General features: G+C 31.9%; 5 protein-coding genes and 4 long non-coding RNA genes across 12 annotated transcripts; 7 read left to right on the forward strand and 2 right to left on the reverse strand.

The window, feature by feature from the left end:
* The first annotated feature begins 5,313 nt into the window (after nucleotides 1-5,313).
* LOC139510874 (uncharacterized) lies at nucleotides 5,314-21,367 on the forward strand. The gene is made up of 16 exons (XM_071297416.1): nucleotides 5,314-5,435; nucleotides 8,501-8,630; nucleotides 9,034-9,105; nucleotides 9,628-9,793; nucleotides 10,035-10,129; nucleotides 10,999-11,073; nucleotides 11,956-12,019; nucleotides 13,098-13,348; nucleotides 14,441-14,524; nucleotides 15,051-15,171; nucleotides 16,000-16,190; nucleotides 16,674-16,747; nucleotides 17,650-17,728; nucleotides 18,210-18,401; nucleotides 19,106-19,305; nucleotides 21,219-21,367. Coding segments are annotated over exons 1-16 (1,917 nt in total). The 5' UTR covers nucleotides 5,314-5,433; the 3' UTR covers nucleotides 21,340-21,367.
* Nucleotides 21,368-33,170: 11,803 nt separating this feature from the next.
* LOC139510875 (uncharacterized) lies at nucleotides 33,171-40,988 on the forward strand. The gene is made up of 7 exons (XM_071297417.1): nucleotides 33,171-34,598; nucleotides 36,156-36,230; nucleotides 36,783-36,846; nucleotides 37,711-37,961; nucleotides 39,235-39,318; nucleotides 39,845-39,965; nucleotides 40,783-40,988. The coding sequence occupies exons 2-7, from the start codon at nucleotides 36,183-36,185 to the stop codon at nucleotides 40,986-40,988; spliced, it is 774 nt and encodes a 257-aa protein (XP_071153518.1). The 5' UTR covers nucleotides 33,171-34,598; nucleotides 36,156-36,182.
* A 472-nt stretch (nucleotides 40,989-41,460) lies between these two features.
* Nucleotides 41,461-44,956, forward strand: LOC139512276 (uncharacterized). The gene is made up of 4 exons (XR_011662236.1): nucleotides 41,461-41,531; nucleotides 42,557-42,623; nucleotides 43,861-44,052; nucleotides 44,757-44,956. It is a non-coding gene; the product is annotated as an uncharacterized lncRNA (long non-coding RNA).
* Nucleotides 44,957-47,621: 2,665 nt separating this feature from the next.
* On the forward strand, nucleotides 47,622-52,472 carry LOC139512278 (uncharacterized). Its single transcript, XR_011662237.1, has 3 exons — nucleotides 47,622-48,565; nucleotides 49,301-49,499; nucleotides 52,416-52,472. It is a non-coding gene; the product is annotated as an uncharacterized lncRNA (long non-coding RNA).
* Nucleotides 52,473-54,781: 2,309 nt separating this feature from the next.
* On the reverse strand, nucleotides 54,782-62,570 carry LOC139512277 (uncharacterized). 4 transcript variants are annotated; one of them, XM_071299778.1, is made up of 7 exons: nucleotides 62,488-62,553; nucleotides 61,457-61,542; nucleotides 60,075-60,348; nucleotides 58,254-58,319; nucleotides 57,305-57,391; nucleotides 56,350-56,484; nucleotides 54,782-55,153 (listed from the first exon to the last, which is right to left on the reverse strand). In XM_071299778.1, exons 3-7 carry the CDS (start codon nucleotides 60,333-60,335, stop codon nucleotides 54,899-54,901), a joined length of 804 nt encoding a protein of 267 aa, XP_071155879.1. In that variant the 5' UTR covers nucleotides 60,336-60,348; nucleotides 61,457-61,542; nucleotides 62,488-62,553; the 3' UTR covers nucleotides 54,782-54,898. The 4 variants fall into 4 exon arrangements, with proteins under 4 accessions (XP_071155879.1, XP_071155876.1, XP_071155877.1 ...); XM_071299775.1 differs by having other exon boundaries at nucleotides 61,204-61,542; nucleotides 62,488-62,552; XM_071299776.1 differs by lacking the exon at nucleotides 61,457-61,542 and having other exon boundaries at nucleotides 62,488-62,570.
* A 10,684-nt stretch (nucleotides 62,571-73,254) lies between these two features.
* On the reverse strand, nucleotides 73,255-79,651 carry LOC139512279 (uncharacterized). The gene is made up of 3 exons (XR_011662238.1): nucleotides 79,560-79,651; nucleotides 75,925-76,017; nucleotides 73,255-73,945 (listed from the first exon to the last, which is right to left on the reverse strand). It is a non-coding gene; the product is annotated as an uncharacterized lncRNA (long non-coding RNA).
* Nucleotides 79,652-87,796: 8,145 nt separating this feature from the next.
* On the forward strand, nucleotides 87,797-94,124 carry LOC139512280 (uncharacterized). Its single transcript, XR_011662239.1, has 3 exons — nucleotides 87,797-88,383; nucleotides 92,610-92,697; nucleotides 93,391-94,124. It is a non-coding gene; the product is annotated as an uncharacterized lncRNA (long non-coding RNA).
* A 4,361-nt stretch (nucleotides 94,125-98,485) lies between these two features.
* Nucleotides 98,486-101,275, forward strand: LOC139512283 (uncharacterized). Its single transcript, XM_071299781.1, has 4 exons — nucleotides 98,486-98,556; nucleotides 99,564-99,791; nucleotides 100,218-100,371; nucleotides 101,049-101,275. The coding sequence occupies exons 1-4, from the start codon at nucleotides 98,554-98,556 to the stop codon at nucleotides 101,111-101,113; spliced, it is 450 nt and encodes a 149-aa protein (XP_071155882.1). The 5' UTR covers nucleotides 98,486-98,553; the 3' UTR covers nucleotides 101,114-101,275.
* Nucleotides 101,276-102,779: 1,504 nt separating this feature from the next.
* LOC139512281 (di-N-acetylchitobiase-like) lies at nucleotides 102,780-110,858 on the forward strand. Its single transcript, XM_071299779.1, has 7 exons — nucleotides 102,780-102,954; nucleotides 104,388-104,532; nucleotides 106,276-106,487; nucleotides 106,880-107,051; nucleotides 109,132-109,229; nucleotides 109,973-110,140; nucleotides 110,580-110,858. Exons 1-7 carry the CDS (start codon nucleotides 102,820-102,822, stop codon nucleotides 110,760-110,762), a joined length of 1,113 nt encoding a protein of 370 aa, XP_071155880.1. The 5' UTR covers nucleotides 102,780-102,819; the 3' UTR covers nucleotides 110,763-110,858.
* The last annotated feature ends 1,662 nt before the right edge of the window (nucleotides 110,859-112,520 follow it).

A 112,520-nucleotide genomic window follows, 5' to 3' on the forward strand; every position in this document is an offset into this window, starting at 1 on the left:
ATTTATGATTTACCTCAGATAAATTTGCTTTACTTACACGGTTGGTAGTAGTCAAGTTTTGAAAAACAGTCTTTTTGATCTGATCACGATTGAGATATTATGATCAACGTTTGCAGATATTTCTCATGTGATGATTTCAGTTCTGTTCAGATTTTTCTCTTTGCAGTCAATTTCGATATTATTTTCCACTGCTACGGACATTAGAATTTTTTGTTTAGGAATTGTTAATTTATTATGCAACTGTAACAATTTGTAAATATGAATTATAATTTAAAATTTGGAAAGGATGTACCATTTAGATTACAAAGAAGAGCTAGAGCAGTAATGACGTTATCACAAATGGAAATATCTGAATATTAAGTGAAATGTGGGGTAATGAGAATTCTTTAATATTCATGGGATAGTAATATTCGTGGATTTCGTGGGTAAAAACGAATCAAGTATTAACATGCTTAATGAAACACAAAATACATGTACGTTTATGTTCCGACTTTGTCTAAACCACAAAATTAAATATCCATGAAAGTACAATACGTGAAAGTTGGTGAAAATAAATGAATTCACAATAGATACTTTTGAGATGGAGGGAAGAAAGAATTACAGTTTTAATTCTTCATTAATTCTTCAATAATGATGGAGGAAAACTTGCAACTATGTCCTGTTCCAGGTTTGAGTTGAGTGTTGTGTCATAGATATTAACAATAGAAATTTAACTTCCAAGCCTGCCTCCAAAAGTTCAGGCTTAAAGAAAGTTCAATGCAAGAATGTATAAAGGCAACAGTAGAATACCGCTGTTCAAACTCATAAATCCATGGACAAAAACAAAATCGGGGTAACAAACTTAACCTGAGGGAAACGCATAAATATAAGAGGAGAACAACGACACAACACTACAATGTAACACACACAGAAACGGACCAAGCATCAGAAAAAATCCCACGAGAATAACAAATATAACATCAAAACCAAATACATGAATTTGGGATAGACAAGTACCGTGACACGTCTTATCGCAATGTCAATTTACACTCAAAAATAAGAGAAAACAAACGACGCAACGTTAAATTGTAACACACATAGAAACGAACTATAATATAACAATGGCCATATTCCTGACTTGGTACAGGACATTTTTATAGGACAAAATGGTGGGTTGAACCTGGTTTTGTGGCATGCCAAACCTCCCACTTTAATGGCAATGTTAAATATAATATTGAAATGACAACATAATATTACAGGACTACAATACAAATAAATAGGAGAACGTATTAGACAAAGAAACACATGATTAATGAATAACAAAAAGCATCAGGTTTAAAATTCAATACGCCAAAAACGCGCCTCGTCCACACAAGACTCACCAGTGACGCCCAGATATAAAAGATCGAAAGCGAGAAAAAGTGCAAAGTTGTACAGCACTGAAGATCAAAAGTTGAAAAAGGTTGTGTCAAATACGGCTATGTTTCTATGCTTGGGATAAGAACATCCTTATTATTAAAAACAATTAATGCTATTGCAAACAGTAAATATTATCAAATGAATATAACATGTATAACAGATATACATAATGAAACTGAAGTATTAACTCGAGCTCATTACATAAAACAAACACGAATACATAATGCAAATACCAACACAGAATAGACACACCCGACTCAGTCCAGGCCTCAACGCAGTAAATTATGAAAATGACGTCACATACGATGGTGAAAAAGGCATTAAAAATTACGTCAATTTGAATATATGAAATTTCTGACACAGCAGAAAAATGACGTCATATATGAAAAACTACTCAAAAGTAAGATAGAATTAGGATTGATTAAAGATTATAATAGAACTAAATACTGATATTGCATTTAAACACAATGCATATTGCAATACTTATTGATAGCAATTAACTATAATATATATATATATGTCCAGTTTGTTATGAATCCAACTTCAAACGTAAATTATCGTACAGATTACGTTGACCAAAATTAAATCTAATAAATGACGGCGGTGATTAATTTTTCTTTCCATAACACATAAATATAATAGAAAAGACGTCAACACATTTGACAAAATCCGATGAGAATTACAAATATAACATTACACATTTAAACTAAATACATGAATTTGGGATAGACAAGTACCGTAACACGTCTTATAGTAATGCGAATTCACACTCGGCAAAACAGTCACAATCGGGAATAAGTCACGTTTGGTAATTAAAAGATTAGACGACATAATGACAAACCACAATTTACCATGTGGTAAAAATGTCCTTAGCTAGTTTGGTTAAAGACACATCGTATGGATCCACCAATTCGTGATGGTGTCCATAAAATTTACGGAGTGTCAATTTTAATCTGTCCTCCTCATAACTTTGTTTAAGAAGTTTCTGCGTAAGAAGCACACTCCTGTATATGAAGTCCGTATAGTGTGAACATACACGTGAATAACGTATCAATTGTGATATGTAAACACCATACGAAGGGGCAGATGGTATGTTACTGCTGAGAAATGGAAAATTGATAATTGGGAAATTGATAACTGTGAAATTGATAACTGTGAAAGGTGAGTTTGAAGTGAATCAAATTAGATAGTTAAATAACGCTTACAAATACAACCGACAAATTGTGCCTGTTCCGATTATCAGGTTGTCTGCGTATTGATATTGTAAAATATCAGCTGCGAGTCACAATATGAACTTTTTGTCGGGTGAGCGCAGCGAACGAGATCTAAAAGCCTTCATATTGTGTCGAGCGGCTGATATTTTACAATATCAATATTCAGATTACCTGATAATCGATTTATCGGGCTGTATTTGTGTCTTTTGGAAGTGTTTTTCTTTGTTTCACCAGCAAACCGGAAGATGACTTGATATGTTGGGGTCAAACTCATCAACGTCAGTCCAAACATTATGACGTCGCTGATATATCCGGGTCAAAGTTATAAAGGCCGGGTCAACGTATTTGACGTCACAAAGCCTTGATGCAATTTTATTAAGAGCTGCGCAGAGTGATATAGACAGTTGGACGACCGATAAAGATCTAGATGGTTATAGTTCTCAAAAGTTTGAGAGTGTTTACAAGATATGTGACAACCGCAATTGTCAAAGTGAAGATAACTTGGGGATGAATGAGACTTCTGTCAAATTACTCTAATGGACTGAATTGTGTTTTTTTTAAGGTATCATGGTAGTATATAAACTCATCATAGATACCAGGACTAAATTTTGTATATACGCCAGACGCGCGTTACGTCTACAAAAGACTCATCAGTATACATGTGTTCTGAAATCTCACAATTCAGGTATAAATAAAGGCGACAACAGCTACCGATAATAAAAAAAAGTCAGGAAATCAGATTGAAACTTAACGAAATATCACAAAGTTCAAACAGAACGACACTTGGTGCGTCGATAGGTTATGTATCTCTTGGACATGCTCTGCATGCATCATACGCCACACGATTCTAATATCACATGAGGTTAATAAATAGATCATATTAAACCCGGGAACATGGCAACGCCGATAATTGTGTGAGTTTACACATAAAACAGTATAAATTATGTCAGCACTAACATAATGTTATATTTGATATTAATATTAAAACTCTGTAAAGATAAACAAAAGTACATAATTGCAATAGAGATTCAAAGATGAGGGTAGATGAGCAGTCAAGAGATAATGACAGCTGAAAAGCAGAATATCACCATCTGTAAGTAATAATCATTTCTTCCGTGAAACCAGTGACTGTCAGAAAAGTCTGAATGGGTAAGAGCAGTCACGCTGAAGAGATAGCTGACAGCTTAGAACAGATTGGTTTGGGCACTCATGGTCAGCTACTCTAAGTGTGGTTTCCGTGAGAGGACACCAGAGACAGCTATAACTCAGAATGAGGAAGTATTCTCACAGTCTCCCGAGTGGGGAGGATAAGAGGCTCAATCAAACAAATCAAACGACAACGGCTTGGTAACAAGAAACGACAAACGACACAGATGGTGCAAACAAAATTGAGTACAGAGAAAGATGAAGCTTAATGTAATTGTGGATAAATCTGCAAGAACAAACTAGCACTTACAGATACACTAGTCAAGGTATGGATGCAGTCTAGGGACAGTTACAGAACAACTCATATATGTATTTCGTTAGGAGCATGAGAATCCTAGCCAAGACACAAACCACAGCTCAAGGAATCTACCAACACCAGTGTCATCACACGACAGCAGCCAAAGCTTGAATTATGAGGAGCTTTTCAATATCCATGAACCGATTTAACTGAAACAAATCTGAGTCACAACCGAGGGAAACACATGAACTTTAAAAAGAAAACAACGGAACAACAGAAACACTTTTACAAAAGAAAAGCTAACATACATACAAACGGACTCTATAACAATGGCCATATTCCTGACTTGTACTGGAGATTGTAGGACAAAGGGTGGGTTGAACCTGGTTTTATGGCTGACCAAACCTCCGTCTATATGGCAATGTTAACAAACAGAGATGGCTCGCCCTCCTGCTATCATCAATAGTATATTTTGAAAGAGTTATTCCTTATGTTGGTTTTACCCGACTTTCTTGTCAAAGGTTAAATATATAACAATTTTCTTAATTCACACTAGTAAACAATAAACATGTGAATGGCTATAAGTTTGTCCATTGCACCATCGGTCTCTGTCTGTGTCTATGGCCTGTACTTTTGTTTTAAATATCTTTAAATTTTGTAAGTCAAATACAAGAAGTTGTTATCGCGTATGCATTGAATATTTGGCCTTTCTCATTAGCAATTATACCACATATTATTTTTCATATAAGCACATTATATTTTGCTCAGACGGGATGTTATGATCCCTTCCCATAGCATAAATACAGAAAAAACAACATAGAAAAGATATTTCCACAATTGTTTTCTATCATGTATTCTTTTTGTCATGACAACCCCTTTACCGAACTGAAATTGCACTTTTCTTCAACCAGAATTACCTCAAAACATGGAGGGGTGACTTTCGGTACAGTCCTCCAAAAGAGTTTCTCATTATTTTGTTTTGTGTAGGCACATAAGCGATAAAGCTTGTTCTATACAATCTCAAAAGAGAAAAAAACAGAATTAAGTCATGTACTTGTGAAACCGTTATCTCTCATATCCCATTAGAATACATCATTTATAATTAATGACTTTGAAATGACAATGGATTCAGCATTTGTATGCACATTTTTATTGTACCTTTTATAATTGATAAATAACGATTTGTGATTGGAATATAAATAATAGGGGTTAACATTATCTTACAAGGTCAATGAAATGGCGAATTTCATCTAAATGAATATAAAATAAAATGTTATTATTTCATAAGGATAAGGTAATAGATAAGACATTCATTCAACACAATTGTAGAATGATCGTGACTTATGAATTAAAGTTGGACGTGGATTATACCCAAACATGTAAGTCATTTACCTTTAGTACTCATTACAATATTGCAAATCTTATAATAAATATCACTATTGCGATCACTTTTGTGATAATGATGGTGATCATTGTATCAGATAATAAATTATTTTTAGCACTACTTTCGTAACTGAGGAGGGACGGTTTGTTGAATTGTTTTTAATTTTAATGATAAATGCAAATATAGCTGCTTCATCTTACAGTAAATTGATGGCAAGATAAATGCTTGAAGGTGACGGTTAATAAGGACATCGATTCGAACGCGCACAATTAATAAAGTATTTTATTTTGTGTAAACACGACCTTTAAATTGCTACTGAGTGGAAACCATTTTATTCAAAATGCTGCATTAGAGATTTGCTTCTACTTCCCTAATAAAGTGTACGAGTGCTTAAAAACTTGAATATTCTTCTTATAAATAACATTGCATAGCTATTTTCAATACGGATGATTGTACAATTTTATAGTGCATTAAAAAAAATGTATTCATGTTCAGCCTTTATGTGACACAACAAAAGTATAATTTAAATGGAACCTAACTATTTTTATGTCTGCAAGGATCATTTTTTTAATCTTTACTTTTGTTTCCTCGAATCGTCAATCCTTTACATGTTTGATACTTTTGATTTTATTTTCTATTAAAAAAAAAAACCCACAACGCCTCGATAGCCCCGTGGTAGTTTGTTTGCTTTATTTGCGATATTCAGTTTTTTTTTCTTTTTCTTTGAGAAGCTAAGGCAAGCATTTAAGGATATTAAAGAGCACGGTTTGCCAGCTAAGATTCACAATATTGCCATTGAATATATAGGAAGAGCGTCATGTAGTTCTATGGCCTGTTATCATGTGATATAAAACGTTGTGAGACGCCTCCGTGTTTCGGTCTACTTAAATAATTGTTTTTATTTATATTTGTATCAAACTAACAGAAGGCTTGCTATATTTGCAACTAGACGTTAAACAGTTATCTATTTGTTCATCTATTTTGAAATATACTCATGATACTGTTACAATTGAAACACATATAACAGAAACAAAAAAGTATTAGCAAACACAACTTAAAATTTTCCTTGATCATAAATCTTCGGGAGAAATGATAACTGTGTCAATACACAATGATAAGGATGCCTAAGTAGGTGCCACAAGTTAGGTTTGGTACAAATGGAATCCAAAACTTTTTTTTTATTTGTGTTTATATGAAACGTTACTTCTTAAATATATTTGGGTATCACTCGGTTCCTCTCGCGCATGTTACACAATTTCTGGAAGTACTTTTAATCGTTTTAGTTAATGTCATTTTTACACCTTGACGCCCTGAAAAATATTTTGTGGACACTGCATGCTGGCAAGTAAACCTTTCGTTGCCTTTGTAAGCTGGTCCCTGTTTTGCTTAAAGAGAGGATAAAAAATAAATATTGTGTTAAGAAATTCACCAACTTATCTTAGGAGCGTTTACCTCGATTACAATGTTTATTGCACGACTAAATGTTTTGTAACTTATTTCTTTTGGTTGTCTCCAGTACAAATCCTTGCTATAATTGCATACCAGTATGATACCCTAAAATTAAGAACAACAATAAAAACGATATTAAGTTTTGCCAATATTTTCCCAAACTCCAATATATATGTGTTCGTACATTTGATGTAGTCCATATGATAAAACTGATTTAAAAACGTCTTCAATTCGCTTAATGAACTTAAAAATGTTTAAAATTGTCAAACTCTGGCTTCGTTTATTTTATCGTAATTCTGCCATCCTTGACTGATATCATACTTTCACCTTGGCACACATAACTTTGAAATAATATGTCAAAACCAGATTTCATTGATACTTATACAAGACTGAAATCTAACAAGGACATTATGTTGTTAAGTCAAGAAGAAATCATCCAACAACATCATTATACAACATTCTTTGTTTACTATCTTTAATGAAAACTCTTTGCTAAAAATTCGACAATAACAGTATTATTACTTTTGACAATTATAAATGACAACGCCGATAATACAAGTGAACTAAATAGGTCGGTACTTGGAAGTTTCTTAGTTGTTATAATTTATTATTTTTTACAGTTTGTCCATGGAAGGGCGTTTGTTTAGGACGCTCACACACTCTAATGTAGCCTTAAGTCCAGTGGTAATTGTTGGTTGTTGTATGCTACAACTGTTTTATGTTAACTTAAACCAGGCCCTTTGTTTTTGTGGGGCCTACAAAGTTGTAGAAAATTAAACAGATTCGCTTTCAACATCAAATTCTTTAAGTATCAAAAAGGAGGAAACTTAAAAAGCCAAACAACATTACAAAAAAAAACATTAAACAGTCAACCACTGACAATTTTACTGATTGCAGACCGGCACACATTTATGTGGTAGGATAAGATTGTTTTAATCTCACACCTCTCGATCAATGTCTAATAGTATGCATATACATGCAACAGTGATATACCGCAGTTCAAAAGTCACGTATCGATTAAGAGAAAACAAATCCGGGTTACAAACAATATCATATTCGTTATTGCATTAAACTATTTCAACTGCTTTGGTTGTGTTGCATGCATATAAATAGTCATACTATAAAATACACAATCGAATTGTCTAGCAGCATTTATTTTAATTTTTAAAACTGAGGAAATAAAAAGTGTATGCATATCAATCTTGGTTTAACTTCACTGATATTATGACAGGATTCTTATTTAATCAGTTCACTACCTTGGGTATTCTATTTTTTCAATATTAATAAGCAGGTTACTGGATGAAATATGTATATATCGCGTTTGTGTATAAAAATTCTGTACCTTTAACTGAAGAAACATTTTTATCTAGTAATGTGCCCAACAGTTTTCATTGGCTGTCTGATTTCTTTTGGTTCTTTCATTATGTGTCATTTTAAACTTATGTAATTGTCATCATTTTTTGTCAGAATTTATTGAATTACAATTATTATTATAATTATAAAAAAAACAGTTATTGTAACGCGCAAACCATAGATAACGTGAACTTTCTTATGTTCATTTAATAAGAATAAAGTATGCCTCTATAATATGCAACTTCTCATTTATTTCAGGATGATTTACCTAGTTCTTATTACTGTAACATTAATTTCGTCAGCTGCATGTGAAAAACTATGTTTATATTGTGACCATGTACCTATTCCTCAGGATTGTTCACGTGTTGTGAGATGTGGAGCCCATGAAGTAAGCACTGATCTAGATTTGTTATTATACATGTCCTTCGATAATATACTTAAATGACGTTAAAACTGCATACCAATCAGATTTTGCAAGATACTAGGAATACAAAAAATAGCAATAACAAAAAATCGTTCTCGAAAATAATTGATTCCTTTTTAGAACTTTTTCGCAATTTACAATGTTTAAGTACTGTCCTTACTGGTTATTAGCCATGTGCATTTCAGACTACTTACTAGTTATTTATGCCATTGCAATCCATGAACTGTCAGTCAAAATACTCATCATAACTACGAACAAATAATTCAGATCTTAGTAAAGACTAAAATAAAACAGCAGATTAATCAAAACTTTACATTTTGATGAATTGAACTGCATTTAAGCTGACATTGTACATAATATTTTACAGGATTGTTATGTAGAAAAATTTGTTACACCTGATGGATATAAATATTATTCTTTGGGATGTCGGGATATCGATGTAAGTTTTCATTCATTTAAATGATTGTATATTACTACCCTTGAATAACATGATCGCTGCCCTGAGGTGTTGATTTTGGTCTGGAGCTATGGTAACTCCTGTGTCAAACTCCTACTGAAGAGGAACGTTTATTGGATGTTTTTATAGATAAGCTGCTAAGTCCATTCGCATTTGGGACGTAAATTTTGTAGCTAATATAACGATAATTTACAGATTGCCAACCACCAAACCAAATAACAACAAAATAAAAGGATCTGATCAACATGGAGTTACAAAAAACATTCGTGAGCAGGAGAGATCTCTTGTGATTCTTCCAATAGAAATTGTATGCAAAGTAAACATAGATACCAGCATGTGATACTTAGTTTTTGATGTCTAATTAATTCATTTGCACACATACATGATGTCCTCAAAGATTAATATAATCTCAATATCAGATCATATCATTTGTTTTATGTGCACGTTTATAAATACTATCAAAGTTAAGTACTATAAATTAACCAAGCTTTATTCTCCACGTAGAAATGTTCTGGGGTATCGGCTATTGGTAAAAGGAGTTCCGGAAGCCTCGTGTTGAGGGACAATTCACCTGTAGAAGAAGCTAACGATAATGGGGACACATCATTTTGCCGTGCATGCTGTAATGGAAAAGCCATCTGTAATGTTGACAATTTGTGTGGTTCACCAGGTGAATAACAACTTATACCAGATGTTAAATGGAAAAAAAACATGATATAGAAAATTTAAGAAAACAAAAACAGTTCCACAAATCGATTAGATTATCTGACCTTCAAATTGATTTAACAGTATATATTACAATACAGTGTAATGGTTGTAATTCTGTAAAGATAAACTGTTTATAAGACAAAATTCGAGGCATTTTCATTCAACACAAAGATACATACTTTAATTTCCTTTTATTCATACAGAACCAAACACATACGGCGGTCATATTTGTTTCCATTGTGAACAAGTGGAACATCCAGGAAAATGTAACAAGATAACTTTATGCGGCCAAGGTCAAGTATGTATTTTTTCTATTTTCTTGTTCTTCCTTTGCCATACTTGTAAAAAGTAAAATCACAAAAGTACTGCACACTGAAGAAAATTCAAAACGGAAAGTCCCTAATCCAATTGAAAAAATCAAAAGCTCAAACACATCAAATGAATAGACAACAACTATCAAATTCCGGACTTGGTACACGCATTTTCTCAAATAAAATTAAGTCTGGTGTTTTTAACATTTTTTTTCCTCTATTAAGAATTTTGAGTCGAAACGAAAGTTTGTCGTATGATATTTTGATCCTGGTCTATGATGAATTTATTTACCTTATAATTCTACCTTTGAATATATGTAAAGCATTTTCTTTTAGAATTTGTTTTTTTCTAACATATCACTATTGACAAATAACATCAACTGTTTAATATTACGGACAGTATGATGTTAGAAATAGTAAATGTTTATTATTAATTTTACACTTGTTATGCCATCATCACTTTGTAACCTCAATCACATGATCAATGGTATGTTCGACTTTGCGTGGCCACCTCATACTTTCAACGTTTTGTTAACAATACGTACTTCTCATTAACTAAGTTGTGTTCGTTATTGACAACACACCTGTTGATACTAGTGGCGCAAGGGTAAATTTTCCTTCATAAAATACGAGTTCCTCATTAATTTACGCTGATATATCAGTAAAAAAGCCGATAAATAATTACACAAACAAAAATGAACTCGACGTAATCAAATAAATATAGTCCTAAATGGTGAGCGCCACTGATGAGTTTACGTCGTATTGTGTTCAAAAATGCAAACTTTGTGTCCCTAGATTTTTTTATACCATTATGACTGTACATTAAAATTTGAATTGTTTTTCAACTCATTTGCAGTCTTGTAAAGTAGTCCAATACATCAACAGGTTTTCCAAGAGGCCGAATTACAGTTCCGGATGTGAAGAACGCGACGTAAGATTATACAGTCACCTATTTGTTTTACTAAAAAGAACTGATTAGAATTCAGAATGAATTAACAAACTGACGATGCTTTATGTGAAATTAATTGTTTAGAAAGAGTTTGCTGATAAGGCGGAATAGTATTATGAAGTCACATTGACTTCGCAATTGTTATTGGGTCCGAATAATGAAGTTTTCTGAATTGGTCCATTTTTATTGAAATAGGAGGCGAGAGATACAAAAGGGACATGTAAACGCACGTATAAATGAAGAATTTAAAGAGAATTTTCTGAACGACTAAGAAAGTATTCAGAAAAGAATGAATTGGACAGGAACTACAATATGAAAAAAGCAAAAGATTCTGATACTTTATAGAAGTAGCATCATATAAGATTAACCATTTTTCGTAAAGCTTATGCTATATTGTACTGCTTTCAAAACAGCCAAACCTTTCAAGGATTGCGTTCAATCCAGCATTAGAATGGGAATACATTAAGAAGATATTTATCTTTCATTTATAGTACAATAAAAACTGATAATGGAAATGGGAAATGTGTCAAAGAGACAACAACCCGACCAAAGAGCAGATAACAGCCGCAAACTATCAAGAAATGCACAACTTTTCCGAATGATTTGAAATACAGACATATTGGTCGGGTTGTTGTCGCTTTGACACATTCCTCATTTCCTTTCTCGATTTTATAATGATATGATGCCCTAATGTTTTGGGTCTATTAAACATAACTAAAAAGACTTTAATACAAAAAACGGGGGAGAAAAACATACTGCGGGTATAAAGGCGATATAGTGTTTTTATCATTAATATATTCACCTGATAATAATAGCTGCTATCACCTGATAATAATAGCTGCTATCTGTATTGTATCTTTTCAGGAGTGTAATTTACTAAATGACAGCACAGAATGTTGCGATTCAAATTTCTGTAATGATAACCTACGTACGTTTTCTTTTCCTTTCTTTATTATATTACAATTAATGTCTATTGACGTTTTATGTTGATTTTTGTACATACGAATCGTTTTTGGTCAATACCGTTTACCATGTACTCAGCGATCAAATTTTATTATAACATTACACGTAAAACGTTAGCTAAAATATCTTTTAAAAAACGACTAAATTCCCTTATTGTGTTGTTTGTCTAACGAAAGGACTAGATTTAACAAATCAAAAGTACACATCATGAACGGCATGCATTGAACCAATTTTCTACATTATCTTTCATAATAGTTATCAAAGGTACCAGGATTATAATTCTTTACGCGTTTCGTCTACATAAGACTCATCAGTGACGCTCATATCAAAATAGTTATAAAGCCAAAAAGTACAACGTTTAAGAGCATTAAATACCCGAAATTTCAAAAAGTTGCGCCAAATACGGCTAAGGTAATCTATTTCTGGAATAAGAAAATCCTTAGTTTTTCGAAAATTCAAAGTTTTGTAACAGTAAATTTATAAAATTGACCATATAATTGATATTCATGTCAACGCCTAAGTGCTGACTACTGGGCTGTTGATACCCTCGGGGACGAAACGTCCACCAGCAGTGGCATCGACCCAGTGGTGTAAATAGTTACATGTATCAAAGGTACCAGGATTATAATTTAATACGCCACACGCGCGTTGCGTCTACATAAGACTCATCAGTGACGCTCAGATTAAAATAGTTATAAAGCCAAACAAGTACAAAGTTGGAGAGCATTAAATACCAAACATTTCAAAAAGTTGTGTCAAATACGGTTAAGGTAATCTATTCCTGGGATAAGAAAATCCTTAGTTTTTCGAAAAATTTAAAGTTTTGTAACAGTTAGAAAAAATCGTTTAAAACCGAATATTTGAAAGCAAAATATGTATAAGAAATAAGACAGTTTAAGCGCTTATAAATCTGTGTAATTCAAATACATAATTTCTTTGGATTTTTTTTAACTAGAGATTCCAGTTTTTAATCTCTATGCCCTCTATGGAAACTGATCTGGTTGAGGTATCTGTAAATGTTAGTATTCTGGTATTCATTTTAGCTTGCAAAGTAAGACTGAACGATAATCCAGTTCTAAGTATACCATACATAAACCAAGATGGAGATGTGAAATTTAACTGTACATTTAGGAGTTCAACATCTAGGATGGACGTTGTGTACAAAGTGTCATGGACTGTAGATGGTCACCCTTTAAAAAACAGAAAAGGAATTGATGAAGTTACTTTATTAAGTTCATACGAACGCGTTGCTATTTTAGATGCATACAATCTTAATGGAAACCTTAATAAAATGGTATATTATCACATTATAAAACCGTATAAGACACTTTTTAAACAAGCATGCATCGTAAAGGTGTAATACCACCAAAATCATAGTATGTAACATCCAGTTGCAAACAACAAAGGGTTGAAAAATATTCTCTTTAACTTGACATTTCGTTGCAATAAAACATTGCTTGGTCATAAACCTATACATGTTTCAAAGCATCATCTAAGTTTTAATTGTTGTTTCTATAGAATAATTTGGAAGCTTGAGCTAACATGGTTCATGAAGCTTCTTCAAAAAGTGCAATTTTACGAAGAATAATAGCGGAAAATAAATGGTGGTATGACACCTAAACGAATTAAACTTTTATAAGCCTGGTACCTTTGATAACTATTAGTATGTCGAAATGACCTTTTGTATTGTTTATAGTGTATTTCTCTATCCTGGATGTTCTTGCATTTACTTTTATTGTAATCCTGTCACGTAATGTTGTCATTTTAGTGTTAATTTAACATTGTTATGAAAGCGCGAGGTTTTCCTAGCCACAAAACCAGATTCAACCCACCATTTTTTTTTTAAATGTCATGTACCAAGTTAGAATATGGTGGTTATTATCTTATAGTTCGTTGCCTTTATTTTTACCGAAAGTATGATATGAACACATCCACGTCAATGAGACAGTCACTAAGCGATAGAAACTACTTTTATTGTCAATAAGAAATTAACACGTTGTCTTTGACAGCGGCTGGTATTTAAATTTTGACTTAAATCGCACAATATGAATATTTAACAAATACTATTAGAGATCTACCATCATCTCCACATCTTGACAAAATTCAGTAAAATATTGTAAAACACTACCACTTACGAGTTTCCTGATTTTGGACAGGTACATTCGAACTATAAGAAAATTGTTGAAATTTCAACCTATTTAAAAATAGATTGGTTGAATTGAAAATTGAACATACCACATACCAGATATACAACAAAATCAAGGTTCTTTGATCAATGTGATTTTACAACAACAAAAAATTAGGATATTATGTAATTTTAAATATTGAAATCTAAAATTTAGCACTTTATCATCAATTCTCTACTACATATTGAATATAATTTAAGCTCCGGTGTAAGGTTGAACCACAGTGTAGTATTGGTGATCCCTTACCTGGATCACACAGTAATGGCTACTGGGTAGGAATAAAGGTAAATATTGACAAACATTTAGTTGATTAATTTATCTTCCTTGCTTAGCTGCATGTAGCAAATATTAGGCGATATTTAGAACGACTGGGCATTACTAGTTTTGATAATAAAAAAATCGACTTTAAAAGAATTGGAAGAAAGCTATACACAATATGACAATATTTGAACAAATAATATTACGTTTCAGCTGTATGAAGTGAAGAGATTATGGGAGAAGAAAAGCAAGGAAATTAACACCAAAACGAAAACAATAATTGTAGACAGTTTCTACTGCTTAATTTATAAAGAACACAAACCTCTTACGTCGAGTACAATTAAGCAATATGAAAATATGTTCAGTTTATTTTCACTATCTTAAATGGGCGTAAGGTAAATTCTGTCCCATTACATTATTAGAACAAATTGATACCTTTCAATAATTTCAAACAATTTTTACTGAACAAATATTAGTTGTACACAAAGGCAATGATATCTTGCCGGGTGTTGTAAATTAAGTACTCATTTCATTCATCATTTGCTTCTACAGGTATCCCCACAAAGAATATCTCATACAGTAGAACAGAATATAACACTGGTATCAACATTGCCAGTAGTCAGTAGTGATGGGTTACATAAACTATATGTTGGTCCACAGATAGAGAGTACAGGTATTAATGATTACTAGTTAAAACGTCGTAAAAATGTCAAATTGATAAGAGATGAAGGGATATAAGCCACTGAAATAGCGACACAACAACACAACAATACCAAAACGACATCAAGAGATGATCAAATGATCAGCAACAACAAACATATGTCTATTTATTATGTTGGTCTCTAAATTACCCGGGTTTAATAATGAGATGCTACTCAACATGCTCAATATATTCCATTCAATGCCCTTTTGACCCTCAATAGAATTATAAAACTATAATAAAAATAACTAATGACTAGGTTCCTGTTTTGGAACCAGCCATTTAAATGATACGGAGTAAAAGATTACTAAATAAGTATACCAAACTTTTGATCTCTTGAACAAGATGTTTTTGTTCCCATCAGACTCATCAGTGGTACTCGATTTAAAAAGTGTTAAAGGCAAGATTTGATAATAATTCGAAGATCATTGCAACTTCAGGTAAAGTGAAGATCGTGTTGTTTTCCCGTTCTCTATGTAGCTTCATCTTGTAAAGCAATGGGTAAATTCATAAATTCACTTTCGATAGAAACAAAAAGAACAGAATTTCCATTTTAACAATTAAACTGATATATGAGGGAAACGATGAAAAATAGCACCTTTAATCACTTTTAAGGCCATAAAATAGTGAATATAAAATTGAGAATAGAGTAGATAACAGCAGAAGGTCACCAATACATACTGTTTGTGTGGCACAAAAATGCTGCCTACAGTAAAATTCAGAAGCTAAATGAATTAGTAAGGAAATTAAAATAGCAAATTTCCGCTGCTGATGATAAACAAGTTATATTATCTATTTCAGGTCAGAATTTAACTGCGTGTAAATACCCTTTTGAATGGGATCCGTTTACTAGAAAGTACATCAGTACGATACCTGTTCATATTCTGCCACACTCATTTTACAAGACTTCCGACAAGTTATTCTTTAGACAACTGAAGGATTTAAATTTTCCAATATTTCGGAACTACAATTTACCAATTGTTCAGATAGGAGTAAGTTTTCATTAACAATAACAATAATACAATTGAGAAAAATAACACTACAAAAAAGACTAAATGCATACATTTGTTCATCTTTATAACAATTAACGTTTTCGTATAACCTAAACAGAAATATTTAGCATAACAGAACAGCATACCACACCTGCAATATAAAAGAACAAACCATACTATGTTTGTTCCCATAGGCGATAATCAAATACGTTTTTTAACATTTAACATAGAACTGACTATTTTTCGTAGTATTCTTGTATGAGATGAAAGTTAAAAATAAACATTTTTTAATTTAAATATACACTCATACATATATTTTAAAAACAAACTAATCGAAAATACCATCATATTAGAAATTGGTACACATTAAGAGCCTAAAATTTCGAAAGATTTGGCCAAATATAACTGACATTTGACAGATACTATAAATAAAATATTTTATATCATCTATGCATATTAATTTGAACTTTGGACTTTTCAAAGAGCTACATGGCCAACCATGATGTATCCCATAGGTGTGAACTTAAGGAAGGACATGTAAACGTGTTTGACAACTTGTAAGCATTTACTTACCATTTTAGGAATATTACAAATAATTTCTTATATGAAGAGGGATATCATAAAGTCTATGCAAATACGCCGTTTTAGATTCAGAAGTGTCGGAAGTGTCATTGTTTGTATATGAAAAAGAAAATTACGTCATGACAGACGTTTAATTTCAAGTATTTAAGACGTTATTAGCTAATCCTAACGTTTTTGCATCATAATCTGAAACGACGATTTCATCTTAACAAATTAATTCAATGAAACGAATTACACCATTAAACTTGAGGGTATGAATAGAATTACATATAAGAGTATAATGAGCGATACAAAATAACAATTAAAAAAGGATTTTTTAAAATGTGAAGAATACAGAAATAAAGAACCCATTATGACTCTCACGCTTAACAAGTGAGTTATTTCAGTAAAAACAAATTGCCGATCTGCCTATCTTTTAAACAGCAAAACTCAATATCTCCCCTTACAAAATTTATTATATGTAGTTAACCTGTGTCATCGCATTGTTAAGAGAAAAAACATGTTTGGTGTATTATGTAGGATGGAGGGTTATTTCGCTGTGTTAAGGACCTATTTGTTAACTTATGTTTTTTTTTTTGGCTCTTTGACATATATCCCATTTCCATTTTCAATTTTATGATGATTCTTCATGTAGTACATTGAATAGCCAGTTGAAGGTTTTACATAGATATCTAAATACATTTGGAATAACCATTTACGCGTAGTTTTACATAAACTCACTTGAGTCTCTCCGACTAAGTTTAAAAAGACTTAAGTAAGGAAATACGAAAGGAACACGATCCTACATGCAGTACTTACAGTCATTTCAAATTGTAATTTAACATCACTGTTTGCTAAATCAATTTTATTTGTGTTTTATTTTTTTTTTAATTTTTAGGAAAATAGATGAGACACTAGATGCCTCAGCATATTCATATTTAGAACTTTACAAAACAACTTCCACACCCACGATTGAGGTAAGTATATTAGAACCTAGCAATAATTTACCATAGTTTTACGGATTTTTCTTTATATCAAGTACCACTGAAGCAAACATTACGTCAAGAACTTCGACTTTATCTGTTCCTAATTATTACTTTGATGTCACGGAATATTTATGTTTCAGTAACAAATAGGAAGAAAACATTTGCCAATTGAATGTAGCTTAACAACTGTTACTCATTACATCCTCCAGGGCATCTGAGAAGTAAAGAAAGTGGTTCCAATTACAAATCGTAAAATTAAGAGAATCTTAGATGGAAATATCAAATGTAGAACATTATAAATAATGGTTAATGCTAACGAATACAATTGTGTTAGTATTTATTATCAGCTGTAACACTAAGCAATTACTTAATACACATGTATCCTTCATTTTAAATAAACGTTAGAACAATTTACTGTGACAATTCATTTATATATCACTTTGTCAGTAAATGTATCTCATAAAATACACAGGTCCAAGTAAAAAGACAACCTTGTGGCAATAAAAACTGCTCTTGTGCAATCATTGTTCGTGAAGGGAACGACGCCGTACAAATAGATACCTGCGGGCAGACAACATCAATTATCCCAGAAGTTACGTATTTATCAAACACTTCGGAAAAACACATGAGCATGCACCAAACAGATGACGGATTATTTTTTCGCGTGAGTAAACTATTAGCATTGTTTTGTCATGTGTATTTACAATTGCGGCAGTTTTACGAACGCTTATGACAATCTGAGTCGGTTCTTTATATAGTACTTTCATTATGTTAAATATGCATTTACGCTGTGAACTAAACTTTCAAAAAAGTAATTAACACATAAGCATTATTCCTGTAAACTACTTGTAAGTACACTTTTTTTCCAACTGCTATGGTAGTTAATCGTATTTAATAAACTCATCATAGATACCAAGATTAAATTTCGTATTTAAGCCAGACGCGTGTTTCGTCTACAAAAGACTCATCAGTGACGCTCGAATTTAAAAAAGTTAAAAAGGCCAAATAAAGTACGAAGTTGAAGAGCATTGAGGACCCTTACAGTCCACTCAAAACCTTTGTTATACGAGACATGCTAATGTTAGTTTACTTTTTCTTTAACATTGTACATGTTATATAAAGGTTATCAAGCAATAGCATGGCAAAACTATTTAATTGCATTATTCTTCATCGAAAATGGCTTGAAATGTTTTTTGTAACATCCAATTACTAGTAGTATAGTACACTTATTTTCTTGTTCATTTAACTAAAATTTACAGAATTTATTAAACGGTTATATATTAAAACTAGTGTATACATATGAGCACATATTTCACTTGAATAATACTCATTTGTTGGTTTTTGAGTTACGTTCGTCATAAATTACAGGTCACAGTATTGTCTGGTTCAAATATAACAGTAAATTTGACCGGGTCGGATCCAGACATGCATGTAGTGTTGTCGATCTTAGACCAAGACAAGAATCCTCCTGGCGGGATTTGTGGGAATGAAACATGGTTATTTATACCTGGTATTGGAAATGTAGCAGCAAATGGTCAAAAGGAACCAGAATTTCTTAAAGCATGGACGTAAGTATCTCATCATTACACCTTTCATTTTTTTCATTAAGTTTATTATGGCACTTGTTTTCTACATTTTTTCTACTCCTTATTTCATATATAAAGTTAAATCTTTGTTGTTGGACTTTACAAACCAGACTATTAAGGAAGTAGATTATTTATATTTTTTTTATATTATTTAATGGTTTTGTACCGACCGAAAGCTCTGGGAAATTGTATTAACTAGGAAAGTCCCTTGTCAAATTGCAAAATCAAAAGCTCAAAAGTCGAAAATGGTGGATTAAAACCTCGTTTTAGAGCTAGCTATACCTTTCACTTATTTGACCATCAGATGAAGTATGCAACTTCTATGGATAGAATTTCATTATCTTGACAACCTTTTGTTAACAAAACAAACAGAGATAACAGGAACAATGTCAAAAAGATGGGTACAGCAGTAAACGTTGTTTATTTTAATCACAATTAAAATAATTTAATATGTCAACAAAGAACAACAAAATGGCATATAGACAAAACACATTAGCAAAAATAAAAAACAGGAATACAAAATATGACTATATTTTATTGGCGGAATATATAAGTACCTAGCCACGACAACAGACTATTGCCAACAATGAACTAAACATTAAAGGTTATACTTTATAAATAAGACAAATAAAAGAACACTTTTACACGTTAGCAAGATAATACACTACGTAAAAAACATATTTACTGAACTTCAATACCATCGAGTGTTATTTGTGAAGTTGATACGGAATATTTAAAAAAAGGTCTTCGTATCTTCCAAATAGTTTTACATAGTTTGATTATTGCGATTCATAACTGCATTTTAACTATATTACGAAATGTTAAACTTGGTATTTCGATATCCATGCCAAAGCTATAGGGTCATGTGGTATTTACAGACATTGTTGATTCGATTTTTTTCAAAAATATTAATCACAAACATTGTCTTCCAATCAGTGGAGCATACACTTCAGTGTTATCCAAAATCTTCTCCCCTAAATGGGCCCTTCATGATGACGTGTTTTTATTTATTAACGAAATGTCCTATAAACGATATGATCAAATCAGTTGAGTTATTGAAGGTAAAATATTCGGATCCTCTAATGAAATTTGAAAAAAAATACCGTCAAGGAATCATTTTTATAAGGTATTTGATAATGTTTCTTACATTTTTGTCACGATTAATACGAAATGAATTTCGGATGGCTCATCTTTGTCCGAAAACTCAACACCGGTTATGCTATTACTGTCGATAGGGTAATAACAAATAATTGACTGTGTGTCCCCGCTGATGATAAAAATAGTAATTTGGTACTGGATTAAATGAAATTTATATCTCGTTATGAAATTTAGAAATTATTTTTATATTCCGCTGATGTTTAGATCTAATTATTAGTTTGGGTATGGTTATATTATTGATCCTTTTTAAAATCGGGTTTGGATTTTAATAAACAAAGTAAAGACATGTTTGTATGTCGACATACGCATGTGGAGCAGTAACATTCATACCACGAAAGGCATAGTTAACTAAAACTTTGAAGTCGTTTGCACCAAACAACTGCACTTCATTATATTCTTCATTTATTTAAAGGTTGTTTGTATTTATATCTTAATTTATTCTAATTTTCCTGGTTGAAAAAGTTTTTTTTATCAAATTTGATCTTGCTAAATTATTAGAATTTTCAAATAAAAATATGACACATTGAAGCTATTTTATATATACCTATTCTCAATATAAATCATTAACAAAACCAAAATGTGAATAAATCGTTTCAATCATTGTGAAATAACAACAGCAAAACGACAAGAAATGAAGTTATTCTACGAATGCAGTTGGGTGAATAAGAAAGATGAAAGGTCATGTTATTTATCTATAGTAACTGAATGTAGTTTTGTTTTAAAATTTCTAATTTCAGTTTACCACAGAATGCAAGCATGTTCAAAACTGGTATTTCTTTTGATCAAAATAACAGCATAACAGATATTGGGTATTGTAAATGTGAAGGACCAAACATAACTTGTGGAACCGTCATATGAAAAATAAAAAATAAATGAACAAAATATAGCCATACTTATTATGGTCAGGTTACAGAAAATGGGTCAAAGATTTTGTTTTTGAATACACATGCCTTATGTTAATCTTGAACAAAGAAAAATAATGCATTTGTCTCTTTTATTTTTTGAAATGTTGTCGTACCCATTCTTTTGAAATAGATTTGTTTTTAAAGCTCATAAAATGGGTGAAACGCGTTATCAAAATACACAAAATATGTATGTCTGCATGTCTGCATGTCTGTATTGCCGTCTTCTTTCATATGACATGATAACATGTAATATCACAACTTGCAATAGATGCTTGTATCATAAAACTTTACATAAGATTGCTTTCGGAATGAATGATTGCAAAAAGGTATAACAAAAATACCAGAAAATTTACATGAATGACAAGGTGACAACTTAAATTGCTAAATAACAAAAAAAACACGCTGCTCAACAATCATTACAACATAGAAAATAAACGAACTAATGCTATGAATTGCCTCTATGATTGTTTTTGATATACTAGCATTCGAAATAGATAGAAACGTTTGCGCGTACAAGTTGTGTCTGTATATTTCATATTTGAAATCTATGTTTAGAAATAAATTTCTAACTGTATTAAAATTCCGCAAATACGTTATAAATGTTTAGAGAATGATTATGATTTCATTATAGATACCAGGATTGAAAATTTTTACAACTAAGGAAGATTCATTAGTTATGCTCGAGTACAAAATGGTATTAACAATATATGTATTCTTTAAAATTCTGCGGAACTTCTGGATAGTTTTTATTTCAGTCTGTTTCTGAAATTAACTCTAACATAACTTTTGATTTTTTAACCTTGCACACCACCATTCCCTGTGAAATTATAATTGTTTTGAATATACATTAAACGACAAAATTTCTTCATATGTAACGTTTACATTTTCTGACGCCAAACACGCGAAACAATGAATGTGTTTTTTTTAATTTGATAGATGCTTTTTTGTAAATGTTTGTTTGTTTTGAGATTGTAACACAGTGATGACTGCTGTAATTATTTTGTGAATATTTGATGATGCGACTGTCATATAAGTGAGAGGCTTAGCGCTATACAACCAGGTTCAATCCACAATTTTCCACATTTGAAAATGCCTGTACCAAATCAGGAATATGACAGTTGTTGTCCATTCGTTTGATGTGTTTTATCATTTGATTTTACCATTTGATTAGGTACTTTCCGTTTTGACTTTTCCTCGGAGTTAAGTGGTTTTGTGATTTCACTTTTTAAAAGGTGTTTTAAATAAACGTTAGCTTTTCAATTGTTTAAATTCATCGTCTAACAAATTGACAAACGAGAAACATAGGTAATAAGGTTATATACGGGGATCAAAAGTCGAGACAAGGTATGCTTTTTCCCACGGTGTCGATGGCATCGGCGGTTTAAGCGTAGTCAACCATGTAGTATGTTGTTTTGAGGTCAGTTAATGGGAACCACTAATTGTAAATCAATGATATTTATCATGCAGTTGTATTAGCATAATCTTGTCTCATTTTCATGGTGATTATTTGGCCCCGCATCTTAGGTTTTCGAAAATACCGCTCTGCTCTTGTCATGTGAAATTTTAGTACAGAAATGTTGTCTTTTCGTGAATATTACAATTACAATTTCGTGACTGAAGGCAATGAGACATTAAGATTTGCCTTGTACTCCGTCTGTTCTTGTATCTGTCTTCATTTCCGTCACTTCTTACGTCCGTTCGTCCAATTTTAGTTTCAGCACTCGAATTCAAGTTTTCCTGGTCTTTATTTTATGAAACTGATACACAATGATTGGAACCATAAGTCCGAATTTGGTCAGTGAGCTATATACCGTTTTATAGTTATCGTCTTTTTTAACTTAGCAAGTTTCGACATTGTAACTTCACATCCATATTTTGTGAAACTCATATTCTATGATTTGAACCACGACAAGCAGACAGAGTTCGAATTTGGGCAGTGAGTCATTTACCGTTCATAGATCGTTCTGGACTTGTGCTTTATTTTGTTTAGAATATTAGGTTTAAATGGTGGTTTTCGTGTACTTAGACACATTATTCTTTTATATATATATACAATTTAAAGAAAGGATTGTCTCAATTTCTGCACATATATTACAATCTTCTTTAAAATCTATTCACATTCAGTGTTAAAATCGGGATAAGTTCCATTGAAATTGCTCACTTCATAATCGTTAATCTTTGCTGCATATCAATCGGTTCCTTTGGGAATTTTTTACATGAACTTTTCTGATGTAGATGCATTTATAAACGGATACGAATTCTAGAGATGTATACAACCAGCATAAACGTAAATTGAAGTAGCTACTATAGGATTTTATTTGAATATCAACGTTTTTACACAAAGGTCATTCAACCATCAGTACTCGACGTTTGGTATTTCTGGAGGTAAATGAAAATATTACATGGAAAATATGTTTTATTTCAATGAAATTTTTACTATGTATTGAAAAGAAAACAGGTTCTTAATAGGTAGAATATAATTTTGTCCGACAGAATTCACCTTACCTTCTACATGTATCAATTTTAAGTACTCTACTGATCTCATAGTCGACACGTTCATTATGGAAGTTGTAAAAAAAATATCTAAAGAAAATTTATTAGCAATTTTAATTTTTTCATTATCAAACATATTTTTTAAATGAATGACCACCTTAAGTAGAAGTTACATCCGTGGTTCAAGTTGTACTGCCAAGAATATTTTGTGCATGTGAGAAGGTTCCGATCGGCTTTTGTGACCGTTTAAAATATCTAATAATGTACTTAAATGTAGTTTTTTTTTCTTTCTCTTTCTTGAAAAAAAAATGAAAAGAAAAAATCGTCTAGGTTCAATACATTCAATAACAAGCAACTTAAAACAACTCCCTCTGTGTTGTTTCGATGCGCGTTCTACAATACTGTTCATTTGAAAACATGTAGAACGAAAAACAAATAAATAAGCGTGCTCCCTGAGATCTGTTTCTGGTTTAAGGCACTTTGTTTGTGTTCGTGTTGTTTAGTTTTTTGTATCCTATGTCCATTATCATCAACATCAAATTATTGACTATCAACAAAGGTAGAATTTTCACTCTTGTCAACTGTCCTTGCAATAATAAGAAGTGTCAAACTCTAAAGAGTAACACCCAACATTTTCAGAGACGCCTTAGCCAAGATTGCCAAGGCTGAACCTAATTTATTGCCTTAAATTTTGTGCTTAACAATTGTATATTATGTGCGTATCTGAAAATTCTTTCTCCTGGTAATAATCGTTTTTAAATTTGTAATTTACCTCTTCGCAACATGTACATCAGGATTTGCTTACCTTTCTGGAGACAAGAGATCACCCCCTTTTAATGGTTCGTGTTGCACAGTCTGTATAATATGTTTTGTGTACAATTGTTTGTTTGGTGGTCTTTTTCTTTTTAAGGCATGGCGTTGTCAGTTGTTTCGACTTATGAGTTTAAATGTCTCCCTGGTATCTTACGTCTTTCATTTCCTCCCATTAAGGATGACTTCACGTTCCATATACATATATATTTTTTAACAAACCAAAGCACGTTATAACCAGTGGAACAAGCTATTTGTTGTTGATACTGTAGAGGTCATGGCGATTCAAATGTACTTATGAAAATATTTTAAGTTGTAGCATAAAAAAACAGTAATAGGCAAAACAAATGGATTACCGCTTTCTTGCTTTCTTTATAACCTTTACACCGAGAATCAAAATTTTGATATAAATAAAAATCTATAAAAAGATTTGTATGATATAATAGTTATGTACCGACCGTGCAAGAACTGTATAGTCAGTCAAGGTCGTTAAAAACTTCCATTTGTTGTTGGTAGTCATGTGGAAATCACGAACCATGCGAAAACGTTATACAAAATGTCTAGTTATATGTTAATAACTATAAGATAATTTACAGTTACAGGAAAGACATTTTCTGTAGAAAAAGTAATCTTGAACACGAATTAGAATCATTGTATTATGTTCGACAACTAAACAATGTAGATGTGAGTCCTGTCAAAGATCTTTTCATTATATGTATTTATACTATTTTAATATTGTTAGATGAGAGGAAACAGCAGTTGACCGATACTCAAATCTCAAAAACCAATTAAGAAGATACATAATATAGATACACCAAATAAAGAGCGAAATAGGTTTCGTCGACCTATTATCACTCAATTTCTTCCCGCGTCAGATTGAAGTTCTTACTTATTTGTATTACGTCAAAACTTGTTCGAAGAAATCAATATAATCCCTCTAACCCACAACCATCTTATGCCACAACTGATTAAGTTATCAAAAACATGGAAAGCTGAACCTATTTACTAAAGAAGCACTAAGTCAGGCCAGGCCATTCATATTTTTAAACAAAACAAAAAACGATTCTACACATGCTTTAACATTGTAAATAACTTATTGACACTTTCTTTAATATAATAAAACAAATATATGAAATTAGAAACAGAGGTAATTGTTGCTCACCTGGCCCATAGGGCCAAGTGACCTTTTCTCATCACTTTTATTTGTTTACAAAAATCTTCTGGTCTGAATCCACTGGGCCAAATTTTACCAAACTGAGCCAAATTTATCATTGTGGTATCTTGTTTTAAAAAATGTGTTCAGTGACCCTGCCAACCAACCAAGATGGCCTCCATGGCTAAAAATAAAACATAGGGGTAAAATGTAGATGTTGGCTTATATCTTTAAAACCAAGAGCAAATCTGACGGGTGAAAATTGTTTATCAGATCAAGATCTATCTACCCTGAAATTTTCAGATGAATCGGACAACCCGTTGTTAGGTTGCTGCCCCTGAATTGGTTATTTTAAGGAAATTCTGCCGTTTTTGGTTATTACCTTGAATATTATTATAGATAGTGATAAACTGTAAACAGTAATAATGTTCAGCAAAGTAAGATCTACAAATAAGTCAACATGACCAAACTTGGCCACAATCATCATTAGGGTATTTAGTTTTAAAATTGTGTCCGATGATCCTGCCCGCAAAGCAAGATGTCCGACATGGCTAAAAATAGTTCCTAGGGTAAAATGCAGTTTTTTACTCATATCTCTGAAACCAAAGCATTTAGAGCAAACATGTCAAGAATAAAATTGTTCAAGATCTATCTGACATGAAATTTTCAGACCATTTAGGCAACCTGCTGTTGGGTTGCTGCCCCTGAATTGGTAATTTTAAGAAAATTTTGCAGCTTTTGGTTATTATCTTGAATATTATTATAGATGGAGATAACCTGTAAACAGCATTACTGTACAGCAAAGTAAGACCTAAAAAAAGGTCAACATGACCAAAATGACCCCTTAAGGAGCTGTTGCACTTTATAGTAATTTTTTAACAATTTTCATAAGTTTTGTAAATTTTTACAAATATTTTCCACTGTAACTACTGGGCAAAGTTCATTATAGATAGAGATACTTGTAATTGTAAGCAGCAAGAATGTTCCGTAAAGTAAGATCTACAAACACATCACCATCACAAAAACACAATTTTGTCATGAACCCATCTGTGTCCTTTGTTTAATATGCACATAGACCAAGGTGAGCAACACAGGCTCTTTAGAGCCTCTAAATCATATGTTTTTCAGATAAGAAGTGTCTTTTTTGTCATTGTTTTCCTGGAACTAGTTTGATTTCAGGCAACAAAAGACAGGATGCAGTATATTTGTAGTATTAAATGTCATCTTGGTATAAAATTGAAATTACATAATTTAACATAGAAAGCAATGAGCTATGCATAAATAGTTAATTCCTTAAGTTTTGGGATCATTTATACGTACTACGATATCATTGAGATATTTGAGTATTTGGTTATTTGTAAAATTTTTGAAATGAACTTTGTTTTCATAGGATAAATGTACACTTACAGAAGAACATAGTTAATGTCTTGATGTATTAAGCGCCATACAAACATCAATGAAGAACAGAAAAATATAATCAACAAGCATCACAAAATATAAGGGTTATAGGGTGTAGTAGCGTGTATGTAATAATCGTGAATAAGATATTGTTTTACGTTGAACGCTTTTATGGCAATATTGAATATACTGCTAAAATGACATAATTACATGACATGACAGGAATACAGTACAAAAAATGCAAGTACATTCAGGACAGAGAAACACATAAATCACCCAATTATTGCATAGCATCAAATATGCATTAATCGGCTCCCATTATTATACATTTTCTTTCTTAAATTGAAATTGAAAGTGCTATCATAAAAAAGTAAGGTTCAGAAAATGAATGAATCTTTCGTATGTTTTATATTGTCGATGAGTTAAAAGTACATATTCGTCGATTTTACCGCTGAATGATTGATCTTTTACTATTTAGAGACAGAAGCTAGTTTACCAGTGTAGCGGTTGAAAACTTTTATGAATAATCTATGGCCCGACTCTGAGGTTCTAAGTAACAAGCAGAATATACCAAAGCCCGTCAGACGTAATAGCAACCTAGGGCACATAGTGATGGACTTTTCCTGCGAACTGTAAAAATAGTAAGGCGTTGTTGTCGACCTATATGATTTGTCTGTGAATCTGTTGATAAAAAATGGTTATTCTGCCTCACATCTTTAAAATGGACGAATGTAGTTGTCTGATAGGTAAATAACGTCATCATGATGAGGACCTCCTGCTAGGCTGATCCGGTCTTTTAACATTGCCGTGAAATTTTCAACTAGATTCACATGAATATAGGTTACTACTGTTTTTTTGTCAGTTATCTAACAAGGTTATTAGGTAATAGATAAAACATTGCACTAATGAAATGATCGTGATTTACGGATCAATGTGAGACGAAGATTATAACCAAGCATGTAAGTCATTCGCTAAAATAAGTACTGTGGATTCATTATTATTCGTTGGGTACCATTTTTTTGTGGGAACAGGTTAACCATGAATTCAAATCTTCAACGAATAACAAATTTCCTATTGGTTTTTATGCAGAGACTGGACAAAGCACAAAACCAAAATATCAGTGCAAATGTAAGTTTTCATCAATCCACGAAATGTGATACCCACGAAAATAAATGAATACACAGTTCTAAACTTTAGTATTTTTGATGAGTTTTATTATTTCTAATTAAGGTAAACATTAAACAAATTGGAATGTATATTACATACGACATTTTAATGCTGAAAGGCAATTTTCAACGCGGCGTTTTCAAGTCTATATAATGTTACATTCCACATCACAGTTTTTTTCCAGTCAGTTTTATTTTTCACTCTATTAAATATATATATATAAAAAGTCCTTTAACAAGACCACGTTACAATTATCATCGAATGCAATTTCCGACTAATAAACAGGTTTTAACTTTTAATGGACAAAACAAGAGGTTCCTAAAATGAAGCATTTCATCCTTCAGAGCTGGTCTTAGTTCATTTTCTGTATTTGTTAGAATCTGCTACTGTACATTTTAGTTGGTGGCTGGGGAAAGCGTTGCGTTTTCTTGTGATAATTTTTATAATTCGGTCTAATCTTCATTAATTAGACAGAAGAAAGATTGTGCTTTTCATATCCGTATATAATGCACATTATCTTAAAAATAGCTTAACCTTATGTTCATACTAATAGAACAAGTAAGTTTTGAAGATAACAAACAGTATCATTCACTTCAGGAAAATATTCCGATTTCTTATTACTGTATCATTGATTTCGTCAGCGGAAGGTGGAAATCTGTGTCTATATTGTGACCATGCACTAATTCCGCAGGATTGTGCACGTGTTGTTAGGTGTAAAGCTGACGAAGTAAGTACTATATACTAGTATACGTCTCAAAGAACCTATTTGATAATTGTCGGTGTTATATTTTGTTGACAGAAGTATTTCAAATCAATATCTCGCAAAATATAGTTGAGGTAATTTGAGTACCTTTTTACATTTGTAACACAAAAATATGAGAGTGTAAGTGGGGTAAATAAATGAGTCAAGAACATTGAAAAGTTTTTTTTACGATTAAAGTTAAAAGGTTTGATAAAACATATTCATATTCAAGATGTTATTATTTTGAAAACTACCATTTATGACGGGCTTTTAAAACTTGTACATGTGATTGAAACACATGACAAGTCAAGATACTCAATGAGGCTAACGTCACTTAGTTCACATTTAAGTAAAGACTAAGATAAAACCAACAGATGATAGAAAACCATGACACTTTCATGAATTCCAACTGACAATAAACAATATATTTTACAGGATTGCTTTGTAGACAAGTTTGTTACACCTGATGGATATAAATACTACTCTTTGGGGTGTCTGCATAAAAATGTAAGTTTTCATTCATTTTCTTGACTATTTATCAACTTCCTTGAAAAAGTATTAAAAATCTTCATGTTTGCTTTGCTAATATGTGGTATGTTATAGAACTAAGGTAACTCCGGAACTTATAGCAGTAAAATTTATACTGAAGAGGAGCGTCTGATTGGCCGTTCGGAATGGGGACGTTAATTGTGTACTCTATGTAACTAAAGCTAACTGATTGTAAGTCACCAGATTGGTAAAAAAGCAAAACGAAAAAGAGTATTCTGTTAACCAGGACCAAATATAAAAAAAAGAAGATGTGGCATGATTGAAAACGAGACAACTCTCCACAAGAGACCAAAATGACACTCAACTTTACAGCTATAGGTCACCGTATGGCCTTCTACAATGAGCAAAGCCCATACCGCATGCATAGTCAGCTATAAAAGGCCCTGAAATGACAACAATTCAAACAAGAAAACTAACGGCCTTATTGGTGTACAAAAAAGAACGGAAGACAAAAAAGATAACTCATAAACAAACAATAATCACTGAATTACAGGCTCCTGACCTGGGACAGGCACAAAGTATGGATTCACAAGCAGGCGACTTCTGATGTTTCTTTTAATGAATATGTCATGTAAAATAACACAGATACCCGCATACGATGGTTAGATTTTATGGCCTGATTCATTTGCACAGTTGCAAGATCCTGTCAGATATTTACATTATCGCGATATCTAATCCTGTTCCTAGTAATCTGTGATCGTTTCTAAATACTGTAAAACAAATATGGTAGTAATATAGCCAAATCTTTATTCTCTGTGTAGCAATGTCCTGGAACTACGGCTATTGGAAAAAGGAGTAACGAAAGCATTGTTTTGAGAGACAACATTCCTGTAAATGCAAACGACACATTATTTTGCCGTGCCTGTTGCCACGAGAAACCCATCTGCAATAGTGACAACTTGTGTGGCTCACCAGGTGACTAACAACTAAAATAGATATAAGTATTAGATAAATGTGCATGAGATGTTGCCTGCTTGTGAATGCATACTTTGTGCCTGTCCCAAGTCAGGAGCCTGTAATTTAGTGGTTGTCATTTGTTTATGTGTTACATATTTGTTTTTCGTTCAGTTTTTGTACACAAATAAGGCCGTTATTCTGTGCTCGTTTATAACTACAGTCAACATTATATTAATAAATTAACCAAGTCGTCATTTATTCTCTACGTAGAAATGTTCTTGAGCTTCGGCTATTAGTAGACGGAGTAACGCAAGCCTTGTGTTGAGAAACAATATCCCCAACGACAATAGCGACTCATCAGTTTGCCATGCCTGCTGCAATGGGAAAGCTATCTGCAATGTTGACAATGTGTGTGTTTCACCGGGTGATTTACACGAATGTAGACGTACTTGATAAAGAACAAAAAATTATAAAAACCTAATTATTCCTCCAACTGTTTAGGGTTTCTCACCTGTATAAAATTCAAATTGTTTAAACTTACTTATAAATTAAGGGACGGTGCATTATTTATCAAGCAGGGGGACCGGTGCAAATGGTAAGGGGACATGTACTTTTTTCAACGTGCAAAGTAGTGGGACCTGATGATTTTTCATTATCTTAATGCATGGGACATACACTTTTTTCAAATGCTTAAGTAGTAAACATTTTATTTTAATTAGCCCAAAAATACACACAAGAAACATTCAAACAGAAACAGAATATGATAAACAATTTTAGTTTTGACTGGTGTAAATCAGCTCATCTAACTAAATTAAATATTGATCTTACAAAATTCAAGCTTATTAGATAGTTTGATTTATTGCTGTGAAATGAAAGAATTTAATTTTACAATAGGTAAAAATAAAAATAATTATATAAATTCAGATAGGCATCTTTAATTTTTTTTTATAACTTTTTCAAATCAACTTGGTTTTTCATCAAACTATACAGCTATCTTAGATATATATTAAGCTTACTGAATCCCAGGTCATTTTGTTTTTTTGTTGTATTGCTGTCAAATTCAAGAATTAAATCAATCTAGGTAAAAAAAAAAGCTAGAATTTGCATTTCGAACAAAATAGAGATAGTACACTTTAATTATTTTAATAACTTTTTCAAATCAACTTGGATTATCACCAAACTAAACAGCTATCTTAGATATATATTAAGCTTACTGAATCCCAGGTCATTTTGTTTTTTGTTGTATTGCTGTCAAATTCAAGAATTAAATTAATCTAGGTAAAAAAGCTAGAATTTGCATTTCGAACAAATAGAGATAGTGCACTTTAATTATTTTAATAACTTTTTCAAATCAACTTGGATTTTCATCAAACTATGCAGCTATCTTTGATATATATTAAGCTTACTGAATCCCAGGTCATTTTGTTTTTTGTTGTATTGCTGTCAAATTCAAGAATTAAATCAATCTAGGTAAAAAAAGCTAGAATTTGCAGTTCGAACAAAATAGAGATAGTACACTTTAATTATTTTAATAACTTTTTCAAATCAACTTGGATTATCACCAAACTAAGTAGTTATCTTAGATATATATTAAGCTTAATGAATCCCAGGTAATTTATTTTTGTTGTATTGCTGTCAAATTCAAGAATTAAATTAATCTAGGTAAAAAAGCTAGAATTTGCATTTCGAACAAAATAGAGATAGTACACTTTAATTATTTTAATAACTTTTTCAAATCAACTTGGATTTTCATCAAACTATGCAGCTATCTTTGATATATATTAAGCTTATTGAATCCCAGGTCATTTTTGTTTTTTGTTGTATTGCTGTCAAATTTAACAATTAAATTGTAAAGTGTACTATCTCTAACTTTTTCGAACTGCAAATTCTAGCTTTTTTTACCTAGATTTATCTAATTCTTAAATTTGACAGCAATTCAACAAAAAAACAAAATGACCTATGATTCAGTAAGCTTAATACATCTCTAAGATAGCTGCATAGTTTGATGCAAATCCAAGTTGATTTGAAAAAGTTATAAAAAAAATTAAAGATGCCTATCTGAATTTATATAATAATTTTTATTTTTACCTATTGTAAAATTAAATTCTTTCATTTCACAGCAATAAATCAAACTACCTAATAAGCTTGAATTTTGTAAGATCAATATTTAATTTAGTTAGATGGGCTTATTTACACCAATCAAAACTAAATTTGAAGGTCAAGACTAGTCGAGAATGTTAAAATGATTGTCAAAAACATTTATATCACAATAAATATTGTTGCTTTACGTTATTTAAGGTACAGATTGTGTTTTTATTCACTCAATATATTCATGATATTCATGGGACACATACTTTTTTTAATGAATAGAGGTCATGGGACATAACTGTTTTTCCTATCACATCAGCATGACACAATACTTTTTTCCAAACAGGTTTTGGGATTTGCACCGGTCCCCCCTGCTTGATAAATATTGCACCGTCCCTAACGAAATCTATTCAGAATATTTCACCGATTTTAAAGTACAAATGTATATTATAAATGCAAACTACCTAATCATATTTAGGAGGCTGTCGTATAATAGTTACAAGTATTCGAGTATTAGCAATAATAGGATTCAAAAATATTACACGACCTTGACATCATTTTTTATGTCATAGCCAAGAGTAAGATTTAAAGAAATCTTTTGCGTTTACAAATCATAATTTATGAATTTTACCAGCAAGTTCTATTGCTAAGGTGTAACAGTCTCTATATGGAGGCATTTCGATAAAGAAAACGAAAAATTCAGAAAAAGGTTTGTCGGTTATATCTTGTACGTAAACCTGTAGGGGGAAGCGTTACACCCCAAACAGGAGTGTATCAGTATTAGTATCGGATGACTTCCACATGTTCCAAGGGATTAAAAGGGGGGAAATATCTGAATAAGAACTATAGATCTACTGGTAAAGAGGAAAGACAAAATAGTAAAAACCATATTACTATTTTAAATAAATGACAGAGAGACTTATATTTTAGCATTTTACAGGGTCAGGCGTTTCTCTAACTTCTTTTGACATCTTAAATCTCGATCCATTTGAGGTGTACTGATTGATAATTTGGTCTGGGAGAACATGATTTATTTGTTTTAGTTAAATTTTGGACATGATTTTAAAAGTTATGAGTACTTATATATCAGTGTTGTATAATTGTTAATATATATGTTAGTTGCTCATCACAAATGCATCATTATACATTTGTCTGATAAAATCATTTATTCATTCATTTATTCATGTATAAATAATAATTCTAAGTCTAAAATATTAACCTAGTGTTTTATCAAAGGACAACGATGATTGTCCTTATCATGCTTACGTACGGTGACCTAAGTTGTTTATTTCTGTGTCATTTGGTCTCTTGCGGAGAGTTGTCTCATTAGTAATTAAACCACATCTTCCTATTTTTATAGTATGTGTACTAATTTTGTAAATATTGTAGTTTAGCTGGTTTGTCTCGAAAAAGAAATATAAAATAAACAGGATTGTTAATCTTTAAATGATTTTATTATCCTTGTTGTTGTTATATCTGTAAAATAAATAAACTCAGTAAGACAGTGTAACCTGTGAATGTTTCTATGGTACTAGAATACTCTTTAAATGCAAATGTCTAGGCATCTTCATTCAACACAAAGAATTTTTTTTTAGTCGCTTGCAATAAAAATAAATCATACATGTCTCTCATGTTTCCTCGTTTATACATACATTAGAAACTGCAATGGTCCGTTTATTTACCTTAGCTTTGGATCATTGATGCTCTTCAACTCGTACTTACAGTGTAAGGATTGTATTTTATGAACTGTTTAAGACAAAACTTTAGACACCATCATTCTACACAAAGGTACATACTTTAATTCCCTTTTGTTTATACAGAATCAAAAACATACGGCGGTCATATTTGTTTCCATTGTGCACAAGTGGAACATCCAGGAAAATGTAACCAAATAACTTTATGCGGTCAAGGTCAAGTATGTAATTATTGGGTCTTTTGTTCTTCCTTTACCATGCTTGTTACTTCCCTCAATACATTTACAATTTAGCCTTTTTTATGTTTTTTATTTGAACATCAGTGATGAAAATTTTTTGGCAGAAATGAAAGTATTTCGCACAATATTATAATCCTGGTATCTATGATAAATTTATTTACCTTATAAGTTCGATCTTTGAATAAGTATTTCTCTTAGAATCGTACTAACGTCAAACCATTTACAATAATATCAACTGTTCATTATTACGATTCATTCAAAGAATATGAAGCCGTCTATCCAATTGAATCTGATACATACACATTGAAAATATTCATATAAAGCTTTTTCTACGTATGACCGATTGGGACATTCTATTGTTCAAATTTCTCATTTCAAACTTGACACTTCTCTTTTCCATATAAAAATAAAGGTCACCGTATGGCCTTCAACAATGAACAAAATCCATATCAAATAGCAAGCAGTAGAGGCTCGAAATGATAAATGTTAAACAAAATCAAATGTGAAAACTAACGGCCTGATTTATGTATACAACAAAAAATGAAAAACAAATATGCTATACAGTAACAGATGACAACCACTGAATTACAGTGTCCGGAATGTGGACATGCACATTAAGAATGTGACGGGGATAAACGTGCTTGTCGTCAGTTAACCCTTCTTCCGACATGGGACTGTGGTGAAATAGCACAACATACGAACAAACTTAATAATTCGTTTGAAAAGGCCGTTACTTATCAGTTCGATACAGATAACTAGACAACTATAAGAAAAACGTAAAACACAAAGTACAGATCTGAGAGTAATGCCATAAAATTATTTTCAAGCTTAAAACAACAAATAAACACGTTCTTACGACTAATATATCATTTAGTTCACATCCAGCATCCAATATATGCTACATGACATCGTCTTATTGTCGCTAGAGCAATCAAACAGCTACCACTAGCTACCACTAGAAGAACGGCATATTTCAAAAGGAGTTTTCGGTAGTAAATATTCATTATTAATTTGACACTTTTTATGCCATCATACCTTTGTTTACCGTTCTGGAAAAGCTGTATCACATGATTAAAGGTATGTTCGATTTTTCGTAGCCACGTCCTACTATTTCTATGGTTTTCCTATCAATACTTACTTCTCATCAACGAAGTTTCACTTGTTATTGACAACACAACAGTTGACACAAGTGGAACAGGCGTAACTTATCATAGTGTTGTCAGTTTATTTTCAATCTTTGAGTTTGACTGTCACTCTGGTATTTTTCGACCCTCTTTTTTATCCTTCCTAAATTAATGAGTTATGAGTGTATTAATTTATATAGATATCTAGGTAAAAAATAACAATGAATAATCATGTAAAAATAATGAAGTTAAAGGAGTAGAATTAATATGGTATATGCGCCACTGATGATTCTTATGAAGATAAAACGAACGACGGCGTCTTGTGTATCGAAATGCAAGCATTGTATCCTTACTGATTTTGTTTACCATTATAACTGTACATTTAAATTAGAATGTTTTTTTAATCATTTTGCAGTCTTGTAAAGTGGTCCAATACATCAACATGTTTTCCAAGAGGCCGAATTACAGTTCCGGATGTGAGGAACGTGACGTAAGATCATACATCTATTTCTTTTTATTAAAAAAATTGATTGTTAGTAAGAACGAATTAAAACAATGATGATCTTTTATGTGAAATTTACTGTTTAGAACGAGTTTTAACTGATAAGTAGGAACAGTATTGCGAAGTCACATTGACTTCGCAATTGTTATTGTCTCCGAATAATGAAGTTTTCTGAATTAGTTCATTTTAAACGTCTAGGAAAGAATTCAGAAATAATAGAATTGGAGAAAGACAAAGATCTGGAACTTCATAAATATTGCATCATATGAGATTAACCGTTTTTTTTGTAAAGCTTATACAATATTGTACTACTTGCAGTAAAAGCTAAACATTTCAAGGATTGTGTTCAATCAAGCTTTGGAAGATGATAATAACTTCAATGTATAGAACATACCCTCAAACTATCAACTTTTTTGAATGATTTAAAATGCAAACATAATAATATGGGAAAAAAACCTACTGATACTGGCTATATAGAGTTTTTATCATTAATACATCCACCTGATGATATTAGCTGCTATCTGTATTGTATCTTTTCAGGAGTGTAATTTACTAAATGACAGCACAGAATGCTGCGATTCAGATTTCTGTAATGATAATCTACGTACGTATTCTTTTCTTTTCTATATTATAAAAAAATAAGTGCTGTGGTATGACTACCACATACATTAATTATCAAACGAATCGTATATTAGTACATATAGGTCACCGTATGGCTTTTCATAATAATAAAAAAAAGTCACCCTGAAGTGAAAAACGAAAAACAAATAAGGCCTGATTTATTAAAAAAAAACATTGGACTAAGCCATTGAATTTTAAGATCCATACTTGAAACAGACATAATTGTGAATGTGCGTGGTTCATCTTTTTGTGAGTGCTCATTCTACCCCTCAATCGTTCTAATATAAATACAAACGACAGAAAGAGCCAATCTGTGAATAATTACTCTTACAATATATTTCCAGTTAAATTAATGTCTATTGACGTTTTATGTTGATGTTTGTACATACGAATCGTTTATGTTCAATACCGTTTACCAATTATTCAGCGATCAAAATTTATTATAACATAACACGTAAAACGTTTATGTGAATCAATAGCTAAAAATATCTTTTAAAAAACGACTAAATTCGCTTAGTGTATTGTTTGTCTTCAGAAAGGACCAGTTTTAATAAATGAAAAGTACACATCATAAATGGCATGCATCGACGATATTTTCTACATTATCTTTCATCAGAATCGTTTAAAACCGAATATTTGAAAGCTAAATATGTATAAGAAACAAGACAGTTTAAGCGCTATCGAAACAACTTAAATCTGTGTTATTCAAATCCAAAACTTGATTACTGTTTTTTTCTTCTTTGGAATTTGTTTAACTAGAGATCCTAGTTTTTAATCTCTATGCCTTCTATTGAAACTGATCTGGTTGAGGTATCTGTAAATATTAGTATTCTGGTATTTATTTTAGCTTGCAAAGTAAGACTGAACGATAATCCAGTTCTAAGTATACCATACATAAACCAAGATGGAAATGTGAAATTTAACTGTACATTTAGGAGTTCAACATCTAGGACGGACGTTGTGTACAAAGTGTCATGGACTGTAGATGGTCACCCTTTGAAGAACAGAAATGGAATTGATGAAGTTACTTTATTAAGTTCATACGAACACGTTGCTATTTTAGATGCATACAATCTTAATGGAAACCTTAATAAAATGGTATATTATCACATTATAATATCTTATAAGACACGTATATGCGTCGTAAAGGTGTAACACCACCAATCATCAAGTATGTCACATCCAGTTAAAAACGACAAAGATTTGAAACATATTCTCTTAAATTTGACAGTTGTAGGCAATTAACTCTACATTTCATTGCAGTAAAACATTGCTGGGTCATAAACCTATACCTTGGGTGTTTCAAAGCATCATTTAAGTTTTACTTGTTGTTTCTATTGAATAATTTGAAGGCTTGAGGTAACATGGTTCCTAAAGCTTCTTCAAAAAGTTCAAATTTTACATTGACCAATAGCGGAAAATAAATGGTGGTATTACACCTAAACGAAGGAAACGTTTATAAGCCTGTTACCTTTGATAACTATTAGTATGTCAAAATGACCTTTTGTATGGTTTATGGTGAATCCTGAATGTTTTTGCTTTTATTTGTACTGTAATCCTGTCACGTAAGGTTGTCATTTTAGTGTTAATTTAACATTGTCATGAAAGCGCGATGTTTTCCTAGCCACAAAACTAGATTCAACCCACCTTTTTTTCTAAAAATGTCATGTCCTAAGATAGAAAATGGCAGTTGTTATCTTATAGTTTGTTTCTGTGTGTGTAAAATTATCGTTTTTTTCATTGGCGCACTTCTATGTTTCTGTTGTTTCGTTCTTTTCCTCTTGTGTCTGATGTGTTTCTCTCGGTTTTGGTTTGTGGCCCGGATTTTTTTTCTCTCAATCGATTTGTGAATTTCGAACAGCAGTATTCTACTGTTGCCTTTATATTTACCAAAAGTATGATATGAACACATCCACGTCAATGAGACAGTCACTTAGCGATAGAAACTGCTTTTACTTTCAATAAGGAATCAACACGTCGTCTTTGACAGTGGCATGTAGTTTAAATTTTTGCCTTAAATCGCACAGTATGAATATTTAACAAATACTATCAGAGATCTACCATCATCTCCACATCTTGATAAAACTCATTAAAATATTGTAAAACACTACCACTTACGAGTTTCCTGATTTTGGACAGGTACATTCGAAGTTTAAGAAGATTGTCGAAATTTCAACTTATTTAAAAATAGATTGGTGGAATTGCAGATTGAACCAACCACATACGAGATATACAAAAAAATAAAGGTTCTTTGATCAATGTGATTTCACAAAAAAATGAAAAATTAGGATATTATATAATTTTAAATATTGAAATCTAAAATTTAGCACTTTATCATCAATTCTCAACTCCATATTGAATATAATTTAAGCTCCGGTGTAAGGTTGAACCACAGTGTAGTATTGGTGATCCCTTACCTGGATCACACAGTAATGGCTACTGGGTAGGAATAAAGGTAAATATTGGCAAACATTCAGTTGATTAATTTATCTTCCTTGCTTAGCTACATGTAGCAAATATTAGGCGATATTTAGAACGACTGGGTATTACTAGTTTTGATAATAAAAAAATCGACTTTAAAAGAATTGGAAGAAAGCTATACACAATATGACAATATTTGAACAAATAATATTACGTTTCAGCTGTATGAAGTGAAGAGATTATGGGAGAAGAAATGCAAGGAAATTAACACCAAAACGAAAAAAATAATTGTAGACAGTTTCTACTGCTTAATTTATAAAGAACACAAACCTCTTACTTCGAGTACAATTAAGCAATATGAAAATATGTTCAGTTTATTTTCACTATCTTAAATGGGCGTAAGGTAAATTCTGTTCCATTACATTAATAAAACAAATTGATACCTTTCAATAATTTCAAACAATTTTTACTTAACAAATATTAGTTGTACACAAAGGCAATGATATCTTGCCGGGTGTTGTAAATTAAGTACTCATTCCAATCATCGTTTGCTTCTGTAGATATCACCACAAAGAATATATCATACAGTAGAACAGAATATAACACTGGTATCTACATTGCCAGTAATCAGTAGTGATGGGTTACATAAACTATATGTTGGTCCACAGATAGAAAGTACAGGTATTTAAAATGATTACAAGTTAAAACGTCGTAAAAATGTCACATTGATAAGAGATGAAGGGATTTAAGCCACTGAAATAGCGACACAACAATACCAAAACGACATCCAAGAGATGAACAAACGCTCACCAACAACAAACATATGCCTATGTATTATGCCGGTCTCTAAATTACCCGGGTTTAATAATGAGATGCTACTCAATATATTCCATTCAATGCCATATTGACCCTCAATAGAATTATAAAACTATAATAAAAACAAGTGATGACCAGGTTCCAGTTTTGGAACCAGCCATTTAAATCATACGGAGTAAAAGATTATTAAATAAGTATACCAGACTTTTGATCTCTTGAACAAGATGTTTTTTGTTCCCATCAGACTCATCAGTGGTACTCGATTTAAAAATATTAAAGGCAAGATTTAATAATAATTCGAAGACCATTGCAACTTCAGGTAAAGTGAAGATCGTGTTGTTTTCCTGATCTCTATGTAGCTTCATCTTGTAAAGCATTTGGGTAAATTCATAAATTCACTTTCGATAGAAACAAAAAGAACAGAATTGCCATTTTAACAATTAAACTGATATGTGAGGGAAACGATGATAAATAGCACCTTTAATCACTTTTAAGGCCTTAAAATAGTGAATATAAAATTGAGAATAGAGTAAATAACAGCAGAAGGTCACCAATACATATCGTTTGTGTGGCACAAAAATGCTGCCTACAGTAAAATTCAGAAGCTAAATGAATTAGTAAGGAAATTAAAATTGCAAATTTTCGCTGCTGATGATAAAACACGTTATATTATCTATTTCAGGTCAGAATTCAACTCCGTGTAAATACCCTTTTGAATGGGATCCGTTTACTAGAAAGTACATCAGTACGATACCTGTTCGTAGTCTGCCACACTCATTTTACAAGACTTCCGACAAGTTATTCTTTAGACAACTGAAGGATTTAAATTTTCCAATATTTCGGAACTACAATTTGCCAATTGTTCAGATAGGAGTAAGTTTTCATTAACAATAACAATAATACAATTGAGAAAAATATCACTTCAAAAAAGACTAAATGCATACATTTGTTCATCTTTATAACAATTAACGTTTTCGTATAACCTGAACAGAAATATTTAGCATAACAAAACAACATACCACACCTGCAATATAAAAGAACAAACCATACTATGTTTGTCCCCATAGGCGATAATCAAATACGTTTTTTAACATTTACCATAGAACTGACTGTTTTTCGTAGTATTCTTGTATGAGATGAAAGTTAAAAAAAAACAATTAAATTTAAATATACACCCATACATATATTTTAAAAACAAACTACTAGTAATCGAAAATACCATCATATTAGAAATTGGTACACATTAAGAGCCTAAAATTTCGAATGGTTTGGCCAAATATAACTGACATTTGACAGATACTATAAATAACATATTTTATATCATCTATGCATATTAATTTGAACTTTGGACTTTTCAAAGAGCTACGCCAGCCATGATGTATTCCATAGGTGTGAACTTAAGGAAGGACATGTAAACGTGTTTGACAACTCGTAAGCATTTACTTACCATTTTAGGAATATTGCAAATAATTTTTTATATGAAGAGGGATATCATAAAGTCTATGTAAATACGCCGTTTTAGATTCCAAAGAAGTGTCGGAAGTGTCATTGTGTGTATATGAAAAAGACAATTACGTCAAGACAGACGTTTAATTTCAAGTATTTAAGACGGTATTAGCTAATCCTAACGTTTTTGCATCATAATCTGAAACGACGATTTCATCGTAACAAATTAATTCATAGATTTTTTTTAAGTAAAAAAAAATGTTTTAAGTAAAAAAAAAATGAAACGAATTACACCATTAAACTTGAGGGTATGAATAGAATTACATATAAGAGTATAATGAGCGATACAAAATAACAATTAAAAAAAGATTTTTTAAAATGTGAAGAATACAGAAATAAAGATCCCATTATGACTCTCACGCTTAACAAGTGAGTTATTTCAGTAAAAACAAATTGCCGATCTGCCTATCTTTCAAACAGCAAAACTCAATATCTCCCCTTACGAAATTTATTATATGTAGTTAACCTGTGTCATCGCATTGTAAAGAGAAAAAACATGTTTGATGTATTATGTAGGATGGAGGGTTATTTCGCTGTGTTAAGGACCTATTTGTTAACTTATGGGTTTTTTTGGCTCTTTGACATACATCCCATTTCCATTCTCAATTTTATGATGATTCTGCATGTAGTACATTGAATAGGCAGTTGAAGGTTTTACATAGGTATCTAAATACATTTGGAATAACCATTTACGCGTTGTTTTACATTAACTCACTTGAGTCTCTCCAACTAAGTTTAAAAAGACTTAAGTAAGGAAATAAGAAAGGAACACGATCCTACATGCAGTACTTACAGTCATTTCAAATTGTAATTTAACATCACTGTTTGCTTAATCAATTTTATTTGTGTTTTATTCTTTTTTAATCTATAGGAAAATAGATTACCTTTCTTTTCACTTTAAAGACAAAGAAAATTTAACTCTATTGCCTCTCTTTTTCTCTTTTTAATAGGACACTAGATGCCTCAGCATATTCATATTTAGAACTTTACAAAACAAATTCCACACCCACGATTGAGGTAAGTGTAATAGAACCTAGCATTAATTTACCATAGTTTTACGGATTTTTTTTTTATATCATGTACCACTGAAGCAAACATTACGTCAAGAACTTCTACTGTATCTGTTACTAATTATTACTTTGATGTCACGGAATATTTATGTTTCAGTAACAAATAGGAAGAACAAATTTACCAATTGAATGTAGCTTAACAAATCTTACTCATTACATCCTCCAAAAGAGGGACGAAAAATACCAGAGGGACAATCAAACTCATAAATCGAAAACAAACTGACGACACCATGGCTAAAAATGAAAAGGACAAACAGACAAACAATAGTACACATGACACAACATAAAAAACTAAAGAATAAACAACACGAACCCCACCAAAAACGAGGGGTAATCTCAGGTGCTCCGGAAGGGTAAGCAGATCCTGCTCCATATGTGCCCCCGTCGTGTTGCTTATGAGATAACAAATCCGGTAAATAGTCCAATTCGGTAGGTCACATTTATGAAAGGGAAGTGGATTGTAGTTACGACGTAAGGAACATATCTAATATCATTTGTGAAACGGTTATTCCATAACGGCCAACCAACTCGTGATGGCGTCCGTAAAATTTACGAAGAGATGATTTCAACTTCACCGTTTGGAACTCTTTATTTAATAGCTTCCTTGTGAGCAACAACCCTCTATCAAGAAAATCATGATAGGAAATGCAAGCACGGGAATATCGTATCAATTGGGAGATATATACACTGTGCAGGTGCTGCTGGAATAATGCTACTTAGAAATGGAAAGTTCACAATTGGAAAGCTGAAATCCTCTCTTTTGTCGTAAAGTTTTGTTTTCAATCGACCATCATTGTAAATTTCTAGATGTAAGTCAAGATATGAGGCCGACTTAGCTGTATCTGTTGTATCCTTTATCTCTAGTTCAATGGGATAGATGCATTCGACGTAGTCACCAAATTTTGAATTATTTAGTGAAAGGCATCTGCGAAGTAAAGAAAGTTGTTCCAATTACCAATCGTAAAATTAAGAGAATCTTAGATGGAAATATCAAATGTAGAACATTATAACTAATGGTTAATGCTAACGAATACAATTGTGTTAGTATTTATTATCAGCTGTAACACTAGGCAATTACTTAATACACATGTATCCTTCATTTTAAATAAAACGTTAGAATAATTTACTTCGACAGTTCATTTATATATCACTTTGTCAGTAAATGTATCTCATAAAATACACAGGTCCAAGTAAAAAGACAACCTTGTGGCAATAAAAACTGCTCTTGTGCGATTATTGTTCGTGAAGGGAACGACGCCGTACAAATAGATACTTGCGGGCAGACAACATCAATTATCCCAGAAGTTACGTATTTATCAAACACTTCGGAAAAACACATGAGCATGCACCAAACAGATGACGGATTATTTTTTCGCGTGAGTAAACTATTAGCATTGTTTTGTCATGTGTATTTACAATTGCGGCAGTTTTACGAACGCTTATGACAATCTGAGTCGGTTCTTTATATAGTACTTTCATTATGTTAAATATGCATTTACGCTGTGAACTAAACTTTCAAAAAAGTAATTAACACATAAGCATTATTCCTGTAAACTACTTGTAAGTACACTTTTTTTTCAAACTGATATGGTAGCTAATCGTATTCAATAAACTCATCATAGATACCAAGATTAAATTTTGTATTTAAGCCAGACGCGTGTTTCGTCTATAAAAGACTCATCAGTGACCCTCGAATTCAAATAAGTTAAAAAGGCCAAATAAAGTACGAAGTTGAAGAGCATTGAGGACCCTTACAGTCCACTCAAAACCTTTGTTATACGAGACATGCTAATGTTAGTTTACTTTTTCTTTATTATTGTACATGTTATAATGGTTATCAAGCCATACCATGGCAAAACTATTTCATTGCATTATTCTGCATCGAAAATGGCTTGAAATGTTTTTTGTAACATCCAATTACTAGTAGTATACACTCATTTTCTTGTTCATTTACGTAACTAAAATTTACAGAATTTATTAACCGGTTATATATTAAAACTAGTGTATACATATGAGCACATATTTCACTTGAATAATACTCATTTGTTGGTTTTTGAGTTACGTTCGTCATAAATTACAGGTCACAGTATTGTCTGGTTCAAATATAACAGTAAATTTGACCGGGTCGGATCCAGACATGCATGTAGTGTTGTCAATCTTAGACCAAGACAAGAATCCTCCTGGCGGGATTTGTGGGAATGAAATATGGTTATTTATACCTGGTATTGGAAATGTAGCAGCAAATGGTCAAAAGGAACAAGAATTTCTTAAAGCATGGACGTAAGTATCTCATCATTACACCTTTCATTTTTTTCATTAAGTTTATTAAGGCACTTGTTTTCTACATTTTTTCTACTCCTTATTTCATATATAAAGTTAAATCTTTGTTGTTGGACTTTACAAACCAGACTATTAAGGAAGTAGATTATTTATATTTGTTTTATATTATTTAATGGTTTTGTACCGACCGAAAGCTCTGGGAAATTGTTTTAACTAGGAAGGTCCCTTGTCAAATTGCAAAATCAAAAGCTCAAAAGTCGAAAATGGTGGATTAAAACCTCGTTTTAGAGCTAGCTATACCTTTCACTTATTTGACCATCAGATGAAGTATCCAACTTCTATGGATAGAATTTCATTATCTTGACAACCTTTTGTTAACAAAACAAACAGTCATAACAGGAACAATGTCAAAAAGATGGGTACAGCAGTAAACGTTGTTTATTTTAATCACTTTTAAAATGATTTAATATGTCAACAAAGAACAACAAAATGGCATATAGACAAAACACATTAGCAAAAATAAAAAACAGGAATACAAAATATGACTATATTTTATTGGTGGAATGTATAAGTACCTAGCCACGACAACAGACTATTGCCAACAATGAACTAAACAGTAAAGGTTATACTTTATAAATAAGACAAATAAAAGAACACTTTAACACGTTAGCAAGATAACACACTACGTAAAAAACATATTTACTGAACTTCAATACCATCGAGTGTTATTTGTGAAGTTGATACGGAATATTTAAAAAAAGGTCTTCGTATCTTCCAAATAGTTTTACATAGTTTGATTATTTCGATTCATAACTGCATTTTAACTATATTACGAAATGTTAAACTTGGTATTTCGATATCCATGCAATAGCTATAGGGTCATGCGGTATTTACAGACATTATTGATTCGATTTTTTTCAAAAATATTAGTCACAAACTTTTTCTACCAATCAGTGGAGCATACACTTCAGTGTTATCCAAAATCTTCTCCCCAAAATGGGCCCTTCATGATGACGTGTTTTTATTTATTAACAAAATTTCCTATAAACGATATGATCAAATCAGTTGAGTTATTGAAGGTAAAATATTCGGATCCTCTATTGTAATTTGAAAAAAAAATACCGTCAAGGAATCATTGGATGTTATTTTTGTTAACTTTTCAACATTTTATAAGGTATTTGATATTCATACATTTTTGTCACGATTATCACGATATCAATTTCGGATGGCTCATCTTTGTCTGCATAAACCAACAAATATGTTCATGCGCCAGGCCAATTCAATGACACACATATACAATTAACGTGTGACGAGAGTTAAAAAATAAATTCATTATCTCTAATTTTAAAGAATCATAAGGATTAAACGCCATTTTAAAGGAATTTATTAGTGTATAAACTCGACCAATTCACTCACAAATAAATAAAAAATCAAAACAGTCATATTTATATAAAACAAAATCAAAGAAATAAGGTGTATAAGAATAACGTGTCAACTGTAAATCTGGCATACTGGCATGATAATGTTCCATTTGAGCCTACAGTTTATTACTTAATGAATTGTGTAACACACATGTATTAATAATTTCATGTTCCTTTTCTAATCATAAGTGTTTAAATTTAAATGAAAATAGTTTCGGTAGGTATACCCAAATGCGACAGACGGTCCATAAGTCGATACAGTTGTTACCCATATGTTTTGCGAGTAACGTTAGCCAAATATTATAAAGAATTGAACTGAAAGTGTTACTTAGTTCTGAACAGTTAAAAAAACTAAACTAATAAAATTCGGTTAATTCAGAGATTTATTTTTAAGTCAGTTAAGATCTCTTCAGTTTTATCTTCAGATTGTTTAGTAGGTTTTTTTACCTTTAAAAAAAATACTGAATGGTGTGAAACTTTTTTTATTAAAAGAACTGGAGTCACTGTAATCAAAACGGTCTGAGCAGAACTGAATTAAAACACAAAAATATTTAAAAAAAAACTTTTATCAAGACTATTGATTTTTAGTTTAAGAAATTTTAGATGATGTTAATATCAAAACGAAGTTTTAGACTAAACTTTATCTTCTTGTAAGAGTGAACGAATAACATTCTTATAAGTATTTATCATCCGTAGCACCAGGCATTTACTTGAAAAAGTTAGAAAATATTTATATATCACTTAAATAAACAGTAAATGTATCTCATAAAATACACAGGTCCAAGTAAAAAGACAACCTTGTGGTTATAAAAACTGTTCTTGTGCGATTATTGTTCGTGAAGGGAACGACGCCGTACAAATAGATACCTGCGGGAAGACAACACCAATTATCCAAGAGGTTACGTATTTATCAAACACTTCGACAAAACACATCAGCATCTACCAATCAGATGACGGATTATTTTTTCACGTGAGTAAACTTTTAGCAGTGTTTTATCATGTTTATAAAAGGTTGAGGTGGATTTATGAACGTTTAGGCCCATCTGTGTCGGTTCTTTATATATATTTTTTTTCATTATGATAAGAATGCATGTACGATATGAACTAAAATTTCAAAAAATTAACTAACAAATAAGTACTATTTTTGTAAACTACCAATAAGTACACTTTTCTTAAAATTTTATTTTAGTTCGTATTTAAAACCTTACAGTTTATATATCTGGTTCACTTTTCACAAGAAAAAAATGAAAAAATAAACAAAAAAACGCTCTTCAGAAATGCGAAAAGAACAAATTTACACATTATTAAAGAACGTTTAATATTTTCTTATTTTAATGTTTATAACACGTTGACCGGGTCGGATCCAGACATGCATGTGGTGTTGCATTCAATTCTTTTCGTATACGAGACATGCTATTGTCAGTTAAATGTATCTTTAAAATTGTAACGGTTATCGATCAATATAATGGCGAAATTACTTCAAAAATTTATTCTGCATTGAAAATGGCTTCAAAATTTTTTTCTGTAACATGAAATGACTTTTTTTTGTAACCAATGTGAACAAGATGGCGGCGATAATGTCAAAATCACTTCGCGTTAATCGTTTTTTTAAGTCAGTTAAGATCTCTTCAGTCTATCTTCAGATTGTTTAGTAGGTTTTTTTACCTTTAAAAAAAATACTGAATGGTGTGAAACTTTTTTTATTAAAAGAACTGGAGTCACTGTAATCAAAACGGTCTGAGCAGAACTGAATTAAAACACAAAAATATTTAAAAAAAAACTTTTATCAAGACTATTGATTTTTAGTTTAAGAAATTTTAGATGATGTTAATATCAAAACGAAGTTTTAGACTAAACTTTATCTTCTTGTAAGGGTGAACGAATAACATTCTTTTAAGTATTTATCATCCGTAGCACCAGGCATTTACTTGAAAAAGTTAGAAAATATTTATATATCACTTAAATAAACAGTAAATGTATCTCATAAAATACACAGGTCCAAGTAAAATGACAACCTTGTGGTTATAAAAACTGTTCTTGTGCGATTATTGTTCGTGAAGGGAACGACGCCGTACAAATAGATACCTGCGGGAAGACAACACCAATTATCCAAGAGGTTACGTATTTATCAAACACTTCGACAAAACACATCAGCATCTACCAATCAGATGACGGATTATTTTTTCACGTGAGTAAACTTTTAGCAGTGTTTTATCATGTTTATAAAAGGTTGAGGGGGATTTATGAACGTTTATGCCCATCTATGTCGGTTCTTTATATATATTTTTTTCATTATGATAAGTATGCATGTACGATATGAACTAAAATTTCAAAAAATTAACTAACAAACAAGTACTATTTTTGTAAACTACCAATAAGTACACTTTTCTTAAAATTTTATTTTAGTTGATCGTATTTAAAACCTTACAGTTTATATATCTGGTTCACTTTTCACAAGAAAAAAATGAAAAAATAAACAAAAAAACGCTCTTCAGAAATGCGAAAAGAACAAATTTACACATTATTAAAGTACGTTTAATATTTACTTATTTTAATGTTTATAACACGTTGACCGGGTCGGATCCATACATGCATGTGGTGTTGCATTCAATTCTTTACGTATACGAGACATGCTATTGTCAGTTCAATGTATCTTTAAAATTGTAACGGTTATCGATCAATATAATGGCGAAATTACTTCAAAAATTTATTCTGCATTGAAAATGGCTTCAAATTTTTTTTCTGTAACATGAAATGACTATATACACACTCATTTCCTGTTAATTTAACGGAAATTGACAGAATGCATTACTCGTTATATATATATAAAAAATAAAAACAAATGCTTCATAAGCAGTATACATCTGAGAACATATTTCACTTGAATAATGCTCTTTTGGATTACTTTCATAATACATTACAGTCACAGTTATGTCTTGTTCCAATATAACAGTAAATTTGACCGGGTCGGATCTAGACATGCATGTGGTATTGTCGATCTTAGACCAAGACAAGAATTCTCCTGGTGGGATTTGTGGGAAGGAAACATGGTTTTATGTACCTGGTATTGGTAATATAGCATCAAATGGTCAAAAGGAGCCAGAGTTCTTTGAAACATGGACGTAAGAATAAATCATTACATCTTGCATTTGTACCATTAAGTTTATTATGCCACTTTTTTATTTTCTCTACATTTTTTATACATTAACCCTATATCTCATACAAAAAGATTTAAAATTGTTGCTGAATATTAAAAAGCAAATAATGATGGACCTAGAATTTCTGGATTTTTTTTATTATTTCCACATGGTTTTATACCAACCGAGCAAGACCTTCGTGTGTAGTCAAGGGTCGTTAATTTTTTTTTTTTGTTAGATGTTAATACACATAATATTTTCATATTATTGTATTTTAGCTGAAAGAGTAGCAAACCCATTCTTCCCCTTAAAATTCTTAAATCACAAATGTTTGAATTGTCCATGTTTTCTACCAAAAACATGTTGTTAGCAATTAAATATGTCAGTCTTGCGCATTTATTTTTTTAATTTCGTCTTAGATTTTAGCATAAGGGCTTCAAACTTTACAAACTTCCGCTAAAAAAAATTCAGACTTTGCATTTATATTCAGATATAAGCCTAAGCTTTACACGGAAAGATATTTACCAAAGACACTATGAATTTGTATAAAAAAATCGTTTATGTTAAGGCCTGCGCTCATTTTAACATTGTCCAAAAACTATGCGTGAAAGGCCCTTCTAGGTTTCGACTCCCGTTTCAATGACATCACATTGACCTGTGACCAATCTAAACAAAAATAACCTTGGTAATCAGTTTGTGTCATCTGGTCCACTTTTCACAAGAAAAAAATGAAAAAATAAACAAAAAAAACGCTCTTAAAGCTCTATCAAACTCCAGCTTAATGTAAGTCAACAATGTTCGTCAAAATATCCCTTTATAATTGAAAACTAGAAACATGTTTAAAATACACATGTTTCTGGAAATCCTTTAACAAAACAAAACGTTAACTTTCAAATTCATTTATCAAATATCTTTCCTCAGAAATGCGAAAAGAACAAATTTACTCATAATTTAAGTACGTTTAATATTTTCTTATTTTAATGGTTATTTGTATACCCTGTCTCAGACATACACGTATCGTTTGTTTGTCCAGTTTTATCCTTATATTACCTACTCCCAATGATGGTGTTTGTCCTTCATAATAATTAAAAGAACTTTCCTTAATTTTTAATTTTCAGTATATTAAAAAAAATCACATCATTCGTTATTTTTTTCTATTAAGTAAGAAGCTACATTGTATTCGTAGTAAGTCGGTTTGAGATAACAAACACTACAGAATAACGACAGTAACTTATGTCTACAAAACACAAAACATCTAAAGCTATAATTTGAGCAAACACAAACCCCTACTAAGAAGAATAAGTGGCATTGCTCATGTCAGCAAAAAAATTCAAAACTCCCAGGAAATTTAAAAACCAAAAGTCCCTTTTCAAATGGCAAAAGCAAAATATCAAACACATAAAACGAATAGATAACGGTCATATTTCTGACCTGGTACAGGTATTTCTTCATTCAGAACATGGTGAACTAAATCAAGTTTTAAAGCAAGCCAAAACTTCCAATTGTAAATGAACTGATAAGATTTTTTTTCGATGATGTCGTATTCGAGAAAAAGAAGATGTGATTGTGGGTAAGACAATTGGAAACAACGGTCAATCAACTCGCAATGGCGTCTGTATATTCTTAAAACGATGGGATCAATTTAACCACTTGAAACTTTTTTAATGGTTGTAAGCCGCCATAAAAAAATCAAAAATCATGATAAGCTCTGGAAAATTGTATTATCTTCAAGTAATGGGAACTCAAATCGAAAAGGTCCTTTCTAAATGGCAAAATGAAATGCTTAACCACATCAAACAAATGGTGACAACCGTCATATTCCTGACTTAGTACAGGCCTTTCCTTATGTCAAAAATGGTGGATTAAAACATCATTTTTAGCTAGCTAACTTGTGTGACAGTCGCATACAATACCATTTTATTGTTAACAAATTGTGAACAAAACAAACAGACATAATAGGTGAAATTGTCAAAAATAGTGGTACAGTAGTCAACGTTGTTTAACTTAATCACAATAAAACAAACAAATATGTCAACAAAGAAAAACAAAATGACATATAGGCAAAGCATATAAGCAAAAAAAAAACACAAAATTTTTGCGGATGCAAATATTATTTAGATTAGTTGTTTTGCAATGCATAGTTGATCTACAACAAAGCATTTGTTCACAATTTACACATTTTCATTTCCCACTTTCTACCAAACTTGATAGAAAAACACTATGACCAGTCTGACAATATTTTATGTTCATAAACGTATGTGTAGGGATTGTGAAATGACAACAGCAACCCAAAATTAATAGGCCTTTCCTTATGTCAAAAATGGTGGATTAAAACATCATTTTTAGCTAGCTAGCTTGTGTGACAGTCGCATACAATACCATTTTATTGTTAACAAATTGTGAACAAAACAAACAGACATAATAGGTGAAATTGTCGAAAATAGTGGTACAGTAGTCAACGTTGTTTAACTTAATCACAATAAAACAAACAAATATGTCAACAAAGAAAAACAAAATGACATATAGGCAAAGCATATAAGCAAAAAAAAAAACACAAAATTTTTGCGGATGCAAATATTATTTAGATTAGTTGTTTTGCAATGCATAGTTGATCTACAACAAAGCATTTGTTCACAATTTACACATTTTCATTTCCCACTTTCTACCAAACTTGATAGAAAAACACTATGACCAGTCTGACAATATTTTATGTTCATAAACGTATGTGTAGGGATTGTGAAATGACAACAGCAACCCAAAATTAATGAAATTATTCTACGAATGCAGTTGGGTATATATTCTATGAATGTAGTTGGGTGAATAAAAATATCTTTTTAAGGTGAAAGGCCATACTATCTATTGTAACCGAATGTAGTTTTCTTTTCAAATTTCTAATTTCAGTCTACCACAGAATGCAAGCATGTTCAAAACTGGTATTTCTTTTGATCATAATAACAGATATCGGATATTGTAAATGTGAAGGATCGAGACTATCTTGTGGAACTATCATATAGCAAATAAAACTGAATGAATAAAATATAGCTACACTTTTTATGGTCAAGTTACAGAAAAATGGCTCACATATTTTGTTTTGCATATAACTGCCTTAAGTTAATTTTGAACAAAGAAATTAAAAAAAGTGAACCTTTGTATGCAAATGGGTGAAAAAGTTTGTCAAAATTCATTGAATATGTATACTGGAATGTCTGCATGTCCGTTTTCTTTCTTTCTACGACATAAAACAAAACATGAAGTGTTTATGTTTTATGCAGATAAATTAACCCGATGATCCAAAACATTTGCTGCTCAACAATCATACCAACAATGAAAGTAAAGAGCTCATGCTATGATTTGCCTGCATGATTATTTTTGATTTACTTGCATTCAAAACAGATAATAAAAAAGGGGGAGAAAGATAACAGAGGGACAGGCAAACTCATAAATTGAAAATAAACTGATAACGCCATAGCTAAAAAAGAAAACGACAAACAGACAAATAATAGAACACAATACACAGCATAAAAAACTAAAGACTAAGCGAAACGAACCCCACCAAAAACTGGGGGTAGGGTTGATCTCATGTGCTAAGGAATGGTAACCAGATCCTGCTCCACATGTTGCACCCATCGTGAATTGTTAGCGCGTAAAAGATGTGTCTGTATATTCATATTTGAAATAAATGTTAAGAAATGAATTTGAAACTGCATCAAAGTTAAGAGAAATTACATAGTTTATGTAAATAAGCGTTTGCTTGTCAATTGTTTTAATTCATGGTCTAACAAATGAACGGACGAGAAACACAGGATAATTAGGTAAATATACGGGAGTCAAAAAGTGAGACATGGGTATTTATATACTTTTAACTTTGTAATTTCGTGTATGTACGAACTTGTGTAGTTTTGTTTTAACATGTAAAGCGCTTAGAGTAATTGTAGTTTTATAGAATGCGCTATAAAAATGCCTTGTAATAATAATAATAATATGTTGTTTCCGATGATGTCGGTGGCGTCGGCGTTTTCAGCACCAACAATGTCTTATGGTGTGGTGAAGTCAGTTTATAAAAACGACAAATGGCAAATCAATGATATTTAGTATGCAGTTGTATTAGCATTTGCATATCTCATTTCCATGGAGATTATTTAGCCTCACATCTTAAGTTTTCGAATATATAGGTCTGTAAAAATAAAAAAATAACTATTTTGATAATGAAATTATCCGTTAAAAGATTTTTACTATGTTTATGACCCAACTGTAGGCGGCAATGTGGCATTAAGTTTTTCCGTTTTTACTGCTGTCCGTCCGTCTTTCTGTCACTCTGTCCATCCATCGATCCGTCACTCCGTACTTCTTATCGTACCATTTTCGTTTCCGCACTCTTACTTAGGTTTTCCTCATCTAAATTTAATGAAACTGATACACAATGCTAGGAACCAAAAGTCGTACACAGAGTCCGAATTTGGTAAGTGAGCTATATACTGTTTTTTTTTTTTTTTAACTAAGAAAATTGCATTTTTTTCCGTTTCCACACACTATATTATAATAAGTTTGTCTCATCCATATTTTATGAAGCTCATACACTATAATAGGAACCACAACAAGCTGGCAGAGTTCGAATGTGGGCAGTGAGTCTTTTTTCTCAATTTTCTTTTTCGATATGCACGTCTAGACACGTTTGAATGGAATTGCATGCATGGCTGTACTTGTGTAGTGAAAAGGTTTACGTTTATTGAAAGCTGCACGAACATGTATATAAACAAGACAAAATCGGGCTACAAAAAATTATACCAGAAACCTTGTAGATACCCTTTAGCATAGCTAGTCTAAGTCAGTGCTTTTTTTAAATAGTAAATTAGCAAAATACCGAACTCCGAGTAAAATTCTAAACGTAAAGTCCCTACTAAGCAAATAGCAAAATCAAAAGCTCAAAAACATCAAACCAATGGATAACAACTGTCATATTCCTGACTTAGTACAGGCACTTGCTTATATAGAAAGTGGTGGATTAAACTTGGTTTATAACTTGCTTAAAACTCTCACTTGTATGAAGGTCGCATAAAATTCCATTATATTAACAATGATGCGTGAACAAAACAAACATGACAGACATAATAGGTAACCATGTCAAAAATAGGGGTATAGAAGTCTAACATTGTTTTAAAATCTTAATCCCTATAAAACGGTGTTCAATCAAAATGGAAGACGATTCCACTTGGGTGCTTGTTGTTGTTGGTTGTGGGTAAACCGAAATGTATTCGACGGGAAAGGAATCAATATTATTTACTTTTTAATGAATAAAAAAAAAATATCATTTTTTTATGAAAAGGACGGTTTCCAAAAATTATTTCGATATAATCTGATGGTAAAATTATATTTGCCACCCGTCACTAATCAGGAGTGTTATTATATCTGATATGGTTTGCTGTAAAATGTGATCTTTGTGTTGTTATATTCTTCGAATGTGTTCTAAACATTGGTTGATCACTAATATTCCGTTGTTGATTTCTGTTGCTGATCCTAAATATATCTCTATTGTCTTGTAAGTAATCTCGCTGTAAATGAGGGTTTTCAGGCCGTGTCTGGAATTCTGAATTTATCAGCTTATGTTGTGTTTGATTATTTGGCGTCAACAGCACTCTTACCTATACAAAAGCATTTAAAAGAAAATTAAATACTAGGTAAATTAATTAATGCATGTTTACTGTATTGTGTTATTATTATATGAAAAGAGTTATACCATTCAACGCATACCATTCAACGCTACATTCGATGATCATATTGTATATATACAAATTAATTGAGATATGGTATGATTGCCAATGAGACAACTCTCCAACAGAACCAAATGACATAGAAGTTTACAACTATATGTCGTCGTACAGCCTATTATACAGGGGAAAAAAGATGTTATGACAATCTGAAAGTAACTAAAAGCTTCAAAAAAATAAATAAACGAAAAACAAAAGATGCTTATTTCATAACACAAATGACACAAATATAATATATAATGTTTAAAAGATATTTCAGCTACTTATATCATTGAAACACAAACTGAATGAGTAAAAAGTAAAATAAAAAAAAATACTGAACTCCGAGTAAAATTCAAAATGGAAAGTCCCAAATCAAATTGCAAAATTAAATAATAAAACACATTAATCGAATGTACAGCAACTGTCATATTTCTAACTTGATACAGGCATTTTCAAATGTAGAAAATGGTGGATTGAACCTGGTCTTATAGCGTTATACCGCTCACTTATATGACAGTAGCATTAAATTCCGTTATTTTAACAACGATGCGTGAACAAAACAGACATAATCGGTAAAATAGTCAAAATATGACTACAGCAGTCATCACTCTGTTACAATCTCAAAACATACAAACATTTACAAAACAACCCAAAGACTTTAAATTCCAAATTATCTAAGTTACTTATTTTTAGATTATGATATAACAGACCCAGACACATTTTTATAGACTTCTACATAAACAGCGATACTATATATCATTACGCTGCAAATGCAAATATGAAAACGTATCTGCTGATCTTTTTTTTCTTCAGAAAAGACAATACTGTGTAGATAGATACATGTATGGTGTTGAAGCCTGAATGCATGTGTCAATGATAAGATGCAACATTTTCTGTAAAAGTCAATTATTTTAAATATGAGGATAGATGTAATCGACTAATGGTTTAACACTAGTCCTTTTAGGGCCCTCTCGTGAGACCTGAACTGTACCTTCACTTTTATATTGAGAATGTATGTTTATTTTGTACTCTACACTGATAACTCACGTTTAACTTGCATACATTTAAAGCCTTTAGTTTTAACTTACTTTTGTTTCTTTTAAAGTTGCACAACAGCAACACGCTATCGCTGATATGATACTGACAATAATTTCATTAAATGCAAAGAACGCTATAAGCAGTGGAACCAACCATTTGTAATCGGAACTGTATAGCCCATGGCGCTACAAATTGAAATTAATTATTATGTAATAATGAAAATAATATCAATTGTAAAATAAAAATTAAAAACAAAAAACTGCTTACTTTTGTTTCCATCTACCCAAATTGCACTTTTTTGTCATTTTTTTTTTTCACCTACGTTTATTTAAGATGCAAGCGAAAGTGTCCATTCTGGGTTTATTTTGTAGTCGAATATTTATTTACATTTAAGTTCCACCAAATTAATTTTGAATCCATATTGAATCCTAGAAAAAAAAACTAGTCTGAACCCACCTCTTAACGATCCATGTACTAAAATTGCATCCATGCGTAAGAATAAATCCATAATAATCGAATAACTGTAACTGATGTTTTGATTTTTTTCTCTCCAAATTTTTAGAACAATTTAACAATGCACGTAGTCCAATCGGCCTTGCTTACTTTTAATTATTATTTTTTTCAGATGTTTATGCCTGTAAAATATTCTAATACCTCATTTCTAAAAAAAAAAATTCGACATCGCATGGCGATATTGATTTTTTATGTCCAAATGAACACATCATCTGTTGGTATATTCTGAGAACGTTTGTGTATATTTGTATTGATTCAGCTAAGTTGAAAAACCTGAATAAAGTCAAATCAGAAAAATACTTGTGTAGTCTATAAGAAAACATGTAAGATTTCCACTGCTATTTTTGTTGAATGAGTGCAATTTGGGAACTGTGAGATTATAGAACGAAGATTTCAATTTGAAATTGAATTTAACGGCAATAACACTTGCGAAAGTGGATAGTTTTACTTTTAAATAACTATCAGATAAAATTACATATAGTCTATACCTACCAATAAAGCTTCATATGCATTTACACATGCACAAGCAGGACCAAACAACGCAGAACATAAAATACTCAATATCAGGAAAGACATTTTCTGTAAAAAAAAAAAATATCCATGAATATTTAAATTATGTAGACCTCATGTCTTGTCGAAGATCTTTTCATTGTGTTCATTATATTTGTATTTAATATTCAAGTTAGGCGAAATATACCAAAGGGACATTATAAGACATTATAAATCTGACAACGCTATGGCAAATACACAAAGTACTCTGCAGTAAGAACCCACGTTAAATTTCCATACATTTCGAGCCCTTAGTTTCAAAAGAGGGATGAAAGATACCTGACGGACATTTAAACTCATAAATCGAAAATTAAACTGACAACGCCATACATAAAAAGGAAAAGACAAACAGACAAACATCAGTATTCAAAACACAGCATAGAACGCTAAGACTGAGATACACAAACCCTTTCAAAAGCCGGTGGTAATCGCGGGTGGTCCGGAAGTGTAGGTAGATCCTGTTTAACAAATATCACCCGTCGTGTTGCTCATGTAAGTGCGAACACGATGATATATCTAGTTCGATAGGTGACTTTCGGGCAAAACAGGACAGTATTGTGGTCTTGACGATTGGACCATATTGTCATCGATTACATAAGTATGAATACGAAAAAGTGGTTTTATTCCTTAAGTTTTGGGGAACATAATATATAGTTTCCACAATTAGGGTGCTATGACGTTACGCACGATATTGCGTCCCAATTAGTAACGTCAAAATTTGACGTTTTACGTCGGTAATCGAGTATACTTTGTTCGTTTTGTTTGTAATCATTTTTGATCGATATGGTTAAGCACGTCATTACGTGTTATCATATATATCTTGAAGTATTTTGTTATTTGCAAAATGTTTGAAATCATTTTTTTTTTCTTCATAAAATACATATTTACTCACAAAGCAGAATATACTGGACTTCTTTTGTCTTGATATATTTAGTGCCATAGTACCACACATACAAAACTGAAAATATGTTTTCATATTTAAAGATTGAAATACTAGTATCTGGTCCATATTATTCTTTAAATGAAATGCAAATACATGTATAATGCGGGGTTCACACATTGCCGATAATTGCTCCCGTTTGAGATCAGACAGCGATATGACACGAAAAGTGAAAAAGTCGGATTAGTGTCCTCAATTATCTGGAATGTCCTATTATTGTCTGAACGCAGTCGTTTTAGTTCGTGACAGATTCCTACTGGTCGGGAAGGGTCCAAATAGTCCGGTGCGTCCCATAACATTCGAGGAAACTCAGCCGATTTTGTCTAGTCGGATTACAATCGTGCCTATGTCGTGACAGATTCTGCTGTATCGGATCGAATTCCTAACAATGTTCTGTGTATTCGGGACGGTGTCCTGTGGAACGGGAATGATCTGGAGAAATTTTTCATTGCTGTTTTTCTGCCGATTGAGTCATGATTGCATCCAGATCTTGTCGATTTCGAACCGTTCCAAAACAGTCCCGTTATTAATTCTAAATTCGTCAATGATACCCACGTCAGAGTCCCGACAATTACAGAATACAATACGACTGAGACCAGACAAAGCCATTTGCAATGCGATAGAGCGGACCGTGATAGAATTATGTTCCGACAGTACCTGATCATCCCGAGTATGCCGACAGTTTTCGAACGGATAACTTCCGTCAGCGTCGGTTCACTGTCTTGTCACTATCTGATCTCTGTCGGATTACATTCAGTAGAATCGGGACGCAGTCGTGACAGACTCGGTCAAATTTGACCTGGCGAAAGATACAAATCGGATAAGAAGCGGATTTAGAACGGAATTATCGGAATAAATTCGCTTGGAAACGGTTGAATATCGACGCTTCCTGAACAATATCTGATTGTTGTCGTGATTAAATTATTTTTTTTACAAATTTTAATAAAGTTTGAATTTCCATCCACGATGCATAGGATCTTGATCAGACTTTTAATAAATTTTAATCGGGAATGGTCCTGTCAAGGACGGCAGTAAAAATCGTGAATGTGTGACCCCAGCTTAACAAATTAGAATAAAAGTATGGAGGTATATTGCTTTGAAGGAAAAAAGTAAAGTATGTTTAAAAAAAAAATTTTTTTAAAAGATAAAAAAAAAACAGTAAGATAAATACAAATAATTATCATTCAAAATAAAAACATAAGAAACAAATAACAGAAAAATTGACTGATGCGTATGCAGAAAATAGTACTGCTGTTTTTCCGAATAGTGAATATTGCGTATCTTTATTGTGAATGTCATGATAGTATAACATAACATATTTACTGTTAAAGGCAAAGAAGTTTGACAAACCAGTACGTGAAAACTAAGCTTTAACTTAGTCAAGAGAGCAAGATTATCTCATATGGTTTGATCACCAGTCCTGTTTAATCAAAGACTTTTTAATTTGTGGTAATATTGCTGTTAATCAACCGGTCACGTGGCTTTTTAGAATATGACCAAACACTATGTTTGGTTAAAGTTAGAATAAAGGTGGCTTGGTAATGTAATGAGTTTTTATTTAGACTGCTATGTTGTGATAGTTGTTTTTGTTACGAATTTGTCGTCCTGCATATGTAATTCTTACCGCTAGAAATTAATCAGTTAATTTAAATCTATAAATCAATCAACCTAATAAACAAGAGCCACGTAAAAGTTTAACACATTTCCCTGTATGTATTTCATTTCAAGACCGTATACTTCAAACATTATCTATGTAAGTTCGTCTTTTCTTACCCATATACCACACCACATTGGAGTAGACGATACGGTGATCTGCATTGCTAGTTCTTGTTTGTCATTTAAGTCTTTGTCAGTATATGTTGGAGATTCATCCATCACTACATAAGTAACTATATTAACCACTCCTAGAATCATGCATGTGACACCTAGTCCAACATGTATTGCTCCAATGACCTTGATGCCAGAAAAGGGGAACTTCTTAAGACTGTCAATGTCAAATCCTTCAAATTGAGTAAATTCTTTCTTTTCCATCATGTGGCTTACTTGACTAAAAAAATGTTTGACATTATATGAAACAGTGACAATCGCTTCAGAGATAATGAAGGAATATTCACGAAGGCATCTGGCCAAAGGTGCCAATGAAGTTCGACAATCGTGTAACTATAAAATTTGTTTATAGAATAGGGTGTTGCAATGTTACATATAATAACATTGTGATTTAGAATAAAGAATTTTGTCTAGCTGGACCAAAAACGGCAATCCATTATATAACAAATTAAAGACGAACAGATATTGCCAAGTTACTTGTCATTTTATAAATAGTATTCTAGGAAAAGTATAGCCATTGCAGTTAGTCCATGTGTACGTAAACATATTTAATGATTGCAGATGTTCTGTACAAATGAGTCAAAACGACTTAAAATGTAAACATCCAAATATTTGCTGAAAGATTTGATAATAGATAAAGATCATTTATTGAATTTTAAATTGTTAAACTCAAATATGATTAATTATATGATTTTTTTTCAGGGTTAGATGATCATGTTATGGCAGCAACTAAAATAAATAGTTCTACAAACCATGGGAAGTAATATATTATTTCCATGTACAAACTAACATCAACAAAAGAGAACATAGAATTAGTAAACGATCGAGATAGAAACCCAACAATTCAAGAGTTCATCATTAAAAATACACAAAAGACACAAGATTTATATATATATATGATAAAAAAAATTAGCATACCTTAGTGCTATAACATTAGAAATGAAGTGAAAAAAAGTAATGAAAATGAAAAGATTAAATATACGTGTATGAAAAAATTAAATGTAAATAAATGGAAAAATGGAAAAAAAAACGTATATTTCTATATGAAAAAATCAAATAATTATACATCAATTACCTTTTTTCTTGTTCATATTAGGAAACTTCTTTTCCGATATCCTGTGTAGGAATTTTAAAATTTCAACTACTATCATTGAATAACCAAATTCTTGTATTTGTAAATGATTTACAGCATTAAATTTAATACTTTGACCGTTGTCAAGTAGTGTTGTGACAGTGTGAGGATCTTATTATTACTTTTAAAAGCAGATATATTTCGTATCTACGATGTCGCTTTAGTCAAATATTTAAAATCTCGCTCAAAATATTACATATGTCATCTCTGGCACTAAAGGGGCTCCATAATATCCTTGTTCGCAATCGGCTTTCTGTTTTCTGTTGAATAAAATGAACCAATCTGGAAATCGAAGTTGTAAATGCATAATATTTCTTTATACAAAAGGTCGTATCTTGAACGGAATAGATTTTTTCTTAAATGTAATATATATTTTAAAGGAATAAGTATAAAATTCACTAGTGCTTCACCATGTTAAAAAATCAAATCCGTTCATTAATCTAAACTGAAAAGCAACGTGTCTATGCAATTTGTGAGTTATTGTAAAATATTAAACAATTATTAAAAAGATACTGTAAAATCCCCAGATGTGACAACTATCCCGGGGACCAAACTTTAAGGATGTGGAACAGGATGAAAGCAATGTGGTGTTGGGTTGGTGTCTCATTGACGTATATAATGTACCCCACATCTATTTGTATTTATATTTATGTCAATGGCAGATTGACGATTAAAACATTATATATATTGAGAAACCTTGATATTACCTTTTATGATTTACTCAATTACCTTAAATGGGACATCAATTGAATACATCTTTACATTTACTTACATTCTAATAGCATTTATTATCTATAACGAATATTTATTGTTTGTTACATAACAGTGTAATGTATGTTCAACGATGATTCAAAGTTACCCTTTATTTGTAAGTCATCGTGGTCAAAACTTTATTTCCTTAATAGATGTTGATACGAAAATAGATATATATATATAACATTATACAGTATACAACATGTACATGTAAAAGTCTTAAATGCATATATAATAGTCTTTTACTTACACCATTGATTCGCATTTGGTCATTATAATTTAATGGTGATTTCGTACCTTGTAATTAATCCCCTTCATTGATGTGGCGATTAATGATAATGGTTGTTTGTTACTTAACGTCCAGTGGCAAATATTTCATGCATCTTCAGGTCGAGCGAATGATGAAAACAATGGTGAAAACGATAACAGCTTTTTTATATAAAAATTAACAATATTTGAAATAAATTTACAAACCTTCTTAAACATGTATTACGACATTGTGATGAATACGTCGGTTTTCAATCCATAAAATTTCTAAATATTCTATTTATGGAAATATGTTTCTTTGTATATAATTATACTTAATGCATTTTAGTTGTTATTAAAACCAACGAAGTGAAATGAAATGTAACATGTCAATTCAATTTTTCTTTTGATTTTAACTTTAAATAAAAACTATAATTATTATTCAAGAAGTTATGTACTTTTATGAGGAAAATAATTATCATTACGTTTTATCTGTACCATTTTGTGACGGTTTAAGTTCTCGTATCGTCTCGTACTTACATATAGTGTAGCGGGGCTATAGTTCGGTAAATGCATTGGACCCAATAAAAAAAAATAGGGGAAAATGTAAATTGTAAATGTCTTCTAGATGTATTTTGGTTTATTTGTCTTTGGGTTGCTGTCTTAATGATTTGTACACATATTTTTTTCTATACAGATGTTGCAAATACTCTACAAAGAGTATTATTTTTGTTTCAATATTGAAAGTCATCATTGAACATATTAGTTTTATTTTATGGTTAATAAGGTGTGAAGTAATATTATGAGGTCTGGACCTACGTCACAATTTAAAGTTATTATTAAAAGGTTTTTGAATAAATAAGGAAGCAATTATAATAAATTACTTTACCATTAACGAAATAAAGTGTAGTGGGGAAAACACAGTGTGATGGGAAATTACTTTTTTTGCTTACAGTTTCCAAGTGACACAAAATGTATTTATTCTCATTACATTAATACTAGCTTTCATGCATTCCCGATAAAGCAGACTCAAAATAAAGGAATAACTTGGTACTGATAAATATATAAAACGAATCAACTGTCTAAATGGTCTAGTGCTTTTACCTACTTACCACGATTCCTCAGATGAAACTTTATGTATACTAAATAACAAAAGTAATGCACCACGTCTATTAATGTCCTTAGGAGCAAAACTTTCTGTTGCATTTAACTTTACCAAAAACGATTGAAATTGGTCAAAATTTTGAATAAACTTTTCTGTAGTCATTAACATCAAATTTTGTAAAAGGGAGAATTTTCATTATTTTAAATTTTAACCTAAGAAAAATATTTTAACAAGAACAAACAAATGTTTCAAATATTTGAAAACTCAAGTCTTGTGTAGATCACATAAAAACGAAAAGGACTTTGGTTTTCAGGATCTCAATCATTTATGGTCATCTGAGCAGTTCGTGTACTTAACATCTCTATTTACATGTCACAAAAGACGGATTTTATTTATAATCACAGAGCGGTCATTTCCTGTCACTGAACATAGGGTCACAAAGTTCATATGTATACATAATATATTATAAACGAGTCTAAATTGAAAACTACGTTCAAACCTATGATTGCGTTGGATAAAAACCGCAATTTTTATACGTGTGCATGTAAAACAAATTTCGTTGTAGAAGGGTCTAAACATAATATATATAATATATATTACAAGTTATTAACAATGGTAATAGTTTATTGGTCTGATCGGAGGTCAAGTATTTTTATCGAAGAATGTTAATGGTGAATAGCTGTACACAACTTTTTTCGAACAAAAACATAAAAGATCGATGTATAACACTATTATTTTGTGTGACCAACAAAATACAGATTTTGTCTAAATTGTCAGGTGACAGGAAAAGATGACCACAAAATTGAATTAAGGAAATGGTAAAACACAATAAAAAACAGCCTTCTTATTTATTTCTTTGAACAAAGTATATTGATAAAAGATATGAATAATATGCTACAGTTACTTTAGCCCAAAACTATAATTTCGAGAACAAACTATTAGGGGAATGTTAATGATGTGTCATGTGTACTATTGTTTGTCTGTTTGTCCTTTTCATTTTTAGCCATGGCGTTGTCAGTTTATTTTCGATTTATTAGTTTGGCTGTCCCTCTGGTATCTTTCGTCCCTTTTTTAAAGACTTGGTTCGTGAAAGAATTCCTAAATATTCCCTCTTAGCATCTCATCCTTGTCCAGTAGCAAAACCTACCAATTTTATCTATGCTTAATAGTTCTTGGCAGTTCTAAATCTTTGCAAAAACTGGAAGGAATCTTCAAATCAGCAAATATAACAACTAAATAAAATAACTTTTAAACAATTACGACTTTGTACGACTCAAAAAAAAGTTTTGGTTTATCCCACGTTTTGCGAAATTATACATTGTATGTTAACTTTTTAAAGCCGTTTCATTTCCGTTGGTTAATATAGTCTAACGTTTGATTTCGTCTCCCTTTTAAAATGTGAATTAAAGTTAAATATTTTTGTAAATACTTTTTTCCTTTTTTAAATATTTTTTTTCAACATTGTCATCGTCATTTCCCGAATTACTAAAAGGTCCTTTCCTTACGTATACCACAACCACTGAAATTACTCAAAAAAATGAATATTCTTTATTTAATTATGAGTGATTGACAAAATGTCAATATTACATAAAACATTATTATACAAATAACCCTTATACGTCAATCGCGGAACGATTTGACATTTTACAATGTTATAAGAAGCGAGAGATCATTAAACTGTGTTGTAAACATATCTATAGGGTGTAGTTGATAGTTATATTGTTTCAGTCTTTCGTGTGTGATTAGCAAGTACAGAACCATCATGTTTCGTTCTCTGATTTTAGTATTGACCATTGTAAGTATTCAATTTATTTCAATTTTCTGTCTTTAAACAAATAAAATACTGTTAATAGTCTACTTCAATAATTAATTTAATATCCTTAAAGCATGATTTTTTTTTTGTGTACAATTTGCGCAAAAATATGAAAAACAAATAACTTGTATTTTAGAACACCAACATATGATGCCAAGCACCATCTTATTTAAGTAAACACCGTGCTCAAGTACGTCCATTATTCATTTTTCATTTGAACGTCGTATGTGATAGTTTTTAAGTCAGATTTGATTTATATGAAAATATATCAAAGTTTACACAAATATTTGGCTCCTTAAAGTACAACGATTTAATCAATATAATCAATATATTTGTTTAACTATACTTTTTTTCCCCTAAATTATATCACAACTACCAATGTTTTTATCTGTTGATAAATCCCTTGCTTTTAAATGAGTAGGATTGCGGGTTCATTATAACTGTAAATCTATAGAAAGCGCATAGGACGTTCGAAATTATTCCAAGTTTTATTTTTATATGCACACCGTGCAAAGTTTGGAAGTAACCTTTTCGTTCATGTGGAATGTTAAAGTCTAACAATTCATTGTACATACCGCCATCCCACTTTTTTTTTAATACAAATTAACTTAAAAATGTCAATGGTATGCAAGATAGCCACCAAAATCAATAACTATGAGCTTTAAGTAGCAAGAGGAGAACAAATTGAAAATTACCAAAACCCTTTTTATAGGCTAGGACAATCATTCACATCATTACAGGAGTTAGTTTTTGTCCCTTTGTTAAAAACCATTGGTCAAATTTCTATAAGCCTACCCCCTAGATAAACTGGATATAAATCCTGTGAAGGGTCCACAAAGCTCTCTGAGCCATTATTATCCCTTGCAAAAACTATATGTGATGGGTTCCTGGGTGCCCGTTTCAATGCTAAATCTATGTTTTTACTCAACATATCTTTGCATTTTGGCAAGTAACAGTTCAAGTTTCCTACAATTCGTCCCGGTCAATTCAGTGCAGAACCTATTTAATGGTATATTGCTAATTTGTTTGCGTACTGGGTGTGCATAAACAATTGCAACTAAACATTAAGCAACAATAAATAAACAATCATCCTTACGTATAAGTGTATGAGCTGGATAATTATAAGTATGTTGCTTGAAATATGTTTCTCGACCCAGTTTAACTATTACGCGTTGCGTTTTTAAAAGATATGAAACGTAAATAAGCAATATAAAACGGTTAATTTATTAGCATAATAAAATAAACATTGTCAATAAATTATATTTTCAATCTGTTTTACTCATGTATGTACTGTAAGGGTGAAAATCATAACAATAACGAGACAATTAAATTTCTTTCATGTTCTATAGATACATATTTATTATCAATCATATTAGAATGCAAGATCATAAAAAATAATGCATAAATTATTCCAAGTAAACAAATATACACTTGGTGTAAGTGATAGATTCATGTATTTATAATAAATTATCGTTGATCATCTCAACGAGATTTATTTTCTCGCTTGAGCCGGTACGGTGAAAGCGAGAAAAGCAATCGAGTTGAGATGACCAATGACAATCTGTTTATCGCTATTTTACCTATGACGACGATGTCAATTTCATGTCAATTTCCTGAGCAACGCCACGTGCCTCCTTAGTTTCTAGCAATAATTTTCCATCTCAAGCGAGTAGCATGATATGAAAAATTATCACAAAAAAAGATCAAAGGAAAATGTACAAAATAGCGATAATAGTACATAATGCTATATGACATAAGTAGGTACCTACAGATAGTTCTCAGCGAGAGCACATAAAATAATTTGTGGGATAGGGTAGTTCTAGATACATCCTTTATTTTCTTCTGTTGCTATGCATGCTTTTTTCCGCGCTAAAATTTATTTTCACTTTTGCACTCATTTGTTTGCTGCATTTTGTGTTTCAGAATATATCCATTTTCATCCTGTCTTGTGCAGAATTATTTATTAGCAATTATTATCAGAGCAAATTATTCAATTAACTCCCAGCTCCCTTCCCCTTTGAAATCAAATGGTCGTTTCCTTAGGAAAGCCATTTTGCATGTTTCGTCTTAAAATTTTTGCATTTGGATAGCATGTTAAATAGTGAACTAATTGCACTGGTGTACATGCACAAGCCATCCTATATATAATGATCTACTTGAAGCATCATATTTTAGCCCAATAAGCAAATAAACTACATCTTTTGACATCAGACTCGGACTTCTCTTAAACTGAATTTTAATGTGCGTATTGTTATGCGTTTACTTTTCTACATTGGCTAGAGGTATAGGGGGAGGGTTGAGATCTCACAAACATGTTTAACCCCGCCGCATTTTTGCGCCTGTCCCAAGTCAGGAGCCTCTGGCCTTTGTTAGTCTTGTATTATTTTAATTTAAGTTTCTTGTGTACAATTTGGAAATTAGTATGCGTTCATTATCACTGAACTAGTATATATTTGTTTAAGGGCCAGTCGAGAGACGCCTCCGGGTGCGGGAGTTTCTCGCTGCATTGGGGACCTGTTGGTGACCTTATGCTGTTGTTTTTTTCTATGGTCGGGTTGTTGTCTCTTTGGCACATTCCCCATTTCCATTCTCAAATTTAAGTATACGAAAATCGAAAACATATAATGTAGATTTGTTATACATATTGTAGTACACGTGTATTTAAAATGGATATTAATACAAATTACGGACATTTAAGTTAAGTCTGGTATATTGTGTTGTCATTTATGCTTCGGTTGTTAATTTAAATGTTGACATTTTTTTATCATGTTAAAAGGCATGTTTCCTTCTTTCATTACAACTAAAATCACATAAAGTTAACATTTAAACAAATTGTTTAAACACAATTTGATGTTTGACCTTTACTTTATAATATGTTTAAAAACTTACAAGACCACATGAAGGAAAATAATGAGAAATTAATGTGAATCATTGTTTCAAAAGTACGTGTAGAATAAGCCGTAACATTAGACAGATACCTAAATAACACGATCTTTATTTTGGTTTTTTTTTTTTTTTTTTTTTATATATATTGTTAGTTTTTGTTTGGGTGGAGGGGACTTAAACCATTCTTATTTCCTCCAAAAAAAGAGAGATATAATTTTAGATTTACAAGAATTGAAGAATAGTAGGTGGAATACTTAATCGTGGTTGATTACAGTTCAGTGGCAAGTATTTCATACAGAAACAAAGTGGGAAAACAATGAAATCAATTCATCGCGAGCTGTCCGGAATGGAGGGCGGTAAATATAGACGTCCAATAAAGACGGAATATCAAATCTAACACCTCTATTCTAAACGAAGGTGCTGCAAATTAAGTACCATTATTGTATGTTCTTCATTCGGGATGTTGATTGAAGGTCTTCAAAAAGAGGGTAAAATGTCTTATAAATTGTGGAACAAGATAATGTACATATATGCTTCGGCATAACAGGAGATATCATTGTTCAGCAACTGTATTCTGTTTTTTTTCACTTGCAGTGTATTCTTGCAACAACTGGTTTCCATTTACAAAGTGACCCAAGTATAGTCAATAGTATCTGTACGGTAAGTCGAACAAAACTTCTTATAAAACATTTTATAAAATACATGTATACATGCATATGTTTTTTTTTTAACTTTTATAAGCATTAGAAGGAAGATAGACAGCGACATAAACAACTTTTCAAATTCGAAGAGAAACTGACAGTACTATGACGGGGGGAAAACAAACAAAATCAGGAAAATAGAACATCTTATAACAGTTGAAAACATGCAATAAACTGAATTAGTTAACTTCTAGAATAAGGCGCATAAATCACCCAAACGTACAATAATCGACAGAACTACGAAGAATTGGTCCAGTTATATGGTCATATGTTTGGGTAAACGCTGTTCGACATTGGACTTTTCTGAAAAGGTGGTAAAAAAATCAATTCGGTGTACAGTACTATGTTCAAGGTACAAGACAGTCGAACTTAAGCTGATATGTTTTATTATTGAAATAATAATAATAAGATTTTACCATTTTTAGCAACAAGTTCGACAGATTTGCAGCTATGTAGGTTTGGAATGTCGGGGTAACCAGAGATTCGATGCAGATCAACCACACGCAGTTTGTGACCATCCTGGTAGAAGAACACAAGGATATTCACGTAAGTCAGATACACAGATTGATTTGAAAATTCTGCATGTTATGGCGTTTGGAATAACCACTAACTTTTATGAGAGTCTGGAATTAACACTTTTGAGAAATTGAGGATAGAAGGCAGTCTAAACAATGCCTTGTCTATCTCGATTCCGTTATAACTCTAAGCGAATCAACAATCATTGTATTCTCAGTAGAGCATTTCAACTTCACCTACCCCTACGAGCTCATTCTGAAATCAAGTAATCACAAATTGCAATTACTAAGTACATTTTGTGCAGGAATGTGTACATGTATACTATTGAAATCAGAACATGCATATATTTGTTTATAATATACACTATTTTTATGATTTATTTATTTTTCAGCACAAGCAGTTTACCAGTACATAATGCAACAGAGAAATACCAGTACTGGACGATGATCATTTTACCTACAATAAAGGCTAACGAGAGAGTTGTTGGCAAACATGGCAGTGGACTATTTTAAAGAATTTAAAAAAAAAAAAAAAAATTAATCCAAATAAAATGTTCAAATATATACATTTCTTTGTTTATTCTTATGTATATCACCTAGAGTAAAAAAAGAACAAAGATAGAAGATACGAAGGAAGCATTCATAAAAAGTTGAATGCAAATAGACAATACTATGACCAAAACAAAACGATAATAATAAAACAACAAATACTAGAAGAATAAATCTTGTCTGAGCAATATGAACCTTACCACAAAAAAAACGATAGCAATTTGAAGTGCTCCGGCAGGATGAGCAGTTCCTGTTTCATAAGTAGCACCCATCTTGTTGCTTAAATCGAGAATATGAGGAAGGGGTTGAGTTTACAAAATGTGGAATATCTGTAGACATATGTGACACATATTGTCCATACTGACCAACCAAGCCATGATGGCGTCAGTAAATCTTTCGAAGGGATTTTTATCAACCAACAAGTTTTCGTGAAAACACCAAAACTTTTTCTAGGATGTGTTTCTATCTAAGTGAAAAACCATTTAACTTCGAAGGGGAGTGGTAAGGGTGTTGGGGTTTTTTGTCTGAATCAGAAATATTTTTTTTGCGCAACGCTATCATTCAATTATTTATTTTTTTAAAATTTCACACTGTAAGATATGGGGGAAATCTGGATTCAGTATATTTCTTTTGTCTTCTGATTTAGCTTGACCACACTTTTTTTCTTCTTCATCAAATCGGGGATCCGAATAGTTTTGTTTTTTAAGTTAAATGGTCGTTCCCTAATTTTTTTAATTTTGAAATCTTGATAATTCACTATTTACTAACATTAATAGCCATATTTTGTATAATATGTACAGTTTTAGGTAACCATGGTCATATTTACCACTAAATATCTTGAAGCGATTTCAATGGTTGGTTGGTGGACTGTTGGCTTGAAGAAGATATTTTACTTAACAAATCCATAAAAAATTAGAAAATTTTGTATAATTGTCAGTGAGACAATATTGATACAGAGGTTGAAAATTGAGAGATTTAATCCATCAAAGTCAGAATGGCATTGATGTAAGTAACTAAGTTCTTGTATTCAAAAACATTAGATAGCTGATCATCTAAACTATGTTTTGACAAGAAAAGGGGGGTCAACTATGACCCCTTAAAAGAAGGGGTGTATATGGAAGACTTGTTATCATTCACAGCACTTACATGCACTAAATGGGCAAGGAGGGTGCAGTATATACATGAACCTCTTATCAACCATACTTTATATATCCCGCCAGAGCCAGAACTAAGTCACTATTGTAAGTGTCTTTCGGACTAGCAATGTCCAAGCAAAAAATAGACAGAACAATAATCTCGTGTCATCTTTATATTGACCCATCTTCGTCTGTTGCACTAGTTTATGTTATTCATGTTTTACACTGTTAAGACTTGTGATTTGTAAATGTAAGAGGACTTAATATAACTTTCTGTGATGATTCTTTTGCTTGATTTATTTCAACCTGTTTTCAAAGAAGTCTGGTACACGATGCAAACTTAAGTCGATCATGTACCATTTGTGGCATCCGTAAGAACAAATCCGGTAATGAGTCGAATTCGTTAGGTCACATTCGGGGATAAGGGTTTGCGATTTGGGTTACGACAAATGGAACATATCTGTCGTCATCTGCGAAACAGATATTCGATAACAGTCAATCAACTCTTGATGGCGTCCGTAAAATTTAAAAAGGATAACTTGGCCACTTATAACTCTTGTTGTAATATCTTCCTTGTGAGCAGTCCTCTATCAAGAAAATCATGATAGGAAATGCATGATGTTAATAATTTAGAAAAACGTTTCGTCGAGCACTTGGTAAACAGCAAGAAAATGTTGTTTGTAAGAGTATCTATATAAATAATTACATTAGATGTATGTTTCATTATAATATTTATTCTGATTGGCTAACTGCACATCACGTATTCCGTAAGCAGTTGCAATGCTCAATACAACTTTTCACTCATGATAACACGTGCTCCAACAATAAAGTGCACAGGTGAATTAAATAATAAAATATATAAAATTCGTTTTCATGATCATAGCTAAAAAATGTAATTATAAGTATTGAATGCTTCTTTTTGTAACTTTATAGGGTTGTAAAAGCGTTGACCGTGCGTACATTTTTAGAATGAAGCGCTTCCTCGCTTCATACAAAATATACTTCGGTCAACGCTTTTACACCCCAATAAATTTACAAAAAGAAGCATTCAATTCTTAATTAAAGTATTATTTAGTATCCAATGCAGTTAAGAAAGGTCCAGTTCTTCCTCTTTGGTTGAAATTCCAAAAGGAGCATAGACTTGATTATGCAGGGTTCACTACTTTGTTAGTGTCGTGGGGTATATGTTGAGTTTCCAAGTGAATTGTCAATACCTAATTCATTTAATAAGCAGTTTATTTAGTTTGTCTGAACTAGTATATATTTTTTAAGGGGTCAGCTGAAGGACGCCTTCGGGTGCGGGAATTTCTCGCTACATTGAAGACCTGTTGGTGACCTTCTGCTGTTGTTTTTTCTATGGTCGGTTTGTTGTCTCTTTGACACATTCCCCATTTCCATTCTCAACTTTATTGGTTTGGGTCTTTATCTGCTTGGACAACATTTTTTATGTTTCCCGTATGAAAATAACGCATTTAAATATAGCATTTAAGCATGTGTAACGGAGATGCGCAGCTGTGTAATAATCTCCCTTTGCTAAACACGGAATGACGCAAAATGAACTATGTCACTGTCAGAGAAAGGAATAACAAAGTGTATATCTAGATACAGAACAGTCTCCGGGACAAGTTTGCAATTCCGCTGAGTGCAAAAGTTGTCACCTTAATTTTTGGAGTTAAGTCAAAATAAAGTTGATAACTTGGTTGGTATTAGTTCCCTGATATTTGTCCTAAAATTTTTTGGATCTAGCACCACTGTTGAAAAAGTTATGCCCCTTTTTTCAACAATTTCCTCAGAGGAAAAGTACTTTTCCTCAAGGGAAATCAAATTTCCCTGAAGGAAAAAGATTTTTCCTCAAGGGAAATTGTTTTTTCCTCAAGGGAAAAAGATTTCCCTTAGGGAATTTGCTGCATAATTATTTCCTTTGAGGAAATTCTATTTCCTTAGAGGAAATTCTTTTTCCTTAAAGGAAATTCTTTTTCCTTTGAGGAAATTTGCAGCTTCAAATTTTCCTTGGAGGAAATACTTTTTCCTGTGAGGAAATTTGTAGCTTCAAATTTTCCTTGGAGGAAATACTTTTTCCTGTGAGGAAATTTTTGACAAACACTTTTCCTTGGAGGAAAATTCAAGACAACAAATTTCCTCTAAGGAAATCATTGATCTTCAAATTTCCTCTAGGGAAATTTCTGAACATCAAATTTCCCTTAAGGAAATGTTTTTCCTCTATGGAAATTTCATAACAGTACAAACAGTATTAATATATTTTCTCCTAGACTGAATTATTGATACAAAAGATAATTAAAACTTTAATACTGTAATACAAATTTTCATGGTGAGTATTAAACATACAAAAACAAAAGGCTGACTGTTTATCATGTTTAAGACAATACAATAATAAGCAAAACGCTATGAATATCATACCATTTGTGATGTTGTTAATATTGTGCTCATATTTGCATATTAAATAAAATAAACACTTTTCATGTCAAATTAACTTGTCTTCTGTTTCAGCTGCTGTGTATTCGACCCCCCACATAACTGTTCAGTGCATAAATAATTCAATCCACAAGACATCTTCCTTCAATTGGTCGAATAAATTTTGGCAACATATGTTCTTCAAACATCTTCTTTGTATATTTGATATGATGGAGCCATGTACATGAATGGATAAATCAGGTGTTTATTTCGACAACAAACATGACAAAGATACTATTTTTTTTCTTAATTTCTCCATAATCCATCAGTTAATATGAATGTAGGTTGTTACATTTTACACAATTGTGTTCTTTGATAGTACTCCATTTTGTTTATAGCAATTTTGTAGGATTTTTTCTATTTCTTTTTCCAGAAAAACACACAGTTGAGTTCATTTCACATTAATAATCCAATTAGCACATTATGTAGAAAAGTATTAACAATTAAGTTTCCTCTTCAGTATAGACCTGCAGGACCTGTTGATGATCATAAAAACCAAGATATCTGACCTATAAATACACAAAATTAAAAAAAAATGTTATAAATGGAGAAAAAAATTTGTAAGGGTTCCGCGGAACCCAGTGTCTCGCCTATTTTTGCTGTAAATCGCAGGCTCAACAACAATGAGGAAAAAAATCAATAAAAATATTCCTCTTGTTACTATTTTATGATTGTAAGAAAATCTAAGTCCATTTGAAAGTAAATTACAGAAAAAAACAGAGTAATCTTTTTACAAACTTTACTTCTGGATACAATCTTATGATCATAAATAAGGTTATTTCCAAGTTTGGTACAAACCCAGGATAGTTTAAGAAAGTTATTTAAATTTTAAAAACTTTAACCACAGAGTGAATGTAATGGTTCCCTGCAGAAAAAACTAAGTCCATTTATAAGTAAAATACGGAAAAAATTGAATTTTATTTTTACAAAATTTTCTTCTGGATACTATCTTATGATCATAAACAAGCTTCTGTCCAAGTTTGGTACAAACCCAGGATAGTTAAAGAAAGTTATTAAAATTCTAAAAACTTTAACCACAGAGTGAATGTAATGTTTCCCCGCAGAAAAAACTAAGTCCATTTATAAGTAAAATACGGAAAAAATGGAATTTTATTTTTACAAAATTTACTTCTGGATATTATCTTATGATCATAAACAAGCTTCTGTCCAAGTTTGGTACAAACCCAGGATAGTTTGAGAAAGTTATTAAAATTCTAAAAACTTTAACCACAGAGTGAATGTTTTGTTTCCCCGCAGAAAAAACTAAGTCCATTTATAGTAAAATACGGAAAAAATGGAATTTTATTTTTACAAAATTTACTTCTGGATACTATCTTATGATCATAAACAAGCTTCTGTCAAAGTTTGGTAGAAATCCAGTATAGTTTAAGAAAGTTATTAAAATTTCAAAAACTTTAACCACAGAGTGAATATTTGTTGACGCCGCCGACGACGCCGCCGACGACGCCGACGACGACGGAATGTAGGATCGCTTAGTCTCGCTTTTTCGACTAAAGTCGAAGGCTCGACAAAAACAGCAATATAAATAAGCTTATTTTATCATGTTTTAATGAACATTTTGAGAAACTTTCATTTGATATTCTTACTTGTCATGCTTATGCGTTCTCTTATTTCAGTGCTTTGTGTCCAAGATTTAATATTCGTTGTTTAGTGCCTTGCAGTGATATTTAAAGTTGAGCCACTTGCAATAGTTGTTATAGAATGTTCATATGTTGTGTTAATATTTGAACCACTGTCCTATATTATGGTCAGGTTGAGTGCTCACAGACATGAGGCCTAAATTAATATATTGTTTTTTTCCCTAATCCCTATTCTGACAAGCCAGGTGTGGGTAGTTAGGTAGGTAAATAATTTTATTTTTCCCAAAAGCTGAATATTATCGGATGATCCGGCAAGCCCGAAAATCAGAAATGAATAAAATAATATTTGGCTTAGTTTTGACAATAAAATTTTATGAGTAGGGCCATTTTTGCAGGGTCGGTCAGGATTGGAGAAACAAACAATATTTTATATTAGGCATGATTTTTTTTTATTAATTGTTATTGACTTTGAACATGTTGAACTAAATTGGATTGTTTAAATCTTTATATGTTGAGATCTTTAATGGATGACCTATAAAGGAAGTGTTTTCTCATTATTGAAGGCAGGCCCATGATTGGCCTTTAATTTCTTGCATCCGCTTCATTGAACTCTGGTGGATAAGTCACTCATTTACCATACCACATTTTCTTATTTTTATATGAGTCATCATTTAAAGGCAATTTCTTTTATTACTGTAATTCAGAAATTATCGAAACTTTTTAGTAATGCGAATAATGTGACTGGGTGAGTATCGCAAAAACAGAAACATATATATATATATATATCATGTAACTATATAGATCTTTATGCAGATTTTTTTTGTAATCACAATAAGTTGTCCATTCCCTGAAAAATCTGAATTTACAGTATATAGAAGTGGTCTTACCATTTAGGCCTTGTTGTATTCTGTTTATCTTGTTTTGCGCTCATTTCTATTGTAACTGTTTATATTTTTCATTATTTTTCTATATTTCTTGTCCTATAAAACATAAAAAGGGTAAAAACTATTATAAAACATCAGTTTGTGTTTTTCTTTATATTCAGTTATATTTAAAAAGAATGGAATATTTGTGCTATTTCATTTCACAAACTTTTTGCCAGTCATGACTTTCAAAGACTTTCACCCTGGTCAATAGTTTAAAAAACAAACATTCCCATACTTTTTCTTTGTGTTCGTACTAATTTTTCATTTGACAACAAAGACATGATTCAACTATTCTTCTAAAATTTGTTTCGCTTGACTACGTTAAACTCTGAAATATTGTTAACAGTATAATCTGTATGTGTCTCACTTGTCAAAATTTCAAATTAATATATAAATAACCAATAAAAATGCTATGCATGGCTCAGCTTGATACAAACGTACAGGTTGAACCCAGAACAGTTGGGGCAAGTATGGACACAACATTCAAGCTCGATAAACTCTGAATTTTAAATTTGGATTGTGATTCAATAGTTGATGCAGCATAGGTTTCTGACACAGAATGAATGCGGTCCAAGTACTTAAAAATTTTAAATTGACAATTAACCTCTAAAATGGTCCAATATTCAAAATCTCAATACATGGTTAGATGCAGCATATCAACATGATCAAAGAACCCCAATAATTCATTTTTTGGTGAAATCAAATAAAGTTAAATTTTGGACCTTTTAGAACTCAATGTGGACCAATTTGATAACGGGCCAAAATATCAAAAATCTTAATGAATGGTTAGATTCAGCATATCAAAGAGCCTCATATAATAAATTTTTGTTGAAATCAAACAAAGTAAAATTTTGGACCCCGATTTGGACCAACTTGAAATTTGGGCCCATAATAAAAAAATCTAAGTAAATATTCAGATTCAGCATATTAATCTGAACACCAAGAATTTAAATATTGTTAAAATCAAAATAAGTTTAATTTTGGACCCTTTGGACCTTAAGGTAGACCAATTTAAACAGGACCAAAAAACTAGGAATCTAAATACACAGTTAGATTTGGCATATCAAAGAACTCCAATAATTCAATTTTCTATAAAATCAAACAAATAAAATTGAGAATGGAAATGGGGTATGTGTCAAAGAGACAACAACCCGCCCAAATAAAAAACAACAGCAGAGGGTCACCAACAGGTCTTCAATGTAGCGAGAAATTCCCGCACCCGGAGGCGTCCCTCAGCTGGCCCCTAAACAAATATATACTAGTCCAGTGATAATGAACGCCATACTAATTTCCAAATTGTACACAAGAAACTAAAATTAAAATAATACAAGACTAACAAAGGCCAGAGGCTCCTGACTTGGGACAGGCGCAAAAATGCGGCGGGGTTAAACATGTTTGTGAGATCTCAACCCTCCCCCTATACCTCTAACCAATGTAGTAAAGTAAACGCATAACAATACGCACATTAAAATTCAGTTCAAGAGAAATCCGAGTCTGATGTCAGAAGATGTAACCAAAGAAAATAAACAAAATGACAATAATACATAAATAACAACAGACTACTAGCAGTTAACTGACATGCCAGCTCCAGACTTCAACTAAACTGACTGAAAGATTATGATTTCATCATATGAACATCAGGCACAATCCTTCCCGTTAGGGGTTTAGTATCATACCATCATAACATATATGAGAAGAACATAACCCGTGTCATGCCAACAACTGTTTTTAGAATAAATGTGTTTAGTTCCGATGCAAAGACCTTATCAATGACTCAATATTAACGCCAAAATATGCAATCTTTAATGACTTGACAACAGTATCGTAATTATAACCCTTCTTAATAAGTCTATTCAAAGGTTTTGTAAGTTTCTGAGGTGAATACTGACACCTTTGTGCTTTATAAAGAATATCACCATAAAAAATTGGATGTGAAATACCTGAACGTATTAAAAGTCTGCATGTTGAGCTATATTTACGAATAATGTCTTTATACCGATGATAAAATTTAGTAAATGTTTTGACTAGTTTGTGATATCGAAAACCCTGGTGTAATAATTTTTCAGTAATACATAAATTTCTCTCGTTAAAATCTAAAACATTGTTACATACACGAGCTTTACTATTGGCCCCTATTGGCCCCTAATTCATGTAATTCCTAAACTCTGAACAAAAACTCTGGTCACAAACCTTGTGTTTGAATTTCATAGATTTCTATTACTTGTACTAAAGTAATTAAGCGAAAACTAAATGTCCTGGGACAACGACGACTACATGATAAAATTGAGAATGGAAAAAGGGAATGTGTCAAAGAGACAACAACCTGACCATAGATTCGAGGGTTGGAATCCTTTTCTTTTACCGAGCAATGCATTTGAATGGGAGATATAGTTGGAACCCCTCTTTGCTCTTGGTTGGGACCCCCCTTTTAAAATGGCTGGATCCGCCCCTGAGAAGCATTATAGAAAAATCTATAAGCTTTAACTCAAAATAAGGATAATTTTATTTTTAAAGGGCAGGCACAGATCCAGAGAGGGGTTCAAGTGATTGGAACCCCCCTTTTTTTGGATTATCAATGCATTTCAATAGGGACATGTAATTGGACCCCCCCCCTTTTTCCCCTTTTGTCCTGGGTTAGAATCCCACCCCACCCCTTTTTAAAATGACTGGATCCGCCCCTTAAGGGTCTATAATTAAGTTTGACAACATCAGACATACTACTTTATCAACAAAAAAAATGCCACATTTCATCCAATTTAATTTCATCCCTTACTTGCTACATGTATTTCATCCATAATATTTAAAGAAATAAATTTGGGAGGAGTATGATTTTAATTTGCAAGTTATTAACTATCCAAACTAGAGACCTAATAGAGTAGATATATACTTGACTAATTTAAATCAAACTTGGGGTGACTGGGAACAAAGATTTAAGGGAATAGATGACAGTTTACCTACAATGACCTAGTTTCATAGCAATAGCATACATTAATAAAGACTACATGGTCATTCTTATGTTTAAACGTGGTTTAAACTTTGGGTGTTCATTTTTTAATGTTTAACATGTTTAAAGCTAACAGTTTCAACTACATACATGTATCAAGATTTGATCCTACATTATTTAAATATTGAAAAAAATAGCTTTTTAAATTTGGATCTATATATAATTGTGAATGTCACATGGATGTATTTTAATGTAAAGCATCTGAAAAATCATTAGCCCTCTCATATTTATTTCAGTTCTTCAAAAGGCAAATTTATATGAGCTTATGCTGAAAATAGAGATTTCTTATTAAGGAGAAATCCCTGCCCCCCTTTTTGTGTGAAAAATTTTGTTGATTATATAGGGAATCACAGAAACATGACTGAGGCAAGCATCCCCCATCTGAACCCCCCCCCCCCCCCCCCCCCCAATGAAAAGTTCTGGATCCCCCCGTCAACCTTTCACTCAGGTCATTGGTGAAGAGTTGTCACATGTTTGTTTAGCTTGTGTAGGTGTAAGTCAGTAAGGAGGCATGCAACCATTTGATGTGTAGGCCGGGTGAAAAATGTGATTATAATCTTGCTTTGTAAACTTGTGCTTTAAATAAAATTACCAATCCATTAAAAAATCTGTGAGCCCAATCTCATCCAGTGAAATAGATTATAGTCTGTTTTCGAAGTTATATGGAAGTAAGTTAGTAGTCCATTGCAAGGCATTTTTTCTAAGGAGAAGTGTAGAATGGGGGAATGGACCAATAAATTGATCGGATCCGAAATGTTCTTCCCAGTAAAGGAGCACCTATTATTTTGTAGGTAATTATTATTAGTGTCGGTGGTCTCACAAGTAAATCAGAGTGAATATTGCATGCACATTAAAATCGGTCTCTAAAAACACCGCAAAGGACCTCCTTTGTGCACAAAGGAGCACTAAGGACCTCAAAGAAGTTTAATAAGAGCACAAAGGACCTTAATTTCCCTTTAAAGCATTAAAATATTATAATTCCTGAAGAAAAATGTAAAAAAAAAAAAAATAGTTACAATAAAAATTGCGATTTTTATGATGTACGATTTGGTATAATCACCGGTATCGGTTTGGAACCGACTTTATATCCTGGCTATATGATAGCTCATGTATGTGAATTTTTAAATAGTTTTAATATGATATTAATGATAAAAACGTCATTTATTATTTTTAATATTTTGTTGTAATATTTTTTAAGAAAAAAAATATGTATTAAGTTAAATTGGTATTAAAGTTGAAGATATACGAACTGCACAGTCATGTGTTCTGTAATGGGTACGAATATGCATAATATTACGACCCTTTTCTATAAGATTTTACTTAGTAATACATTCATGAATTAGAAAATATTGAAAAAACACAAACATATGATATAAATACAGACTGGGTAATAAACCGAACAAAAATAAAGCAAACATTGTTGGTCAAGATTTCGACTCGAGTATTAATAAGGATTGTTTCATGAAGACTTGATAGCACTTGGGATAAAAAAACGTTATAAATTCTTTACAGTTAATTATTAGCGTTAAAAGACTGTCTTTAAAAACAATTACATTCAGAAAATAATAAAATATGTATTTTTAAATTATAAATATATTTAAAAAAACAAAAGAAAACTATAGACATATGCACAATAATAATATACCTACGGGTCTCGAGGCCAATACAGCAAACCTTGAATCTATACCAGTGCCAATACATAAACAGCCAGTTAAAAACACTATAAAAACATAGTGTATTTTGAAGTTTATGAAATACGGATTGACAAATTTAAACTAATTACCTACCTTTATAATTATTGCCATAGTATTCCCTTTGTGCCTTTAGAAACGTTTTCGTCATAGCAATACTGACATATTACCATACATAAGAAAGCTAGCTGATGATGAAATATGAAAGCAAAACATCGGTATCCTTACATAATTTTCGTAGTTTTGGTAAAGTCTGTTATCTTAAAATATATTACAACAACAAAATATTAAGAATAATAATTGACGTTTTTATCATTTATATCATATTACAACTATATAAAATTTTACATACATGAGCTATCACTTTCCCGGATATAAAGTCGGTTCCAATCCGATATCGGTGATAACATCCAATCGTACATTATAAAAAAAAAATCGCAATTTTTATTGAAATTATTTTTTTTTTTTTACATTTTTCTTCAGGAATCAGAATATTTTTATGCTTTAACGGGAATTTCAGGTCCTTTGTGCTTTTATCAAACTTTTTTAGGGTCCTTAGTGCTCCTTTGTGCTCCTTTGTGCACAAAGGAGGTCCTTTGCGGTGTTTTTAGAGACCCCATTAAAATTAGCAGAGAAGAGACAATTATCAACTTGTGTATAATTCATTTTCTCGCAGTTATTTACGGTAAATCAGCTATATAGACATAGGAAGATGTGGTGTATGTATATATATCCCAAAACAGGTGTTCGGTTCTAGTACTATATAGTGGCTATAGTATATGACTTTTAAATAACAATTATCAATTATATCTGTATTCTGTGGCGGGTCGAAGGGGATGGAATCCGGGGTTGGCCTCCCCTAGCATTTTGTGAGCAAGCATTGCATAAATGATAATCTCGGGAATCCTCTCAAGTTCCTATATACAAGGTGATAGGACGTTCCGTTGGAATAGGTTACCTGTGCATCAGGAAAAGTTTTAAGGCATAGCGTGAAAAGGTAACCTATTCCAACGGAACCGAACGTCCTATCACCTTGTATATAGGAACCTTAAAAATATGTGAATAGGTCGGGAAAAACTCTCTTTTGACACCTAGGTATGCTTACACACCCCTTATTTAATGGAGACATGTAGTTGGAACCCCCTTTATTATGGCTGGATCCGCCCATGATTTTACATGTAAATCAAGCCCCGGGTATTTGTTGGCATAACGGTAACCACGAAAGGGGGGGGGGGGGCTAATTAAAAGCACGAGGAATTATAAATATACAATTCATCAGGGGTAGAGTGCATCGAGGAATGGGAATTAAAATTGTCTCTTCACGATGATCGAAAAAAGTATCTTGCACGTTATTTTCATCATCTTGTCTGAAACACTCTGAATAATGAGCTTCAAGGCGAAAACAAGGCATGTGAAATACTAATAACATACACTTCTTTTTTTATACGTTGTATGGACAAACCCATAAATCCCTCAACAAAAATTGCTTGATTCATGTCATATCAAATAAATTACAGCGCGGAAAGGTAACTTTAATTTAATATCAAAACTAAATTTTTGTTATATTTTTCAATAAATTTATAAATCTTAATTAGGCATGCGTTGCGTGAGTTCCATTTCATGAGACCTACACAAATTTCTATAAAACAAATCAAAAATTATAAATACAGTTTTTCAATTCTTTCCGGCATAGATAAAAAAAAATATGTATATAATCAAGGATTTGTATAGTAAGAAAATCCTTGATATAATCTATATACGATTTGGTTGAATTATTTCACTTCATTATAATGATAAATCCTTTAGTTCTTAAATTTTTAATTAAAATGAATTTATCATTTTGATATCTAACGATAAACTTTTTAAATTGAAGTGACATGGTCAGTAACCTAATTAGTTGCATGGCTGATTACCATCTTACAGGTGACCCAGTAATTTTCCATATGACAGTAGCGTGTACCCTCGGGGTTATATCGGGGTGTGTATAACTTATTTTCTTGGGAACATCCTGTCCACGTGTAGTACTTAGCATATATTGCAACAGATGACATTAAACAAATTTTCTTTGTAGCATCGGAGGCAATTTCATGTTCGACCACACAAAATATTTCACAAAAAAGATATGATAAAATCAAAAGAAAAAGATAAAGAAATATTAACAAATAAAGGTGGAATTGAGTAAACGGGGATTCGTGTTTTTATGAGCTTATTTTCAGTGGACAACAACAAATGGAAGTTTTTAACGACCCTGTGTGACCTATAGTTGTTAATGTTTGTGTCATTTTGGTCTTTTGTGGATAGTTGTCTCATTGGCAATCATACCACATCTTTTTGACTGGCTATATACATGATATAATATATATAGCACTTGCACGGTCGGTCCAGTGGACATATTTCATACTAGATAACTTATACAGTAATTCTTTTTATATATATGAAAATTATTGTCCGATCTGATACACGTACCTATAATGTACAGAATTTTGAACAGCTTCAAATATATGGGGTCCGTAGAAACACCGCAAAGGACCTCCTTAGTGCACTAAGAACAAAAATGTGCACTAAGGACCTGATGGAATGATACAACTGTCACAAAGGATATGGCATATAGAAATAGACTTTGTAAAAGGAGAAGGTCCGGTAAGACACCTTTTTGGCCCCAAAATATAGCAGTTTTACAAAATTGTTAAAAGTAAACTTTTAGTTATTTTTTGGACAGTAGAATGCTTCTGCTACATAAATATGGGCTGTTTTTGACAATACATGGCACACATATCGGGTACAAGCACCATAAAGTCATGCTAAATTGCAAAAACCATCTGAAAAGTGACATTTTCCGGCATATTTGGTGGATTTTTCATATTTAATTGAGCTTTTAATGACAAAATCAGTGAAAATCTTCCACATACACTAATAGAATCAAATAAAATAGACATTTAAGTGTTTCAAAAGTGGTCAAAATCTTTCGTCAGATGAACCTGAAATTTGAGGCCAAAATCGGTCCTTACCGGACCTACTCCTTTCATAATTTTAAATTATATTTTTTCTAATGTTTTCTCGACACGTGCCTCAAAAAGTTGATTGTCACCTTTAGTATAATCGATAGCAATTCATGTTCGCTCAACCTTGGCCCGTGATCTACTAGTATACTGATTAAACATGTATATGGTATTTCAAATTGTTCTCTATTTTTTCCCATTTGTTTGTTTCTGCCGTATTTATTCTGTCTGCTATATTTTTTACTTCTAAATTAATGGCGTATTTTCAACTCTTTTCAGTTTGGGAATTTTTTATCCTTTTAATTTTAAAAAGACAAATAATTGTGAACACTTCACGGAAAAGTGAGGATTGATATTTGGTTGCTTAACGTCCAGTTGCCAATACTTCATTCATTTTTCTAATGTTAAGAACTATGCCATTTATCAATATTTCGATTTGAGCGTTACTGATGTTGTTGTAGACGAAACGCGCGTCTGGCGTACTAAATTATAATCCTGGTACTTTTGATAACTATCACAGCAATGTTTTTAAACATGTTTAGGAAAGGAACATATTTCTGATTCGATGTTTATATACAAATGCATTACAAGTATAAATATGTATAGGTTGATGTATAGTCCCTTCGATGTTTTAGACTGTAAATAAATTATGACCAATTTATTTCTGACATCTTCTTCATTTTTAACTTTTGTGGATAGGTGTTTCATTGACAGCCGTACCACATCTCCTTTCGCTTATTTTTGTTGTATATATTTTTTAATTCACTTTCCTTGTCTTTTAAAATATATTTATTCCATTATTTTTATTTGATGCCGAAAATAAGAATACGAAGTTATTTGTTAAATGCTATAAATAAGCGAAGTAAAACAACCGTTAATAATTATGTATATGAGCATTTAAACAGGGGCGGATTTAGGCGGGGGCGTGGCGGGCGTGCGGCCCCCCCCCCCCCCCCCCAACCCCTAAAATTTGCAAAGCATGGGTTGTCCGGACGTAATAAAGTATCCGACGAAAGCTAATGTCGTCGCATTCAATCTGTCGTAACATTCAAACAAGTATTACTATATAAAACAGTAATTTAACAGATTCATTTAACGTGATTACTAATCAACTGACCTTTTGTTTATTTAAGTTCTATAAACATGTTACACAGTCACTTCAAAGGAAGGTGTCAAAAGCGGTACTGCGTTTGATGACAAATATCATAGGCTTTTAGCAGTTAGAATAAAAAAAATTGTGACATTCTAGTTGCAGTTTTAATAAACAATTTCTTTGATAATCGAAGTTCAAAAACATCCCTACATCACTTTACCACGAAGAAGGTGGGAGCCCTACCCGCTATTTGGGTAACCGGTTGGTTATTTCATCATACCAAGAAAGCAGTGTAAGTTAGATTCTTTCTTAAGGAAAGATAAAGATTATGGTTCAAGCGAGAGGTTAGTTTGTTAATTTGACTCATTATTTAATATCTCTGTGACAATACATGATTTCTCACTTGCAACATGTAAAATTTGCCGAAGCATGCATAAATGGTCAAGGCCCAAACCCGTAGGTACTACCGTATTACATGGGATCCCAAGAAAATAAGCACAATGAATTGTTTAAGGATCTCATTTTGATTTTAGTGGTTAGCGGCCATTTTTGTTTGTTTTACAGTATGTAAAAAGTCTAGCACGACCTCCGAAAATAGAACAAAAATAAAAACACGTATCATGAATTGACAAATAAATTGTACCAGTAATCATTTTCGTTTTCAATACCTTATATTGGTCAGATGAGCTATCGTCATTTGCTTCGTCTCACTTTGTTTATATGGAGAATCAGTTTGTGTACTCAGAATTGTTTCTATTCTACTTTTGTTCAGTCCCGTTTTCTGGTAAATATATATAGGTAGTCAATGAACAGAAACTAATAGATTTTTTGTTAATTATGGTTAATGTAGATTGTCATTTAAATTATGCGGTTTTAGATTGAAACTTTAATTTCTCGCTCATTTTACCACAAATGTTTCTCGCCACACTTCGCTTGGCAAGATATCTATCTACAATGCACCTACTCTAGAAGAATATTTCAATAACTTTGATAATTTTAACCTCAAAAAAATTTTCGAAATTTTATTCTGCGCCCCCCTAACGTCAAATCCTGTATCCGCCCCTGCATTATATCTATTTATAAAATATTTTAAATACAAGCAGACATACCATTTGTGACACCAATTTCATTTATTTCCAAATCTTAAAATCATACATTTCCGTTCTTTAGCGTTTCTTAATAATGGCAGAACGGGCTTAAGAGTCATATGATTAAATTAACTAAATAATTTAGTTCTCCCACATCATTAGCGGATTTAGGGGGTTAAAGCGAGCCCACCCCCGGTTGAAAATCTTAAAATATTTTTTGTATTAACCATTTCTTGTTTTAATGTTATCTTTACTATAATTTGAATATCTAGCACTGAATAGAGTGACACGTTGTCGCTACACTTCTTTAAATATACACAAGTCATAATAACATTGGCCAGAGGGTAACTTGATAATTAGAGGACCAAAGGATTTAATTAAGACAATCCAAGGCTGCTATCTCTATATTTTATTATATATATCTTTATTAGCCTCCCTTAGAGTGATACAACAATTGCAAAACGGGTAGATACGATCTGTAATCAAATAATTAAACTTATAAGATTAATACTTAAAATTTTATTTAGAGTAACCATATGCCGGATGAACAAAAAGTGTGCCATTTCTTGGAAAACATATGGTTTGGTATAACATGAAAACTTCTCTTAGTGTTTTAAACATTTCTCACATAACCCCTCCCCCAAACCCCCACTTCAAGCTCTGGATCCGCGCCTGCCCATAGTGCTTATTACATTATAAAATAAAATGGTATTCATCTTCAATTGTTGAAATAAAGATGAATTGTTAAAAAAAAAAAAGCATTGACACCAGTTTAAAGTTATCGTTCATAGAAGACAGTTATGATTTATTCTATAATTCTCTTTTTAAAACGTAAAATAATTTTACCTCTTGGAGTTTTTCTATATATTACTTCTGTAATCGGATTTTGAAGAACCCCATGGACACCACATACTCTCAAATGTCTTTCAAGGAATAATGATAGTATGTAAACTCTTGTGTTGTTAGTAAGGAAATGAAATATCAAAAGCATTTGTTTCTCAATTTTAATCTCAAAATAGGGTTCTTTAAATAAAAAAAAAGCTTGCATAGCAATTTCCTTAAAAACTAAATATATATAACAAAGGCAAAGTTTTAAAACACAAAATTTATTTTTTATTTTTCTTTCATAAACTTGAATTTATACCACGCTAAACCGTTAGGTTAACAACCATTGATTAATCAATAAGTAACGATCAAAAGACAATTGTTTATTGGATTAGGTTGATTGAACATGATGATTCGGGAATCTGCAATAAACCGTTGGTCACGTGGCGAGTGGCAGGCGTTGATTAAAAAGTCATTTAACTTCAAAATTACAAAATCTATTGATACCTTACTTTATAGATTTGAGGTTTTTAATCATATCCTCTTATATTCATGTTCGCTGTGATCTTAAAACATCGTTTTAGTGTCCTTAATGCAAAAACTTTCTTCTTAGTGCACTAAGAAGTCTTTTGCGGTATTTCTACACACCGAAATATATGGCCTTATTATTGGTAATATACCATATTAGTGTCACTAATGGCTTAACGTGTTACCAAATTAAAAAGAAGAAATAGACTCAAAACCGCATTTTTAACTTTAGATTTTTTTTCAATCCCAAAATAGAGAAGAGGTCCGGTATACAGACTTATTAAAAAGTCCAGATGAGAAGTTTAACTTGCTTTTCTATTCCCGGCACTTTTAACTGTTTCTTGACGCATGAAAAAAAAAAAATGCAGTACCTGGTTACAGTTGCGCATTGACAAATTATAATCTTTCGATTAAATGATCTTAAATCTGTATGGTCTTAATTTTAAAAGTTATAAAATCTAAATGTGAAGTGATCTAAAATGTTCAATATTAATGAGTATTTTCGCTGTGAAATGAATCTAAGGTCGTCTAAAAGTATATACATGTGTATTTGACCCAACTACTGACTACATAGTAAACTATATGTACCTATAAGCGGGGTCTGAGCGGGACTCGGGATTGTCGAGGCGTATTTTTTGTAAACGTGACACATGAAAGTCAAATTATGAGGGAGGGTAGGAGGGGTACTGATCCCGAAATCCCGAGCTTAAAAACACGAAATCCCGAAATCCCGGGCTTAAAAACACGAAATCCAGAGGTCCCGAAATTCGAAAAAAGAATTATCGTATCCCGAAAGGGTCAATCCCGAAATCCAGAGCTTAAAAACACCCGATCCCGCAGTCCCGATAAAGGTCCTATATCCTCCCTCAAATTATTGTGCCGTGAAAACGCGAAATGAAGTTTAGCGGGACATGGGAAATTACAAAAATAGCAGAATTGTTCACTTACATAGTGTAAGCGGGATGGCATCATGCGAGAATCTAAAAAAATAAGTAGTAACTAAGCGGGATCCGTGAACAAAACCCCCAATGAGACCCCCATTAGTTGTGGCTTATTTTGGTCTTTTTAGTTAGTTTCTTTCCCCTCCATTACTTGACCGTTTTTGTAAAACAACAGCACTCGAGGTCTGACAGTATTTTACCAAGAAATGCACAAACTATTCAAAAAGAAGGCCTAGAAAATTTAAATATTGGTATGCACACATACTCCCCTCTCAGCACAGACAATTATATTTTTGTAAAGGCACCAAACTCGTTTCTAATATTTATAATAGAACCGAAAAGAAAATGGAAATGGGGAATGTATCAAAGAGATAACAACATGACCAAAGAGCAGATAACAGCCATAGGTCACCAATGGGTCTTCATTGCAACGAGAAAATCCCGGAACCTGAGACTGGGGTGGATCTAGTCATATAAAGGAGTGGTTCCTCACCCAGGACAATTTTTTTTTTGGGGGGGGGGGGTGTCCAACTTCATGTCCCCATTCAAATGCATTGATCATCCAATAAAGAAAGGGGGTTCCAACATGTCCAACCCTCAGCCCCCCTGGATCCGTGCCTGTGAGGCATGCTTTAGCTTGCCATTAAACAAAAATGTATACTAGTTGAGTGATAATGGACGTCATACTAAACTCTTCAATATAAAAAAAAAGAAATTAAAATAAAAATCATACAAAGGTCACAAAGGCCATAACTTCTGGCTCCTGGATTAGGAAAAGTGCAAAATGCAGTGAGGATAAAAGCCTTTACTGTAAATTCCTGAAATTACAATTATATAAATCATCTCACATCTTTGTGCATTTCTGGAAATTGGTCATATTAATAAATGCATGCAATATTTTCAGAAAATTTCAATATATAGGCTTTTAAAAGTCAATCTTGTGCATGATTATCAATGATTATACTCGCACAATTAACACATGTGGTTCTCAAAACTCAGAGGTGTCTATGCTATTTATGACAACATTTTAATCAAGTATAAATTTACAAAATTTGTTTAGAACTATATGATTTTTAGGTTTTTAAGCATAGATATAGTAGGTCAGGATCTGCGAACTCTCACTGACTGACTGAGCACATGAATTCAACACTAGTTTTTTGGTGATGTTGGTGTTGCTTAGTGTTTTGTTTTGTTTTTCTTTTCTGCATCTTATGTTTTGCCTTGGCATTGTCAGTTTCTCTTTCATTGCCTTTGTTTTTTTTTTGTTATGTTAAATAACAAGTCACAAGAGAGAAAAAACAATAAAAATATGTGAAAAAATGGCTGAGTTCAGTATATATTAAGGAAAGAGATAACAAATAGCTAAATAAGAAAAAAGAAAATTCCTTTTCTACAGTCAATTGTCTGATAATCTAGAAGATAGCCTGATTTGGTCTAATTCTCCTGAATTCTAGCAGGTACTTTATTCCAACTTTTTTAATTCAAACAAACCATGTCTTAGATAGTCTTGGAATTAGAATACATTAATCATAAAATTTTCATAATACTTTGGTGAATTATCTATTGATATAATCATGATAATTAAGCTCCTTTTTAATTTTTAGGGATTTAAAATTTTTGATTTAAAGTTGGGGATTTTATTCATAAAAGGGGGGATTTTTCCAGTACGTATACTATTAATAATGCTTTGAGCAATTTTCATGAAACTTGGTGAATTATTTTTGTATAACATAAACATGATAATTTTCCTTTTAATTTAAAAAAAAATCTGATTTATGTCATTGTAATTTCATGACTTGGGATTAGGATAGTCTCAAGAATGCTTTCACAAATTTTTATGAAACTTTGGTGAATTGTTTTTATATCTTGAAAAACTCCCTTTTTAGCTCACCTAACCTGAAAGGTCAAGTGAGCTTTTCTCATCACTTCGCGTCCGTCGTCCGTCGTCCGTAAACTTTTACAAAAATCTTCACCTCTGAAACTACTGGGCCAAATTCTACCAAACTTGGCCACAATCATCCTTGGGATATCTAGATTAAAAAATGTGTGGCGTGACCCGTCAAACCAACCAAGATGGCCGCCATGGCTAAAAATAGAACATAGGGGTAAAATGCAGTTTTTGGCTTATAACTCAAAAACCAAAGCATTTAGAGCAAATCTGACATGGGGTAAAATTGTTTATCAGGTGAAGATCTATCTGCCCTGAAATTTTCAGACGAATCAGACAACCTGTTGTTGGGTTGCTGCCCCTGAAATGGTTATTTTAAGGAAATTTTGCAGTTTTTGGTTATTATCTTGAATACTATTATAGATAGAGATAAACTGTAAACAGCAATAATGTTCAGCAGAGTAAGACCTACAAATAAGTCAACTAGACCAAAATTGCCAGTCGACCCCTTAAGGAGTTATTGTCCTTTATAGTCAATTTTTAACAACTTTTAATCATTTTTTGTAACTTTTCTAAAAATCTTCTTCTCTAAAACTACTTTGCCAAATTTATTCAAACTTGGCGACAATTATCATTGTGGTTTATAGTTTAAAAAATGTGTCCGATGACCAAGCCTACCAAACAAAATGGCCAACATGGCTAAAATTAGAACATAGTGGTAAAATGCAGTTTTTGCTTTATAATTATATCTTTGAAACCAAGACATTTAGGGCAAATCTTTCAAGATTTTAATGTCCATCAGAATAAGATATATCCCCTCACAAATTTTCAGTTGAATCGGACAACCTGTTGTTGGGTTGCTGCCCTTAAATTGGTTATTTTAAGAAAATTTTGCAGTTTTTGGTTATTATCTTGAATACTATTATAGATAGAGATAAACTGTAAACAGCAATAATGTTCAACAAAGTAAGATCTACAAATAAGTCAGCATGATCAAAATTGTTAGAGGACCCCCTAAGTAGTTATTGCCCTTTAGAGTCAATATTAAACAACTTTTCCTCATTTTTGTAACTTGTATAAAAATCTTTTCTAGAACTACTTGGCCAAATTTAACCAAACTTGGCCACAATCATAATACTAGGGTATCTATTTTTAAAAAGAGTGTCTAATGACCCCGCCTACCAACAAAGATGACCGACATCAGTAAACACATTAACAGGTGAGCGACACAGGCTCTTGAGAGCCACTAGTTATTATTATGTCCCAAAGTGGAGGGGGCATAATGTTTAACACTTGTCAGATCGTTTGTCCGTCTGTCCCAAAGTTGTTTTTTGTTCTCTTACAGTACTTTAGTTTGCCTCAACCAAATTCAATTAAACTTTTACAAAAGCTTATTATCACAATTCTCAGATCAAGTTTGAATTTTGGTGATGTCAGTAGTACTGTACTAGAGTATCAGAGTTATGCCCCTTTAGAAATGGGGAAAATATGCTGAATTTTTGGTTTCCTGTTCTCTAAAATTTAGTTTGTCTCAACCAAATGTTATGAAATCAATACACAATGCTTATCATCACAAAATACAGATTAAGTTTGAATTTTGGTAGTGTCTCTTTTACTAAATTCTATAGTTATGTTCTTTAAAAATGGAAAAAATTGTTTCGGCCTTCTAACTTAAGTTTTCCTCAACCAAATTTTATTAAACTTTAAAAAAATACTTTTTATCATAATTTTAATCAGATCAATTTCAAATTTTGGTAGTAAAACTTTTACCGTTCTTCAGTTATGTTCCTTTAACCCTTTCCTCCATAGTGACACCTTTTGACGCCACCCCCTTTACTCCATAATGACGCCTTTTGACGCCTGTGTAGTACCTCTGTTGAAACGCTTTGACTACAAAGTGTCTGCAGTAGACTTAATTAAATTTGTATCCAATATGAAAAGGAATGTCATAGGAATATCTGACTTAAATTTATTTGATGAAATATTTGTTTTTCGCAATGCATTAATACTTTAAAGCATATTTTCAGGATTCTATTGAAAAATCCTATGCGAATCAAGTATGCAAAAAAAAAAAAATTCAATGGAGGAAAGGGTTAAAACTTTGAATAATATGCAAGCTGGAGTATCATTCCCTATTTATCATGTATATTTTTTATAAGATGCAGAGTTAAGGAACTTTAGTTGTTGCAAAGTTATTTTAAAATTGTCCATTTTCAAAAACTTTGAAAGGTTTTTAGAAATTTATGTATTTGTTAAAAAAATCGCAGCCTTAAACTTATAGTCACTTGAGATATATATCTATAAATGGAGCCAAATTATATAGATGTTTTATGTCAATAAATACCACTGTTTGTGCATGTTTTTTTTTTTTTTTTGGAGGGCAGGGGTCTTATTTGCACAGTGCTCATAGTTTTTTAGTCGATCATTAAAATTCATTTAAAGCTTAAAGACCAGCTATAAGGACAAGAAGCTTATCAAGCACTCACGATTTAGATTTTTATTAAACACACATTAATATACATAATGTACATTAAACAGAAAAAAATATTGATGCAAGATGTCATTCAACTTTTACTCTTTTATGTATAGGACAAGAACTATAGAAGATACAGAGAAATTATATACAGCAGAAATGATAGGCAATGTAAAATTTGCAGAAGCCAACTAAACCTAAATGGTAAGGCACCTTTTAATATAAAAAAGTTATTGAACTTGAAAGATGATTACTAGTATCATGATTACTATAAAAATTAAAAGATGTGGTATATTAAATATGAAAACTATCATGGCTTTGAGAAAGCAATTGTAGGCCTGTTACGACCTTCAATAATGAGAAAATCCATACCCTATACTATAGTCAAAGAAGGCAGCTATAAATGACCTAAAGATGAAACATTGAAACAATCCAAACTGTAAAACTAATCATGGTAATTGCCTAGTTTATAACAAAATGAATTACAAAAAATAAATATGACCGGTATGAAACAACAACAACAACAACCACTAAATTTTAGTGTCAGACTAAACTGACAAAAGCTACAGGCTCTGAACTTTGGACAGGCACAATAGGAATATGGCAAGGTTATATAAAATAAGATGTGGTATGATTGCCAATAAGACAACTCTCCACCAGACAACCAATGATGTAAATTTCCTGCAAACACGGACTTGACTTCTGTAAATCAACTAATTTTTCGTGAATACTTTATTTGGCATTTTATACTTTCTAGTCTACATCGCAGTTATTTATTTTTCTCGAGTTCAAGTTTACTTAATGTATTTTAATAAGGAAAGATACACATGAAAAACATTTATTGCTGTTTCTCTCTCCATTTATAACATTTTATTTGTTTATTTTGTGTATTTATAGGTGATCAGACATCTTGGTTTTCATGATCAATAGGTCATTACTGAAGAGGAAACTAAAAGTTGAAATTTATTTACATAGTGCATAATTGGATTAATTTGAAATGGAATGTGTGCTTTCCTGCAAAAAAGAAATAGGAAATTTCAACATTATCACATGATAATGACCATAAACAAAATGGAGTTCTATCATAGATACACAAAAATACTATTGCATAAAAGCAACAACATATCTTAATCAAAAGAAAGGAGAATGCTGAACAAATACTATTTTGTTGTTGAAAAAAGGAACACCAGTTTTATCCACTCATTTACATCACTCCCTCATATCAAATATACAGAAGAAGATCATTGAAGAACAATTTGCAAAAATGATTTCTCTTAGAATTGAAGGGAATTGTTTAGTGAATGGAATAATGTATTCACTGAATTCTTACGTAGTGGATTGAATAACTGTATACAAGCTGAAACAGAAGAAATTCTAATTTAAAATAACACGAAAAGTGTTTATTTTATTATTTAATCTGCAAATATATAAACAAATTCTTTAGAACACCACAAATGGTATGACATTCAAATTGGTTGCTTATTAATGTATTGCATTGAAACAATTACAAAGAAAATAGAAGCATTTGCTCCAAAAAAAAATATAAATCAAAGTTAAATTTATATAAAAAGTATAAACAATACCTAGATCTAAACAGTCAGACTGTATTATTTTCAATGTCATTAAAATGTTGAGTCAAACATATATTAAAGTTTTAAATATCATTTGCATCAATTATACAGTCTTGTAATAATTATATTCATACTGTTTGTATACATGGTGTAGTGAAGAAATGTTTAACAAGTAAAAATAAGGGAAAACATTTCCTTAAGGGAAATTTGATGTTCAGAAATTTCCTTAGAGGAAATTTGAAGAACAATGATTTCCCTAGAGGAAATTTGTGGTCTTGAATTTTCCTCCAAGGAAAAGTGTTTGTCAAAAATTTCCTCACAGGAAAAAGTATTTCCTCCAAGGAAAATTTGAAGCTACAAATTTCCTCACAGGAAAAAGTATTTCCTCCAAGGAAAATTTGAAGCTGCAAATTTCCTCAAAGGAAAAAGAATTTCCTCTAAGGAAAAAGAATTTCCTCTAAGGAAATAGAATTTCCTCAAAGGAAATTATTATGCAGCAAATTCCCTAAGGGAAATCTTTTTTCCCTTGAGGAAAAAACAATTTCCCTTGAGGAAAAATCTTTTTCCTTCAGGGAAATTTGATTTCCCTTGAGGAAAAGTACTTTTCCTCTGAGGAAATTGTTGAAAAAAGGGGCATAACTTTTTCAACAGTGGTGCTAGATCCAAAAAAATTTAGGACAAATATCAGAGAACCAATACCAACCAAGTTATCAACTTTGTTTTGACTTAACTCCAAAAATTAAGGTGACAACTTTTGCACTCAGCGGAATTGCAAACTTGTCCCGGAGACTGTTTACATTATATTGTCATGATTTGGTAGACGTTTCATCCAACTTAATGGATGTTTAAAAGAATATTTTGCCATTCTCGTGGAGGAATTGTACCTTGTTAAATGGACTTGTAAAAAGTGTAGACTTATGAAAGAAACATTTTGTACTGGGTCTCAAGTTGACCACTTGGATTTATATTTAATCCGCTTAACATCAATTACAACATGGATTTATCATTAATGCGACCACTGAATATTTGCTTTTACTCATCCAAATTTATGTTTTGATTTCACTGTTCGCATGTTAAAGATGTGTATTTTAATAAAGTATCTGAACATCTGTATTTGGTTTCATTTGCCAGAGCTCAGTCACAGCGGAACGAACCATTAATCGACAAGAGGGAACGGTGACGCATAGCCACCCGACCCTCCTGTTACACATGTAAACTGGAATTCTCGCTGCACCTTAGACCCACCAACTGAATGTTAAGTCAAACTTCTAACTTTGGGTTTGGAATGCAATATAACTTCACATTCAATGGTGAACACCATCTCCAGGTTAATGGAACAGCAAAGGGAACAAAAATGGCCCCTTCTGTTGCCAATATGTTTATGGGCAAATTAGAACAGCAAATTATAAACACTTCTCTTTATCATGTATCGACTATAATGATATTAAGTGGGAGAATACTTAACTTTAACTTCATGCGTCCATTCAACATGCCAAAGACGCCTCACTAAATTCACTTAGGAAATGTCGGACTCTATAAGATCAGACTATTTTTGACACAGCTACACTAGTGTAGGATGGAATCATATTTACAGATATAGGAAGATGTGGTGTGAGTGCCATATCTGTATTGCATAGTAGCAGACAAAAATCAATACCTTTCTTTCACGAATTTTCACCGAAACCAATGTACAGAGAGTATGTCCTCTGTCAGGCCATCAGAATAAAGTGGCTGATCTATTTTGCTTTGCCTATGATACTGTGAAAAGGCGGTTACAAGAGCTCCGTGGTCACCCAAAAAAATCATGACTTTAGCAGAAAACATATTGTTTCTTTCGTGATAAGAAAATCAGCCGAGTTGAATTGTTAACAATATAAAGATAAACATGACAAAAGGTGTACAAAAGAGTCCCGTTTGTGCTGACATAAAATTTCAAATTTGACAAATAATCCCACATTACCCGCTAAAAACGACTAGAAATCGAAAATTATCCGAGAGCCACCCGTACTGGCTTATCGTAGTCCCAAAGGCTTTAAAGAAATGATAGTGGGATCCGATATATCCTCTAAACAAGACTCTTCGTCATCTCCTATAGTGTAAATGTGATAAACAGTGTGTTGGTGAGTCCGAACAACATTTCACAAACGTATGAACGGCTATCGTAGTGACTATAAATGCAATAAAAACAATAATTCACTTTAACCGTAAGAGGGGGGAATAATGGTTTACACTAGTATTTTTTAGGGGCCCTTTATAGCTTGCTGTTCGGTGCGGGCCAAGGCTCCGTGTTGAAGACCGTACCTCGACCTATAATGGTTTACTTTTATAAATTTTGACTTAATTGGATGCAGATTTGTCACATTGGCACTCATACCACATCTTCCTATATACATCTTCTTCCTCTCAGTCGACGATGGAGAAATCAAAACTCAATCGACTATAATCATCAATGACAAAAACACTGTTTGGTCTACGGAAAAGAGAGAATAACTCGTTTGGATGAATCACCAATAAATCTCTTTGAGTAGCAATGGGTATGCAAAAGATTTTTTTTGATAAGAGTGTCCAAACATTGGTTTAATAAAAGTTTAATTGTATTCTCTCCAGTATGTTGGGAAGTCAGAACAGCCATTTCACAAACGTATGACCTATCGTAGTGACTGTGAATGTAAGTCCGACATATATCTCAATCGACGATTGCCATCCTCATGCCACAATGTGCCAATCTCAATCGACTGACTATGAACATCATTGATAACTTGGTTGGCTTGATCTTTAAAATAATATTTCTTAGTAGTCATGGATATGGAATTGGAAAAGGATATCCAAATGAAATGTTTTCAAACAAGAGTTTAATTTTCTGTTTCCAAGTATTATTCGATATTAAGTTTGATTTGCAAATGGTCAATTTAAAGTTCGTGTCTGTTGGGTTATATAATAAATGTGGAAGAGCATGCACTCGGCTATAAACAGACAACAGTTGTATCCTGCTGTTCAAAAGTCATGTATAGATAAAGAGACAACAAACTGATCCATGTCACAAACTCAAACCGAGGGAAACACATCAACTAAAAGAGGAAAACAACGGAACAACAGAAACACAGAACTGAAACAAAAACAAAAGCCAACATACAAAGAGACGAACAATTTGATAACAACTGCCATATGCCTGACTTGGTACACGACATGTATGTTATGGCTGAACAATTTAAAGATTTTTCTCAGATTTTCAAATATCATGGTTCAATATATGATGTTCTGCAGGATTTTATATAAATTTGAACGGTAGTCTTCTCGTGGTGAAATGAGAATTTTCTAAACGTTAAAACTTCATTTTATTATATACCTACTGTTAAATTGATATTTAAAGTTGTCTTTGCTTTTCAAATTTTTCCAACTAATTAGTTGTTGTGAACGATCGATACAACTACGGGGTTGTAATACCGATCACCAAGAGTCTTTTCGAGTGTGTTCGGGTAAAACGTTTAATGCTCTTCAACTTCGTACTTTATTTGGCCTTTTTATTTTTTTTTGGATTCGAGCGTCACTGATGAGTCTTTTGTAGACGAAACGCGCGTCTGGCGTAATACTAAATTTAGTCCTGGTATCTATGATGAGTTTATTTACTACCATGTCATGGGAAAATCATCTCGTTTGTCCTTAAAAAAAAAAGAAGAACTAAGTAAGTAAGTAAGTAAGTTGTAAATAAAAAGATTTATTTTAAGCAGGAAAAAGGTATGAAGGACAAGAACTGTAGACATAACAAATGTAAGAGGACAGAAAAGAGTCTATGAGATACTACACTCTACGTACCATTAAGCGGAAGTGAAATACCTTTTCATATATGCAAGGCTTGGTGGAATCTCTTAAAGCTGTTAATGGGCCGTGCAAGGCTTGTGGGATTCTCTTTAAGTTGTAAATCGGTCGTGCAAGGTCTTCAAGCAGTAAATCGGGCTTACAAGGCTTGGGTAAATAAAAAAATATTTCCCATGCCTGTTTCCTTGTTACAGGCTGGTCTAGTATTACGTCAATCTAGATTGTTTACAATTTAAATAAATAACATAAATATATATATGTGATTAATATTTGCATTAAAATAAAGATATGTAATTCTAATGAGACAGGGTTCATTCACCTTCGGCCTTCTTCTGATTTGAATTATTTTGAATTACTATTATTTAAAATAATTCACAAATAAATGTAATTGAACGTATTGTTGTTCTACTCGTTTCATTTAAATTTGTTTTTTTTTAAATAAATTCATAATTACCGAAAACAATGTTCCCCGTAAAAGCGGTTTCTTACGTCAATCTTAATAGATCATTTGTCATGTCAACCTCAATTTACAAATGATTTACTTCTTACTTCATAACCTTTACAATCCCATTGCAGCATAAGTATATATAAATGAATGAATAAAAGAAAAAAAACACCAAGATAAAATTGACCTTCATCCAATAAAGACTTTATTCTCTTCCAAGTCGGAAAAATGGTAAGAATTTTTTAATTTGAAATTATTAGCTGTGTGAATGCGATATAAAAATGAGGGTACATTTTATATGGCCTTCCAAATACCGTGTCGATCCCTAACATCACTGAAGAGACATTTATTGTCGAAATCCGGATCTGGTGTACAAAAAATATTAACACCTGGGCTGCGTCGGATAAAAATCGACCTTATGCAAATAAATATCAATACATCTGTTACCCTCTTTTGGGTTTAAAAAATCTCAAGGGGGAGTCTGTAACTGTTTAAAAATTGATTTGTAAGAAGAACCCTACAAAACAGACCAACATTCACCTTTTAATTTTGTAAATTTAATGTACCAAAATCGTTCAAAGTCTTATATATCTACATGTTAACGTAACCTGCATAAGGTCGATTTCTATCCGACGCAGCTCACCTTATGTTTGTGGCATAACATCGTGGCCACAAGTTACTTGTTTTCTGTTTAGTATTAAATTTACATTAAGATCCATTTTGTTACATAATGTTGTTTGTGCTGTATTTAGACCCTTCTACAACGAAATTTGTTTTACATGCACACGTATAAAAATTGCGGTTTTTATCCAACGCAATCATAGGTTTGAACGTAGTTTTCAATTTAGACTCGTGAATACGATATACATATATAGACAACTTATATATATATAGTAATCTTTCACTTAAATTGACATCTAGCGCAGAAATTAATCTAAAATAAGTTAAATTCTAGTCTCGGATATACCAAAACAATATTTTCTTATTTATAACGAATTAATTTACCACTAATATAAAGGGGAAAAACACAAAGGGCTTCGTTAAACAAGGAAAGTAATACACAGTAATTATTGTAAAAATTGGTTCAGATCTAAATAACCGTTTCAGTTAAAAACAATTCAATGTAACGCTACATGTACGGTGTCCGTCGGCTGATGTCTGCTCTTTTCGGGTTGTTGTCTCTTTGGCATATTCCCAATTTCCATTCTCAATTCTATGTGTTGGTTTTTTTTCTTCAGAAAATACAAATTTTGGTGTGTTTCCTGTTTTGTCTAATTGCCTCATGTACATCACAATGGTCCGGGTCAGGTGGAATATCACATGGTAACAATGGACCCAAGTTAAACCTTGGTCTTCATCATACCAGAGGAAGATGGAAATTCAGTGGATCAGGATCAACCAATTTTGGGGGTAAATGGAATGTGGGTCTTAAAGCTACTTTCAAGTTCAAACGATCAGCACCATTGGTAAGTATTAAATCAAAACATCATCATTTTGATTTTTACCATCAGTGTCTTTTTTATATTGGTATTTTTCGCAAATACTTCTCCACCATAGGATATATATCTATACCTGTCCATTATAAAATACCTTCCTTGACTGCATGGGCATACATGTAAATCCACCGTATAGACCGGGTTATTTTGGAATCAGCTTTTATTTGCGATTACAAGATGAATTTGTCACGAAAATTTTAACTTAAAATGTAGTTTATAATTCACGTAGTGTATGGTCCTTTTCTGTTATGCATTTAACATAATTTATGTTAGTTTCCTGGAAAAGTGAAAATAATTAACCATCCATTTTTCAGAAAGATATAGATAAACATACCGAAAAATATTGTAAATATCTATATGTATGTAATTAATGTTCTGTGCATTTTTTTTTTTCAGCCAATGTTTAATCTATCGATCAGAGCCAATCCATGTAGATTTGACCTTTACGACCAAAATACTGATGGTTTTATAACTGAGGAGGAAATCCATGCTATATTTGAGAATGAAACACTAACACGAACATTATTCCAGGCTTTGAGTAGTGGAAAAGGTAAAGGATAAAGTCAGATACATGTAGCTAATTTAACAGATTAAAAAACATTATCTAATCCATAATTGTTTAACAGATAGACACAGCATTTTTGGAATAATCTCGAGGTCTAAAGTTTAGAAGTTTGATTTATAAAAAAAAATAGTAGAATTTAACATGCAGAATAACAGACAAAATAAATTTTACCATTACTACAATTTAAATCGCATGTATTTCAACTTTAACAGTGGCAAAGAAATTTTAGTTTTTGGACAATACACCGCTTTCACAACAGCGATTGGCAACCCTGATCTGAAAATGATAAGCACGGTTATAGTCGTTATCACGTGATAAATAACGATATTATACCTGACATGGGGCTAATCCTTTTCGATACTTACTGAAAATTGATGTTGAAAATAAAAATGGTATCGTCGAAATCATTTCTATACCGCAACATTGACTATTATAGTCTGTGGATGGTACAACAAAGTTTACATGCCACATAGTTTTATTATATATTTATGGTATCTTCGAGTATTCTTTTAAGGGCCTTATTACGTATTTCAGTATCATGGCTATATTAAAATGTTATCTTTTTTTATATAATCAATTTTCAGAATTTGTAGGAATGAATTTCGGCTAATTTAAAAAAAAAAAGGGACGATAAAAATTTACTTTGTGTTTTTTACTTGCAGTTAATCGAGGGATAACTAAAGAAGTGTTCGACATCATGGCACCTGCTGTTATTACAGGATGTTAGGAGTCTCCAATGGTTACTGTTTCATAAGCCTAGATTTGTAATACCGCAGTGGAAATCCTACCAAAGAGCATTTTACCTCAATATTTATTTTGCAATATTTACAAACGAATGTCTTATTGATTATTTATATTTTATTTTTCAATAAAAATTCTATACATTTTATTATATAAACTTATATCTCTAATTCTATGCCAATGTATACCTTTCCGAAACCATTGTATACAAAAATTAACCGTGACTCGGTATTTGTGCATTCAGTTTTCGGGTTTTAAGTTCTAGGTAATCTTGATTCGGGTTGTTCAAGGGATGTGATTCGGACGCATGAAGTTTGTAAAGTGTTGTTTTCATATATTTTTTTATACCTATGTATTATTTTTTTACTTTATCTCTTGTTGCTGATAGACTTGGGTCAAACCGTGACCTGCTTTCCAATTGTACAAATATCTTTCGATGGGAGGTAATTCAAAACAAATGAGGGTATTTTTGTTGCGTGTTTGTCTCGTTGGTATGACGCATTTGGATATGGTATACGGGAGATGGAATCACAGACTTTAAAATTAGAATTTGCTGCTTCTGTTCCATGTCGAAGGTACACTGGAATCAATTGATCAACTTATAATGATTCAGTTGATAAACAAGATTTTTTCAGCAAGAATAAACATTTAAATATCAAAGAAGCTTTTCAAAAGAGAAAACAATCTTAATAAATATGGACACATAATATCTAAAGTACAACAAACAAAAAAAACCACAAACAATACTATCTATAAGTAAATATTCGTAAATAGTGCAATTTTTTTTTATAAAAATACAGCAAAAAATTATGTTTTTTTTCTACATTCATGAACATTTAATAAAAATGAGCTATTTCTGAATAAAAAATGTATAAATTTTTAAGATACTCAATTTACTTATAAAATACAGAAAGTACAAATTATTTAACAAAAAAACAATTTTTGTTTATCTTTTAAAACAAAAAAGGTAAGTCTTTCTTTCGAAAGGAAAAATACGGCCACAAATCCGAATTTTGAGCAAATATACAAAATTTCAACCTCATTTTAATAAAAAAAAAAAAAGTAGCACATGAGGGTATATTTTTTTATTTCAAATTTGATTTAATCAGATAAAAATAGTCTATTTAGATTATATGGAAATCATTTATACTATTTCGTGGCGGCCAGTTTTTTATTGGTGGAGGAAGCCTGAGTGCCGGGATAAAACCATCGACCTTCGATAGTTTTTATTAAAATGAAGACATATGGTTTTAACCCCCACCCCCACCCATATTATATATCCAGGATTGAAACCCCTTTTGAATGACTGGATTCGCCCATGATTACTCTAGTAACAAAATACAAAACAATATATTTGTGTTAAGGCTTTCCCTATATTATATTTTTCCTAAGTCATCTTGATTCTAGTGCCGGAAGATTTTTTTGAAGAAATTATACTTTATAGATAAAATAGATAACTTCGACGATCATACTGGAAAGTAGAAAAAATAACTTACAATTATATATAAAATATATACTATTAATTAATTCATAAGATTTTTTTAAAATGTTTACTAAAGAGATTAACACAATATCAAACCAATATACGGACCTTGTACAGTGTTTTAAACTGCACTGGTTCAGGTTGTATAACCGGATAAAAATGCTAGTGGAATATTTTTCTAATCGGACACCGGTACAAAGTGACAAACTATGAATACGGGTTTGATCTACTGTGTACTTGTTACACTTTGTTTGATACAGCTAGTGGAGATAATAAATGGAACAAGTTGTCCATGTAGTGATCCCGGTCTTTGTAAGCCGATACAGAATACATCACGTAAAGAGGTTTGTTAGTTTTACTTTCGATTTATCAATAGGGCGGTGATGGCCTTTATTCTGCCAGTTTAAATGGAAATTTTACTTTATCTATAGATACAATTTTCACATAAATATTAATGGACTTTTTATAATTTCTTGATAAATAAGTATATATTCTGATAATTTGTACACAAATATTTTTTAATAATAAAAACGGTAAAGATGTAATACGTTTGTCTTCTAAACTTTCCTGCATAAAATATAAGTTGAGTTGTTTCCCTTTGTCTGTGTTGACTCTGTGTTGTTATTAGTTTTTATTTTTAAAAAAATTAACGTTCTGGTTTTAAATTATATTAGTACATTATCTTACTAGATTAACGTAGTGATATTGTTTCTTTTTGCAGTGCGATTCTGCCAGCTGTCACTGTCACAAATGTTAAAATGTGCTTTTCAAACAGACAGTTCGTTTGGAACTAACTTTGGATGTATTCCTTTTCTCGCAGACTTATTCCCGATTCATGTAAAAAAACACCTATACTGAACAACTGGCACTGGTTTAACTATGTACACAAAAAATCAGTGTGGCAGTGTTTGGATGTATCATTTTTCATTCATTCTTAACATTTGTAAGCATTCAGTCTGATATCCTTAAGGAAACAGCTGTTGCATTTTTTTTAATATATTATCTACTGTAGGCCTAAATGCTTTCGTTTTGTCGATTATTATACTAGAAAGGTGACGTGAGTCGTATTTTAACAAAAATATTCGATCATGTTGATTACATAAATTTCAACCCTCCTAAGGCAGCAACCATTTGATTTTCTGGGGGGGGGCTATGGTTTTTTTTGGAAAAAAAAGTTTGTTTCCAGTTTTTGTAGAAAAAAATAATTTGTTTTGAATTCTGAAAAAAAAAAATTGTTTGTTACACCCTCAGCTGCCACTATATGTAATGCTAAAATTGAAAGAAAAAAATTGTTTTCGACTTGTCGCGAAAAAAATAGTTTGTTCTTCGCCACAGGCGAAAAAAAAAGTTTGTACAGAAAAAAAAACCATAGCCCCCCCCCCCCCCCAGAAAATCAAATGGTTGCTGCCTAAGTCTCCATTAAAACAATCTAGTCGTGTCAAACTAAAAACAATTTCTCTGTGCTGCTCCGTTGCTAAATATTTCGATTGACAAACACTGGTAGGATTGGAAGTCAAACTATTGAATTGTACAGATAGGGTGACAGGTCATCCTGTGAACTACAATGTACACTTCCTCGATTAAAAATAAATCTTGTGCAGCTTATCGGTCGAGTACAAAGAAGAGTTCTCATTCATATTTATGTTAACATGTTCTAGTCCGCATATGCATGTAATATTTGTCACTGGACATTAAAGACCAGGCTATTAACATCATTGTCATTTTTACCGGCAAATATCACGTCAAATGCTAACAACTTGATTGTATTTTTTTTCAGATTTTTGTATTTTCGCTGAGTAATCACAGCGAGATCTGGTCAAAATATGATTGGTCAAAGATAACCACTGTAGTAATGACAGGATACATCAATCTGGATTTAATGTGCCACGCTCATAAAAATGGAGCCAGGGCCGTGATTATAGGTACGATTTAACAATTCATCTTTGATATGAGTGAATTGATCTTCAGCAAAATATACTCAAACAAAATAAAAGAAATGATGTGTATGGGCCATAGGTAGACCAGACAGCACTCACACAACACAATACACCAAAAAGATCATCTACAGATCAACAAAGGGTATTCACCACAGTAATAGTGTCCATAGTATGCAATATGTCGATTTTCATAAAGGGTTATTAATTCTAATTTATATATTTTATCCTGCAATTGGGTGTTCTACTATACAGATACAGCCCTACAGATATCGCTATCCTGTATCTGACTGTATACTTTAGATATCGCTTAAAAGCTCCGCCCACTGCCGAACTGAGTATTGTATGAACCTGCGTGACCTCAGAATGTGTATTGCAGTCGCATTCCAATGACGTATCAATTGCGAATTAACGATTACTTTTATATGTTCTGTTTGTTTTCAAACATTTCTTTAGAGCAATAAGAGTCGCACCAGTGTTCTGATAACATACACACAAGAACAGCAGTCTTTTCTACGATGACAACTATCAGTGGCGGATCCAGGGGGGGGGGGGGGGGGGGGGGGGTTCCGGGGGTGCGCACCCCCCTTTATTTTTGCCGATCAATGCATTTGTATCGGGACATATGTTTTGCACCCCCCCCCCTTTGCCCTGGGTTACCTGGGTTAGCACCCCCCCTTTCGAAAATTCCTGCATCCGCCCCTGACTATCGATTTCAAAACTTGAATGTGGATGACTGTGTAACAAAAACAACCATCATGTCAATTTCAGCATGCATGTTTAGTGAATGTCGAGTCTGAAGCGTAGGACAACTCGTACACTCCTGTTTCAAATTGGACATATTTTTGTTATTTTTTTTATTGTTGTTATGTTAAAATAGGTAATTATTCACTTTGAGCGATGTATTATTGTTGACCATTCGAGATTCTTTTTTTTGCGAACCCGTCTTCAGCTGAATGTGTGATTACTGTATCGTATTACTACACGGGCCTCAAGGGATTTCAAATCAAAAATAAATGCAAAACATGTGTTTTGTGTCTTTAAACACAAATACTATACAGAATTAATTGCAGGTAAAAGACAATAACTGTTTAGTGTCTTTAAATATCAGCTGTATTTGTACTCGGCTCGAAACAGGTGTAGTAGCTCACTTAAAGCTCGCAAACACCTTGTTTCTTAGCCTCGTACAAATACAGCTGATAGTTAAAGACACTAAACAGTTATTGTCTATATATATCACATAGCTATCACTTGTATCGCTTAATTTAGTTAGTACAAATTTTTTTATTGTAGTGGATGTCGTTGGTTGACTAGATTATGTTTTCGTTTATTGTTTTGAGCATGAGTCAGGCTGTAGGTTTATATAATTTGATACATGTTTCACATTTTGTCCTGGTAGACTCTTTTATAAATTTCTATTGTCTGCTTATTTTTGCAGTTTCACCATCGTCCTTAGTTGTCTCATTGACAATCGTACCTCATCTTACTGTTATGTTGTCTGACAAATAGAATAGAATACAATATTAATTTGTAGTTTGATTTTAATGGAAACCAAACAATAATGAATTAATAAGTCTGTGTTGAAAATCTGTAGTTTTTTTTGTAACGTTTGTTTTTTGAGGCCACTATTATCTAATTTACTATCATATACACACGTATATTTTTTTATAGAATTTTATGAGTCCTTTATGTTTGTGTCACTTAATTGACGCCATTTGTTCTTACTTACAGCTAACTACCCAAAAGCAAATATGACCAATTCTACTGCTCGGGCAATATGGGTAGAAAAACAGTTACAATTGGTCAAGAACAATTATTTAGATGGTATCAACATTGACTTCGAGGATGCCATACTAAAAAATGAAACCGATATTCGTGATGCTTACGTTATGTTGGTTTTAGAAGTATACTCTGCGTTTAAAAGACTTAGTCCAGTTTATCAGGTAAAACTATGTCTTTGAATTTGTTGTAAATGACCAGAAGAAGACGTAGAACAAAATGTTTATGAGACAGTTAAGTAAACAAGTTATCACAAAAACATGATTTTGATATAGAGAAATCAATTTGTAATCTTCAACGAGAAAAAAAAAAGAATAACAAAAATACCGTTCTCCAAGGACAAATGTGTCTGATTTCTATTCCGAAGTACATAAGATCACACCCGGCTTTTTTGGCGGAGTTCGTGTTGTTGAGTTGTGTACTATTGTATGTCTTCGTCGTTTTTCATGTTATGCCATGGCGTTGTCAATATTTATTTACTTAAGAGTTTAGATATATATATATCCCTTCGATATCTTTTGTCTCTCTTTTTCAGTATAAATTATTTCATTTTCAGGTAACAGTTGACGTTGCCTGGTCACCTGCTGGCGTAGATGGTCGTTACTATGATTATGTCAATATTGGTTTATTTGTTGATTTCTTGTTTGTAATGGCGTATGATGAGCAGAGTCAGATACGTGGTCCTTGTATTGCTGGGGCTAATTCACCTGTATACAATGCTGTGAAAGGTAAGCCAATCAAATCGTTATCTTGTGAATACATAAATGGGAATAAGCCCATCAAATCGCTATTTTGCTAATAACTTATTTGAAATAAGCCAGACACGTCGTTATGTTGCGAATAACTTAACATTGTTTTGAACTAAATGAGAATAAACCTGACAACTTCTATCTTGTAAATAACCATAAGGTTATAAGCTTGACACTTCGTTATCTTGTGAATGTTTACATGGAAATAAGATTGACACATCGTTATATTGTGAATAACTAAATGGGAATAAGCCCGACAAATCGTTACCTTGTGAATAACTAAATTGGAATAAGCCCGACAAATCGTAACTTGTGAATAACTAAATTGGAATAAACTTGACAGTTCGTTATCTTGTGAATAACTATTAAAATGGGGGAATGGGAACTGCATTTAGAAAGGAGATTTTAGACACAAAACATGGAAAAATATAAAAAAGAAGACTTTTTCCCGCTTTTATTGATGTTTGTTTTTGTTATATATTTTATATGTAAAACATGGATAAGCATTATTTAAATATTCGACCAAAGAAAAGCTGACGACTCATCGGTCAGCATATTTTTATTTAGAATATGTTGTGTCCTTGTAGGCAAAATTAATCATTCCACGCTCAAGAGTGTTAATATCACAAGTAACTGTTCATTACAATATCTATCTAGTTTTGTAAATATTCATTAGAAAAAAAGAATAACATGAAAGGTAATAAATTACTTAAGAAATAATTGATGCAAGCTATACTTTATTGTAGTTTTAACATGGGTAGACATTATATTCGTGATTTTTTTGTGCCCGAGCGATAGTGAGGGATAAAATAACATGAATATAATGCCTACCCATGTTAAAACTACAATAATGTATAGTTTGCATCAATTATTTCGATTCTGATTAGAACAATTAAGGTGATTTCTATGTCCGAGATGTAAAAGGGTAAAGCGATTGTGTAGGCTCTTTCATGAACCTCCCTTTTTAGCTCACCTGGCCTGGAGTGCCAAGTGAGCTTTTCTCATCACTTGGCGTCCGTCGTCGTTAACTTTTACAAAAATCTTCTCCTCTGAAACTACATGGCCAAATGTAGACAAACTTGGCCACACTCATCATTGGGGTATCTAGTTTAAAAATTGTGTCCGGTGTCCCGGCCAACCAACCAAGATGGCCGCCATGGCAAAAAATAGAACATAGGGGGGAAAATGTAGATTTTGGCTTATAAATCTGAAACCAACGCATTTAGAGCAAATCTTACTGGGTAAAATTGTTTATCAAGTCAAGATCTATTTGCCCTAAAATTTTCAGATGAATCGGACAATAGGTTATTGGGTTGCTGCCCCTGAATTGGTAATTTTTAGGAAACTTTGCCTTTTTTGGTTATTATATTGAATATTATTATAGATAAAAATAAACTGTAATCAGCAATAATGTTAAGCAATTGAAAGTAAGATCTACAAATAAGTTAACATGACCAAAATGGTCAGTTGACCCCTAAAGGAGTTATTGCCCTTTTTAGTCAATTTTAAACAATTTTCATTAATTTGGTAATTTTTTGTAAATTTTTACAAAATATTGTCCTCTTTACTGAAAGGGCCAAGTTTATTTTAGATAGAGAAAATTTTAAGTAGCAAGAATGTTCAGTAAAGTAAGATCTACAAACACATCACCATCACCAAAACACAATTTTGTCATGAATCCATTTATGTAATTTGTTTTATATGCACATATACCAAGGTGAGCGACACAGGCTCTTTAGAGCTTCTAGTTTGTGTGTAAAGAAGCAAACGACTGGCACTGTGATTTTTCAGGGGGAGGAGTTTTTGAACAGCCAGCATGAACAGTTGTCGTATCTAGGTCAAATATGTCAATTTTGGATTGCAACACATTACAGTCATAATAAATCATTCATTATTCTGCCGTAGTCAATATACGCATGTGAAAAAAAATATTATTGGATTTATAGCATGGGTTTATTCATAAAGCGAAAGAAGCACGTCATATTAGAATCACTTCTTATTCATTTTTTCAATTTATAATGTTTTAAAGTCTGTACATGTGTTGGTTTACAAATTATAGGTATAAAAGCTTACCATCAGTTAGGAATATTACCTGACAAACTAGTATTAGGTGTACCATGGTATGGATACATGTATACGTGTCTCAATCTAACTAACGTGAGTACTTTGGCATTTGATTTTTTTTAAAAGCAATTTTGCGTCACGACAATTCTTATTTTTAACACTTAAGGCAAACAATATAAATAACATGAACCCTACTCCGATGTTGAAAACATCATGTCAGCTCCATTATTGATTCTTTTCCTGCCTGGTAGCTTATATACAACATTGCAATATGCTGAAGACGAAAGCTTTATTAATATACAATGTATAATATGATGATTTAAATACAAGTTATTTTATTTCAAATAGAGGACCAGATATGGGCATAATCAGTACAATGATTTTTTATATTAAGTAATTACAATACAGATCAAACAAAATAACAACATGCAGCTCATGCATAAAATGTAATGCAAGTTAATAATACAGCCATATATATCATATTAATGTTTAGTATTTGTTCACCAATCCATGATCCAAAAGCAGCATCACATTCCTTACGGAATAAGCTTCTCGTCGTGGCTGATGCATAGAAAAATAGTATAGCTGTTTAAGTAGTTATCAAGTGAGGGCAAGTGTTTTATGGGCACTCAAAAAATATGAGATATAAAATAAAGGGTTCGTTGAAATTACAAAATATCAACCAAAGAAACTCGGTGTTATATTTCCTTTGCAGTATGTTACATTTTAATATTTGAGATTTAACTAGAATATCATGATCCCGAGAAATGGGCTAAATGTTGAATTATTTGACATTTAATTTTCACTTAGTGAAAAGATTTGATATTTACATTTAGGACGACGTCTGCTTTATAAAACATGTGCCATTCAGGGGAGTTAACTGTAGTGATGCAGCAGGATCACAAATAAATTACTCCAGTATGAAGATTTATCTACCTCATTCACCTGAAGGAATAAAATGGAATAATGTTACAGAAACACCTTATTTCAACTTTAAAGTATATGTAAGATAAACCTTTACAAAATTTTGCAATAAAGATATTCACTCGAGTTGTATATTTATGGTATTTTTAATTTCGTTGTGTAGGTGGTGAACAATACAACAACTTTCTTGATTTTTTAGCCTAAAGAACGGAACTATACATAAAACCGGAGATGTATAAATGTCATTTTTTGTCAGGAAATCAGAAATATTATGAGTTGTTTTTTGCAACGAATTTGAATATAAAACATTGGTGAAGTTAATGTAACTTAAGATATGTCTGACACATAGGTGCATTGGAGTAGATTGAAAAGAGGAGAGAGGAACTTCTGAAAGTGTCAAGAAAATAAAACCTATCAACCACAGTTTATTTAACGAAAGTTTGTTTTTAGATATAAATCTATTAGCCAAGCACATACATATTTATGAAACAAAGCTTTATACCTGTTCTTTTATTACAGAATTCAACATACCAAGTCCAGTTTGATAATCCAGCCAGTCTTAAGATAAAATTCCAAACCATACAGAATTTAGGAGTACGAGGTTTTGGTATGTGGAATGCGGATGCAGTTAACTATATGGACAACTCTACAGTCGGAATAAAAGAACGGACAGAAATGTGGGGAGCTTTTCCGTCATTTTGATATTTGAGATATTCAGAAATGCATAAAAATTGTTATACATGTATGTTAAATTTTCATATTATATTTTTCACAAATAAAATTTTAATATTTTCGTTATATTTGTTACCATTATTATTTATGTAGAAGTTTTAAACGGCAATACAAATAGTATCTAAATAGTACTTTTGTCAGAGATTTCAACCCAGAACAATGGTATCAACTACTAGATATAAGAAGATAATGGTATGAACTGTAACCACATTATTTTAAGTATCAAAATAAGTCAATGAAGTAGACCAAGTTACGAGGTTGTAAACAGCTATAAGTCACTGCATAGCCTTTCAGAACGAACAGATCACATACTGTAACCATACGTTAAAAAGTGTGCTATATAACAGAACACATACCTGTAAACATACATGATAAAGTACACTATATAACAGAACATGTACTTGTAACCGTACATTATAAAGTACACTATATAACAGAACACATACATTATAAAGTACACTATATAACAACATGTACTTGTAACCATACATTATAAAGTACACTATATAACAGAACATGTACTTGTAAACGTACATTATAAAGTACACTATATAACAGAGCACATACCTGTAAACATACATTGTAAAGTATGCTATATAACAGATAACAGAACACATTTTTTTTTTATGTACCTGTAACTACATTGTAAAGTATGCTATTTTATAGAACACGTACTTGTAACCGTACATAATAAAGTATGCTATATAACAGAAAACATATTTGTAACCATACATTAAAAATCACGCTATGTAACAGAACACATACCTATACCAATATATTATAAAGTACGCTTTATAACAGAATACATACCTGTGATCGTACATTATAAAGAACGCTATTTTACAGAACACGTACTTGTAACTGTACATAATAAAGTAAGCTATATAACAGAAAACATATTTGTAACCATACATTATAAATCACGCTATATAACAGAACATGTACTTGTAACCGTACATTATAAAGTACACTATATAACAGAACATGTACTTGTAAACGTACATTATAAAGTACACTATATAACAACATGTACTTGTAACCATACATTATCAAGTACACTATATAACAGAACATGTACTTGTAACCATACATTATAAAGTACACTATATAACAACATGTACTTGTAACCATACATTATAAAGTACACTATATAACAGAACACGTACTTGTAACTGTACATAATAAAGTAAGCTATATAACAGAAAACATATTTGTAACCATACATTATAAATCACGCTATATAACAGAACATGTACTTGTAACCGTACATTATAAAGTACACTATATAACAGAACATGTACTTGTAACCATACATTATAAAGTACACTATATAACAACATGTACTTGTAACCATACATTATAACGTACACTATATAACAGAACATGTACTTGTAAACGTACATTATTAAGTACACTATATAACAACATGTATTTGTAGCCATACATTATAAAGTATGCTATATAACAGAACACATTTTTTTTTATGTACCTGTAACTGTACATTGTAAAGTACGCTATTTTACAGAACACGTACTTGTAACCGTACATAATAAAGTAAGCTATATATTAAACAGAAAACATATTTGTAACCATACATTATAAAGTACGCTATATAACAGAACACATACATGTAACAATATATTATATTATTGCATAGCAATATAATATTTCCCACAGAAAGTAACCAAAAGTTAGCGTGCAATAAATTCTAATATTGCACTAGTGCAA

The sequence above is a fragment of the Mytilus edulis genome, chromosome 2 (assembly GCF_963676685.1).
Source record: "Mytilus edulis chromosome 2, xbMytEdul2.2, whole genome shotgun sequence".
Lineage (NCBI taxonomy): Eukaryota > Metazoa > Mollusca > Bivalvia > Mytilida > Mytilidae > Mytilus > Mytilus edulis.

Excerpts from the sequence above, each read along its gene's own strand:
- LOC139512281 (XM_071299779.1), top strand. The coding sequence starts at position 102,820 with ATGAATACGGGTTTGATCTACTGTGTACTTGTTACACTTTGTTTGATA. Across the intron at positions 102,955-104,387 it reads AGAATACATCACGTAAAGAG|ATTTTTGTATTTTCGCTGAG; the intron begins GTTTGTTAGTTT and ends ATTTTTTTTCAG. Across the intron at positions 110,141-110,579 it reads ATTTCAACTTTAAAGTATAT|AATTCAACATACCAAGTCCA; the intron begins GTAAGATAAACC and ends CTTTTATTACAG.
- LOC139512277 (XM_071299776.1), bottom strand. The coding sequence starts at position 60,335 with ATGATGGAAAAGAAAGAATTTACTCAATTTGAAGGATTTGACATTGAC. Across the intron at positions 57,392-58,253 it reads AGTCCAGTATATTCTGCTTT|AAAATGTCTTTCCTGATATT; the intron begins GTGAGTAAATAT and ends TTTTTTTTACAG. Across the intron at positions 55,154-56,349 it reads CAACTTTAAAAGAAACAAAA|GTAAGAGTGCTGTTGACGCC; the intron begins GTAAGTTAAAAC and ends GCTTTTGTATAG.
- LOC139510875 (XM_071297417.1), top strand. The coding sequence starts at position 36,183 with ATGTTTTCCAAGAGGCCGAATTACAGTTCCGGATGTGAGGAACGTGAC. Across the intron at positions 36,231-36,782 it reads CCGGATGTGAGGAACGTGAC|GAGTGTAATTTACTAAATGA; the intron begins GTAAGATCATAC and ends GTATCTTTTCAG. Across the intron at positions 37,962-39,234 it reads ATGGAAACCTTAATAAAATG|CTCCGGTGTAAGGTTGAACC; the intron begins GTATATTATCAC and ends ATATAATTTAAG.
- LOC139512283 (XM_071299781.1), top strand. Across the intron at positions 99,792-100,217 it reads TCAAACGATCAGCACCATTG|CCAATGTTTAATCTATCGAT; the intron begins GTAAGTATTAAA and ends TTTTTTTTTCAG. Across the intron at positions 100,372-101,048 it reads GGCTTTGAGTAGTGGAAAAG|TTAATCGAGGGATAACTAAA; the intron begins GTAAAGGATAAA and ends TTTTACTTGCAG.
- LOC139510874 (XM_071297416.1), top strand. Across the intron at positions 14,525-15,050 it reads GCTACTGGGTAGGAATAAAG|GTATCCCCACAAAGAATATC; the intron begins GTAAATATTGAC and ends TTGCTTCTACAG. Across the intron at positions 16,748-17,649 it reads GTAAACGTGTTTGACAACTT|GAAAATAGATGAGACACTAG; the intron begins GTAAGCATTTAC and ends TTTAATTTTTAG.